General features: G+C 33.2%; 4 protein-coding genes, 1 long non-coding RNA gene, 1 other non-coding gene and 4 pseudogenes across 10 annotated transcripts in view; 6 read left to right on the forward strand and 4 right to left on the reverse strand.

Moving 5' to 3' along the window:
* The first annotated feature begins 16,092 nt into the window (after window positions 1-16,092).
* Window positions 16,093-16,995, forward strand: LOC114188868 (uncharacterized). Its single transcript, XR_003605465.2, has 2 exons — window positions 16,093-16,486; window positions 16,717-16,995. It is a non-coding gene; the product is annotated as an uncharacterized LOC114188868 (long non-coding RNA).
* Window positions 16,996-23,943: 6,948 nt separating this feature from the next.
* On the forward strand, window positions 23,944-28,914 carry LOC114188010 (uncharacterized). The gene is made up of 2 exons (XM_028076485.2): window positions 23,944-24,119; window positions 26,860-28,914. Exon 2 carries the CDS (start codon window positions 26,882-26,884, stop codon window positions 28,811-28,813), a length of 1,932 nt encoding a protein of 643 aa, XP_027932286.1. The 5' UTR covers window positions 23,944-24,119; window positions 26,860-26,881; the 3' UTR covers window positions 28,814-28,914.
* Window positions 28,915-30,149: 1,235 nt separating this feature from the next.
* Window positions 30,150-34,538, reverse strand: CDPMEK (4-(cytidine 5'-phospho)-2-C-methyl-D-erithritol kinase). Its single transcript, XM_028074770.2, has 11 exons — window positions 34,088-34,538; window positions 33,748-33,843; window positions 33,596-33,664; window positions 33,380-33,484; window positions 33,231-33,287; window positions 32,895-33,095; window positions 32,399-32,491; window positions 32,212-32,311; window positions 31,803-31,902; window positions 31,188-31,273; window positions 30,150-30,526 (listed from the first exon to the last, which is right to left on the reverse strand). The coding sequence occupies exons 1-11, from the start codon at window positions 34,274-34,276 to the stop codon at window positions 30,429-30,431; spliced, it is 1,194 nt and encodes a 397-aa protein (XP_027930571.1). The 5' UTR covers window positions 34,277-34,538; the 3' UTR covers window positions 30,150-30,428.
* A 6,015-nt stretch (window positions 34,539-40,553) lies between these two features.
* LOC146885688 (uncharacterized) lies at window positions 40,554-41,066 on the forward strand. Its single transcript, XM_085675049.1, has one exon. It carries the CDS (start codon window positions 40,554-40,556, stop codon window positions 41,064-41,066), a length of 513 nt encoding a protein of 170 aa, XP_085531175.1.
* Window positions 41,067-51,954: 10,888 nt separating this feature from the next.
* On the reverse strand, window positions 51,955-53,060 carry LOC146885689 (transcription termination factor MTEF18, mitochondrial pseudogene; annotated as a pseudogene).
* Window positions 53,061-73,108: 20,048 nt separating this feature from the next.
* LOC146885690 (uncharacterized) lies at window positions 73,109-74,444 on the reverse strand (annotated as a pseudogene).
* A 14,026-nt stretch (window positions 74,445-88,470) lies between these two features.
* On the forward strand, window positions 88,471-88,611 carry LOC114189272 (U1 spliceosomal RNA; annotated as a pseudogene).
* Window positions 88,612-89,986: 1,375 nt separating this feature from the next.
* LOC114189337 (U1 spliceosomal RNA) lies at window positions 89,987-90,146 on the forward strand. Its single transcript, XR_003605640.1, has one exon. It is a non-coding gene; the product is annotated as a U1 spliceosomal RNA (small nuclear RNA).
* Window positions 90,147-102,715: 12,569 nt separating this feature from the next.
* On the reverse strand, window positions 102,716-105,333 carry LOC114188926 (E3 ubiquitin-protein ligase RZF1 pseudogene; annotated as a pseudogene). 2 transcript variants are annotated; one of them, XR_014995553.1, is made up of 2 exons: window positions 105,068-105,333; window positions 102,716-103,938 (listed from the first exon to the last, which is right to left on the reverse strand). The product of XR_014995553.1 is annotated as an E3 ubiquitin-protein ligase RZF1 pseudogene, transcript variant X1 (transcript). The 2 variants fall into 2 exon arrangements; XR_014995554.1 differs by lacking the exon at window positions 105,068-105,333 and adding an exon at window positions 104,923-105,015.
* Window positions 105,334-141,991: 36,658 nt separating this feature from the next.
* The window catches only part of LOC114187049 (E3 ubiquitin-protein ligase RZF1-like), a 2,470-nt gene continuing 282 nt past the window's right edge, over window positions 141,992-144,179 (forward strand). The window contains exons 1-2 of one of the 3 annotated variants that reach the window (XM_028075166.2): window positions 141,992-142,104; window positions 143,446-144,179. The exon at window positions 143,446-144,179 is cut by the window's right edge and continues 282 nt beyond it. In XM_028075166.2, coding sequence (XP_027930967.1) covers window positions 143,465-144,179 — 715 coding nt within the window. In that variant the 5' untranslated portion in view covers window positions 141,992-142,104; window positions 143,446-143,464. Of the gene's footprint in view, window positions 142,105-142,524; window positions 142,638-142,741; window positions 143,338-143,445 lie in introns of those variants that run through there. The other 2 variants (XM_028075168.2, XM_028075167.2) reach the window with 2 other exon arrangements.

A 144,179-nucleotide genomic window follows, 5' to 3' on the forward strand; every position in this document is an offset into this window, starting at 1 on the left:
AATAGTAAAATAAAATAATAATAATAATAGTAAAGATAATTATAAAATAGTATAAAATGAGAATAATAGTAATAATAATAAAACAAAATAGTAATAAGATAATAATAATAATAATAATAATAATAATAATAAAATGAAATTTTAAAATTAAAAATAATAATAAAAATGAAGATAATCATAAAATAAAATGAAACAATAATAATAGAACACAATACTAATAAAATAAAATAATAATGATAAAATAAAGCAATAATAATAAAACAATGATAATATTAATAAAATCATCAATAAAACAAAACAATGATAATAAAAAAATAATATAATAAAATAATAGTAAAATAAAATAAAATAATAATACTAATAAATATAATTATAAAATAAAATGAAATGAAATTAATAATAATAATCAAAATAATAATAATAATAAAATAAAATAAAAATGATAGTAATTGTAATAATAATAGTAAAATAAAATAAAAAATAGTAATAATAATAAAAATAACAGTAATAATAATAGAAATAATAATAATTATTATTATTATAATTATAATTATAATAAAATAATAAAAATAAAATAATAATAATAATAGTAGAATAAAATAATAAGAATAAGAATAATTATAATAATAATAATAATAAATAGTAAAAATAAAATAAAATTAATAATAAGAATAATATTAAGTGTGTTGTATTTAGAAGAAAAACTCTAAACATCTTGTCAAGCCAAAAAGAAGAATCATGGTAATCATAGGTCACAAAAGCCAAAAGAAGAATCATGATAATTGTAGCAATGATTGAGTCACAAAGAGAACTCAATACAACGAAAACCACAAGCACACACATACTCTCTAAAATCACCTACTACAAATATCAAGAAATTAAACGATACATGAATTTGATTCAGGAGAAAGCTTTCATGCATCAATATATAACACAATTGCATATAATATCATTAAAACAAGAAATTGTATCTCCCCTAACTTGGTTTTCTTAGCTTATTTTTGGACTTGTTGTGAGTTCCCTCTTGATCACCAATGATCTTCCTTTGACTTTATCTCAATACCCCTCAATCCTCACCTTACACTCTCAATTTTCGTATACTTATGGCTATGCAACAATTATAGTCCCTAAACTACTCTTTATTTCTCTTAATTGGTGGTCTTAATGAGAGGTAAATGGTATAAAACGAAAATACCATTAAACTTGAGTTTAATTGTCATTCATTGGCTATTCTATGATGGTTTTCCAGCCCCCTTGTTGTTAGGGTTTCCTTGCCCTTTCACCTTCATGCCAAAACTAAAATTGACAAAAAGAAAGCCTAATTTGGTTCTACCAAGATTCAAACTCATAACCATGCCAATGTTCAATTTAATACACAACCATCTAACCAATTCATTTTTCATGATGACTAATATAATTCTACGATTATATTATCACTCCACATGATCAACCATATTGTCAAAGTAATAATAAATTAAATAACACACAAAATGGCATACTTAGGACTCAAACACAAGTCCTCTCACCTAACTAAGTACTCTCAACCACTTGAGCTAGTACTTTTCCACGTCACATCAATCAATATTAAATGTCATAAAGGCTCCCACTACCCGCATTTATTAATTAATTATTTATTTAATTAATTAAATTTCACGGGTCTTACAGAATATCTTTGTCCACAACGGTAAACCTTTTACTCAAATAATAAATTACATGCTCTTTCTTCCCTGTCTCATCATGCTGCCTTAAAACACAACCCATCGATTCATCCAACAATTAAATATAAAATGAGGGGCCTCCCCGATACCAGCGGATGTTGTATGGGAGGATCCTGCAAATACTGTTTGATTCTATTGAAGGCTACTTGGCAATCTTCATTCCATTCCATAACTTAATTTTTACGCAATAATCTAAATATTGGCTCACAGGTGGAGGTTAATTGGGAGATGAATCTAGCAATGTAGTTTAGTTTGCCCAAAAACCCTCACACCTCTTTTTAGTATTAGGAGCTGAAATTTCCGTTATTACTCGTACCTTATCTGGGTCAACCTCAAAAAAAAAATTTCACTGACAATAAAACCCAATAACTTTCCTGATTTTACACCAAAGGTACATTTAGCTGGATTCAATCTGAGTTTAAACTTCCTTAACCTCTCAAACAATTTTCTCAAATTAACGATGTGATCATCTTCTGATTCAGATTTAGCAAGCATATCATCCACATAAACCTTGTTTTCTCTATGCATCATATCATGAAAAAGAGTCACCATCACTCTTTGATAAGTTGCCCCAACATTTTTAACTCCAAATGGCATCACTTTATAACAAAATCTTCCCCAAAGTGTAATAAATGTGGCTTTCTCCATATCTTCTGACGCCATCTTAATCTGATTATGACCAGAGAATCCATCCATGAAAGAGAACAATGAAAATCTAGCAGTGTTATCCACCAAGATATCAATATGTTGCAAAGGGAAATTATCCTTAGGGCTAGCTCGATTCAAATCCCTATAATCAACACACATTCGAACTTTACCATCCTTTTTTGGCACAAGGACAATGTTAGCCACCCATTGAGGATATTTTGCTACAGCCAAAAACCTTGCATCAAATTTCTTCTTCACCTCTTCTTTAATCATTAGTGACATTTCAGGTTTCATCCGCCTCAATTTTTGTTTAATTGAGGGACATTCTTCTTTAAGTAGAAGTTTATGTTGCACTATATCAGTATCCAAGCTAGGCATATCTTGGTATGACCAAGCAAGCACATCTCTTAACTCTTTCAACAAATCACATAACTTCCCTCGTACCTCCTTACTCATGTTGTTACCAATTTTAACCTCCTTTTCCTCATCTTTATCCCCTAGATTAAGTATTTCAATGACTTCTTGATAGGGTTTTATTTCTCTGTCTTCTTGTTCCACTAACCTTAACAACTCAAAACAAGGTTTCCAATCGTCTTCATGATCATCATCCATATTATCAATAAGGTGTTCAAAATTAGGAATATTGACATCATTATTTTCAAAATATTCATTGTCATATCTGCATTATTTGGATTTATAAAAGAAAATAAATAGACAAACAGAGTACGTAATGAAAACAAACATAACTGAACATCACATTGAACAAACAAAAGAAAGAAAGATAAAACCAGTCCATAAAGACAACCTAAAGTGTATTTTGGAGAAAAAACAAAGGGTTAAGTATGTTTTTAGTCCCTAAACTTTGACTTAAAATTGGAATTCGTCCCTGTTCAAAACTTTGATAAATTTTGGTCCCTAAACTTTAAAAATGAATGAATATAATCCTTTTAACCCAATTTTGTTAACTATTTTTTACATTTCAAACGCATTTCTCAGTAAAAATTGAGTCGAGAATGTATCAAACGGCGTAAACAACTCCAATATTTACTGAAAAATGCGTTCGAAACTTAAAAATGAGTTAACAAAATTGGGTTAAAAGGATTATATTCATTCATTTTTAAAGTTTAGGGACCAAAATTTATCAAAGTTTCGACTAAGGACGAATTCCAATTTTGGACCAAAGTTTAGGGACTAAAAACATAACAACTAGACAAGAAGAAAAACAAGCATTACATTTGATTGAACTTAAACACCACGGGTAAATTCACGGTTTTCCAATTATCGATCTCTATGTCTAGAGGACAAGGTTGTACCAAACTAGAACTTCCTTCCCCAGATTCATCTTCAATGGCTGCCACTTGACTAGTATTGATCCACCCAACACTACGAAAGCTCCTCTTTAAGTCACAGATAAAGATCTTTCCTACCCTCAACTCCCAACCTTGCAAGCAAGCTAAGCTTCATTCTTTCTTTTCCTCCATTAGTCTTCTTTTGTCCTTCTTAGTAGGCTTGTACCCCATGTCGTATCTATTCTTGTTCTCAACAATTTTTAGTGAAAATACTCGTCCCTGTCCGACTTTGCCTAGGCCTTTTCCATATTCATAACCTCCTTCTCTCAACATAACCCTCGCCATCATCAGCGAGGCACATGATAAATATGGCTTTATTTGAAATGGTTCAACATATGCATTCCCCACAATTTCCAAAGCTTGAAAAGTTGTCTCAAGAGCTTTCTCTGTTGTTTCAATATATCGAGCAGATGAAGGACTACTCACAAAAAAATCTTCTTCCCCTGAAACTGTTACCATATTATCCCTCATTACATACTTTAACTTTTGATGCAAAGTGGAAGGCACCACCCCTATAGAATGAATCCAAGGTCTACCAAGTAAACAACTGTACGCTGATAGGATGTCCATTACTTGAAAAGTTATTTGAAATACACACGAACCAACTTGAATTGGCAATTCTATTTTTCCCATCACTTCTCTTTTACTACCATCAAAAGCTCTCACAATCATAGTACTTGGCTTCATATGGAATTTACCACGTCAAAACTTCTCCAGCGTCACCTTAGGCATCACATTTAGGGAAGAACCATTATCAATCAACACACGAGCTATAACATGGTCGAGACATTTAACAGATACATGAAGAGCCTTATTGTGTCCCCTTCCTTCAACGGGTATCTCATCATCCGAAAAAGTAAGGAAATCACTAACGGTAATATTGTTAATAATCCCTTCAAATTTATCCAGCGAAATATTTTTCTCAACATGAGCCCCATTAAGTATTTTCATTAGCAATTTTCGGTGAGTTGTCGAATGCATGAGCAATTCCAAAAGCAAATTTGAGCCGTCATACGATTCAACTAATCCACCACCTTGTATTCGCTTTGTTGGATGAATTTCAAGAATTCACAGGCCTCTTCATCTGATATTTCCTTTTGTTTATCCTTTCTGCATTCTTCCTGAACTTGTATCATCTTTCCTATTAATATCTCTTTTGCTTTTTCAATTCCATCATTTACTTTACTTTTCTGGCATCCTTCCTTCCTTAGATCGGGTGTTGTAAAGAAACGACCACTCCTTGTTATCCCACCAAGACCTGATATATTTTCAACAATTGGACCTTCATGCACAGAAGTGTTTTCAACTTGTTGTCCCTCACCAAGTTCATGTACTCCATATTTCCATGGAAGAACCCTGTCACTTTTATAAGGAAAAGATGAGGGTGTTTTTATCACCATGGGTTTCCTTCCTTGTTCCATGAGAGAAGGTACAGGTCTAGTGAAATGAATCACTAAAGGTTCTGACGTGGTTAAATTGGACTCTTCATCAGTTTGTGCCAATACCTCCTCATCCTTCTTTCCATGAAAAACTTGCAAGAAATGCTTATCAACTAGATTTTACAACTTTAGCTTGAACTCCACACAATCATCAATAGAATGTTTGGCACTTGGATGGAATGCACATGCATTACTTGAATCATATTCACCCTTTACTAGCCCCTTCTTCAATAGTGCTCCTAGGATGAATTTCATAGAGCTCCGAATTTCACTCACTTTTCTTACCAACCTCTACTCCCTTACCTCAATAGCATTTGTTGAAGTTTTCTCATGCCCGGACAAAGGGTCATGTTCAATACTAGGTTTATCTTCTTTGAATGTCAACCACCCTAAATCAATTAAAGATTATACCTTGTATCTAAGAGGAATACACCTTTCTGTCAAATGCCCCTTTGCTCCCCCATGGTAGTCATATGTAGCATTTGGATCATAATTTTTGGACAAAGGAGGTTGTTGTGGCTTCATTGGAAAAATTGCAACAAAAGATTTACGAAGAAGCATCGGTAACAACTCTGTGTTTGTCATAGGAATGGGACTAAAATAAACAAACTTCATTTCCCTTCTTGTATTGGTACTTTGACTAGGGTTCTGACTATCACTAGCAACCTCTTTCTGAGGTTGCAACTAATTGTTTGAAACAGGCTACATTTGGTAATTAACAGGTGAGCGGTTATCCCATACAGATGCGGCATGAACTTCTACTTCTTTTTTCTTACTTTGATTGAAACCTGGTTTTTTGGTATTTGTAGTCGTGGGTGGGCCATATGCAATTTTACCATTTTTATCTCAGTCTCAATCCTTTCACCTATAATAATGATGTTCGCAAAATTAGAAGATATATTCCAATTCCCAATCATATGCTCATAGAACGGAGGTTGTAGCGTATTCAAAAATATTGCAACCATCTCCTTATCATATAGTGGTGGTTCGACCTGGGCAGTTATCTCTCTCCAATGTTGGGCATACTATTTGAAAGTTTCATTTTTCTTCATTGTCATATTTTGTAATTGTATTCTGTCTGGTGTTGTATCCATATTAAATTTATATTGTTTTATGAAAGCATCTGCTAGATCCACCCAAGAATGAATATGAGTCGGCTCAAGGTGCATGTACTAATTCAGCGCTGCCCTAACTAGGCTATCTTGGAAAAAATGGATAAATAATTTCTCATCATGAGTATGGCCAGCTATCTTTCGACAGTACATTGTTAAATGGCTCCCTGGGCACGTAGTCCCTCTATATTTCTCAAACTCAAGCACTTTGAATTTATGGGGTATCACCACGTTAGGGACCAAAGATAAGCCTACAACATCACCAAATCCATAACTTTTATTCCCTTCAATAGCCCGTAGTCTCTCCTCCAATATCTCTAATTTTCCCTTCTTATTCTCAATCGATGAAATCACCTGAGCTAGTGTCTTTTCTTGTAAACCCACACCTACAGTCGGAACATGTGGTGGAATCGATACATTAGGATTTGTATAGGTTGTGATTTCAACCATATTTTCTCCTAGGCATACCTGATTCCTAAAATCAATCGTCCCAGTTGACACTTAGAAATGCTCATTAGGTAATGAAACAAGTGTGCTTGTATTGCCACCAGAAAATTGATTCTTAACTTGCTCTACATACTCTGCCATTGGTGGTGTGTAACCCGACGGTAAGCCATAAGGTGGAAAAGCTTGAGATAATGTCCCTTGACTCATTTGATGATGTGGTGGGTAAACCGTATATCCACTTGATACATAAGGATGAAAGCCTAGAGGGTAGGAAGTACCACCGTCAACTGTAAGACCCGAGAAAATTAAATAGTTAATTAAATAATTATTTAATAATTGCGGGTAATAGAAGCATTTAAGGCATTTAATGCAGGGAGATATGACGTGGAAAAGTACTAGCTCAAGTGGTTGAGAGTACTTTAGTGTATGAAAGGACTTGGGTTCGAGTCTTATGTATGCCAATGGGTGTGTTATTTTGATTTATGCATTATTTTGATGATATATTTTGAATGCTTGATGTGATAATAAAATCCTAAAATTGTAGGAGTTATCACAAATATGAATTGGTTGATTTGGTTATGCATTTGACTTGATAATTGATGGGTTGTGGGTTCAAACCTTGTTGAGAATTAAGTTACTCTCTTTTTTGCCAAATTTTTCCTTGGCGAGAACATGAAAGGGTTGGAACCCTAGCAGCCAAGAGTGGCAATCCAGAGGGCTGAAAATATTCAGTTAATAAGTAATGAATACCCTTTTAAGCCACATTTTTAATGTAATTTTTGTGTGGAGTGTAAAGAGCAATTAAGAGAGGAAGTGTAATTAGAGAGAGAGAGATCTGGAAACTGAGGAGGAACCTTGGGCAGAAGAATTCTGGTATTGGTACGTACCGCAGAGAGAAATTAGAGGGGAAACTAGTTTGTGGGTGCAAGGAAAGAACGAGACAGTTTTGGAGTGAAGGGCACAACATCTAATTCGCGTTTTAGCAAGGAATTCTAGGTAAGGGGAGTTTTTTTTTTGCGTGTTTTTAATAGCAATTGCTATGTTATACCTTGTATGATCGAAATTGCATGATTTCCACTCTGGTTGCACTATTTTATTGGAGTTTCTGGATTTTTCCCAAAAACCGCTTGGCGGCCCAACCCTTGCCGCTAGGCGGCACATCAAAGGTGTGCCTTGTTCTTGATTCTGCCATGAACCGCCTGGCGACGATGAAGATTTGCTAGGCGTAGCGACGTTGTTCGCGTGTTTCTTTTGATTTGCTATGTGTGCAGGGGTCATTGGGACTTCTGATTGTGATCTTGTGCTTGATGCTATGTGTTAATAGTATGAAATTGTTAGAATTGGGGTTTGTTGGTGCTTTGAGAATACTCTTTATAATTTATCATGGATAGAGTTGGGGTGTTGGAATGGGCAGAATCCAAATTGAATTATTATGGTTCATAGTATGTACGAATAGAGGCTTTAATGTCAAAGGAAATTGGGTCATTTAAACTATGAGTGAAATATTGTCTGGTATTGAATTTGGAGGCTAGTTGAGTCTTGAGCGTCTTGAGCATGTCGCGGGTCCAGTAGCCTGGGGTTTTTCTGGGGTTCTGGTGTATCGCCTGGCGGCACTTAGCTTGCTGCTAGGCGATGACGGGGGCAGTGGCACAATGTTGCATTGTTTCCGGTTGGTCGTGAGGGAAGAGGCTATGAGTGATATTGGAAATTAAAGGAGGACACAGTAAGAAATAATATACTTAGGTAAGTGAGTATGGGAATGGAAAGAGGTTTGATGGTATGACTATGTGATGGGTGGTTGATAGTCGTGTTAAGGAAGAAAGAGGAAAGGATAACAGTAGTTAATGGTTCAGGGTTTGAAAGCCTAGTACTCTGCATCTGTGTTGTTAAATATTTGTGATTATGAATTATGGGCTTTAGGTGTCCTTAGTGACTTGTAAGCTTAAATATAAGACATGTGATTATGCAATATTGTGTGGGACAACACTCATGGCAGTATAGTGCGAGTGGCGTATGTTGTGAGGAGGTTTGATATTATTCCTGAACAGTGGCATTTAGGTAGCGAATGGTGTGCCTTGGATACTGGTGTGATAATTAATATTGGTAGAAGAATGAAAGAAAGTACCTAAATGGGTTTAGCATAGGCATAGGAGCTATACGTGGGGAGGTATATGGCTGGAAACTAACAAACCCTGATAAAACAAAGGTGCAATATATTGTAGAGCATTTTGGATTGCAGAACCAACCAATTTGAGTGCCAAAACCAGCAGCAGGGAGTTTTTGGTATGGCGCTTGGCGGCCTGCTGATACCTGTCAGGCGATAAGAACTGTAGGAGGGATCCCTGCATCGCGTGGCGCCTGGCGGCAGGGTGAGCTCCGCTAGGCGGTGACTGAAAAACAATGGCGTTGGGAGGGCGCTGGCACCTGGCAGTGGGCTGGTACCACCAGGCGGTCTGGACCAGTTTCACCTGGCGGCGCTTGGGGTTACGCTGGGAGGAAATTTAACAAACTATGACTTGTGTGTACCGCTTTTTAGCGATGATTCTATACTTGGATCGGGAGATGTTGTGCCATGAGCAGGTAGGTTCATGGATGGTGGATAACATGTGATGATATGAGTGGGGAGGTTCATATCAAGTTACTCTCGCGTGGGGATACGAGCGAGGTAGGTTCATATGTTCCGTGCTCACGTTTGAGAGATGCCATGTGAGCAAGAAAGATCATAACCAAGTTAAAGCATGGAACTAATTAGCCAATATCACCCAATTCTCAAGTATGAAAACTAGTAGCATAACACCTAGCGAAAAACATACTTTTAGTTCACCAAGGAGCAAGGTTGCTCTCGATTTTTAGGCAAAAATTGGTGCAAATTTTTCTTCTTTCACAACTAGTTTCATAAAATGGTGAGAGAGTTTTAGGTGGCTTGGACACTTAGTTCCTCAAGTTTTAGGCCAAAATCAATTTCATGGAGCATACATCAAGCAAGACATAAAGTGAAAGCAAGATTCAAATACTTGGAAAAACAAGAATAAGAAAACTTCAAGCTAACATATGACATATGACTCAAGCAAAAGTTAGGCACATTTAAAGACTCAAACATGTAGCTATCATGCATTTAAACTTTTGGAAATGAAGGTCAATGATTAAGCACACAAAGACATGTTATCCACCAACATTTAGGAGTAAGAAGAGTAACAAAAACAGTAGCCAAAACTGCCCAACATAACCTAAAAAACGTTGATTCGCGGTGATCTCGGCAACTCTGACCTTTGCTCACTATTTCAATCATAACTCTCTCCACAGAACTCCAATTGCATTGGTTCTTTTTTTGTTAAAAACTAGACTAACAGAGCTTTCTTCGGACATCAAGAACGTAATTTTTGGACCACTGAGCAGGTGCAGTTTAATCTTTTAAAATCGTGAACAGTTTCTGCCAGCATTGTTTTTATGTGGACCATTCAAAGATAGCTACACAAGACAAGGTTAGAACATGAAAACACCATATTCAAGGACAACCAAAGCTCTAGATACCAAATGATGAAGGAATTATCTTGTTTCTTTTTAAGACTATTGAATATGGTGTGAGTTGATTAAGAAAACTAAGTGAAATTCCCACTGGACATTAAGATAGCATGCTATCTAGATGTGAAGGTTCCTTTCACAAAGCTCAAGAGAAGAAGATGATGAATTGATTCAAACAAAAAGGAAATGGAAAGCACATAAACCATAGAAAACCAAGAACAATTAAAGGAAGAAGAAAACATAAAATGGAAAGGAAAGAAATGGTAAAAATGTGAGAAGCACGCCACTACAAGGGTAGGCTAGAAGCCATGACAACCTTGAAGATGAGTGGATGTGTGCCGCCACTTGCTATGCAAGATAAGGCTTAAAAGTATTCACTCCTAAGGGAGGAAACTCTCACAAATGGTTGAGACACAAGAGTGTTTTACGTCAAAATGTTCAACTCTTTTACATGTCTAGGAGCACCCCTTATATAGAAGAGTTTAGGGGCCTCTAAGCAAATAAAAGATACCTAAGGATGTCTCTACAAAAACCTAACCCTAGCTTCTAGAAACTAGGTCAAATAAGGTTACAAAAAATGAGAGACAAAAGAGCTAACTATGGTGTGTGCAAGGCTAATTTCGTTCTAGCACAAAAGGAGACCAAGAATGTGTCTCATATGTCTCTAAAAAGTGGTCATAGTGTACTAAAAACAAAGGAGACCAAAGGTACATAGGTACACTTGCTTTATGCCTTTTTCTTTATGCTTTATGCCTTTGCTTTACTCTCTCCTCCACATCATTTATGCTCCCCAATCACCATGTGCCACCTAGCATTGCTTTCTTACTCCTAATTAACCTACAAAGCAAATAAACATAGATTAGCATGTTGGCTTAAGTCAAGTCAACTATAGTCAACAAGTCAAACTTAGTCAAAGGTCAACAAGTCAAGTAAAGTTGATTCAACTATGTCAACTTAGGAAATCAAAAATAACAAACATAAATGAAAGGGGTGAAGGATTAGTAAACTTCCTTTCTAAACATGCTTAGTCTTCTTAAGCATGTGCCTCCATCCTTGGTTGGGGTCAATCCTTCATCAGTAGAGCAGCACTACGAGCGGGGAGGTTCGTAGAGGCAGGACCACGAGCGGGCAGGTTCGTGTGAGCATCACATTCCTGAGTCCAAGGCTAACCTTTTGTGTGAATTGAAGGCTATACAGCCTTGGGGTTAAGGTCTTGGCCAAGAACTAAGTAAGATGAATAAGATGGGTGTATGTCTTATTTTGTTTATTATATATCTGTTGTTTTATTTTCTCAGCTCACCCTTTCTGTTTGTGTATGGCGATGATCGTGTGATTCGTTACACGGGAGCAGATGTTGATACAGGTGATTCTGAGAACGCATAGGCGATGGAGTGAGGGATAGCTGGGATTAAGCTAGGACTATATTTATGATTATCATTTGTGTTTTATTTTGGATTTTTGGAAATTGTAAAGTTTTAAATACTACGATTTTAAATATTGTGGCGTGATGCTTAAACATTTTAATTTTCCCGCGTCTTGGAAATAGTAATATTGTGACGTCTTATTTTCCTTTCTTTATTTATTTACTTAAATTAGTAATATTCCTTAGGGATGTTACATCAACCGCTGAAATTTCTCCTAAATTCTTCATAGCCTTCAATGCCTTCAAGATCTGACCCATTTGATCCTTCATTTGGCTAATTTCACCCTTCACTTGGCTAATTTCTTCCTTCACTTCCTCGTGTGCATTTTCCCAATCCTCCATCGTTTTGGAATTGGCCCAAGTCCTATAAGGGTGTCTTAGAAGTTTTTCCGTAATCACTTACTGTCACTCTTCTATTTAATTCGAATGAAATGAGAAGTGCAAAAAAGGAAAAGAAAAGACAAATGCAAATGCAAACATTCTAGCTAAAAACTATAAAGTTGTGTGAATAACGTTTGCGAGTAATAATGGAAATTAACAAGAAATGAAGTAGTCGATACATCAGAAAATCCACAATGTTCAGAAGTTCATAATACCAAGAAACAGAAAGAAAGCATAAACATCATTTTCGAGCTTTAGCCACTATGTTCTTCATTTCCCCTACTAGCTTCCTGCAGTAACCGAGGAAATCTTCAATTGCTTTTGGTGGATTGAATATAGGCATTGCAATCTCAGCATCAATTAACATCTTGGGTACATCTTTAATTGCTCCATTAGCCATAACTGCTAACTTTGAAAAACATCCTCTCCAATGCTCTACAACTCCCATTAACTCAGCACATTCAATTCTCAATCTTTGATTTTCCTCCTCCGACTTTGACTGGTACCAAATCTCTTCAGCCATTTTTGCTTCATAGGCCGATATTATTTCCTTCATATGTCTCTCGAACTCTTTGTTCCTGTACTGTATACCAACGCTCTTCTTCTAGCTTTGCCTCATAAGTTGCTGTCATTTTTTCTTTTTGTTGTTCCATCTCCTTAATCAAAACTTGTGCATTATGCAGCTGTTTAATGCCTCCCTTTTGTCTCTTGCCAGTTCTTAACATAATGCAATTTTCTCACGTTCAGGGCAATGTCATTGCTTTCTTCTCTTTGCCTCTCAAAGCTAGCTTTCTATTAGTTGCTTCGAGATCTTGTTGTACTCTGAAGTGATGGTTTCTTTCCTCTCTCTGCTTCTTTATCAATACATCACAAGTTCTGGTCTTGGCTTCATTGTCATGTTTAAGATCTACATATTCATGATGAGCTTTTTGAAGATCATTAACAAGCTTAACATTTTTATGCTTCATCCTTTTTATTTCTCCCTTAAGGGTTTTTACTTCCTCACTTTCCACATTTTGTTGTTCTGGCATGAAGGCAACTGGTTTGAACCGTAGCTTCACCACTTTAACCCTATCCATTACCCATTGCTGCTAAGATGTCTTCTCATTTACTACCCACGACCTTAAGTCTTTTTCTACACGCACCACGATGCCCTAAGCACTTCTAACCGTCAAAGTAAATCATTAGATGTCCCTTCTTCATAACAATTCCACAGTGCAACTAAAGATTCTAGATTTGGTGCACCTCGTACAGGATACCCAAATTGTCTTTGTGCTAATATTGGATTATAATTAACACAATATTTGGTTCGTATAAGAGGTACATTTGGGTACTCCCCACAATGTATGATATGTGATCTCTGCTACCACGAGACCTCTCGTTTGATCATTCCATTATGTAATTTAGCAAAAAAACATGTCCATTCCTGTGCTCCTTTAGCAGTTGACTTGTAATTTGGATTGACATAAGAAATAAACCATTTATATAATACTGGCAAGCAACATGACAACTTCTTCTTCTTAGATTCATAACACATATTCAAATTCCCATAAACATCGGTTAAGATTGTTGTGACTGGATTTTCTGCATTGATTTTATATGTTATGAAAATGTTAATGGCTGAGAAATCAACAAAATTATCGATGCTTGGGAAAATCATAACGCCACAAAGAATGAGCGCCAGTACATTCATGAAGGTTTCCCCCATGTCTTTGTCAGCCAATTGGCGCAAATGCCCTTCTAGAAACCCTTGAGGAATGCCTTTGACGATTCCCTTTGTAATCATTTTGCCTTCTAACTCTGTAGGGTGTATTTTCAAGATTTCTGCCAGTGTCGAAACAGATGTATTTTGCGTTGTATGCTTGTAAGGAACTTTGCCTTCTAATGGTAGGTCTAGAATATCCCCAAATTCCTCCACTAATTAAAAATCCTTGAAGGTGAAGCACCGGAGTGGCAAATCATAGTATTGGACCAAAGCAGTAATAACTGGAATTTGAGTATCAATCTCTAGAAGATTCAGTAAATTCACATATTTCCTTCGAAAACTGTTTCTCTGGATAGTCTTCATCTTCCCCACCAACTCTCGAAGATAAGTCAAGTTGCCTTCTTTTTCTCTAATTGACTGCTTCTTTTTTAGTGACTCTGAACCAGAATGTTCTCCAACTCCAGATTCCCTATTAATTTCCATTATTCTCCAAGGAAATGACACAACTTTATAATTTTATACCTAGAATGAGTACAATGAAAATGTACAAGAAAAAGAAAAATTACAGACTACATGATGCTATGAATAATTTACATAACTTATTACAACCTTAAAAGAAAAACACAAAGAATGAAATACAAATAAAAATAAAAAACAAAAACAAAATAGGAATTATAGGAATACATATCTCCCTTTGTGTCTTATAATGTTTAAGCGCGTCATAGGATTAAGGTAGGTATATGCACTCACCAAGATAGTCTCCTATTTCCTAAGGATAAAAGGTCACTAGAGTTATGGCCCACTTTCCGACATTTCTCATAATAGTTGGTAAACAACACGATGTGAGAGTATCAAATGAAGCAAACAGACTCTAGCTGGGGTTCTCACAATGACCACTTGGGAAGTACATCCATTGTGACACTGCTACACAATCCCCTTTTAATTTTAAGCTACTCAGACCCAGGTATAGGACCGCACTCATTTCATGTACAAAATATAATGTGAGTGTGTGAAGGGAGAAAAATGCAAACCTAAACCCCCGCCTGCAAAACAAAAAAAGATCCATACAAAAAAACATGTTTTCTACCCTAAGGTTCAATATCCACAAATATGTCATACACCAACAGGAATATATAATATACATAAATCGAGAAGGGAAAAAACAAAACATCTAAATTAAACACATCGCTTTCGCATATTCGATTAAATAGGCTTGACTCTCTAGTGTCCCCAATGAAGTCGTCATCTGTCACAACCTAAATCGCGACGGGACGACGAATTAAAAAGAAAATTGTTTTGAAAATAGAAGTTTGAAGTTGCCACCATAATTTATTCTGGAAAACTATGGAAAACCATAAAAATAATATAAAGTCGATTACATGTAGGGAAGGTATTAGCACCCTACAGCGTCCACCAAAAGGCGATGCCTTTAATTAATTTTGCAAAAGAGATGTGTTTATTTTAAATACTTACGTTTCCCACAAATAAGAAAATTGTGCACAAAATTAATTTTGGAGTGAAAGGGACCCGACAAGGGTTAAAACCTTGGTCCTACGTATTCTCATTAAAAAATGAAAAATCAGGGCTACGTAGTTCTTTATAAAAAAAGGTCTGATTAAATTATTTAATTTTTTTGAAAGTTATCTTTTGACATTTTTTGAAAATGAGTGTCATGCAACGCATGCGGTCGGGTTAACACCAAAAACATTTTTTATATTTGTATATTTGAAAAGGAGTGTCGTGTGACGCGAGCGGCCAATTAGACACCAAAACATTTCTATGATTTTTATATTTTGAAAAAGAGTATCGTGTGATGCGAGCAGTCGATTAGACACTAAAAGAAAAAATAAAGAAAATAAATTTAAATTTATTATTCTTATTTTTATCATTTTTCAAAAACTATTTTAATTTTTATTAAAAATATTTTATTATTTTAGAAAATGATGTGCTTGAAAAGTGAGATTTAATTAGAAAATTGTAAAATTTGAAATAGAAAATGTGAGTGCATAAGTGAGTACGTGCAATGAGAAAAACTACACATATGGAAACGAGGTGCATAAAGAGAAAAGTGTGGTGCATAAAGTAAACGCATCCTACCGTAAAAAAAAAGAAATTAAAGGAGTGGGGTGTGTGCTTAGTAAAAACGCATGTAAATAAGGTAAAATAAAACTTAATGTAAGGGGTGTGTGGTGATTACATTGGGGAGTGCATGAAGTAAATAAATAAGAACCCAAATTAAAAGTAGGGGTGCACAAATTAAATTATGGAGGTGCGTGAAGAAAAATGAATCTCCCAACCCTAATTAAAAGCATCTTTCGAGACTAACACCCAAAGTTCATCTTCTTCCTTCTACTAACGGCCACCACGCAAGCACTAACGTTGCCCATCCCGTACGAGGCCGTCGGTAACACTGCTCACAACGACACGACTCACGATGGGACCGACAACCATCTATGCCACCACACCATCATATGCGGCCACCATTCAACGTTCATACTTATAGTTAGGTCAACAACGACTCGACTTTCGATGGCGTAGGCCATCCCCATCACGCCACCACTAATAGTGGTGCTAGCCACTCCACTTCTAATTTCTCAGTCATGAAATCCCAACACACAACAACCCCCTCTAGTTCGTTCTTACATTTTCGTTGTCGAAAATGCTTGCCAGTGTTGCCACGGTTTGCTATCACAACCGCTGTCAGCGTCTGAACAGAGCCACTGCAATAGTCTTTTCTCTTGTGTAAGAATTTCACTTCTCCATAACTAAACCCCAAGTTACTCCAACACCAACTTTCTCCATAACTCAAATTGCCTCCAACTTTTCCGCATTGTCAATGTTCACTACCGAACCCCTATTTGCTAGCGGCAAATCAACTCTTTTCTATTTCTCTTCTATTTCAAATTCCTTAAACCCAATTCTCCTTTATTTTATCAATTTTCCAATTTTAATTGATTGATTAACAATTTCAGGAAGCATCAAATGAAGAAAATTTGCAATTCATGCAATTAACGCACAACAATGATAAAGTGAGCCAAGCATCGTAGCAAAATTTGAATATTGTTTACCTTATTTAATGTCTCAGTTTTGTGTTTGCTACCACTTTTACCCCCCTGAATGTTCTTTATATCTTCTGTTGTAATTCTGGGTTTTATGCTCTGCCCTTTGCACTATTGCTATCTCCGTGAACGAGGATAGAGATGATTGTAAGATCCCGTTTTGTGAATGAAAGGGTACTTCGTGAATGGAAAGGATGCCTCCCAAAATGTGAACAAAACCGTGTATGAGGAGCGATGTTGGTTTCCGTTTTTTTTTTCACGATGTGTCCAATATGTGAATATGAAGTCATGAGTAGGAGTTGAAGTAGAAGTTGAGATAGAAATAAAAAATCGTTCCCTCCAATCATCTTGCAAACCATTTTTATTTTCAAGTTTTTATTTTTCTATTTTTGAATTTTATTAGTTAATTAAAAAAACGAAATTATCTTTTTTTATTTTATTATTTTAAAAAACAAAAATATTATTTTACTAAACTCTTAAAAACATAAATTAAAGAAACTTTTATTAATTAATTTTTTAAATTTTTTAAACAATTTATTTATTTTATTAAACACTTATTTTTTGAATATTTTTTAGAAACAATTTTATTCGTCCGGACGAAATTGGGTGTTGACATACACCAAGTTCAGCTTTCCTGCCTTGCTTTAATTTCATGTAGTAGATAATTTAGGATCATGTTTTCTTGTTAATGATGTTGGTAGTAAATTTCATCTACATGTATAGTTAATTTAAGCATTTGCATTTGCATTCCTGCATTTGAGTAAATCAGTGTGAGTGTGTTGTTGTTGCTACAGTTCTAGTTTCTGATTTAGCTTTTGTAACCTGTATATGCACAACATCACATTCTCATTTTGCTGCTACAAGTTAGACTAGGTTGTCATAATCTTGTATGCATCCCTGTTATTTTGCCTTGTTTGTGTGAAGATTAATACTTCTTTGGCCATATGTTAATGTGATTCTTGGACCTGCACATAGCATTTTTGTTTTCTGCATAAATCTGGTTCTGAATTCATTTATTCCACTACATCGCATCTATTTTTTCTCTGTAATTTTGAACTTGTAATTGAGTGAATTAATGTGGGCATGCTTGTCGTTGACTTTGTGTGCATCTCTAAATGGTTGATACTTGTGGCACATTAGAGGGATTTATCTTGTCCTTGCATGCTTTGTTCTAATATGCGTTTAGTTGCAAAACCATAATTGGCTGCAAGTCCCAATTATTTCGGACATCTTAACTTTGCACTCATCACGTTTGAAACATTTTGAATTAGTTCTTTGCCTTCACCATTGTGCATGAGCATTTCTTGATTCATTGTTGTCATAGTCTAGGATTTTGCTGCCATTTGGTGTCGCGCATGTTTTAAGCTAGTTCCATTAGTGCTTATATTCCCATTCATTCATTATCATTTGAGATCATGGTAAACCATCTTTGCACCCAAATTTATCTGCTGTAAAAACCTATATCAGTTTCTATCCTACAGTAGTAATTTATCATGGCAAATATGTTCACACACACTAAATCCATTCACGCACACTCATATTTCATTCATGTGCACAATTCAAGTCTAGTTTTAGCATGCACACTGTTGCTGCAGTAATTTTTGTTGCCATTTTCCATTTCCATTGATCATTTTGCATCTATTAAAGCATAAGATCCATTCATTCATGCATATTATCTTATCCTCGTGTCAAGCACGTTTTGTATTAGGTTGCACCAATGTTCATGATCTCAAATCATTCCTAACTTGGTCTAAGATTTGCATATGCATTCCCCACTTACATTTCATCTAAGTTCACCTTCATTCCATTCTAAGATTGCTTTATTCATGATATGTGCGTTCTTATTCTGTTGGAATGGGTTCTGTATGGGTTTTAGTGATTCAGTTTACTTTGGCATTGTATGAGATCATATCCAACATCTTAGATTAAGTGCATTTTGCATTCTACTATTACACATCCAATTCTGCTACCATAGCGTCACATACATCACATATCATGCATTACATTTGTGCATATCTTCTTTTAATTTCAATCATGCATTTAGTTTAGTTTTAATTGAGTTAATTTATGCACTTTTTCTCAACTTGTTTAATTTCCTCCTTTGTTTAGTTTTATTTTCATTTTAGCAAGATTAAATTACGCAAGTTACACTTGATACACACAATTTTCTTGGATTCGATCCTAAGTTATTTTCCCTATACTTCGTTAGGGGGAATAATTTAGGTTTGTTTAACTAAAAAATAACGATTGAAAATTCGAGTTAACAATGATGAGACGTGTGAATCATTCTCTTTTATCACTAATAATACCAAAATGAGTTTTCACAAATTATAAATAGTATTTTATGTAAGAATCTTCCTTGATAATAGTTTATAGTCAACTTTTAAAGACTAGATGATGTGACTTTGTAAGAATGAAAGGACACTTACAATACTTACTATGTGTTTCTAAACTACTTCCATTCTTCTACATGTTCTTCTAATATAATTGCTTTAAGGAGACATTTTGTACCTTCTATATTTTTGTCTTGGAGGACTAGGATCACATCACAATATTTTCTATTATTAAGAACAAAGTGTTTCATGATAATTTTTATCATTTATTATTGACGTAGACGTATGACACTTGTAACATTTCGGTCAAATATTATTAATTTAAATAAAATAAAATAGAAACTAAATACAAAATCGCATTTATGGTAATTCTTTTTCCACAAAATACGGGAAAAATTTAAATCGTTTATTAACTTGTCCGGATTTATAACTTCAAGTTCCAACACCAAAATACAAATCCAATAAACCAATAAAACAATTGTTTACAACTACATAAAAAGTAATACAATAATAAAAATTCCATAAAATAGTTCTCCCATGCTAGTCCCCACTCCGGCTCTATTCCTCACCAGCACCACCTGCAACATCATCTTCTCCTGTGTAAAACATTACACGATCATCGCCAAACACAAGCATATAGGGTGAGCTAACATATACATATATATAAAATCACAATTCAAAATGTACATACACATACATTATAGAAACTCTATTCCCTTATTCCATAAACATGACCACCACCATGTTTATTCACGTTCTACATCTTTAGATGATAACATTAAGATATCCTTTGTTGCCACCATCTAAAGGCCACAACTTGTAGAAACACGTGAGAGAATATCATGCTACAGACCACGCTCCGCAACGCCAGGTGGAGTTCCCAATACAAACCACAATTTGTACTCTCAACACAAGATTAACACATCACTGGCCATAACATGCGAATGCTCAATCAAGTGGAGACCCTCCGTACAAGCCACAACTCACACACTCACAACGGTATCACTCACCGTTCTAAGCCACAACTCAAGGGATACCATTTTGAGCCACAACTCAATGAATGCTCTAGTAAGTCCATCTTTAAGGTATCACCCAAAGCCTTATAAACCACGCACATCCATAACACATAATGCCATTGCCCCTGCATTATCGCCTAGTGTTGCTCTAGAGCCTCCAAGCGAAAGCCAATTGCATACCGCCTGGCGGAACCCCTATACCACCAGGTGCTTTACGCCTCTAATGCCTTTGTCCTTACAAGTATCACCTGGCAAAAGCACCCTCACCGCTAGGCGCCATGCGTCCCAGTGGGGGTCTGGAATTGTAGTTATCGCCTGGCAGTTCCAATATCACCATCAGTCGCTACACCAGTACAACGAGTTTACTAGTTATTTTCCATTACAGCCCTATGTTTCCAATTTCGTGTAAGTACCACAATAGTCTTTTAACCTCTATTACTCAAAGAAGTCCTCTGTACCATTGCATATGTATCCATATATTCAATTCTACCCCTACCAACTATAAAATAGTAGCCAATTTATCTATGTTTTTCCCCAACCAAGTACCATACCTCACAATACCTTTCACCTCCAAGTCACTATAGGTATAGCCAAATATTTCCCTATGAACCCACCTCAATATGTGATCAATCCAATGTCCAATTCAATAACTTAAACTCATAAAGAACATGATCATGCTTCCAATTCAGGTCACATTTAAACTTATCTCTAGCTAATAGCTAACCTTTCCTTCCATTCCATACATAAGTAAATCCAAGTTTACTCTCATTAACCTTCACCATTTCATGTATGAACCCACATTCATCATACCCTTACCTTTTATGATATTTTCCCTGTATGATCTAAAGTAATCACCACAGAATTTGGATCTCGCACTCATTCACGTCACGCACACTTACTGCATATACTACTATGTTGGCGCCTGGCGGCAAACTAGGTGTCGTCAGACGGTGCATCCAAACCTCGAATCTCCCAAATTTCATCGGCACCTACATGAACCCTAACCTTAGAATCCCTTCATTTTACCATTTCTCCTTCAATAAGTCACTCTAATTCATTTTCCAACATGTGTTTACATTCAATTCTTACTATTAGATTATCAATTCACTGCCATCACAATTTGCACCATAATTAACCCCAATTTTTCCAACACCCTAAAGCTTCATACATTTTAGTTCAATTAATCCCAAGTACATCTTAATTCGCACAACATCAAAATCGTGCCAACATTGCTCGTATCGCTTGGCGAGTGTTCCTCACCGCCATGAGGTTCATCCAAAAGCCCAAAAATTGGGTTAGACTAATTGCGTCGCCTAATGGTCAATTCATGTCGCTAGGTAGTTCTTCGCAAGAACCCAAAATTATAGGGAAATTCATATGAGTCGTCTGGCGGTCCTTCAAAACTACTAGGCGGTTTCTTAAAATTTTCCAGAAATACGAATGAAAAATAGAGCAACTAGAGGAGAAATATCACAACATATAACACATTACAAAATTATCACAAGTAAACTAAAATCGATTAACAAGTCCCCTAACCTGGATTCCTTACTCAAACTTAAAAATCTTAGAGTCTCTTCTTGATCCGCAATGACCTCCCTTTGCTCCTCCAACAACAACTCTCAATCCTTTCTAAAGTACAACTTTATTGCTCTAAAAATTCCTTACCAAAGGTTCCACATTCTGCCTTTCTCTTTTCTCTCTAGTGTCTCTTCTCTCTCCCTCCCTAAACTCACTTAATTAGGCCTAATTACCTAAAAACGAAAATGCATTAAGAGAGGCGTTAATGGCCATCAAATGCCATTAACAACTGATTTACTTAGCCTTTCCAATTGCTCTCTACGACAGCTAGAGTTTCTGACCATTCTCATCCATGCAAAAAAAAAAAAGAATTTAGTAAAAACAAACCTATTTTGCATCTACCAAGATTTGAACACATAATCATCTAATTTCAAAGCAAGTACACAACTAATTCAGCCAATTCATGTTTCATGATAATTCTTATACATCTAGGAATATATTATCACTCATCATGATCAAACATATTGTCAAAATAACAAACAATTAAAATAATTTACACAAATGACATTCATAAGACCCAAACCCAAATGCTCTCATAATAATCAAGTACTCTCAACCATTTGAACCAGTACTATTCCACGTCACAAAATCCATGATTAAATGCTATAAAGGTTCCCACTACCCGCATTTATTAAATAATTATTTAAATTTCTTGGGTCTTACAACACTTCATGCATATATTATTTATAGGTTAAAATACTTTTTTTAGCTCTTTGGTTCTTATAAAAAATTCAATTAAATTCCTAATTTTTATTGTGCTCAATTTAGTCCTCTAATTTTATTAAGATAATATATTAGATACTTTTCGTTAGATCGGTGTTACATTTTCATTAAAATTAATATATCAAATTACTTCACCTAAAAAGTCTAAATATTCAAATTTATTTTATTGTATTGGTGGAACGATTTGATGTATAAATTATAAAAGAATTTTAATGTCAATCTAACAAGAATAACCTAATTTATTCATTTTAAAAATTAGAGAATTAAATTGAACCAAATAAATATGAGAATATAATTGAATTTTTCATGAAAATTAGAGGAGGAAATTAGGATTTTAACCTTATTTCTATTTGTACATGTACGTTCTTCTTTGACATGTATCTATTTTGATCTTGTTTCACGGTTTTTTCTTAAAGCTTTTCTTACTTTTTTATCAACAACTTGTGTTTGATTAAATATCATCTTTTATTTTTCTTAAATACCTATTTCATATTATATAACTTATATAAAACGTACAAAATTATCTTACTTTCTATTATAAAAATATTGTTAAAAAAAGAAGGCTTTTGAAATTAAGACACATGTATTTTTGAAAGACTTAACTTATCTTTATCTTAATAGGGAGGAGGACTTAACTTTTAACACTCTCGAGTGTGATTTCGACCATAAAGAAGAGGGTGGAGTGCCCTTATTAGAGAGAAAAAGTGCTTCCATTTGGAATATAGCGCGTGTTGCACAAATGAATCAAGGATATATATCATATAAAAAAAAAGGGTTTCATTAAAACCAGTGACACTTTTGGCCATGTGCGAACTCACCAACTCGTAGCATGACTTGTGAGTTTGATGAAATTAGGTCGATTTCAATGATCCAAGTTCAACATTATATTAGTACAAAAATGAGTTAACTTATTTCGGTTACTTGAATGTGGACAATTTTAAGAATTACAATTTCATTATAACAGTTATGGGTGAACCATTTAATTATAGGACATAAATTACTATCACTTTTGCCTATCATTATTGGTATATTAAAAATAATAATAGTAGTAACAATAATAGTAGAATATTTCATATATTAAATTATATAATTAATTTTTGTTCTTGTATAATAATGTAAGATAAATACAAATTCTGAATTTATTGGAATTATCAACCTTAACCATGCGTTCACAAACTTAAATTAAGCCAAATTTGATTTCAAATTTTAAATTAAAATTCGTGTTAAAGTGAGATAAATTAAATTGAACTTATCTTTAATCTTACATATAATGTCTTCTTTATAATTGATAGTATAAGATTTTTAAATGATTTTGCTTAAGACTTAAGCTTAAAAAATAATAAGACAAAACATGTTAAAGAAAATAAATGTAAAATTTAAAAGGAAATACAAATTTTTTTAATTATTATTTGAGATTTAAGTGAAAGAAGATAGACACACTTTTTTAATAGAAGAAAGGAAAAAGCAGCTGAACCTCACTATATATGCTTCGTTATTAGGATATGGACAATTTTTCATTTCTCTTTTCGCAAAATTTCGGATCTCTTCAGTTTCATTGAATCAAAACCCTAATTCCCCCAATTTCACTTTTCAACATCGAAACCTATCTCTCTCGTTCTCGCTCTAAGTTCCTGACCGTTTTCCCGTTCTACAGCTTGATTCTCAGGTTCTTTCTTCTTCTCCTTTTTCTTCTTCTTCTTCTTCATCTTCTTCTTCTGCTTCTCAATTCTCTCCATAGTTTTTTTGCTTTTAATCTCAACCACAATTATAAAATTTTGCCAATTAAACTCTATTATTTGGTTTCAGTTGTTTAAGTTGTATTTTTCTTTTGCTTTCGCAATTGTGGAATTTCGCGATTTGCATTCCGCATTCGGATTTTTGGAATCGGAATTGCCGGGACGTGTTTGGATTTGGTCTGGGTTTGGTTTTGTAGTTGATGGATCCTTGGTCGTGATTTTGCTGTGGATTTTGGCTTGTGTTGCTGATTTTGATTGTGCTGTACTGGGTGCACGTTGGCAATATGTTCTGAAGACTGAAACAACAATAATGGCTTTAATTAGTAGCATTGGATGTGCTTAGCTGATAATATGAATTTTTTTATATTTTTCCTTACTATATGGGTGTGCTTATTCTAATATGAGTATGTTGGTGGTTGAGTTTATGTGCAACTGATTGTATGTGTTGCTGTATCAGATAATGCTATCTTTGTTTCAGGCATCTTACATTTTTAGGTTTCTGCCTTTCATTAGTATAGTACTGAAACTACTGCATTAATTAATTGCTTATCGTTGCTTAAGTTGACTGTAATGATCTTTGTTTAAGTTGGAACATCGTTTTCTTCGTTTTTAATTCTGGATGAACTTTACCGCAATAGGAGTGTGTAATGTTTTTTTCTGCACAGATTGTCTTGTTCTATTCTCATAGTAAAAGGGATTGAAGGTAACTAATAAATAGTTAGTAAGAGTGGAAGGTTAAGTATATGATTTGATTTAGTCTATCCAAATTTACATGGGGGCACGACAAAATAGAATATGAATCAAGTAATTATAATTCTGATTTTATTATTTTTGTTGAAGTTAGTGTTCCTACATGTAGTCCTATTCTGATTGCTAGTTTCCTCATTTCCATCATAATATTCTGTACAAGAGAGGAAGGTCAGGTAATAGACTAGTAATATTGAGTGATTGTAGGACTAAGACTAACTGAAATGGAGCTGGGTTTTCTAAAGCTTAGCTGCAATGAATGTTGATATTTATTGAACTTGACAAGTATGCTGTATTTGTACCTTCCTTTGTTTGGTGACTGACCCGGTATTGTATATCCTTTATGGGGGTGGAAGGTTAGGTATATGGGAATTATGACCTGTTGGAAAATTGATTTATTGCACTTAGGTTTCAAAATAAGTGGAGAAATGGGTCAGTGGATCTTTGTTATTTGTTCTTTATGTTCTGTTGAAAATTTGGATATTATTGTACCTGTACCTGATTGAAGTGCTGTAATTGTATCTGTGTGGAGAGTTATTTATTTGTTAGGAAATCTGCTATTGTTAGGGTGTATGCAAGAATTTGTAGGGGTTATTGCTAGGGAATTGGCCTGATTGGGCCGTAACCAACTGCCAGCTTGGCCATGGGTTAGAATTGGAAGCAAATTCTGTTGTAAGCTATGGAGAAATATTAAACAAGAGGAGAAGAGTATAGAGAAGCAAAGGAATTAGTGTCTGAGGAATGGATGCAACGATTCATGGCCTCTCAAATGTCCTAAGTTACTGTATATTTTGAGTTCAGCTGAGTCAGGTTTTGTTAGATTACGTGATTCCTGAACAGCTGAGTCAGGTTTTGTTGGATTACGTGATTCCTGAACTGTATCAGTTTCCATCCGTTCTGTACTTGATTAAACAAATTGTAGTAACATCTCCTCAGGTTTTCTAGAATCAACTCACCCCTCTTTTTTATCCTTACAATGGCCTCCCTTGTAGGGGGGTGTAAGTGTAATGTTTGAATGTTCCTTAAAAATTTAAGTGGTGCATGTGTAATTAAAATGGGGTGTCAGTGTAATGTTTTAAAAGCAAAGCGGAGGTTTGTGTAGGATTTTAAAATAGTTGGAGTGTTAGTGTAGTTTTAAAATACTTCAGTGGGTGTATGTGGAATTTGCACAACTAATTATCTACTTTGGTTTTGATAAGGGTTACAAAGTGTGGGGAGATCCTTGTATTGTTTTGGTTGTTTTAAAATTTTAATTGTTTTAATTTTTCCTGATTAAAGCACTGTAGTTGCATCTGTATACAATTTGTGGACTAATCACTATTACATTCTATTCATTCAATACTTAGATTGAAACAAATTATTGACTCTTGCTTTTCATCCTTGCTTTTTTAAATGGTAGCAATGCAATTTTCATGCTCTGTAATGTGCTTCTGTAGAGAGCATTATTTTTGGTAATCAAATAGATTTTCAATTGCATGAATCCTCTAGTTCTCATTAAAATTTACAGAGATCATCATGGACATTAATGAAGTTATTCCAGAGAAGCAGTTTGTGCCACAAACATTCAGGGGACAGAAAAGCAGTTTCTTCTGAAGGAAACTTCTTTTAAGGATAACTATAATCCATTTGGTTTTCTAGAATTATATTTTTTTAATTGGTTACTGTCCCTGTTTTCCTTTTCCCTCTGTAGTTTGTTGTAGTTTAAACTGTGTTCTGTTGTCATCCTGTAATCCTTTATGAACTTGATTGTTTGCAAACAGATCCATACCCGTGATGGTATTGATGTTAACAGATTGTTATCTAGTAGATATGATTTATTTATTTATTTTTAATTTTTGTTGTTGCCTATAATATTGTTTCTATAGTAATTTGTTAGTTCACTAGAAAACAATTTAATCTGATTATTTCTCTTTTATGTTTCAGGGACATATTTTCTACTAAAAAGATGTCGCCTTCCAAATCTAAGTCTAAAGATAAAAAGGCTGGCAAAGAAGCTCAGAAGTCTGTTGCCAAGTCTTCTGGATCTGCTAATGCAGTAGCTGGTGTACCAGCTAGTGCATACAACCCTTTATTGGGAACATTCCATACTTTGGAGATGCAACCAGCATCTACTTCCCAAGTACAATCGAATGGTCGTTTTCGGAATATAGATGAGACAGATGAACATCCCGCTGGCTCAGTGATAGCTGGTGTGGAGTATGATTCTGTTTCTAACAATGGTAGTTGGTCTGGTGAGTCTGAGGACCATAAAGAGAAATCTTCTATTCCTCCTGCTCGACTGGAGGCAGTTCCGGGAGCTGATAATGACAAACGAGAGAAAATTCGCCAGAAGAATGAAAAGAAACATCAACGGCAGAAGGAAAGGCGGGCACAAGAGTTGCATGATCGTTGCAGTGGATATATAATGTCAAGGAAACTAGAGGCACTTGCTCAACAGCTTGTGGCAATGGGGTTTTCTCACGAGCGTGCAACAGTAGCATTGATACTGAATGAAGGAAGGGTTGAGGAATCAGTAGCATGGCTGTTTGAAGGTGGTGAAGAAGCAGATAATCATAAAGATGCAAATATAAGTGGGAGTAATTTGAAAATTGATATATCAGATGAACTGGCTCGGATAGCAGACCTAGAAATCAAGTTCAGTTTCTCAAAACAGGAGGTTGAAAGAGCAGTTGTTGCTTGTGAGGGTGATCTTGATAAGGCTGCAGATTCTTTGAGAGAATTGAAGCTGGATCGACCATCTGGTCCACCAAAGCCAGATGAAGTTGGTGATCCTCCTTCATTTGGTAGTAAGCAGACAGGAGTTGTGAATCAGAATGCTAGGTCACAGACTAAACCCATTCTTTCTCCAAAAAAAGATGAAAAGGATTTTAACTATACCAAGCAAGCAATTACTGGAGGGTCAGCTGAATCCAGCAACAGACCTATGCAGCCTCTTAAGAGAATCCAATCCAAGTCTGATTGGGCAAAGCCTCAACAAGCTTCTATACCAGCTGACAAGAGGTGGCCAATTGCAGGATCTAATCCTTCGGTTTCTTACTCGTTGGCATCACCATTGCAAGTGTCACCCACACCTGCTAAGACAGAAGCTTCTTATGCGGCTGTTGGAGGTGATTATAAGAACCCTCAACCTGGTTCAGCTAGGGAGCCAGTAATTGTGATGCAGCGGCCTCAAACTGTTAATACAAAGCAGATTCCAGCTGCCAGCTTGAGTTCTTCTCCTCCTGGAATAGCTGCCAGTTGGTATCCAACTAACAGTGTAGAAGTCATGAGGTCCAATGGCTTTATGTCTCATCCTCCTAGCTCTAAAAGCCTCAGTTCAAACTATTTCAGTTCTAATCAAATGTACCACCAACTTCAGGGTCAGCCTCCTCAACAGTTTGTGGCTGGCAACAGCAGTTCGGTAGATCTGCAAGCAACCAACCGAGGGAGTAGCCTATGGAATGGAACAATGGCTGCGTCTCCAACACTTGCTGCTGCTTCTTCTCTTGGACTCTTTTCTGGGCTAGGATCTGCAGCAACTTCAGGGTCAACTTCTCCAGTAGACTGGAGCACTGGTGGATCAATGCAATTTGATTATACCAACATAGACTGGTCCTTGGATAGAGGCTTATCTCCACCTAGGTCTAATGCATTATTGCTTGGGCTTTCACCTTTTGCAAAGAGTGGTACTCTATACGGCTCAAATGCTTCTGGTGTGGTTCCTCAGCCAGCAATGAGATCATTACCCTCTAATGGTAGCATTGTTCCCTTGCCTGGATTGCAAGATGGTGGAGTATCTCCTGCTGAAACATCAGGTTCTCGGGAATGGAGTTCTCCATTTGAAGGGAAAGATCTTTTTAGTTTACCGAGACAGTTTGTTTCTTCTCCCTCCCTGTAGAGTGGAGGGGAGAAATCAAATGAATAAAAAAAAAGACCAAAAAATGTGTGGATTTGATGTTTGTTCTTATGATGCTATAGTTGATATGATGTTGGTCGTAAGCTTTCTGTGAAAAACAGCCGTCGAATTTCACATGCACTGTACACTTCCCCGTCCCATGCACAATTCACTTTCATACCCAAAACTTTTCACCGTCCAAACCAGACGAGTTATACAAAATCGGATATTTTACTTATACTGCAGCCTCAAGGACACCATATAAACTGGGTAGAGCCGTGGAATGTGTGATAACATCTAAAATATTCCATCACTCCCCAGTTCTGTGGCAGTGGTACATTTTTTTTAAAAGGTTTAATTATTAATTTTATCACTTAATTATTATTATTTTGTGAATTTTATCACTTTATTTTTTTAATTTTACAACTTTTATTTTTTCATGTATTTTATGAAACATCTTATCCCAAAACGGATCAGTAAAGTGAAAATGGAATGTTTGATGGTAGAATTTTGATAGAGATATTTTAAGTGGTCAATTTCGAGAAATGGTAATAGGTCAATATTAATTGTGTAATTAAGCTTTTTAAGCCAAGGGCAATTGTTTTATATAACTGGTTTGGAAACAGATATAGTCACGTTACACATTGGAATAAAAACACTAATAAAATTTTGTGGATGTTCATATAGGATAGATATTTGCATAATGTGGTGTTTTTTCAATAAGTTTTCTTCAATAATATGTTCAATAGAAGATTGTAATGAGTTATTAGTGGCGTATTTTATGTTAATATAGAAGACCTACATATCCGCATACTGTAACATTCAATTTCAATACGATGCCAGATTATCTCAAAAGGTCCAATTGCACATGAGGTACCATAAGGTTAGGAATATTTTGAATTGCAATTACCAAAAATGAATTCTCAATTCCACAACTTTTGAAAGTACAATTTAAAATTAAAAAATGCCTTCAAGACTGTTCAATCCAAAAATCTATTTCTACACAATTATATTCTAAATTGTATAATCTATAATACAATTTAAAATAATAAAAAAATGTATTCTAGACTGGATGAATGAAGAGAAGGTCCTCATTAAAAATATTTATATAAGCAGTCAAATACTAGACACAAACAAATAGTTCATGAACCATTTATCACCTTTTGACAAATATTTCTACATTTATATCGTAAGTTTACTTCCCACCAAAAAGGGATATCAAGGAGAAAATTATCTAAGTATTCTGTGCAGGTAAAATATCAAAAATCAAATTTTCGCCATAAAAACATTCCAATGTTAATTACATTAAGTGGTATAAAAATAAAAAAGATCATCCAACTTTGAAACAGAACTAAGATCATCTTTAACTTGCAACATTATTTTTTTGGTCTCTGAATAATTGCTAATAACCAGGACAAATTATTCGGACATTGTTACTTCTTAGATGCCCCTGCTTAATATTTATTCAATCGATTTTCTCTCTAATTTTATTGTTTCCCAGCAGTTAAATTGCAAAACTTAATTTTTACACCACTGAATGATGCAGGAGAAAAAAATACAAGATAATGCAATTTTGCATTTTTGCATTATTGTCTTCTTATCTTGAAAGACCATATGGTTAAACAGACTCTGAAACAACAGAAGCAGAGGCAGAAGAAGGATTTGAAGCAGGTTCTTGATACCACTGGTTTTCCTCTCTAGTTAGAAAATAGGCATCTGCAAATGAAGGTGAGAAATTCACATCAAAATCAAAATCCATCATAAGCTCATTCTAAAGCACCATCCTAATAAATATAAGTACTTAACATCTTGGTAACATGAAATGCATACACTTGTTGAAATAATTTTACTAAAATAACCTTTTCCCAGTAAATGTATTACTTTTATCTTGTGCAAATACATTAACATTGATATGGTTTAAATTAGAAATAGAAGTAATACTTCATTGAATGCTGAAATAAAATTAACCCTTTCAGTTAATGCACTTAGAGAAATACTTTTAAGGAGACTCCACCAAAAAGGCCATTTTCCTCACCGAAGTGTACTTGCCCCATCAGGACTTCATTCAATAGGGGCATTTGAATTGAAATTAGTTAATTTTTCAAATTAAAATAATATTGAAAGGATTTATATTTCTGACAACTTATATTTTGCAGATCAAATGCATGTTGAACCTCTGCACATTCTTATATGCAATATAAGTAAAATTAAACAATGTGAACTGGTAAATTCATTTCCCACTTTCCAAATCATAAGAAACATAGAATTAATCATTTTTGCTTCTAGATAATGGATATCTGCATATGGAACTAGAGCTTCAATATATCAGACATGGATGTAATTTTCTACCTTTGAAGGTTAATTTATCAAAGCTTACCTGATAAGAACACATCTTTGTATTCATCATCATCATAAACAAATTGTGGAGGATCAGGAGAGCCAATTCCAACAATGGTGCTTCCACTGCATGAGATGTATTCAGACAGCATGTAAGATGATTGCATCTTTTCAAATCATGACTCCATATTCCAACAAAAAGAAAGAGGATCAAGACAAATATTGACCACTTCAGAAGAATGAATACCATTCAGAAAAGGGAAGAGTAAACATCAGTTTACTTTTATGTATAACCTTTGATAGAATTAATTATAATGGAATTGTAGAAAATAGAGAATGAAAAACCTTCTTCTCTCATATTTCTGGATGGAATATACAGCGATATATATATATATATATATATATATATATATATATATATATATATATATATATATATATATATATGGAGGAAGATGAGACAATAATTGTGAAGAGTGACTAACAACATTGCTCTGTGGTAGAAGGGATTAGTCTCACACAAAGGGTGTAGAGAAACCTTTGTAAAAACCACAGAATATGTTTGTGCCTGGGGCCAGCTCTAGCATGTTTATATGACTTTTACGAAAATGCCAGTCTAGATATTAAAGAATTATAGGTTTTCCAGTGTTTTCACCTTCCTGACATAAAAACAGCACCATATTCTCCACGACCAGCTGCACTAATGCGCTGCTTCAGTCTTTTGAGAGATGGAAGAACTTCAAAAGCGGGAGGTTCTGCAGATGAAGGAAAAGGAAAATATGAAAAGAAAATTAAAGCCAAAAGCACCAGAACAGTACCAAACTTCAATGAGAATCAAATATAACTTTGGCAATGATAAGAAGAATTGATGTTGTGCAAGATATTAAGGGACACAGTTGATTTTTCAGTAAGTTGTACATACAATTATACAATGAGAATAGAATAGTAGAATATCAATTCTGGTATATACCATCATTCTAGACATCTCATAGAATTATGTAGAACTTGCATTCAATAAAATCAAATCAAAGCCAAAGTGAGAAAACACATAGCTAAAAGCATACCTAAATCATTAATACAAACATCTTGTGAGATACCAAGTTTTGAGATCTTCTCCAACAATGTTAAAGGATCAACATTACTAGTCTGGTCCAAACGTAGCCTCTGTATCATCAGAAGTTGTTAAATTCGTGACTAAAAGTTGAGGGAGATGGGGTATGGTTTCATTACTACTCCGAAAAGACAAATTACCTTGTAGACTTCTGCAGTTGAACATGCTTGTGGGGGTTTTATGAGAACCATTGGAACGTCCAGAGAAACTGGTGGAGGAATATTCTCAACAACCTGCACAGGTGAAGAAAAAATCTTGAATAAAATATAATGATAGGGAAATCATATTCAATAAGAGTTTAGCTGCAAGCAAATGGTTAAAAGGGTTATAAATGCATGGGAGTTCTGTAGTCACCGTCAAGCACAATAGTTAGACAAATCACTTCACATTCAATATAACTTTGCTCATATTTAATCAGCACAGAATGACTATCAAAGTTTTATACCATGACTCTTTAAGCTGTATTCTAGGAAGTGACATAAATCTCTTCACAATTATAACATCTAATCAGAATTGTAAAATATTATCAATTGGTGAATCCGGACAGCAAGATATAAAAATAAATAAGAAGTAAGCATCTTACGGTTTTCTCAAATATGAATTTGAGAATGGAAGGTACCTAATTTTTTGACTAACCTCTCCTCGACCAGTGCAATAGGCTGCTCCCTGAGAGAAAAAGAAGGGAATATCTGATCCAATCTCACTTGACCATTCTTGGAGTTCTTTCTCTGAAGCAATGCCACCACTAAATTGATTTGCTGCCCATAGTGCAGTTGCAGCATTGCTACTTCCACCACCAAGCCCTGCCCCAGTAGGCACTCGTTTATCCAGATGAATCTGACAACAACATGACCATACATAACACACATGAAATCTTGGGGTAAGATGAGTTTAGATGAAAAGATAGAAGCATGCTGATTTTAATTAAAAATGGTAAAAATTAGGAAGAGAATAAACATCGTAACTTCGTACCCAAAAGAACTTGTCGCTACCAGTCTTCTTCCTATAAAGGTTAAGCGCCTTAATAATCTGTTAAAAGAGAATTTCCATATAACATTCTCTGAAATGTGAACAGATAAATGACCAGAAGAGGAAGAGAATGAGAAGGGAAACAGTAGTACCAGATTTCTATCATCAAGGGGCACCCCAGACACATTGGTTGAGAGGCTATCCTTGGTTTTTGAAGGTGACAAAGAGAACTTAATTATGTCACCTAGACTTATCACCTGAAAGACTCAAAAAAAATGCAAAACATGCTCAAAATGCATAAACCATATTAAAAGGTAAATCAAATAAGAGAGCACTGAAGTAGTTGCCAAAATGTGATAACCTCTTACATGAAAAAGGGATGCCAAGTCATGATACCCATCTTCCCTCTTGTTTGTTATTCTCAAGAAAACATTTATCTGCAGAAGAAAAGGTAGCAATGTCAACACAAAATAACCAAATTTGGGTAGCCTCCAAGCAAAAGCACGGGGAAAGTGGTTACCTTGCAAGGAGAGAACAAAGTAAGCCTCGAAAGGGGAGCTTCCCTGTCCACTTCATCAGCCAACTGGTTAAACCTTGCTTCAGGGTCATACACAATCTAATCTCACCAACAAAAGATTACAAAATTTAAAAAACATCTGTTGATAATCAAAATTCAAACCTAAAACAAATGTTATTCTACACAAACAACCACACTGAAACTTCGATCCAGAGCATAACACACTAAAAAAAATTCAAACTTTATCCCTAAACAAACTTAATTCTACACAAACAACACTACTGAAACTTCAATCAGTAAAAAAGCATAACAAAAAAGAAAGAGGGGAAGAAAAATATGTAACCTCTACTTGTCTCTTAGAAGTGTCGGAATCGGAAGCCATGGCTCTAACCAAATGGGGTCTCTGAAACCGAAGCTTAGAATGAAAATTGGATGTCCCATTTGGTCTGAATTGAGAAAAATGGCTACTTCTGAAGGAGTTTTGGGAAGTGGGGAAGACATAGCTACTGCAAAGAAGGTGAGAAGCAGCCATGGGTGGTTGAAAGATCGGAACTTGAATTCAGGTGCAGATTGGGCACGTGAAAAATTTTCTGTAAGTGATGTGCTTCTTGTTCGTCGTTTATTCTTCCTACAAAATCTGGTCAAATTCAATTGTGCCGGTAGGAAAAATTCTTAAGAATGGTTTAAAGACTGTTTTAAAACTCTAATTCAAACGGTCAAAGCCGACAAATCACTTCTTTACATGTTTTTTTCAGAGTCTGGCTAGCAGAGGTGGCTTTAATGGGGGACTGATTAAAGAAGAACTATTTTTTTAGTTAATATATATAAATAATATAACTTATAAAAAATAAAACAATAACAAGCATATAATAGTCATTAAAAAATTATTAGTTGGTGATTTTCTCCTACTCAACCCAAAATTGTAAAATTAACACATGTTAATGCATGATGAAATTTTCAACGTTAAAGTAAGTAATCTTATGAGGAATAAAATGAAAAACTTTTCTCTTTCTATTTGAATTTATCAAAAGGTTAACAATAAGTAAGAATTTTAAACTTCTTTTCCTACAATAATTTTTTCGCTAATATCTTTTTCATTTTATATGAACTCTCAAGATATTTTATTAAAATAATTGGATTCCATTCCTTGGTTTTTTAGTTTTATCCTGGAAGTGATGATGGCTTCTCCATTTTTATTAAAAACTAAAATTTATTATTTACAACAAAAAAGACAAAATTCAAATTGTTAGAAGAAAGAAAAAGAAAAGAAGAGAATGCCTCACCAAAAAATTTTAAATCACCAATATATATATATATATATATATATATATATATATATATATATATATATATATATATATATTGCTGTCGTAAAGATTGACTCTACAGGCTGTTAAAAATATAATATCTTAGCAAGAAAATAAATGTATAATAATAAACATATGTTTAAAGTATTACCTTGTATTATTATTGATGATCTTTTAGTAATCCGTTGCTAATCAGATATTTAGATTAATGACATAATCCAATTACTAAGTTTCAATTAATAAATAATTAAGACATTTTGTTCTTCATTAAGAGTAGTGGTACCAATAATTCTTATGTTATACTATATATACATATATATTATATAAATAAATAAATATATGTATATATATAAAGTGTAAATTATAATAGTATCTTTAATATTTATATATTTTTTTATTTTGTATTATTATAATAGTTTCTTTGAAAAGTTTAAATGAAACTTATACAATGTTTATAAATAAAAAATATGTAATAATTTAATGTTCAAAGAAAAAGAAAAAATGTTGGTATGAAGTTTTAAAATAATGAAATATTAATGTAATTTGAAAATTTTTTAAACTGTTGCAGAAATTCAATAAACATGACACAGTTGAAGGTTTATTTCCATTTACTTAAAATTGACCGCAAAGTTCACGTGGATACGTACTGCAACTCTCATAAAAATCCTATCCCACCAGCCTGTTTCTGTTCCGCATTTCGAGGTTCATCTTCTGCGCTACATTATTCCCCTATTTATTTATCTCCGTCCCTAAGCAGCGGTTGTGTTTCACTTGAGAGGAAGGTTTACAAGGAGAGAGAAAGAGATGGAAAGAATTAAAAAGTGAAGTTATTTTTATTTTTTTTAAAAGATTAGAAAGTAATTTTAAAGTACATTAAAAAATAAAATTAGTAAAAGTTTATGATTGAATTGAATAATATAATATATTAAAAAATATTAATTGATAAAATAAAATAAAATTATTAAAATATTTCTAATGTTAGAAGTAATATAAAATATTATATATGTGACATCCCATTTTAGAAAGATATTTACGTCACAAGATCATGATAACGAGAAGCACTTAGATAATTAAAAAAGAAAAGTAGGAAAGATAACTATTACAGTAATCCGGAATTTACTTAAAGGAAAACTTAGGCGTACCACATAGTCCTAAGCAAAAGGAAATCTTAAAAGTTCAACAGTCTTGCAAAAGGGTTGCCCTCAAGGCAACTAATACAAAAGGCCTTATGGCCATGAAATTACTCCTAAGACATCCAGACAGGGGAGTCTAGGCCGCACCGCTGCTTCTCCCGGATTCATCTCGAACAACCTTCTCATCTGCTCCCACCAGAAGGTGATCATCGCAAAAGAGAAAACATAACAGAAACAACACAAAATGCAAGGGTAAGCTAGTGTAACTTGAAACTAATCATGGTTTAAAGAACAAGTGCATAAACATTCACAGGCATACAACACAGAGACACATAAGTCATGTTATGGCAAACAAGCAAGACACTATGACTCAATTATCCGGATAAATATATTAAGATCGGATTCACCGGACGCTTGCACTTGTGGTGGCCTCTACTGCTCTGCAGAGCCATTGCCAATGGGTTTCACCCTACCACGCACAAGGTTAGCCTTTAAGCGTCTAAGGCCATTATCCTGCCAAAGACTAGGGCCTCCCGCTACTCTCACCACTTGGGTCAGTTTGCTCTACTTGAGACTCACTGACCCCTTTAGAGTTTCGGGATGCGATCCTTACTTGAATCCTTATCTTAATATATACACTACACGCCACCATAAAATCTTCCCACGAGACTCATGGAATTACGCCTATCACACCAAATTTATGTTTCATACCATGCCCACCACCTTTATTTAGAACATCCATTCCTCATGCGAATTCTCAACCACCCAACCAAACAAAATTCATGAGTTATTCATGCCAACACACCAACTTTTAGTTCATAAGATTCAAGCAACCATATATATATATATTCACCTGCTCTAGGTTTTGAAAGAAAGGGGTAAATAAATAAATCACACAATTCACCCATCAAACAAAGAGGAAAACAGATTTGGAACCACCCGCTGCAGTAGCCTCGCTCAAGCTAAGAGTCGTCGCCCAGGCGAGAGAAGTTGTCTCGCTCAGGCGACTGGCTCTCGCTTAGGCGAGCCTACAACAGTGGGTCATTGGAGGATTCACGATCTCTCGCTCAGGCGACGCTGTCTCGCCTGAGCGAGCTGGCCTGTCGCTCAAAACGCAGCCCCTCGCCTGGGCGAGTGCTCGAGGCAGAACCAGGGTGAGCATCCTGATACTCTCGCCTAGGCGAGACGAGCTCGCTTGGGCGAGAATAGCAGAGTTCACCACTGTCATCCCACATGCAATGGCGGAAACAGCTCAGATCCACTCCCAAATTCACATGCAACTCCATTTCATTCAACAAAAGCACACCACACACGCATAAAAACATACAACGACCAAAAACAGCCAAATAGTGATTTAAAACCAAAGAATCTAGCTTCCCTTACCTCTTTAAGCGCTAGAAAACACAACGGGTTCACACCACCGAACACCACAGCTTCAGTAACTACTACAATGAGCTGCAACCACGAAACCAGGACCAAACAAGGGTACGGAGTTAGATCCCCACCAACTCATGTGCCCAACAACGGAAGAAAGGGAAAGACCAGGAGAGTTCCCAGATTTTACTTACTTGAATGCCAAAACGAACTTAGCTAGTTCGAAGGGGGGAGATTCACCGTGCCCTAGCAGAGGACTTCTGCTTTCGTAGAGAGGTTGAGGGAAGACTGGCTTTCTGAAAACAAGGTGATGTGAAACTGTGAGGGGGTTTGGCAGGGTAGGGTGCCCTTCAGAGGGCTGCCCTTGGGCCTACGAAGGGCCAGGCCCAAACCTCTGGGATAGAAAGAAAAAAAAAGGGCTTACAATATAAATTATTTAAAATAATTTATTTAATTTTTATTGATTATGTAAAATAATAAAAAATATATTTATAAAAAATTGAATAATAAAATTTATTTGGTATGAAATTAAATTTAACATTTATTAATTTAATGTTTACATAAAAAATAATTTATTTATGTTATATATATATATATATATATATATATATATATATATATATATATATATATATTGTTTTTAAGTCTTTAAAGTAGAAATTTTTTTGTTTATTTTGTGAAAACCCCATTATCTCTTCCCCTTATACTCTCTTCTCTCTGTTACCCATACCACAAAACAACACTTCTCCCTCTCTACTTTTCTCTGCCTTCTCTCTACCAGAAGACATTCTGAATTTTCATCCAAAAGTCTGAATTATTCTTTTTTGTTGCAAAATTCAGTTCCCCTTATACCTCTTCCCTCGGCTGCAATTCTATTTCCTCCATGTAAGTTAATTTCAGCCTTCCCCATCTCTCTTTAATTCGAAATTTTGGAGCTCCAATCTTGTTGAGCCAAATTGGGAACCTATTCTCACCTTGTGAACCTGCATTTCAGCTCAATAGGTTGTGCAATTGAAGTCCCCTTGGTTGGAAGTGTTCTAGCTAGTTAGTAACCTCTAGAGGTAAGGGAAGCTAACCATTTTTATTCGAATTGGTATAAAAATCTGTTTGATGAGTCTGAATTACATGTTTAAGTGTTGAAATGATGTTTGAATTGCATGAATTGGTGAGTGATTGATTTGTGTGTGAAGAATCTGGGCTCCTGCATGTGGGAACAGGTTCCTAATCTGGTATTTTTGCCTAGGCGAGTGACTCTCGCCTGAGCGAAAACACCAGAAAAACCCACCCTTGGTCTTGCACAAAGCCTCGCCTAGGCGAGCTCAGGTCGCTTGAGTGAGAGACACTCTCGTCTAAGCAAACTAGCTTAGCCTGAGCGAGAGTTCGCCCAGGTTTTTATTTTAGCCACTGTTAGAGCCTCGCCCAGGTGAGACTGACTCGCCTAAGCGAGATGGCCTCTCGCCTGGGCTAGATTGTCTAGCTTGAGCGAGGATCACTACAGTGGGAAGTTTATGGTTCTGTTGTAAAGAATTAAGTTATATGTCTAAATGAAACTTTGCACCTTTAGTCTCTTATATGCTTGAAATGTTATGTTAATATTCTGTGTGGTGAAATTTGTTGAACATGAATTAAGAGAGGTTGTGGTTGAATGGAATTTCAAGGGAAATTCAGATAAGTATGTCAGCGTCTGTAAGGACGTGAGAACTCCTTATTGGTTGGTATCCTGAAACTCCAATAATCATTCACGCTTAGATAGAGCATAATGGATTATGTCGTGAGAAGTAGTAGGAGGTCCTAGTCTTTGGACTTGATTGAGTCCTAGACGCGAAGGGGACTTACTCTGGGAATGGTCGGGTGATAACCCCTTGTGTCCAAACTTTGCAGAGTTTGGGAACCGTTACAGGTGCAAGCCACCAAGAGCTCCAATGTCGCTTACACAATCCGGATATGGATTCTAGAATTATACAATTGAGCTATGTGTTATGAATGATATTTATATTGTGAACTGTATCATTTTCTCTTATTTCAGTTAGCTTACACTTCTAGTTTATGTTTGCTTTTCCTTGTGTGTTCTCCTTTGCAATGCTCACCTACGGTTGGTGTGAGCAAAGCCGAATCCAGATGAAGATACCCCTCTTCTGAGAAGGAGTTGATGCTTTTTCTGGGATGTCCCGTGGTATTTTTTGGGTTTGATGCTGTGATGTTTTGGGATGTACAATTTAGCCTTTTTCTTATGCCTATACTTGCCTTTTTGGATTTATATGGCAATTTTGGATAACTGTACAAGTTATATATATATATATATGTATATATATATGTATATATATATATGTATATATATATATATACATATATATATATACATATATATATATATGTATATATATATATATATATATATATATATACATATATATATATGATAGTTATTCCCTACTATTTGTTGTGCTTGATCATAATATAATGTTTTATTTGGTAGTGTGAAAACTATTAAATGGGATGTTACATTTTTTGTATCAAAGTAGTAGTTCCTATAGGGTTTGTAGGTATGAGCTTGCTTAGCTTCTGTTGTGTGTTTCTCATTGTGTTTTGGTGTAGTTGTGGTATCTGTTAGCTAGACTAATGGTTCCTCTCTTTGTGTGGTCAGAGCTATGGCACCTAGGCCTCCTCCTCCTCCTCTTCCAAACCCGGATAGTTCTCACTGGGTGGAGACAATTAAGGCGATGTTAGCAGCCCTGCAACAGCAAATGCTAACATGGTGAATCAGCACAACCTAGCCTTACAACAGATGGAGTCTGCTAAGCTCGCAGCGGAGGCGACTCAGTAGAGGCATTTGGAAGCCCTGCATTAGTTAAAGGAGAATCGTTCTGCAGTTGGATCTTCCCAAGCTCCACCATCACGAGTACAATAGTGGAGTTTTGAGGATTTTCTTCAACATCATTCGTCCCGCTTCGATGGCAAGACCATCCCGAATGAGGCAAATCAGTGGATGAGAGATATGGAGCGAATTTATGATGCTAAGAGGTGCCCAGCAGAAAATAGGCTAGCATATTTTGAGTACCTGCTTACCGGAGAGGCTGTCCACTGGTGTTCTAGTATGAAGATGATGCTAGAAGACAGTAGGGAGCCTGTCACTTGGGAGTTGTTCAAGAAGAAGTTTTATGCTGAGTACTTCCCAAACAGTGAGGTAGAGTTCTTGCAGCTGATGCAAAGAGAGATGTCAGTATTAGAGTATGCTGAAAAGTTCAAGCACCTGGGCAGATTCCACACCTTGAGGATGGCTGAGGATTGGCAATGTAGGAAGTTTGAGAATGGGTTGAGAGGTGATCTCAAACTCATGGTGGCTCCGCTCTCTATCAAGGAATTTATTGCCTTGGTGGACAAAGCAAGGGTAATGGAGAAGTTAATAGCTGAAGTTGAAGCTCAACAGCGACCTCAGCAGAAGGTGGGAGGACCATATGGGTCCACGAGCCGACAGGATGATCGGAGGAAACCCTACTCTAGACCTTAGCCTCAGGGGTCCAGGAGATTTCCACCTTAGTCCCATCAACATCAATCTCACAGGCCACATTGTTATCATTGTGGAGGGCCCCACATGAGGAGTGCTTGCCCTCAGCTTGGCGGCAGGCAAACATGTCATAGATGTGGCCAGGAGGGCCACTTCCTCAAAGATTGCCCCATTAGTAGGAGTGTAGTGTCGAGGCCTCCGACGCAGTCTCAGCCATAGCAGACATGGGGAAGTGCAAGGCCTCAGGCAGCTGGCCGAGTATACGTCATGACGGGTACAGAGGCAGATAGATCAGGTAACCTCATCATCGGATCTTGTGTGATTGCTGGTAGGAGCTTGCATGTTTTATATGATTCGGGAGCGACACACTCATTTGTGTCGAAGTCTATAGTGGTAGAGTTGGGTCTCCCGACGAGGGAACTCCAGTACGACTTGGTGGTGTCCACACTTGCTTCTGGGTTGGTTAGAACCTCGATAATGTGTGCTAGATGTTTGATCGAGGTTGAGGGACGCAAGTACAGGGTAAACCTTATCTGTTTACCTCTGGAGGGGTTAGATGTAATCTTGGGAATGGATTGGCTATTTACTAATCACATTCTCATTGATTGCAATGAGAAGAAGGTGTTATTCCCCAACTCAGAGGAAAAAGATATGTTGATGTCCTCACAACAGGTGGATCAAGCCATCAAGGAGGGATCTTGGTGTTTCTTAATTCTGACCCAACTATCTGTTGAGAATGGAGATGGTCACCTTGGGACGCCAGTGGTAAGGGAATTCTCAGATGTTTTCCCTGATGATGTGCCTGGCTTGCCCCCTTCTAGGGATATAGAGTTCTTTATTGATCTGGTGCTTGGAGCAGGACCAATATCAATAGCACCTTACAGGATGGCTCCTGCTGAGTTAGCAGAGTTGAGGAAATAGATTGAAGAGCTGCTGGAGAAACAGTTTATCAAACCAAGCGTGTCACCTTGGGGAGCGCCAGTGTTATTCGTCAAGAAGAAAGATGGAAGCTCTAGGCTTTGTGTGGACTATAGGCAACTCAACAAGTTAACCATCAAGAACAAATATCCTCTGCCAAGGATAGATGACTTGTTAGATCAGTTTCACGACACTGCAGTGTTTTCTAAGATCGACTTGAGATCAGGGTACCTTGAGATTAGAGTTAAGTCTGATGATGTGCAGAAGACCTCTTTCAGATCCAGATATGGGCACTATGAGTACGTAGTGATGCCCTTCGGTGTGACTAACGCCCCTGCCTTGTTCATGGACTATATGAACAAAATCTTCAGGCCGTTTCTAGACAAGTTCGTGGTGGTTTTCATCGACGACATCTTGATATACTCCCAAACTCGTGAAGAGCATCTAGAGCATCTGAGGATAGTTTTGAGCATCTTGAGAGAGAAGCAACTGTATGCAAAATTGTCAAAGTGCGAGTTTTGGATGACCACGGTCCAATTCTTGGGGCATATGATCTCGACTTAGGGCATATCTGTGGATCCATCTAAAGTGGAAGTTGTGTTGAAGTGGGAGCGTCCTAAATCAGTGACTAAGATTAGGAGCTTTGTGGGACAGACAGGCTACTACAGGAGGTTCATTGAGGGATTCTCTAAGATCGTGGCACCCTTGACACAACTGACTCGCAAGGATCAGCCTTTTGCTTGGATCGACCGGTGTGAAGATAGTTTCCAAGAGTTGAAGCAGAAATTGACTAGTGCTCCTGTGTTGGTGATTCCTGATACCAGTAGACCCTTTGAGGTTTACTGTGATGCCTCCCATCAGGGATTAGGGTGTGTTCTGATGCAAGAGCGAAAAGTGGTTGCCTACGCCTTAAGACAGCTGAAAAGTCATGAGAAGAATTACCCCACACACAATCTGGAGTTGGCAGCTATAGTGTTTGCACTGAAAATCTGGAGACATTATCTGTATGGCGACGCACAGTTCCATGTTTTCAGTGACCATAAAGCCTAAAGTACCTGTTTGACCAGAAAGAGTTAAACATGAGGCAGAGGCGATGGATGAAGTTCTTAAAGGACTTTGACTTTGAGTTGTTGTACCACCCGGGGAAAGCAAATGTGGTGGCTGATGCCCTAAGCCGAAAAATAGTCCACGCATCTTATATGATGGCCAGGGAATTGGATTTAGTGGAGTAGTTCAGAGACATGCAGTTGCAGGTGGTTTTAGGAGAGGATGTCATTATATGCAACCATCTAATCGTGTCTAGTGATTTCCTCGTCCTGATAAAAGAGAGACAATTATTCGATCCCAAGCTGCGGAGAATAGTGGAGTTGCTTGGCACTGAGAAAGCCAAGGACTTTGTGATAGGAAGTGATGAGTGTTAAGGTTCAGAGACAAGGTCTGCGTACCTAAAGATTTGGAGGTGAAAGGTATGATTCTTGAAGAGGGGCACAATAGTCGTTTTAGTATGCACCCAGGCATGACTAAAATGTATCATGATATGAAAGAATCCTTCTGGTGGTCGGGAATGAAGTCAAATGTTGCTCGGTATGTGTCATCCTGCTTGACCTGTCAAAAGGCTAAAGCAGAACATCAAAGACCTGGAGAGATGCTGCAATAGTTAAAGATCCCGGAGTGGAAGTGGGATAGCATTGCTATGGACTTCATTACCCATTTACCATGGACGGTGAAGAGCCATGATGCCATATGGGTTATTGTAGACCGTCTAACTAAGAGTGCCCACTTCCTAGCAGTAAATCTGAGGATGTCCATGACGAAGCTGGCATAGTTGTATATCAGTGAGATTGTGAGATTACATGGAGTGCCGTCGAGCATAGTATCTGATAGGGATCCACGATTCACATCCCGTTTCTAGCAGACGTTGTAGAGTGCTCTAGGCAGCAGACTGACTATGAGCTCAACTTATCACCCCTAGACAGATGGCCAGTCCAAGAGGACAATCCAGTCTCTTGAGGACCTCTTGCGGGTGTGTGTGCTTGATCATCTTGCTGCATGGGACGAGGTCATGCCTTTGGTGGAGTTTACTTATAATAACAGCTTCCATGCAAGCATTGGCAAGATGCCATATGAAGCTCTCCATGGTAAGAGATGCAATACTCCTTTGTGTTGGTACCAAGATGGAGAGTCAGTGGTAGTAGGACCAGAGTTATTGAGGCAAACTACTAAGAAGGTAAAGCTAATACAAGAAAGGATGAAGGCATCTCAGAGCAGGCAGAAATCCTATGTTGATCAGAGGAGAAGACCTTTGGAGTTTGTAGTTGGAGACCATGTTTTCTTGAGGATTACCCTGACCACTGGTTTAGGGAGGGCTATTCGCTCGAGGAAGCTGTCTCCTAAGTTCATACGTCCATATCAGATTTTGAGGAGGATCAGACCCGTGGCTTATGAGATCGCCCTACCTCCTTAGTTTACCAACCTTCACTCAGTATTTCATGTTTCCCAGGTCAGAAAGTACGTGCCTGACCCCTCTCACATGCTTGAGGCAGAAGAATTGCAGATTAGAGGAGATCTTTCAGTGGAGGTTCAGCCTGTTGGTCTTGGTGATAGCCAGACAAGGCAGCGAAGAGGGAAGTCCATCAGTCTAGTTCAGGTCATCTAGGACAGAAGAACGGGTGATTCCACTTGGGAACTTGAAGAGGAGGTGAAGGAATCATATCCACACCTGTTCTCTGGTAAGTCTTAATTTTCGGGACGAAAATTTTTGTTGTTGGGGAGATTGCGAAAACCCCATTATCTCTTCCCCTTATACTCTCTTCTCTCTGCTACCCATACCACAGAACAACACTTCTCCCTCTCTACTTTTATGTGCCTTCTCTCTACCAGAAGACATTCTGAATTTTCATCTAAAAGTCTGAATCATTCTCTTCTGTTGCAGAATTCAGACCTGAGGCTTGTTCAGGACCTCTTCCCTCAGCTGCAATTCCTTTTCCTCCATGTAAGTTAATTTTAGCCTTCCCCATCTCTCCTTAATTCGAAATTTTGGAGCTCCAGTCTTGCTGAGCCAAATTGGGAACCTATTCTCACCGTGTGAACCTGTATTTCAGCTCAATAGGTTGTGCAATTGAAGTGCCATTGGTTGGAAGTGTTCTAGCTAGTTAGTAACCTTTAGAGGTAAGGGAAGCTAACCATTTTTATTCAAATTCGTATAGAAATTTGTTTGATGAGTCTGAATTACATGTTTAAGTGTTGAAATGATGTTTGAATTGCATGAATTGGTGAGTGATTGATTTGTGTGTGAAGAATCTGTGCTCCTTCATGTGGGAACAGGTTCGTAATCTGGTATTTTCGTCTAGGCGAGTGACTCTCGCCTGAGCGAAAACACAAGAAAAACCCACCCTTGTTCTTGCGTGAAGCCTCGCCTAGGCGAGCTGACGTCGCTTGAGCGAGAGACACTCTCGTCTAAGCAAACTAGCTTAGCTTGAGTGAGAGTTCGCCTAGGTTTTTATTTTTGCCACTATTAGAGCCTCGTCCAGGTGAGACTGACTCGCCTAAGCGAGAAGGCCTCTCGCCTGGGCTAGATTGTCTAGCTTGAGCGAGGATCACTGCAGTGGGAAGTTTGTGGTTCTATTGTAAAGAATGAAGTTATATGTCTAAATGAAACTTTGCACCTTTAGTCTCTTATATGCTTGAAATGTTATGTTAATATTCTGTGTGGTGAAATTTGATGAACATGAATTAAGAGAGGTTGTGGTTGAATGGAATTTCAGGGGAAATTCAGATAAGTATGTTAGCGTGTGTAAGGACGTGAGGACTCCTTATTGGTTGGTATCCTAAAACTCCAATAATCATTCACGCTCAAATAGAGCAGAATGGATTATGTCGTGAGGAGTAGCAGGAGGTCCTAGTCTTTGGACTTGATCGAGTCCTAGACGCGAAGAGAACTTACTCTGGGAACGGTCGGGTGATAACCCCCTTATGTCCAGACTCTGCAGAGTTTGGGAACCGTTTCGAGTGCAAGCCACCAAGAGCTCCAATGTCGCTTACACAATCCGAATATGGAGTCTAGAATTATAAAATTGAGCTATGTGTTATGAATGATATTTGTATTGTGAACTGTATCATTTTCTCTTATTTTAGTTAGCTTACACTTCTTGTTTATGTTTGCTTTTCCTTGTGTGTTCTCCTTTGCAATGATCACCTACGGTTGGTGTGAGCAGAGCCAAATCCAGATGAAGATACCCCTCTTCTGAGCAGGAGTTGATGCTTTTTCTAGGATGTCCCGTGGTAGTTTTTGGGTTTGATGCTGTGAAGTTTTGGGATGTGCAGTTTAGCCTTTTTCTTATGCCTATACTTGCCTTTTTGGATTTATATGGCTATTTTGGATAACTGTACCAACTGTATATATATATATATATATATATATATATATATATATATATATATATATATATATATATATATACATGATAGTTATTCCCTACTATCTGCTGTGCTTGATCATAATATAATGTTTTATTTGGTAGTGTGAAAACTATTAAATGGGATGTTACATATTTCATATGAAGATAGTTTTTAGTTTTGATTATGTTTGTTAATAATATAGGTAACAATTTTTAATAAATTTATTTTATTTTCTTCAAATTTTATAGAATTATATATTGGTTATACTTTTAATTTTTAGATGTTTATTAATAATAAAATTTTTATTTATTTTTATTAATAAATTAAAACTAAAATTATATATATATATATATATATATATATATATATATATATATATATATATATATATATATTTGTTAAAAAATTAAAATTGGTAAATATTAATAAATTAAGTTATCTAAAAATTTTAAAGTAAATAATATTTTCACATGACACATAGAAAAAAAAACATATCAAAATTGAAATACTAGAATAAATTAAAATCATTGCTTTACTATTTCATTAAATGATTAACAAATAATCTAAAACAAAATTTTATTGAAAAATTTATCAATAAATATAACGAGAATAAAGTGATAATTTCTTATTCATTACCTTCTAATATCTTCAACAACAATGGGATGAAATATTTTAGCAATCCCTCTATTCCATTCCTATCATTTACTTCTATCACTCCAAAAAGAATAAGGTAATCACTTTTTATATCTTCTTCTCCGATTCTCTTAAAGAATAAATCCACTCAAAAGAACAAAGCCTAAGAGAATCCACATCTTGTTGATAAAAGAAAAGAAGAGACAACAACATGTATAAATTTACTTTAATTTTAGTTGAACATATGTGTTAAAAGTCATATAATTTGACTTAATGTAGAGTTAAAAATACTCGGTTTAATTTGGTTAATTTTTTTAATTACAAATTTTGTAATTTAACTTTAATTAGGTTGGTAGATTAGGTAAGTGACGATTTTTTTTCCCAAAAAGCACGGTTGACCACTTTTTTTTACTTAAATAGCATACTGTAGTTTAAATTTACATGGATGGCACAGTTTTTTTTTTCAGTTGAGAATTCGGTCCTCTAGCAGCCGAATTCCAACTTATGATGCTTTTTTTTTTCTTTTTATTCCAAGTCAGAATTCGGTCCCAGGGATCCGAATTCTGAACTTGTTTTTTTTTTAAATAAATTATAATTAATATTTTTAAACTTTTTTAATAAAATATATATGAGTTATTTTTTGTTTTCTTTTTGTAAAAAATGTTACATTAAAGGTTAAATATATATTTTTTAAATAGATGTAGTATTGTGTTTTTAGTTATTTTAGGTATTATTTGAAAGAAAAAAAATTTTCTTTTTGAATTTGTTGATTTAAAAATAAATTTAGTATTGTGTAGTAAGTTTTTTATGTGTAATTTGAAAATATAAGCGTCGATTTAATTTAATTTTTTTTAATAATTTGTGCAGTATTAATTTTTTTTAATAGGAGTAATTTGGTGCTATGTTTGGAATCTTTCCTTCGTGGACTTTCATTTTATTGTGGGTTCTGTATGTGGGGAGTAATGCTGGAATAAGTGGGGAGTTTTTCTTAATATTATGAACATCGCTAACAGTTTTGTTAATGTAAAATATGAAACTTGAGTGTTAAGACAAAATGTTTGTTGTCATTGTATCATAGAAAAAAACTATTTTCATTACCACGAAATTGAAAAGTAGCTTTTTTGGATGGTGTAATGAAAAGATGTCCCTTAAAGTATGTATGAGGTATGTGAGGAGTCTTGTTGGATTAATTTGTGAGTTATTCTTATTATTTTGAACATCAGTTGCAGTAATTCAATGGAAAGTATAAAAATGGAAAATATAAAACTTGAGAGTCAAGAGAAAAATGTTCATTGTAATCATATGATAACACAATAATATTTCTAAGACTACTAAATGTTAATTGGATGGGGATAATGGAAAAATGTCTCATAACTAATGAATGAGGTAGGTAGGGACTAATGATGGATTAAGTGGGGAGTTACGATGGACATTTTGATATTGAGTTATGAACAACAAAAGTAAATTATTTCCATGACGACCAAATTGAATAGTAGCTTATTTGGATGGTGAACATTACAAATTATCCCATAAGTAAAGTAAATGGTATGTGGGGAGCCGTGTCAGATTAAATGGGGAATTATTGTAAATTTTTTATTATCGGTTGCAGTAACTGAAAATATGAAACAAAAATAGGTACTAATGACCAAAATATCCAACATAACTTCCCACTTCATTGTTCTTCACTCCTCAATTTCGAAGATAGTGTGACTCGAAAATTCTAAAAAACTCAGTGGCCACATTAGCCAACATTTAATGTCATGGTCATGGAAATGAATTTGTACTATGTTAAGGTTAGTGTGAGGAGTGAAGACCAAAATAATCATCACAACTCCCCACTTACTACCTCTGTACTCCCCATTTACAAATAATATTAGTATTAGCACAATTTCAAAAAGGTCCACCGTTCACATAACCCTTTATGAAGTGGTAAAATTATGTATCTTTATTCGCACACTATCCCAATAACATTGACAAGTCTTGTCCAAATTGCAAAGTAAGAGTAAATTTCTGAATTAAATATCAGCCTTGGCACCTCCCAATAAAGTTGACAAGTCTTGTCATAATTAGAAGGTGTAAGTGAGGCCAATTATTTGAAATATGCGTCAGCTTTAGCAGTGGTCAAAGTAAATTTTTGAATGGGCATGTTATCCCAATTGGAGTATCTTTCACCTTTTACAGGAGTGATATAATAAATCATCTTTGGCACCTCCCAATAAAGTTGATAGGTCTTGTCATAATTAGAAGGTGCAACTGAGGCCCTTTATTTCAAAGATGCGCCAGCTTTTACAGTGGTTAGAGTAAATTTCTGAGTTGACACGTTATCCCAATTGAAGTATCTATTACCTTTTAGAAGAGTAATATAATAAATCAGCTTTGGCACCTCCCAATACAGTTGATAAGTCTTGTCATAATTAGAATGTGCAAGTGAGGCCAATTATTTGAAATATGCGTCAGCTTCTACAATGGTCAAAGTAAATTTCTGAATTGGAACGTTATCCCAATTGAAGTATCTATTACCTTTTAGAAGAGTAATATAATAAATCAGCTTTGGCACCTCCCAATAAAGTTGATAAGTCTTGTCATAATTAGAAGGTGCAACTAAGGCCAATTATTTGAAATATGTATCAGCTTTTACAGTGGTCAAAGTAAATTTTTGAATTGGCACGTTATCCCAATTGAAGTATCTATTACCTTTTAGAAGAGTAATATAATAAATTAGCTTTGGCACCTCCCAATAAAGTTGATAGGTCTTGTCATAATTAGAAGGTGCAACTGAGGCCCTTTATTTCAAAGATGCGCCAGCTTTTACAGTGGTGAGAGTAAATATGTTTCTTGGCACACTATCCAGGTGAAGATAGTCAGTTCTATTTAAGGTTGTGGTTCCTTAGTTTGAAAGTTTTGGAGTGGTCTAGTATAGTAAGTAAAAATGGTTTTATTTGAGGAGTTGAATGCATATAATTCCTTTAATGCTGCTATTGATTTTAAAGATGAAAGGTTCTCCCTATGTAGACTTCCAAATAGGGTTACTCTTAACCATATGCGCATCATCATAAGAAGTCATTTGATGGGACCATCTGAGCCCCCACTAAGCCATTTGTGGTACCATGTCCCTCCTGAATTTGTTGCGGAAGGCATTGATGAGTTCCTTTTTGTAAGGAATGACGAAGATCTTCAACATGCCATTCAGTGACACTCAATGATGGTCCCTACGGTGACAATATCTTTTTATGTCAACTTCATGAAAGTTGAGAAGTGTGACAACTTTGTACCTATTTAGTTTTTTTTTTTTTTATATGTTGTAACATTGGTCTTTAAGATCATTGAACTTGTTGAGTTTATCTAAAGAAATTGTTGTTCGCTATTTAGTAATAAAGCATTTGCAATTATTAAAATTTTCCATTGCTGATCTTCGAAATTGTGTTAAACATGGTAAACATTTGCTGATGTCGATGCACGATACATTCTAGGATCATTTAACATTTGTGGAACTGACAAATACAAAAATGAGTTTGAAATGTACCATGACATGTACTCAATTGTGTGTTGAAGTGGCCCAAGCATCGGTAATCCATTCAATGTTAGGTCATGCCGGTTATTCCAAACCTCTATCCATTGCGCATGTCTAGTAACCCAGTTCTCATCTTGTCTTCCCCTCATGTCTAATTTATGTAGATGATCAAGGTTGTTGGGTTCTTCAGGGATCTCTTGTGATAGCCAAAATTGTAACTTCACCTTGTTTGACTGGTGCCACTCCACAATGGCAAAACAAATTAAATGGTTGATCAGAAACGTTATTTTTAATTGAATGTCGATGATAATGAAATAATATGTTTACCGCGGAACATATCTCTGGCCATATTACCTTGATAAAAATTTACAAAATAACTTTTTAAAACTCCTTTAGCAAAAGAAATTATACTTCACCAATAACACATTAATTTCTTTTAAAACTTTAAGAAAAAGAGTAGAAAAACTTTGAGTTTAAGTGGGGTCGCTTGATGGTTGTTAAGCCAAGTGTGTTGTTGTGCCATGGAGCTTTAATTAAAGGAATGGAATGAATGCTATTTGATTTGTCAATTATTTCTATTTGACACACAGTGTACAATTCTAGTAACTTTTCTGCTACCTTTTGTGCATAATAGGTGCATATGTAAAAGAATTATAGGCCTATGCACAATTGGCTAGCATCTCGGACTTGGACCATCTTTTAACCGTCTTTTCAAAATAGACCTTTGAGAGAGAAAAAAAAAAGAAAAAAAAAAAGAAAATTTGATATTGTTTACAAAGGTGGAATAAATAGTATTAAGTTTAAGGCTTATCCCAATAAAGTCAAAGCGAAAAGGGAGATACAATTTTTATTTGTATACCCCATAAAGCTTGAAAAAAAAAACAAAACTTCATTCTTTTTACAATATAGAATGTAATAAAGTATTATCATGCATATTGGTGCATCTTCTCAGTTATCTAGTATTACCTTGCACTTGATACTTTCTGAACAGTTAATCATATATAAAATTTTAGAATGAAAAAGATGAAAAATGAATTCACTTCAAAATATGAAATCAATAAAGTAATTCTAAAAAGTACAAATAAATACAAATGGTCAATCTACCTCTAATATAATCCCCTAGAAAAAATATAAATAACTGTTCATAGTATTTATGATTAGTCTCAAAAGTCAAAATAGAGATGAGGTATTTGGAAATGAAGAAACCATATAACAAAATTTGCATACCATTCTTAATTTCTCACAACCATTGCAAAGCAAACAAACCACTTCCACAAGTTCTCCAACAATATTGAATGGTCTGTTGTCTTCAACTCTAAACCAAAATATAGGAACTAACATGGTTTAAGAAATTTGTACATCATCATTTGGAATAATTGCTGGAGTTTCAAAGACAATTGCTAAAAAAATTAGTCATCATATTGGTAGATTTCAGGAATAAAATTGCTCAAACCAATGTTCCGGAGCAACATGGTGGATTTGAAGAGCATAGGCAATAAAATTGTTGCTTGTTGCAACCATGCTTGCAATGGAATGTCTTTTTGAAGACAGACCCTTTTCCATAATCCACAAATGGGACCTATACCTTGGTTTAATGTGATTCTCTAAGTCAAAGCACAAGAATAATGAAAAAGTGACCAAATTGTCAAGTGAGTATCCCATTTCCCGACACATGAAATTAATCTTGTGCTACAAACTTTTAGGGTTTTGGCTAAGAATCTTGGGATGAGTTATGATTATTTTACAGACCTTTGAAAACTCAATCCTAAGATGTAGAACGCAATCAAATCTCTCATGTAACTCATTACTTATTCCATGCATACAAGAGAAAATATTCATTGCCAAAGCATTTTCTCCAAAGCCAATGGCATGCCAAAAATTCAACTTACTCATACTGTGAGTTCGAGTTTTTGACACTTGAATAGTCTTCAAAAAACTTAGATAACCTTTATCTCTTACCGCATTGGGATTGTTGGCGACAAAACTAACCAACAAACTATGATTCACATCCTTAATCTTCTCCAAGAACCACTCATGTAAACCCAAATCTTTCATCATATTTGGCATATTACACACCTTAATTGTCATCAGAACTCTTTCCAAAGTGTTTCAACAACTTCAACACATTTACCATCCCCATCTTCAAATCAAGATCCAACAATTTCGGTCCATTAACAATCAATCGTGCCACATCCTCTTTCTTCGCACCAAGCCTACAAAAATACTCAATTGCTTGAATCAACTCTTCTTCCTCATGCTCAACAATAACACCTACACCAACACCGTTGTTCCCTCTAATTAACTCCCATGTATTTTTCCCTGCATTCAAATCATAAAACAACCTTATCTTCCTACACAACCTAACCCAATCATCCACACCATTCCCCTTCTCTTCAACACACCTAGCTAAACCAAACTTCCTAAACAACAACCTCAGATCACAAAACAAAGCCCTGAACCTCAACACCCTTCTGGTCATCAAACACAAAGGGGAAGTGATGACAACAGGTTGTGATCTTAGAATACTCGTTGTCCATCTTAATCAACAAATCATTAAGTTTTTGAAATAAGAAACTTTGAAGAACAACATATCAATAAAGTAATGGAAGATAATCTGCAAAACCCTTCCACTCGTCACAAGTAATGAAAGATAATCTACAAGACAATATGTGCTAGCCAGATTAGATCCCTTCCTCACTCTCACAATTATAACTCAAGTTACCAAAATATAATTGGAGTAAAGAAAGCCACATGTGCCACTCACTTTTACTTACCATGGATCTTTCACAAACTCTTGAGATCAATCCATGTCTTTCTTTAGATCCAAGTATAGATACTCAAAAACTAGATACAATTGTTTTTCACTGTGCTCTACATCCTGCAACATGTCATCCACACAACCACAAAGCACAATTCAATAACAAATTGACTAAAAGGAAGAATTAGATTAAGAATAGCACATTATATCAAAGTAACATTAAAATATACGTTTGTCATAGTTGCCAGGCAACACAAATCTGTACACACATTGTTGGAATTGAGATATACCAAAGGCAGGAGTTAAAAAAAAATTGCTGACATGACTAAAAAAACTAAACACCACAACCTATTCACCAAACATAAACAACAATCGAATGGAACAAAAGTATCAAAAACAAGTTATCAATTATTCCCGCAATAAACCCTACACAGTACATCTACAAACAACAACATGAAAAGACCTCCTTCACTAATTACACCTCCTCCAATTTAAGCATTAATAAAGAGACACTGCATTTGAACAAAAGAGCCAAGGAAATGGTGAATACCTAACAATGTTCCTATGCTGCATCTCTTTGAGGAGCGAAATCTCACCAATGACGGTGCTGGGAACCCCACGTCCTCCTGCTCACGAATAATTAAGAAGCAACCTTAGAATCATTTGCTCGATTAATTAGATAAGGAAATTATTGAGATGTATAAGGAACAATTACACTCAAAATCTAAAATGTAAGGATAAAGTCAAATAAAAAAATAAAACTGTCAAATAAAGTAAGATAAAGTCATCAACATTCGTCCATAGATTATTAACACATTATATTCATACAAGATAAAGATAAAGACTAAGGAAAATAGATCTAGAATCACATGATAAAATAAACTGAATTCAGATCACAAAAAATTAACATTTCTTTTGATTATAATCCAATAATCCTTTTTGTAGTTGTGCTTAGCCACCTCCTTAAAGGTAAAATTCTTGGTACTTGAGAAGGCTATGCACTCATGAAGCAAAAGGTGGATGATGAATGAAGATGCAATGGATGTGGTGCTTAATATAAATTTTCACTGTAATTAGAAAACTACTAATTATAACAAATCATGTACGCACCAACAATCAGGCCATGCACCTGCATTAAAAATTAATAACAGTTACAACTCAAATCCTGCAACATATTAAGTGTGAAATTATTGCTATAATATAAGTAAATAAGTGATTGAAACAACAAGATACTAAGTTATATGTTACGGAAAGAGTGCCATTATAAATGAGAAAATGAAGAGTCTTCCTTGTAGTCTGGCTAGATCTCACAATTGCAACTTACATGCCAGCCACCATGATCACCAAGGCACTGGCCACCACGATCCACAAACTCCACACAAGCAACTCCAGATCTCAATAATCACGTGAGTAACAATGAAAAAAAGAAAAGTACAAGTAAATGAAAAAAATTAAAAGCTCCAAATGTAAAAATAAATGGGATCAAAAGAAAATACAAATCTGCACCAAATTTAACCAAGAAATACCATAATCCAGATTGCAAAACTTACCATTTTGTTTCCTCTAGTCTTTTCATAAACTCATCTACTACCTAAATTGGGGCACAAATATTGTTAATAAGGAAATGAAAATGAACAAAAACTTGTTTTTTTTTCTATGCTCTGGAACACAATGATTATACATCCCATTTTGAGAAACCCCTCTACCACAATAAATGATTGTCACTATCAACTTGAGACAACAGGTAGATCCTTCATCAATCATAATGACTGTTGTACTTATAGCCTTTTTCATGTTAACTGATCAATTTATGGGTTGTTCACCGTAAAAGACCATACCATAATTTCTTATCCCCAAGAAATAAATATTGGTAAAAAATAAATAAATTGGAAAGGCTGAACACAATTACCAATGTAGTTATGCCTCCTGGTGGAAATGAGAAATCATTGTTTAAATAATTGTATGGCCCATCTCGAGATACTCCATTTGCAAGAAATGATCTACAACTACTGGAGCTACTTAAACTCGCAACAAAGCCATTTCGCATTGCTTTAGGATCAACGTTCATCTTAAAAATTTTCTTCAGCTTCTTTTCTTGAACCTATATAACTTTCTCTCATAAAGAAAAAATACGAATCAGCCTATAAGCCAAATCAATCACATGAAATCTTACGTAGAAAAGAAGGCAGAGAAAATCCAATCACAAAACAAATTCATTTTGAATATATGCTCAAGAAACAACAATTAGATGTCATAGATATTAACCATTCTTGTCCTTGGATATTTTAGGGATCATTAATTGATGAATAAAAAATACCTCGAGCTCATGACTCTAAAATTTTGTTTTATAAAGGAACTTAGGATGTCTACTAACATTATAGTCCATCCTTTTCAAATCCCTCCTTGATCCACGATGTCGTTATATATAGTAGTATACATAGATATTACAAAATCAAGGATGTGAGATTGAATCTTTCAAAACTAAGTTCAGCTATGAAAAAAATTACTAAAGCAAAAATCAAGCTTTCATTTTTTTATCTGTTCTCTCAAAGAGAATTAATCGACCACCATACTTGTCAAACTCAACAGCAGAAATAATGTCCACTATAGAAAGAAAAAACTGCACAAATAATCTGGAAACATACACATTAACCTGCAACAAAGATAAAAAAAAATGTAGAAAAACTTAGCAAGAAGAAGATAATATAAAAATTTAACATGGAAAACATAAATTCTCCTTTTTTGGGTGTCAACGTTGATTATATCTCATTTTTTAATCAATCCCATGGGACCACCTTCTTATAAAATCAATAAACCTGGTAAAATTATAAGGCATAATTTCTTAAGAATAGATTTTGTGACTGGCATCTTTGGGAACAAGTGAAGCTCCAAATTGATTTGTAAATTGTAATAATATCGATAACGGTGAGGAAGGAAAAGAGAGATACACCTGGTCCTCGTGGATGTTGAGGCGACGAAGTTAATGGTGCTGCCATTTTCCAACGACGGAGAGGGAGCGAGAGTTGAGTTTGTTGAGCAAACCCTTCACCATTGTTGTTGCATATATAAAGATATGAGAGTGAAATGATCAATTTAACACAACTTTCTTCATCAAAAAACAAAACAATACAACTCTTTACAGAACCCAAAAAAAACCTAAACGTTAAAATGTTACCTTTTGTTTTCATTGAAGACACTTTTTATTCGATCTCACCTCTTCTTCCTTGATTAGATAACTTTTTGCTTCGATATCTAATAAACAACAAACACATTATTCTTATATTTTACAAAAAGTAACAAACAAATAAACCAAAAAAATTTCATTGAATAAAGAAAAAAAAACGAAAATTTTGACTTCAAATAAAGAATACAAACAAAATGAAGAATGACAATCAAATTGATTCAAAAATCGTTCATAAAATCAAACAATCTTTTAAAATAGCATGGAGATAGCTTAACGGTGACACAAATCTGAAAGTTAAATTGAAAAAACCTAAGAAGCGAGGGGTTTATCGAATTGAAGCTGAAAGGGAAGCACGTGAGAGGATTCATCGATTTCCATGTCTAACAAAAACACAGAGCTTCCGATTAAGTTCAAAATATAGATCGATTCAGCAAAATTGATGGAAGTAAAGTGCGAATGGCGTGAGTGAAGCAAAACCCTGAACAGTGAAGTGAGGGTGGTTAAGACCAAACGAATAGAAACCTCGTCAATGCACCACCAAAATCGGCGAACAAAACATCGCCAATGCACCACCGAAATTGAAAATCCACACCATTGCCCTTTCTTCCAAGTGCAAGAACCACAACAGACGCAATTTTAGTGCACTCTATTGCCTTCAAATTTTTATGGGAAATAATAACACAAACAAATTGATTCAAAAATTTTAAAGAAAAAACATAAGAAGACAATCAAATTTCAAGTTCGGAAAGATATTATAAGAACAAAATGAAGAACAAATTTACTTTAAATAAAGCAAAATAGAATCAACAGATAGAGAACACCGGAAATTGAAACCACAATGATAATTTGAAATGGAGAAATGCAGCAGATAAATCCACAATCTTCCATTTTGAAAAAAGTAGATATATGTCAATCAATCAAGAAGAGAATCGAGTAGCAAAGATGAGCGGGAAACAAAATTTTACAATAAACCCATCGATTAGAATGAAAAGCTGCAGGGATTATGGGGTAAAACCGGAGTTGAGTTCATGGGCTGAAAAAAGGCAACAAAACCATTAAAAGAAACCAACTTCAACACGAGTAAAAAGACAATAAAACCAAAGAATGAGACACGTGTAAGTAATTTAAATTGGGGTGTTTGGGTAATATCCCTAGTAGTTAGTTTTCTTAGTTTTTAAGTAGATCTATTTGTCCTTTCTTTTTAGGTTTCCTTCTCTATTCATTCTTCTTTCCATTTAACTCAATTTAACTCCTGTTCACATGACATTCAAACAAGTACTCAATTGGCCCTTGTAGATGATTTCATTTCAAGGGTACTTTACCTAACCTTATGCATGCTTTGATTGTATTTGTGAATTTGTTAGAAAATAAAGAACATTACCCTTAAGAACATATTCAATTTTGAGACACAGTTGATCATTTTATGGATATATGAAAACAATTAACTCTAGATTTTATCCAAATAACCCAAGCTAAATGAGTGACACTTGTCCTCATTGTTGGTTTTTCTGTAAACCCCCATGTCCTTTCTTTTCAAATTCTCCTTTCTTTATTCTTTCTTCTCTCAATTTAACTTCCGCTCACACGATATTCAAACAATTCATGTTTTTGCAACCCACTTTTCTTAAATCTTTTCGTCCTCAATTGCCAAAGTCAAACCACTTTCCAACCTTCTCCATTCATAACCCTTAAACATACTCTTTTATTATTAATTACATTCTTTTCTTTAGAACCAACCATAAACGAGGGTCTTTGTTCATCGAGGTTGAAATGATTATGGATTTCAACGTGCTCATTCTTCCATTATGAAATTTTGAAATTCGTCAATGTCAACAACGTATTTTTGGGTGTGGGATGTTTATTGGATTTTTTTGTGCTTTGTTCTTGCCTTATTATGTTTCTTACTCTATCTGCATCCAAATTTTGTGCTCATCTATTCTTACTAGAAACAAATTTTCGATGGCTACATTGGCAACAAATCCTGATAGAAAATATGTGCTTTGCTGCATGAGTCCTTTATATTATTCAGTACAATCTTTGTGCTTTTCAAATTAAGAAATAATTGGGGATCCAAATATATCAAGGTGGTTGTATGAGGTCCTGATAAGGGTCCATGGCAGGATCCAAATATTTTAAAGGTTTGTTATCTATCATGAAATATTAATGTGTGGTATGAAATGTCTAGTGCAATATCATGTGTCAAGATTTTTGTATTGCATTTTTGTCAAGTAGCAGCACAATAACCATTATTTTGTTTCCTTTCATACATGTATACATGTGGTGTTAATAGTTTCTTTGGTATTGTTTAGAGACAATAATCTGAGCTTAGAAATTTTTTTATACGGGCTGAAATTTCTCAGAAATGAGTAAAAGACATTTAATCCATATTTTTATCTATCTCATTTTATATTTTATTTGTTAAGCATTGTAGAGTTATAGAGCTGGATTTATCTTAAAGAGCACAATTTTATGTTCCAATAAAAGCAATGGTTGAAAAATCATGGTTTTGTAGTAAGTGGAAAGCTCCTCGGAAGCTTGATGCTAATTCTGATAAGGTTGTATTGAAGTATTCACATTTGATATAAGCTTCAACTCAAATTTTAGAAATTCTTGCAAGATCATGGAATGAAGCTTAAATTAATTTATTAGTCATGAGCTACTTTGAAATATTTAAATAGGTCCAACTACACTTTAAACCTGGGTCCTTAAACTTATAAATAGATATACGGGTAACATTAGATACGAGCTTGATAAAGGCTAGGGTATTTTGGGGTACCTAAGCCCCATATTCAATAATATTAGATACTCAGTTGACTACACAAGTGGCTTGGTCTCTTTAACTTCTAGCTTTCAGGAGAAAATTTCTCAAACAAATTAAAGCTTATCAATATATTTCTTAATTGCGTTGTTGGTCCTTGTAGGTACGAACTCTTCTTCAGCAAATGGTAAGGTGTTAGGTCTAATCGTGAAAATTTTCTTAACAAATAAATGAAATGGAGATTGTAGCTAAAATGGATAGGTGGTGTCTATCATATGATTTAAGATAATTTTTTCCCAAGTCATATAGATGCAATAAGAGGTTTCCTTAGGTGGAGACTTAAGAATGAGGTTAATTGTAAATGCACAAAGAAAAAAGAAAAAACTGATTTTTCAAGTAGTTGGTGTACTGAAGATTGAATATTTAAGATCCATATTAGTTGTTTGAAAAAGACAGTTATGTGTAGTTTATCCTCTGTCCTTATGTTTAGGCAACACATCTACAAGTTAGTTTATGTTGTCAGTAGTGTTTAATTAACTCTTAATACAAGTCAAAACCAATTAAAATTTTGGTATGTGAAATAGTAGGTTTAATTGCAAACCTATAATTAGTTTTTTCATTTTACAATTTAAGTTTTTATTTTACATATTTCATCATCATATTTTTTATTTTTTATCCATCTTTAAGATGTAGGCCTTACATATTAAATTTTTGGTTTAATTATGCCTTTGGTCCCCATTTTGGAGTCAAAATCTCAAAATGGTACCCAAATTTTTAAAAATTTCAAATTGGTCCCTTTTTTTGTTAAAACGTCTCACATTTGCCCTTTCCGTTAAGTCAAGGTTGACACCATCAAAGATAGTGCCATGTGTTAGTTCCTCGATTTTTTGAATTTTTTTATTATTATTTTTGAATTTTTTTTTTTATTTTTATTTTTTGAATTTTTTTAAAAAAATCAAAAAATTGCCACGTGTCAAGCTGTCATTGTGCCACGTGGCAGTGACAATGACACGTGTCAGTATTATGCTAGGTATCATTTCCTTAGTCTCAATTTGGTCCCTTTATTTTAATTTGTCTCAATTTAGTCCCAATTTTTGTAAAAATTAGCAATTTTTTCCCTCTTCAAATTGAAACAAAAATTAATTTTATATAAATGTTATACAAATATTTTTATGAAATATGATATTTTTATTCAAATTAATATTTTTATTATATATTTTAAACATAGCTAAGTTTATTTAAAATTATGATTCACATTCAACTTTACTTCAAATTGTTTTCAAATTTTAAATTTATATGTGTTTTATTGTTACATGAACTAGTTAATTTATGAATTTTTTCTATTAACATTATTTTCTATTAACAACCTTTAAACCATTTTAAATAAATTTCAATGTAAATCCATGCTTTAAAAAATTTGGTTAAAAGTAGTATAAATTTCTTATATAAATTAAACTTAGGTCACACTTACATAATCTCCATTTAATAAATTTCTTTAAAAACAAAACCATCAATTGATATTTAGCCTAGAATGTTGACTGCTTCAACTTACTTTTATAATATTTTAACACAGTTCTTTTAAATTTAAATTAGAACTATAGTTTAAGCATTACATACAATTTATTTGTATATATATACAATTAAAATTTGCAATAAACAAATATTTCTCTTTATTATTGATTTACAACAAACAATCTAAATTGTCATATAGCTAAAGTTATAAACCAAATATATAAATAAATTCCACCATCATGCATGATATCCCTAAGAAGCTAAGGTACCAATAATTCACCTTTTAAAGTTCAATTTCTAATTTGATAACAACTTTTAAACCATTTTAAATAAAGTTCAATGTAAAATATTAATTAAATGAATTTAATTTGGTTAAAAATATTTACTTGAAATATCAATTTTGATGGAAATATTTGTGTACATTTATATAGAAATTAAATTTGATTTCAATTTGGAGAGGGACACAATTGCTAATTTTTACAAAAATTGAGACTAAATTGAGACAAATTAAAATAAAGGGACCAAATTGAGACTAAGGAAATGACACCTGGCGTAATACTGACACGTGTCACTGTCACTGCCACATCACTCTGTCACTGCCATGTGGCACGATGACAGCTTGACACGTGGCAATTTTTTGATTTTTAAAAAAAAATTCAAAAAAAAAAATTAAAAATAAAAAAAATTCAAAAAATCGAGGAACTGACACGTGACACTCCCTCTAACGGCGTCAACCTTGACTTAACGGAAAGGGCAAACGTGAGACGTTTTAACAAAAAAGGGGACCAATTTGAGAATTTTAAAAATTTGGGTACCATTTTGAGATTTTGACTCCAAAATGGGGACCAAAAGTATAATTAACCTAAATTTTTTAAATAATTAGAACCAAATCCATGTGATCAAGAAGATTTAGAATAGTTGAATATTCTACTATGAAAATTTGTAAAACTTATTTTAGAAAAAAAAAGTAAAAGAAACACGTTTTTGAAATAAAAAGTGTAAATAATATTTTAGTTAAAAATATTTTCAAAAAAGCTATTCATTAAAGTACTTATTAATCTATATTACTTTTAATTAATAATATTTTAATTTTTTAAAAAAACCAGAGAATCTTTATCCAGTCTAACCTATCTTCTTGTAATGTCTCTACTTTTATAATTGTTTCATAAGTACTAACGATTTTAAGTTTCATGATTTAAAATTTTTTAACATTTGAAAAAAAAGTTTGGAGTAGACCAAGTTAAATTTAAGGAAAAGGTCACATTTAAAAGGCCATAGTCGAATTCACCCATTAATTTTGTACAACGATTATCTTTTTGACATTATTAAACTACTAAATATTTCCCTACTAAATATGTCGAATCACATTCCATCCCAACATAAGTATATTATAATGAGGTAGAAAATTAATCTTTTTCTGGTCTTTTGTCAAAATGAGGTACCAAAAAAAATTAAATATCCGGTTTTGGACATTGTAGGTCTTATTTGTTCTAGCTTCTATGTGACCTTGCTTTGGTTGCATGTGATATTTTAATCATCAATATGAGTTTCTGTTGATTAGTGAGTATAACGATAGGTCCTGATTGTTCTTGTGTTATTCCTAGGCATAGATAGAGCATCATGTGTTATTCCTGATTGTGCCGGTTGAGTCGCTTTGTCAAGTAAGGGAAACTAGTATTATTTTGCTTTGCAATGTTTTTTCTAAATTAATTAATGCATGTTGATGAATTTGATATATGGTGAGTATGGTTGTTTTTATTTGTATGGTTTGAATTCTGCCTCTTGTAGCCGAATCCATAGGTTGTGGAAATATCCGCATGTTGCTTATGGAATTGTTGTTTGAATTGTGCTTCTTGTAGCTGAATCCACAGGTTGTGGAAATATCCATTAGTTACCTGTGGAACCTTCTATTTGTTTTCTTCAATTTTAACATGAACTCTCGCCTCCTCTCTACCAAGGTTCAAACCTATAATCATCTAATTATCAAGCATTAAATGGCATAAAGGCTCCCACTACCTGTATTTATTAAATAATTATTTATTTAATTATTTAAATTCATTGGGTCTTACATTGTATGTGTTTGAGGTAATTCCATGGGTCTCCTAGGGAGATTTTATGGTGGTGCTATTTTAGTGTATGCATTAGACTATGGATTCAAGTAAGGTGGCATCTTGAAACTCTAATGATCATTCAAACTCAAATAAAGTAGAATGGTTCATATGGTGAGAGTAGTAGGAGGTCCTAGTCTATGGCAAGATAATAGCCTTAGATGATGACGGTTTAACATTGAGTGTGATAGGGTGAAACTCATTGGCAATGACTCTGGAAAGTAGTAGAGGCCACCACAAGTGCAAGTCTCCAATGATTCTGATTCCAAATGCATGTATTTGGATAATTAGTTATAATGTCAACTGTTTGTGTGCAATTATGTGAATTGTTGTAGTTTATCTTGTATGGCTTATTATTGATATGTTTTGAATGGTTTTAGGATAAATCTTTTGTATAGTAGCTTACCCTTGCACTTTGTGATCTTATGTTGTTTTCTTCTTTTGTGATGATCGATCCATTCTGGTGGGAGCAGCTGAAGGTGTAGGTTTACAGGCACCTCTGAAGGATGAGAAGCTTGTACTTAGAATGGTTAGATTGTAGTGGAAGTACGAGTAGTTAGTATGTTCATACTTTTTTAGGTTTGGTGTTGTTGTATAAATGGTATATTTCTATAGTCTGAACTCTCGGAAGATTGTATTAATATACTTTTTATTATGTTAATTTGCCTTTGAATATTATTATGAAATGTCTTATTTTATTAGTTTTGTACTATTAAAATGAGATGTTACAATTAATATCTTCAATTGGATAAATTAAAATAATTATTATATTTACATGTTAAATTAGTCCGTTATGACTAATAATTAGAACTTAATTTATAAGTATCAATTATTTAAATTATAATATTATTACATATTTATATTTATTCAAAAATATAATTGTTCTTGTCAAGAAAAGTGCCAGATAATTCTTAACCAAAAACAAAAAGAAAGAAATATTTTTAACCCTAGCTTAAGACTTGCTTAGGTCAAAAACAATCTGTCCCTTGACCATGAGAGTAATATTCTTATTTATAGTAGATGAATCAGTTACAAATATTACAGATATACATAATAATCTTAAAGATAATCATCAATATCTTCCTAAATCTCAACCAACCTAAATAATAACTAATGTAACTATAATAATTACATAATATTCGTTAGTATTATTTCCTTAATCTTAGCTTCTTACAAGGAAGGAGGTTAGTTTGTTATCTTTACTGACATCGTTTCTATAGTGATACAACTCTACACCTCTGCTCATCCTTATTCAACCATCAACTTTATGGCGATGCCACTTCATATCTTTGTTCTTTGTTGATTATCACCCTATCATCGGTAATGTATTGACCTTATCATCGACAAAATATTGATGCGCTGTTTCTGGACAGGTACAATTATAAAAATCAACTCTAACTCAAATTGTTAGAATAAAAGAGAAAGTTGAAGAAAACCAATAAAAAGGTGGTGAATTGTTTTGAAGTTAATGTTTTTATTTTTAAAAATTTTCAGCTATTGAAAACTTTTTTTTCGAAAAACTTAAGCTTGAATTGAGCTCTGATGACAAATATCACTGTATTAATTTTTTGAAAAATTTAATTTTTTTTAACAACAGAATTAAAAAATAGATAAAAGAACACACATAAATTTTATACTGATTCAGATCAAATTAGGTAAGGTTAATATTGGCTCCCTTTAAGTAAAGTGAATTGCATGAAATAAAACTGCAGTAAGGTTGCCAGAATAATAGGAATAACATACCTCTGTACATTTTCCTTTTCAACTTATCTTTCTCCCCGATTATACCAATATCTTGAGCAATTCTTTCTAAATCCCGACAGAGGGAAGATTAAAAGTGTTATGAACAATCAGAAATAACTTCCATCATGTCCCGCATGAAATAAAAAGGAACTCGTTGCACATGCAGTTCAATAGAAAACTAGAATTTTAATGTGATATGTTACTTCTACATTCAATATTTCGTGCACAACACAACATAATAGATACTAAATGAAGGTATACACACAAATTTTAATAAGAACCACATGAATTGAATCAAGTGAGTTCATTAAACAAAAATTTTAATATCTTCTTTGCTTAATGAAAATAATGTCTCTAATGAGTATCACAGGTTGGTAACACTCCCACCAAATACAAAAAATTGCATTCAGCAAAAATAAATAAATAAATAAAAGCATGCCTAAAACCACATTAATAGATTTTAAAAAGGGTAAGAGAATGTAAAAAACCTCATAAGACGAATTTAGGCTTTTAGATGAGTAGTTTTCCTAAATTCACAAAAATTTGACCTTCATAGAAATCAAAATAATCACAATTTAGGCTTTTAGATGAGTAGTTTTCCTAAATTCACAAAAATTTGACCTTCATAGAAATCAAAATAATCACAATTTGTGGTTAAAGATTCAGTCACTGTATTCTTTGTATTTGGATCATAGTATTACATTATATTCACTGTATTTGGAATCACATACAAAATTTACAACAAAAAATTGCACTTTAATCAAAATATAGAAAATATATACTCAGGTTAGTTTAGGTATTAAAAGACAATGTATGACAGGCAAGTAGACAAAATACTAGATACAACATCTCACACTACCTTACCTTACTATATTGACCGAAGTGGGGTAAAAAGAGGAAGCAAAAATGAATTATAATGGTTAAAATTAAAAACCCAAATTGGGAAAGGTAGATAAAGAGATCACCTCACATCCAACATGATGCGGGGAAGACAACAAAGAAATTTAGAGTTTGTATAATGTCTAGGATGACCATGGCAAGGAGGAAAGGGCGGAAGGGCCTTCAACAATAGTGGTGATTGAAATAGAAGAAATGTAGTGTGCTTACAATCTAGGTAACGATTCAAGAGAAAGAGAAAAATAAAATGCACAATTCAATTAGTGAGCAATTAACCGGTAGAAGTTCAATTTTTTAAAATTGAACTATACAATAATATAGTTCAATTTTTATTTTTTATTATAAATAGTTTAGTTTTTTTAGTATAATATAATGCAGTTAATTATAATTCAGTGTAGTTGGATTAAGTTTTTCACCCCTACTTAACATATAGAGCTTTGTAGTCAAAATATTTATCCATGATATCTACACAGAAAAAATAAGGTCAATTCGATACACAAAAACCAAATTTATACAATGATGTATAGAGACTTTACCCATAAATTCACGAGTCCCTTAATGCTTAGTTGTGGGTAAATGTTTAAATAACTTTGATATCTATCCTCGATGCCACCACTAGAAGAATAACAAAAGGAAGAAGAAGACATTGGAACATACTTAGGTGGAGAATGTAAAAAGCAATGATGAACAAAGCAAGGGTGAGGAAAGAACAAGGGCACTATTCGAGATCAAAATCATAGAGGTACAAAACAAAAAGGAGTGATGCAAACTGATTGATTTCATATTTATAAAGAAGATGAAGAAGGCAAAACAATTTAAAATAATTTGATATGTGTGAAATGACGGTACCTCAAACATTGTATCCTATTGTAGTGTGTTGTGCTAAAAAAGTCACATCTCAGGGCTATGTATCACATGAAAGGGTGAATGCTAGTGATAGAAAATAATATGTTTTTCCAAATGAATTACTATAAGGAAAAATCTCTTATTAATTAATGCACAATGGGATTTCCATCCATTATGGAGATGTCATATGTAGTGAGTATAAACTCATTATGCACATAAGGATTATCATCCATTACCACTAGTCGCCTAGTGATCCAACCACTCGCCCAATGACTACATCAATCGTTGCCTAACGACCATTTTATCTCACAATTTTCTCTCATCGAGCTACCATGTCACTCGCCCAATGAAAAACAACAATTTTTATGCACAAAGTACTTGTTCAATATATCGAGCATTCAAAATATGCACATAACAAATTACACAACTTTCCCATTATGATTTTACTTGCCTTTCAACACCATTTACACCTCCAAGGTTATCATTGTCATTTACCATCCAACAAAACAACCTAATGTTTACAAATTCTTGAAAACAAGATGGAAAAAAATACTCCACCTGATAACTTTTAGGCTTGCACCTAGTTAATATCCATCACTTAAAACAACTTACTCACTGCTCAAGTATGCAACCACAATTCACCCTTAACTAAAGAAAATTTTGCACTTATTCTTGAAATAAAACATCACCACAATCTTTTCCATAGAAATTATCAATCTGTGCAACACATCCATGCTCTTAGGATATCATCCCATTGACCATTGACATTCAATCATAAAATCATCTACAATAAACATACAACCATGAATTCAATACTAAAAACATTGAAATAAATTTAACTCAATAAAATTATCTAAACAAAAATATCATTTTCCCATATGACCACTTCCACCCTCATTATCCAAACATAATAATTTTTCCAAAACCCTAACGACGCTACTTTAGATATGAACATCATCACCAATCCTAAACTTTCTCACAAACATAAAAATTATCTCCTATATATGTGCCCATAGACCAAAGTTCATATTTCCAATAGAAAAACTGCCACAACACCAAAGAACCATATTCCACATAAGCTAAGCATCTCTTTTGTTAACGATAAATTCAACACAACAAAAAAAGTATTTCTAACCAACTTACCTCAAATTGGCCTGCACTTTACAAAAATCACCGTAGATACAACCCCAAAAGAGAAAAAAATTACGGTATCCAATTGTATTCATACTCAACTGCAAATTAATATTCAAATATTCAATTACCACCATTGACTAAACCACAATAACAAATGATTAGAAGACACAAGATAGATATCATAATTCCACCATGAATTCATCCATAAATAAAACATCGAATTTTACCAATTTGAAAAAGAAAGGAATAATAACTTTTCTCCACATCACATCACATAAAAAAAAGATAGATCCCCTCAAACCAGGAACTTAATCCCAAAAAAATGTATTTCACAATGCCACCACAAATTCATCTATTATAATTAAAGTTCTCCAATAAAACCACATTTTGGCATTTCGTAATCCAAACTTCAAATATTTATCCACATATAATCACATAATAAGCAAAAGGATAGCTTCCCTTACTTGGAATTCCTACAACAAGACCACCTTGCCTTAGAATAAATCTGCCCCCAACTCTTCATCTTTCCTTATACCACAAAAAATGCTAAAATTAAAACTAGCATAATTTTGCTCTAGCTAAGATTCAAACTCACCACTACTAAGCTCCAAACAAACACTTCAAACAAATAAACTATCACATTTATCTTGTTATACACATACACAACAACATTACAACAATTACAAAAATAAATACACCCACCAAAATAATTATAGAACAAGAAACAAAATAAACACATCAAATGCACATTACAAGAATCAAACACATGACCCTCAACCTCAAACAAAAAGCACTAACCAATTATGCTACTATTTACTTTTGTATAATTTTTTATTTAATAAATTTAAATAATACTATTCACGTCCAACCTACACCTTGCAATATTAATTATTTTCCTGGTCTTACCACTATCATACACAAATTGGATTCTTTGACATAATTGTTTTAATTTTGCCTTTTCAACTTATATATCCCTTATTCAATGTTTTGGCAATAACTAAATTTGTAGATCATATTTTGGGTTGATTACTTTTGCATTAGATTCTATGCTTATAAGGCTTTCAGAACTTAATTAGAGCCTAAATTAGACCCACTTTAGTTTCAATTTTTAGAGGCTATATAAGACATGTAATGTAATGTGCTAAAAACAAAAACAAAAAATTTATTTGCAAAGTATTCAAAATTTTAGTAATTTTCTCTCTCTTTTCTCTATTCTCTCATTTTCGTTTTTCGTCTTTTCATATTCATTTCCTTTTTTCTACTTATTCTTATCTCTTTTATGCTATCACTACCAAAAATCCATTGATTAGAGATTATTTTATAGCGGCTAAAAAACCGTTAAAAATATTTTTATTTTTTGTTAATTTTTATTAATCGTCACAAATTTTTTTATGTTTTTTTTTTCTATTTTCTTCCTTCCAGTCTCATTGGGCACTATGTGAAAACTCCAAACCAGAAACTTCTCTTTTCCACCAAACCTAGCCTACCCATGGTTCTTCCCAAGTCACTATTAGTGTCGTTCCTTCTTGGCACTATCTTCGTTGTGCTCTACCAACACTAACGACCCTACATGTTCGCTGCCCCACTTGAATCATTATTGACGATGTTGGCCATGTCCATTGTTGATTGTCGTCTTCATCACTGGGCTGAACCACTACCAGAATTCATGGTGAATAAAAGAAGCAAATCAAATTGATATTTACATAAATTAGGGATTCCTCAAGCAAATGTAAGCATTTAAACATTTTGTTGTTTGATTGGAAATCAAAGTTTCAAAAAAAACTATGAATCTATTCAGCATAATATAGAATATGATTGGAAATCAAATATGAATATTTGAGGGAAGGGAATCTGGCATACAAGTATAGTTCTTGACACAATAACAACTTATATATTTGATGCTTGTCGTTCTCATTCTTGAATTTGCTAAACTTAAGAATTACTTATTTGAGTTATATGTTAGGTTACCTGTTGTGATTTTGGATTGAATGAATTTTTCTTTAGTTTATCTGAGTCTTAGAGATTCTCTGCTTCTCACTGCAGAATAAAGAAAGTGGAGAAGAAATGCCAACATCACGAGGAGGTTAGTTGTTGTAGGTTGTGTCTTGGTTTTCCTAGTTTTGTCATATACTTTATTGAAAGGTATATAGTTCTAAATTTCATATTAAGTGTGTTTATTTATTGATGCCATTCTATTTGTGTTAGTGACAAGATACCTTATGTTTGTCAATGCAACTCTAAAATTAAGTTTACAAGGAACTAAAAACTATATCATCTACACATGTTTTTCAGGTAATGGCCTAAACAGATTTAGGCCTTTTTATAGCTTACATGTTAATGTCTAACCACTAGTGGAGAGAAAAAAGATGTAGGAGAAGTTATTATATGATATTGGAGGTAATTCTAGAAAGATTAAGAACAAGGGAAAGACAAGCAATGGGATTGAAATATTCACGTTTGAGACCATTGCTGCTGCAACAGGGAATTTCTCAACAGCCAATAAGTTAGGAGAGGGTGGATTTGGTCCTGTTTATAAGGTAATTTGAAACGATATGTTTGCATAACAATTAGTTAACTTTCTTACTTAAATTTGAAATTGTCTGGATAAGAACTGATACAATGACCTTCAAGGAACACTGCGTGATCAGCAAGAAGTAGCAAACAAAGGACTTTCTAAAAGTTTAGGACAAGGGGTAATGGAATTTAAGAATGAAATCAAACTTATGGCCAAACTCCAACACACTCATCTTGTAAAGCTTCTAGGCAGTGGAGGATCTTGACCAAAATTTCTGGGGGAGCCAAAATATACTTAAAATTTACATATTTAACATTATCGTCGTCACTCATTCAATGGAAATGAATTATATTCTAGTATAGCTATAACTATAAAACAAACTACACTATCTAATGGATTGTCCATCATTTTTTCATATTCTTGAACTTATCAAATAATTTAATCATAACTAAATTTTTCAGCTATTTTTTTTTTCAATATAAATAATCATGTTATCTGCAAAATATTCATTTCCCATTTTCCTAATGTGCACATATCAATTCAAAAGTCGCATTTCATTTCATTGTTATGCGATGAACAACCATATTGTCATGTTTTTATCAATTCTAAAAAATGAATTTACTCTTTTGTTTTTCATCAATATACCTATTTGAAAAATAAGTTTAAGACTAAAAAATAATTTATCATAATATAATTAATAATTGAGAGACATAATTACTAACAAAAATTATGATAATCAATTCACTACCAAGTGAGACAGAAGAAAACTACTTTTTTTTCTTTTGTGGTAAAGTAACAAAAAGAAATCAGGTAAGGATAAGAGATAAATACAACATGTGAAAAACTAAAAAGACAATAAAAATAAAAAAATTATCTTAATAATTTGTTTTCTTTACTATATTTGATTTAATATTTTATTATTTATTAACATTAAATGTTATACCCTATAAAAATACCTAATTTTATTTTCATTAATTTTTTAACATTTTATTATCTAATTTAAAAATATACATATAATTTAAAAAATTTAAAAACATAAATAATTTAACAAATTTTAAATATATAATTTAAAAAAAAATAAAAAGGTTAAAAAATTGAAAATTTTGGGCGGCCGTGGCCCCGCCTGCTCCAACCATGCTCCGCCGCTGCTTCTAGGGTTCTGCATCCTGAGAGATGAAGGAATACTGGTTCACGAATACATGCCTAACAAGATCTTAGACTACTACCTATTTGGTAAGCTTTCTTTTGTCTCAACAAAGGTATTGCCAAAGACTGTGCCAGATGTTAGCATGCAAAATCATTTTAACAATCATGTTGTCTTTATAACAGATTCACCTAGAAAGAATTTGCTAGACTAGGAAAAATGGTTGAACATCATTGGAGGCATAGCTCAAGGATTTCTTTATCTACACAAGTACTCGAGACTAAAGGTGATACATTAAGATATGAAAGCAGGTAATATACTACTTGATCACATTGCTGTATCACTTTTAGCTGTGGTAGTTCTTGGTATTTTTATTTATGCCACTAAAGTATAGCCTTGCAAAATATTATTTTACACCACTTGAAAAAGTTGATAGTTCAACTTTTAGGAATGTTTTATTCAACAAAAAAGTTAACTTTTATAATGTTATATTTATAAAGAATGAAAGATTCAAAGATAAATTAGTAAATGTAAAATGGTGTAAAAATTGAGTATCGGGATGAGGATGGGGATGTACATATCCCCGCCATAATACCCGTCCCCACCATATCTCCTTCCTCGTTTAAATTATTAAAATATTTACAATTAATTAAGTAACCTCTCTCTCTCTCCCTCTCTCTCTCTCTCTATATATATATATATATATATATATATATATGTATATATATATATATATATATATATTCTATTTTTTATTTCTTTAATCATTTGGTTTGTTATGAAACTCATTCTAATCTCCAATATATTTTGTATCTTATCATAACCTTTATGTAATTATGTTAAAATGATGTATGTCAATTAAAAAAGTTTTATTTCTAACATTTGAATATTTTTATTTATTGTATATTTTCATTTCACATAAGAATGTTTAATACTCTCAATTTAAGTGTTTAATAACATAAACCTTTCATTTACTAGGTAATATAAAAAAATAACTTATTATATTATTAATTTTTGTTTCATTTGAAGAACTTTTTTATTTCGCTAAAACATTTTTTTTAATTTCTCAACCACCATTGAATATATATGTTGATATTTGAAAAGTTTTCTTAGATCTCTAATATATTTTTCATCTTACCCTTAATTATACATTTGTTTTCCTTTGTGTGATTTCTTTCAATAGTCTCCAAATTGTTTATAAGACACACATTTGTTAATTTTTTATATTTATATTTTTTGTTTATTTTCATCATGTAGAATACTATTTCGATATATTTTATCTAATTATTTTTTATTTTCTAACTCATTACAATCATACTTTAATTTTTTTCACTATAATTGTATACATAATTTTTATTTACTTCAATTTAAAGTTTTAATTAATTGCCATGAATATTTTTTTATCATCATCCAACCTATATTGGAGTTCAAAAGATACAAGATCTATGTTAAAATTTTATTATTATATTTATTATTTGTTTTTTGCATCATTTTGATCAAGTGATGTATTATAACTTTTATTAGTGTATAAAAAAGAGATTCATTATAATTTAAAAAATTGAAGTAAACAAATATTTAAAATATATTTTAATTTGAATTATTTTTCCTTTTATATTTTTTTAAAAATAATTTTAAATTTTATCAACTAGGTTTCATTAATATTTGAAAATTTAATAAATGTTTTGGTTCTCATGAAATTTTATTTGGTATTCTAATATAAAATGTAAACAATTATAATTTATTTCAAAGTATTTGATATCGAAGAAACAATTATCCTCCTAATATTGAATATTTGATAATATTATGTTTCTTTTACCGTACCCTCTTTCTGCTCTTCAAGTAGGCATTTAGAGTTTAGGAAGTGAACCAAATGTAACTTAGCTAAAGTGACTCAATATAAAACAATTGTTTATACTTTCATATTGGACATCAATTTCAATTTCACACAAATAACACATTTACCATTAAAAACTTAAGAAGATTCATTCATAACCACTCATTATTTGAATTGTCTAAATCATTAGTTGAATCATCTAACTTCTTCTAAATCATTTAACTTTTTGTCTTCATCTATGACCTCATCATTGTCATTGATAAATTGATCATTATGCACATTGTGCATTGTATAATTTACATCGGCCATGTTCACTTATTCCATTGGTGCATTAAAATGAAACAATTGTATTTCATCATCATCACACTCACATTGGTCCATCATCTTGAAAATAATAATTAACAACTTTCTCGTTTGAAAAATACTCATCATTGTTCAATGCCTCAACCATAAATCATTTTAGTCTAACCTTGCAAGTTTCCTACCAAACACTAGTATTTCTACCCTTATTATGTTGATACCTTGTATAATATACTTGTTGAGCTTGTCCAACTAATACAAAAGGCTCATTTAATTCAGGCTTTGACTTATGCTTGATATCAACCAACCCAAATGTATCAACTTTAACAACATGAAAAGGTTCAAACCAATGACAACATAGAATAATTACATTGTTTTGATGTTTAGGATGTGAAAATTCTAATATTTCTTCAACAATTCCACAATAGTCTGAATCATTTTCATCGTATGTATTTCCTCTCACAGATATACCTTATTTCATAATAGAGTTATTAGCTCTATAGTCCTTAGTATAAAATCTCTATTAGGGAATTATAAGAAGTCACAATATTAACTGGACCATAACTTATCTCTCAAATCAATCGATTCCCAACTTGACCAGTACGCATATAGAGGATTTACATAGAGAAAATATACAATTATATCACTTAATATGATGAATGACAAATTATACATTATAAACTGTTACGGTAAACAACTCACTTGATACTTCAACCACCTATTGAAATATTTATCTCAAGACATCCATATTTCATTTTCAAAGATATTAGGATTTGTTTCCTTTAATGAATCCTCAAATTTCCTAACAAAGACAACAATTAATATTATAAGTTAATAATAAATTGTATAAATAGATAAATGCGAAGAAAACTTACTATAAATATGTTTCTAGATCTTTCTAATTTACAGTTACATATGTCTCAGTAATATGAAGTTCCTCCTCTATTAGTAATTTATCATGGCCTTTACCAATGGGACATCATGGGTGTTTAAATATAGACAAATTCTCATTAATTTTATATTCACTGCCATCATCATTACAAGAAACTTGAGTATGTTAGGTTTGAATTCAAGGATCGAAATACATAGAAGCTAAATTAGAAATTTCTTCCAAGACATATGCTTCACAAATAGACCCTTAAACCTTTGCTTTATTTCAGACCTTCCCCTTTCAAATTGGACTTCCATATCTCAAATGGATATATCCATTTGTATTGCGCAGTGTTAGAAAATGATTACTCAACTAATACTAATAATAATATAAATATGAAATAATATAATAATAACTATTAAATCAATAATAATACTAAGACAATATATAAAACAATGAATTTTAATCAAAGATCAACAATTATAATAACAATAATAAATAAAAATAAACAAGGAAAGGAGTAGAAATATCCTGGGTTGAGACACACATAGCGCTATCCTTAGAGAGAAAACGCCCCTACTGCACAAGGCTAAACAAATACACAATCATATGTGTTTCAAATCATATGCGTTTCTCTCCCAAGATACAACAACCCGTCAGATCGATCGAGTGCAGCGAAGGATCTCCAAACCTTATGAACACCATTGTCTTAAAGATAATATAGAGAAGAAAGAATAACACTTTTAAGAAAAACTCTAGTGTTTGTTGTCTCTCTTGTTGTTTCTTTCCCATGCACCTAGGTGGTATTTATAGGTAGAAAAGGGAGACAAAGAAGTAAATAGTAATAAGAATATAACCGTTAGGCATTAAAAACATTAACCAATAAATTAAAGGTCTATAAAAACATGAGTAACAGTAAGTTTTTTTATTTTAATTATTTATTTTTTAAATTATATTAAAATATTTCTAGCAATCCCCCACATAATTTAAAAAATAAAATAAAAAAATATTATCTTTTAAAACAAAATATTGTAGTTCAGAGGAACCTTTCGGCTCTGACCCTTACACCTAGTGTTCATAAACTTCCACCCGAGAAAATGCAGAGACTTGATTTTCTTGAACTACATCCCCTGTGACCGGATTTTAGTAAATAACACATACAATATCGGTGTTCATTATAGGTTCTAATCAGTGGTGCATGTTACGACCTTGTGCATGTATCTTGTTTCGTGAGTGTCACTTAGAGACTTGCCCATGTCTCACAATGGCGGCCCCACCATCACATTCACTAGGTAAACCCTCAAAGGGTGGTTTGTGACTCACACCCCTACAATAATTGCCATTGGGTTTATTAAGAGGTATTTTATAAAATAATGCACATACCTCAACCATTAGGTTTATTAAGAGGTATTTTATAAAATATGCATAATAATGCACATACCTCAACCTTATTATTGTCACAATTTATAGTACACCTCGTCATAGGAATGAGACATAAAATTTAATCAAATTATTTGGTGTACTTTAGTCAACAACAATTTCGTTGTTACCCATTGAACTCCATTCCATAGGATCGCCATTCATGTGGAGATGTGTGTCCATTGTTGCAACTAATTTATGGGCTATAATCTTATTCCCCTCGACGACTCAAATATTTGTTGTTGATGCATCAACCTTTTGATAAGCAGATCTGCAATATTTCTTTCTAACCTGACAAAGTCAAGAGAGAAAACCATAAGTAATTAAGTTTCTAATACATTTGTCTCTCATCATTATATGTCAATTATTCATTGACATTTTTACTAGAAACTTCAAATATAACAATTTGATTGTCAAAATGCATTGGAAAAAGGAATAATTTATGCTTGCATAGTAGATCATGACAACAACTTCTTAACATATTTTCATGATAGGACACCTTCATCCAAGGTTGAACATAACCACAACCAATAGGTGATCTTGTGTCACTAGAATCAATATCCAATTTACATTAAAATATCATCCAATCATCTCAAGAAATTAGACATATTGTCATAACTAGAAGAAACAGAAATAATATTACACTAAATGGCAAAACAGTGAGGTATATATTCATTCACTTTATAATATATATAACCAAGATTTTTTTATTAACAGGTATGTTAACCATTGCAAGACACCCCCACACTTTGAAATATTTTAAATGTGGTTCTTTTTTCTTTCATAACTCATAACAAGTTTTATCACAATTTTTTGTGTTAAAAATATGGTAAACAGGATATAAAATTTCATTAATATAATGTTAGGCAAGCTAGAACTTGAAGCATAACATTTACCATATCAAACAAAAGTATTTTTTTCTTTCGCTGCACCATTACATTAACACCATATGAATATGTTACTTAATGAATAATACCATGAATTTCACATAAAAACACTCATTTATAAAGACATGTATCATCACTTCTCCAATTAATTAATTTTGCACCTCAAAATTTCATAATTTGAATGGTCTCTAACCAAGTTTCTCAACAATTATAATAATATCATATCATATATCACAACTTTCAACATTTTGTAATAATAAAAGAAGAACCGCTAAACATTTTATTACAAGATAAAGGTCCTTAACTCAAACAATCCATTTCAAATATATTATTTACCAACCAAATAATAATATATAGAAATAATAATCTTATTGCACTTGGAAACCACTTGATAACCTTGTTGAGCACAAGAAATTTTCTAAATTCAGAAACATGAAAAAACTCTCTTTTTTTTTAAAATAATTGTTGGATGATAATTTTAGTTTTTACTTAACCATCCCTTCAATTTTTCATACACAATCATACACATAAGTTTTTAGGATTAGTTGAAACTGATTTAATTATAACCATAAGAAACACATTAGTTCATAAAATGTGTTTTCAGTCTTCAGCTCTATATTGTTTTTAATTTTAGAAATGAATGTTAGGAACAAGGCAATAAAGGAAAGAATAAAGGAGAGAAAATAGACACAGAGAATTTAACGTGGTTCAGCGTACAATGTGTATGCCTACGTCCATGACTACACTAGGAAGTATTTGTATTTTTGGTGTATCTCAAAGCTTTACATAGAGTCTCTTATATAGTAAAATAGAGAACCACATCTCACAATTCTAAGCGGTGTGGGACTAAATCAAGCACCATAATACTAACAATTCTCCCACTTGGGGTTTGATTTACATTACCACCTAGTGTAGTGCCTTAATCATCAATTTTCTCGAAGGCAAGTTGAGGCAATGCAAAGCCTCAACTTAGTTGTTGTGACAGTCTTGGTCAACATATCAGTTGGATTCTCTGCACCTGGAATCTTCAATAAAATCAAGTCTCCATCATTTATCAAGTTTCTGATAAAATGATACTTCAATTCAATGTGCTTGCATTTGGAATGAAGAATTGGATTTTTAGCAAGACAAATGGCACTTTGACTGTCGCTGAATAATGAAGATTCATCTTTCTCTTTTCCTAATTCTTTTAGAAGATTCTTCAACCATATCATCTCTTTTGCTGCTTCTGAGATAACTACATATTCAGCTTCAGTGGTTGAAAAGGAGACTCTACCTTGAAGTTTAGACTTCCGATTGATAGTTGTGCCACCCAACGTAAAAATATAACCTATTGTGCTCTTTCTACCATCCAAATCACCTCCCAAATCTGCATCAGAAAACCCCTGTAAAGTGAGATTACTTCTTTTAAAAGACAAATGCATCTTTGAAGTGCCCTTTAAATATCTCAATATCCACTTCACGCCTTCCCAATGCCCCTTTCCGGGATTGGATAGAAACTTGCTCACAACTCCCACCGCATGTGTTATATCAGGTCTGGTGCAAACCATAGCATACATCAAGCTTCCTACTGCAGATATATATGGCACTTTAAAAATGTGACTTTCTTCTTCCTCTGTCTGAGAATATTGCCTTTTTGAGAACTTTAAGTGAGTTTCCAAAGGTGTATTCCTGGTTTTAGCATTTCCAACATTGAACCTGCTAAGAAATTTTTCTATATATTTTTCCTGAGATAAGTTTAGAATACCAACAAATCTATCCCTGGAAATTCTCATACCAAGAATTTGCTTGGTTGGACCAAGATCCTTCATTTCAAAATTTTCTGACAATTGTTTCTTCAACCTGTCAATTTCTGCCATATTAGCACCGACAATCAACATGTCATCAACATACAAGGCAAGAATGATATAACTATCAACATTTTTCTTCACGTAACAACAATGATCTTCTTCACATCTGTGAAATCCTGAGTTTCTCATAAACTCATTAAACTTCTTGTACCATTGTCTCGGTTCTTGTTTCAACCCATACAAACTTTTATGAAGTTTGCATACAAGATTCTTTTTGCGTTGCACTTAAAAACCTTTTGGTTGTGCCATAAAGATTTCTTCCTCAAGATCTCCATGTAGAAATGTAGTTTTCACATCTAACTGCTCCAGACGAAGATTTTCTGCAGCTACTACACTCAAGATAACTCTGATGGTAGTCATCTTGACAACAGGAGAGAAAATTTCTATGAAGTCAATTTCTTGTCTCTGTTGGAACCCTTTCACTACGAGTCTGGCCTTATATCGTTTGCTGCCATCTGGTTCTTCTTTTAACTTATAGACCCACCTGTTTTGCAAAACCTTCTTTCCTTTTGGAAGCTTGGTTAAAGACCATGTCTTATTCTTCTGAAGAGACTTTATCTCATCTTCCATTGCTAGCTCCCACTTAATAGATTCATCTCCCTGCATAGCCTCAGCAAAATGCTCTTGTTCACCAGCATCAATCAACAACAAGTAATGCAATGAAAGAGAATACCATTGTGGTGCTACAATTGTTCTGCTAGACCTTCTAGTCGGTAATTCAGGAGTTACTAACTCTATTATCTGTTCAGGTTCTAACCCAAACTCTGACTCAGGCTCTGACTCAGGCTCTACTTCTGTATTCTGCCTTCTGTTGACTACATCACTTTCTGAAATTTCTTCTAATGATACCTGCTCTGGCTATTTATTTGCATTTGCAAATTCTGCAGTCTTGTCCTTATAGAACATGTTTTCATTAAAAGTAACATTTCTATTTCTGATAATTTTCTTGTTTTGGTCATCCCAAAACCTGTAGCCATACATGTCAGATCCATAGCCAATGAAATAACATCGCTTTGCCTTAGGGTCCAATTTATCTCTACTATTAGAGTTCAACAAAATATATGAAGCACAACCAAAAACTTTTAGATGTGAAAGGTTTACCTCATTACCAGACCATACTTCTTAAGGTAACTAATAGCCTAAAGGAACTGATGGTCCTCTGTTTATGAGATAGGTTGTTGTGCTTATTGCATCTGCCCAAAATACCTTGTGTAACATCCCGTCAGGATATTACTAATTTATAAATAAATAATTGGAATAATTAAGACAACATGTTTAATAATACCTCATTTTCCCCAAAACGCGGGAAAATTTAAAACTTTATTAATTGCTGATAAAAACTTAGAACGTCCATCACATAATTAAAATCCAATGTTATTAAGTCACCCATCCGGGTTTACAAATATTTCCAAAACAAGTAATACAAGTAAAAAGTCTCCCCAACTCAATCCCCTCTCCGCGCCTAAGCTGCACCTGAGCCACCTGCATCACCAGCATCTGCTCCCGTGTATCGCGTACACGATCATCGCCACACACACGCAGATAGGGTGAGCTTAGCAGATAAAACACATATATATTCGAAGCTATAAACATATATATATATATATATATATATATCAGTATACATACACATAACATCACTTAAATTTAACTTTCCACATTGCCCTATATTTTTATTCCCTCGATTCAATCTCCAATACGTTTATTCGTGTTCTACCTCGTCTGCTAATTACTTCAAGGTGACTTGCTGCCATACCTATCGGCCACAACCGATAGAGCACGTGCGGGAATACATGCTACGGATCATACACCGCAACGCCAGGTAGAGTTCCCACATACGAACAAAGTCCGTATCGTCCCAAGACTACCAAACTCGTCAGCCAATAACTGAGGAGGGCAATCTATCTGGACCCATCCGTACTGGCCACAACCAGCACACTCATACCGGCCACACTCGCCAACCCGAGCCACAACTCAAGGGTTCCTCGTGTTCGTCCGCCATCCCGAGCCACAACTCAAGAGATGCTATTCCGAGCCACAACTCAAGGAATACCACGTGCTTAACCCCTATCCCGAGCCACAACTTAAGGAACTCCAGCAACCTCACCTCTAAAGCACTACCAGAAGCCTTGTAGAACACCCTATGAAGTCCAACAACTGGGACTTACAGCAGCTAAACCGCCTGGCGGGGGACACGTACCGCTAGGCGCCACAGCTTCCAGACCGCTTGGAAGCTATGATGAGTCGAACCTTGGCTCACATTCAATAATTAACTTTTGGGGAATTTAATATTATTTTTGCGCTTACAAATTTGATATTAGTTGCATCAAATTTATTATTAGATATTCTTGAGTTTAACAATGCAAGTGTAATTTAATTTAGGTCCTTAAGGGTGTAAATAATGAATCTTTTAATTCATAAATTAAGTCCCAAAATAGGAATTTTGGAGAGAAATAGTTCAGGTACTAAATGCACCCCCAATTCTCATGTTTACACCCCTTTTTCGAAATGGAATATCTATTATTAAAATAAAATATTTCTAGAGCTAGCTGCACCCCCTGTTTTCAGGTTTACACCCCCTTCTGTAATTTAACTTTAAATTTCTGCTTTGCACCCCTCCTTTTTACTAAGTTGCACCCCTAATGTCACTTAAGATCTAATCCATCAGATTTCGCCACGTGGTAATCCTCCACTTACTAAATTAACCATTCACAGTTTGCCACATCATCAATCTTCCATTAACTCAAATCACCAATCGAAACATGCCACATCATCACTCTCTCTCTCCTTCAAACAACCAAAACCCTAACCCTAACTCTTTCTCTCCTTCCATCTCCATTCCATTAAGCAGCCGCCACCTCCATTGCCGCCATGACCTCGTCCGACCACCGCAGCTCACGCCGGAATGCAGCCAACCGCTGCACTCCCGCCGGACTGCTGCCCCCACCGTCGCGCTCCAACATCTCGAACCTGCCACTCCCGCGCCGCCATGACTCCAGCCGCAGCGTCGTCTTCCTCGTGTCTCCATCGCACCTCCATCTTCTGCAACTCTCGGCCACCATCACGACACCATCGCGCCACCATCGCGCCTTCATTGCTGCACCATACTCGAGGTCCTCCATGCTTCCTCGCGTCAGAACAACGTGCTCCTTCATTCACGTCGTCGGCAACCACCATTGTTGCAGCACTAGCGAGTCCTGCAGCAGCAAACGTGAGCTCCGCTGCATCATTCTCGCGCCACCATCAAAGCTATGGAAACCACCATGAGTTCGCCATGGAAGCCACCGCGAGTTTGCGCCTGCACCTGCGCCCTCGTCGCGCTCACGTAAGAACTGTGTCGACCCCGTTCACTCCCGCGCCGTTGTCGACAGCATCGCTTCCATGGCAGCCACCACATCGCACTCGAGCCTCCTGCTTCCTCCACCATCCAACCCCACCGTGACGCCACTTCCCCCCCCTTGACAGCCGCAGACCCAACAACACCTTCGCGACAATTTCGCAGCCACCGCGACAACCACCATAATCTCGCCTGAACCACTCACGGCAGCCAAACCGTAATAGGGAGAGAGACTTCCCTGACACGTGGCAGTCTCTCAATGGGCTGTCAAAAAGTCAAGACTGGTCAACCAGTCAACTCTGGGCAAGGATTTGGTCAACAGTGGTCAAATTATCTATTTTAGGCTATATCTGGCAGGTGGTTCCTCTATAGGAACCCTAAATTGGCCTAGGAAGGAAAAGATAGTCTGGCGGCAGTTCACCACCAACCAGACTAATTCTGGAAATTTCCCAGAATCACAATCTTTAAAAATGAAATATACAAATCCTACATAATCATACCAAATTCAGCATACCAATCAGAATTAAATTAATCAACGCATGAATTACCCTATTTAGCATGCCATTCAAATTAAAAATAAAGTTAACGCGTAAAAGCTCCCCTAACCTGGTTCCTTAGCTTAAATTAGAACAATTGATGAAGCTCTCCCTTGATCACCAATGGCCACCCTTGGTTTCCCTCAATTCTGCCTTCAACTCCCTCACGTCAGCCCCTCTCACTCACCCTTGCCTCTGTTTTTCTAAGTCTAGGTTCAGCCTTGCCAAAACCTTGCCTAAACTCCAACTTTTTCCTTTTAAACTAGTACTTTAGGTTACTTAAAAATATTAAAACGAATTTAATTTCATTTACCTTTTAATAACCCTCCATCTCTCATCATGAATGGGAATGCAGCCCCCCCCTTGGCCGTACTGCTTCCCATTGCCTCTGATAACCTTTCCCATTTCCCTCTAAAGTCACCATTAGCAAAATAAAAACAATCATAATTTCCATTTATCCCTTCCAAGGTTTGAACCCATGACCCCTTTGTTACCACTCAAGTGCATAACCATTTCAACCAATCATGTTTCATGCTAACCTTCACAATTCAAGTATCATAACATACAAGAACATGTTTTCATAAATTTAAATAAGAAAACCATAACATCAAAAGTTAGCATACATAGGACTTGAACCCAAGTCCTCTCGCACAATCAAAGTGCTCTCAACCATATGAGCTAGCACTTTTCCACGTCATACCAACCATAATTTAATGTCATAATTATTACCCCTCCCGTATTTATTAATTAATTATTTATTTAATTAATTAAATTCTACGGGTCTTACACCTTGGGTAATCCTGACTGGATTCTCATACATCTTGCTCTCTCATTCAAGGTTTTGTTCATTCTTTCTACCACACCGTTTTGTTCTGGTGTTCCTGGAACTATCTTGATCATTCTGATTTCGTTCTCTGAACAAAACTCCTTGAATTGACTACTGTCATATTCTCCACCATTATCAGACTTCAAACATTTAATCTTTAAACCTGTTTGAGTCTCAACCTCCCGTTTTCACCTTTTAAACATAGAAAACACATTAGATTTATTTTTAAGAAAATAAACCCATACCTTTCTTGTAGAGTCATCAATGAAGGTTACGTAATACTGTGAACCTCCTAGAGATTTCACTGGAGCTGGCCCCCAAACATCTGTATGCACTAGTGCTAGTCTTTCAACTTTAGACGACTTACTTGTTTTGGAGAAGCTAACATTTTTCTGCTTTCCAAAGATACAATGTTCGCAAGGTCCAACGTCAACATGCTTCAAGTTAGGTATTTTACCTTTTGAGACCATGAGCTTCATTCCTTTCTCACTCATATGCCCAAGTCTCTGATGCCACAAAGAGGAACTGTTGCCAATTTTTGCAACTGATATCATGTCCTCATCTGCAATCATGTAAAGTGATCCTCGTTTCTTTCCACGAGCAACAACAAGATTACCTTTCATTACCTTCCAATGTCCATCTCCAAAGGTGGGGTAATGCCCCTCATCATCCAACTACCCTATAGATATTAAGTTTCTCTTTAAGGCAGGAATATGTCTGACATTGTTCAAAGTCCACACACTTCCATTAGAGGTTCTGATATTGATATCACCTCTTCCTATAATATCAAGAGATTTTCCATTTGCAAGGTAGACCTTCCCAAACTTTCCTGGAACATAGTTAGATAATAATTCTAAGGAAGGTGTAGTATGAAATGACGCACCTGAGTCCATAATCCATGAGTCAATAGAACTATCTAGACTACATAATAGTGCATCTTCAATTTCATCAATTGCTGCATTTGTTGATTGATCATTATCTTGCCTCTTGTTGTTGTTCTTCTTTGGAGCCCTACATTGATTTGTAAAGTGACCCCTTTTTTGACAATTCCAACAAGTGATATCATTCCGAAATTTTGGTTTTGATTTCTCTCTAGACTTTGATCTGCCTCGGCCTTGATTACGACCTTTTTGGCTACTTCTTCCTCTAGTTTCAGTACTCAATGCTGAACCAAAACTAGAACTAGAAGATTCCCCTGAACTTTTCCTGTGAACATCTTCGCTTAAAATCAAGTCACAGATGTTATCAAGCTTCAACTTACTATTACTTGCAGAATTACTAACTGCAGTAATAGTTGCACTCCAACTTTTTGGAAGAGATGATAATAAAATTAATGTTTTCACCTCATCATCAAATGTTATCTGCACTGATGTCAACTACGCAATAATTGTATTAAATTCACTAATATGATTAGTAATCGAGTTACCTTCACCCATTTTTAGGTTGACTAGCCTGCGAATCAAATACACTTTATTGGTTGCAGATGGCTTCTCATACATATTTGACAACGCCTTCATCAAATCTACGGTTGTGTTCTCGTTCATGATGTTGAACGCAAAAGATTGGCTAATGTCAATCGGATCACAGCGAGTGTCTGCCAATCTAACAAATCCCATTTTGCCTGCTCCATGTCGGTTGGCTTCTGCCCTGTTAAGGGTAGATACAACTTCTTCTGATCCAAGTAATCCTCTATCTGCATCTTCTAGAACCCGAAGTCACTGTCATCAAACTTCTCAATCCTCACCTTCCCTTCTTCCAATGTCATTGCTCTTACTGCTTTTGACGAAAGCTCTTGCTACTTTTGACGAAAGCTCCTGCTGCTTTTGACCAAAGCTCCTGCTGCCTTTGACCAAAGCTCCTGCTACGAATTTTGACCAAAGCTTCTGCTGCGGCTTTTGACCAAAGCTCCCACTACTTCTATAAACTGAGATTCCCAAGAAGAAAATAGAAACCAAATCTTTTCTGATGTGGAAGATCAGACAATGCTGCAACCACAGAGCATACTAAGAAAAATGGCTCTGATACCAATTTTTAGGAACAAGGCAATAAAGGAAAGAATAAAGGAGAGAAAATAGACACAGAGAATTTAACGTGGTTCGATGTACAATGTGTATGCCTACGTCCACGACTACACTAGGAAGTATTTGTATTTCTGGTGTATCTCAAAGCTTTACATAGAGTCTCTTATATAGTAAAATAGAGAACCACATCTCACAATTCTAAGCGATGTGGGACTAAATCAAGCACCATAATACTAACAATGAATACACATGAGTAATCAAAAAAATATAAATAACAAGATAATATTTTTCTCTCTAAGAATGTTAGAAAATGGTTACTCAAATAATACTAATAATAATATAAATATGAAATAATATAATAATAATTATTAAATCAATAATAATACTAAGACAATATATAAAACAATGAATTTTAATCAAAGATCAACAATTATAATAACAACAATAAATAAAAATAAATAAGGAAAGGAGTAGAAATATCCTGGGTTGAAGCACTGATAGCGCTATCCTTAGAGAAAAAACGCCCCTACTGCACAGGGTTAAACAAATGCACAATCATATGTGTTTCAAAGGGTTAAGTATGTTTTTAGTCCCTGAACTTTGGTCAAAAATTGGAATTCGTCCTTGGTCAAACCTTTGATAATTTTTTGTCCCTAAACTTTAAAATGAATTAATATAGTCCTTTTAACCCAATTTTGTTAACTTTTTTTTAGATTTCGAACGCATTTCTCAGTAAATATTGAACCGAGAATGTGTCAAACAGCGTAAACAACTCCAATATTAACATGAAACACATTCCACATGTTGAAAAAAGTCAATGTAATTGGGTTAAAAGGACTATATTCATTTATTTTTAAAATTTAGGGATCAAAATTTATCAAAGTTTCGACCAGAGACGAATTCCAATTTTTGGCCAAAGTTCAGGTACTAAAAACATACTTAACCTTGTTTCAAATCATATGCGTTTCTCTCCCAAGATACAACAACCCGTCAGATCGATCGAGTTCAGCAAAGGATCTCCAAACTTTATGAACACCACTGTCTTAAAGATAATATAGAGAAGAAAGAATAACACTTTTAAGAAAAACTCTAGTGTTTGTTGTCTCTCTTGTTGTTTCTTTCCCATACACCTAGGTGGTATTTATAGGTAGAAAAGGGAGACAAAGAAGTAAATAGTAATAAGAATATAGTCGTTAGCCATTAAAAACATTAACCAATAAATTAAAGGTCTATAAAAACATGAGTAGCAGTAAGTTTTTTTATTTTAATTATTTATTTTTTAAATTATATTAAACTATTTCTAACACACAGGTCCTCCAATGCTAACTTCATGTTGGAGATGTATAACCAATGTTCCATTGAATCAAAAAGATGCTAGTCGAAAATTATTTTCAAGCTTACAAATTGTTTCAATTATAGAACTCTTAGCTTTGTCCATGATAGAAGCATGCACTGCATTTGTTCAAATCTCTTTGAAAAACAAGCTAACCTTTGTTAAAACACTCCATATAAGCTTTGACAACATATCACAAAATGCTAAAGGAACCAATCTTTACATAGAACAAATGACAATCATGACAATCAGAGTTATTTTAAACCCTAAACCTTTATGAAGAAATAGTAAAAGAGCTAAACTGACAAACCCTAATTTTTAATTTATGAGAAGTTACCTTCTTTGTTGATGAGAAGTTAGGTTATGTTGAGCTTGCGGGTGACATGCTTGGACAGCTTCAAAGGAGACAATTTTGGCAAGATTTGGTGTCTCCATATGGAACATGAGTTTTAGCAAGAGCACAAGTTTTCATACGCAATTGGAAATGGAGGTTTATGAAATTATATAATTTAACTCATCAAATGTTTGAAGAATCATACTCGAAAACTAATGTAGCATGAGGTTTAGGAAAGGTGCGAGCAAGAAATGAAGGTCGTGTAAGGAAGGGCAATGGAGAGGTCTATGCAATGTAGCCATTATTTACTTAAATTTAAAGAATTGTTTCTTCCATTTAATTTTTCTCTGTCTTCACTAATATTTTTCTGTTACTTTTTTATAGATTCAAATTTGGAACATCATTCGCATGAAATTTAATATTAAAATAAATGAACTTTTACTTAATGTTTTAGGACGAATAAATTTATTTAAAATATTTAAATAAAAAGTAATTTCATTTATTTATTATATTTTCAATTGAGAAGGATTAACGAAAAATGTATATCTAATAAATCTATAGCTATTTTACTACCAGTAAGCTACAATTTCATTCCTTCACCATTTCTTCTTAAATTAGTGAAAAATATTTATTCTCACGAATTTTTCACGCAAAATAATAAATTTTTTGTAATGTTTGATCGTACTTTTGATAAAGAGATTGTGTTTCACACATGTAATATTAGTTTATTTCAATGACCAATCGACAACAGTTCATGCTTAGTTAATAACTTCATAGGTAGTAGTGACATGTTAGGATGCAAAGGTACCTTAGTTATTAAAATTATTGTTATAATAGAGTGTGTCCATGTCTGATGCATTAACCTGTATTGATAATTAATTTATACTGGAAGATTTAGATAAGCTACTTAATATTTTAACCAAAGTGTCCATGGAAATTAGTAAGTTCAAGATGTAAACGAGACCGCTTTACAACTAAAAGCCCTATCAAATAATGCTCAAAATATTTCTTAATGCTTTCTTTTTCATTTCTATTTAGTTAATAAAAATTTAAAAAAAAATGTCTCAACTTTGTTTTATATATTAAAGTGGTTAGAGACCAATCATTATTTAATAATATTATTATGTAATATAAAAGTCATATAGTCTTTTACCATTAGTAAATACTAATTTTTAATCCATTATTCACATTGAAGTTTGAGAGTTTCAACACATGAATTTTTTATGCTTCAAGAGGTCATTTGTGATAATAATTTACTTTCAAAAAATTGCTTATATTTAGAAAAAAAAAATATCTCTACTTGTTTTAAATTTTTTTATTTCTTTTGGAGCTTCTTACCTTTTTCATTTCTTAGTCTATCATTCTTTTAGTTAATTCTGAATCCAAAAGCTCCTTAAAGGTTTGTTGAATTATTGTTGAGTGAGTATAAAAAGTGAAACAAGTTTAATATTCAATCAAAATATTTTGTATAGATACAATGAAAATTGAGATAATGCTCTTAATATGTTTTTGTGTGATGACATTTGATAGCTATAATTATTACACAATGGAGTAGGACCAATTTTAAACATGATTTATTTGTCATTTATGAAAGTTTTTTTTTTCTATATTGCAATTTTAACACTTAAATTCCAAGTCAATATGATATTAAAATTAGATATATTGAATAAAGAGACATTAAGTAACTTTGCGATCTATGTTCTAATCTTCAAAATACTCTACTCAATCCCACATCAAAAGTACTAGTTATAGTAACAAGAAGAATAGACTACAAATGTGAAACGTGTGACACCCTAAAACTTACTTAGCTGGACAAGGTCAATAAATGATCATGAAGGTCTATGGCCTAGGGGAGTGACTTTCATTGCACTTAGAAAGGGTACTCCTCTAAGGTATGTCCTAGTGATAGAGCCAACGTCATAATTTGTGATAGTGGGCCCTTCTAATATCAAGTTAACAGTTACATTCCAGGTTTGGAATCTAAGTTAGGGGATGTTCGATCTCTCTAGCATTTTTATGATTAAAGTTAGAAATAAATTTATTTCTTATTAGCACTATTTATGGTGCTTTGTTAGTTATTATTAATGTTGGGATGCTGAACTTTCCAGTATTATACCATCGAATGTATTTTCCAAAATTTGGTGATATGTGTTACTGATATTGTATTGACATGATGAGCTTGAAATATGATTATGTGTATATTACTGAGATTGATATTATATAATGATGAAAATTTTAAGGTTATTAACATACACTACAAAGAGTAGCAAATGTATGAAAGTTTTGTGAAAATGTATAAATCACAATTGTTGAGGTTGTGTATAGATAGTTACAAATATGCACTATGGAATAAAAGATAAAGAAAATTATGGTAATCTAGAGGAATTGGAAATTGGTGAATGTTGTTCAATAATTGGTGTACATGATTTGTTGTAAATGAGTAATTGGTGTTTAATAATTTAAGATGACATTAATATGTTAGTGACTCATAATAAGTTGGTTTCCACTTGTCACATGTTTGGATGAAATCACTCTCACATTTCAGGCATCTTAATTAAGTCGAAAGTAATATGCTATACTTTCTATCAACATTTATGTTGTTTGACTCATGTATTAAGGCGAGTGGTACTTGTTTGACATATAACTTACCTTTTTCTTTTCTTCCTTTTACTTAACACTCATATTATATGGAAAAGAAATTATTATCTTTATGTGTTGTATTTTCTCATTTGTTAAACCTATATTGATATTTTACTTGTACTGGAAGATCTAGTCAAGCTACTCATTTTTTTAACCAAAGTGGTTTAAGAAGTGCAGCACATGCAATTTTTTATGCTTTAGTGAGGTGTTTCATTACTAAACCATTTTATGTTTCTATTTGTGATAACAATTTTATTTCCAAAAGTAACTAAGACTTTTTTTTTTGTAAATGTTTTTTATTTTTTATTTATCGTTGATCTCACTGTGTTTGCCATTTCCTAGCCTATTTTTAAAAAATAAGTAAAGCATGTGAAACTAGTGTAACCGCCAAACAAAATATTTTGAAATAATGTTCTGAATATATTTTAGTCAAGACAGTGTATATTTATAACATATTGCATAATGAAGTAGCATCAAACTTAAACATGATTTCCTTAAAAGAATTTATTTTTCAAAAGTTTTCTTATTGTTTTTATTCTAAAGAAGAGACTCACTAAGTAACTTTGAGAATTATGGTCTAATCTTCAAAGTACTTCACTCAATCCCACATCGAAACTACTAGTTATGGTAGAAGGAAGAATTAACTACAAAGGTGAGATATGTGACAGCTTACAACATACTTACCTGGACGGGGTTAATAGATGATCATGAAGGTCTATGGCCTAGGGTAGTGACCTTCATTGCACTTGGAAAGGGTACTACTCTAAGGTCTGTCCAAGTGATAGAGCCTACGTCATAATTTGTGGTAGTGGGGCTTGCGTTCGCGCAGCCCCTTCTAATATCTAGTTAAGATTTTAAATTCCATGTTTGGAATCTATTTTCAATTATTTAATGAAGTTGGTTTTAATTATTACTCTCTTATGAGCTTGTAACTAATAATGTTGTTTTGTTTGTATTCAAGGAGACCAAAAGAAAGGATACAAACCATTATGACAATTAGTTACTTGATTAAAAGAAGGATAGACTATCATGGGAGTTGTGGGAGATGTTCATGGGATATAAATGATGCCAACTATGTTTGTGGATTCTTTTGTTTTCTTTTCTCATGGAATAGTTTCATGGAAAAGTTAAAACAAATGAATGAAATTCTCTTAAATCTTCATATCATTTTGTCACTTAGTCTCATAGCAAAAAATATATTAGTTCTACAATTAGCGATTAGATAAACATCAAATGTACTTACATGTTAAGTCCAATTCAATCAAATGGGAACTCCAACAAAGTCACATGCTTTTCCGTTGGATTCAGATCACATAACCAAACTACTATAACTCATATTTAATATTTTAAAATTTTTATATGATTATTTAACTTATTGAACCAGGTAGAGAATAGATTATTGAAATTATGGTCAATCAATTTTAATAATGTAGCGACCCTAAATAGGAGATGCATTACCATTATCTTCATCATTAGTATCCATTAAACCTAGAAATATGTATATTGTATATAGAAGTTTTGCACAAAGAGCTTAGCTTAACATATCCAAGTAATTGTACACTATACACAAAAGCATATAATTGAATGTATACAACCTATTTGCATCATCACAAATAACAAAAGAAATTTTGTAGTTTCACAATTACTCATCATTACCATATGGAAGAGCATCTATTTGGTCCTCTACTAATGTATAATACATATATAATCACTGTAGATGGATAACAAAGTACCACCAAAGATATAAAGAGTAAGCTAGTGGAGAATTTTCAATGCTCCATACAAAAATATCATGGCACATACTTAATATAAAATATTTAATTATATTTTCAGAAGAAAAATGTAATTTTTCACCTGTCATGTCTATCTCTTGCATCTTATGAATTATAGTTATAAATTTAAAAACTAGGACCTAAATCTCATCTTGAGCATGACCTTGGTAAAATTTTGTATCTCTGAACTGATCTTGTTTTATACCAAACTCCAGAATATAGAAACATCTTTTGACTCTCACAACTAGAGATCATCCTCCTCTTGAATCTAATACTAGTAAAATCGATATAGTCTTCACACAAAATCCCTACGCCCCCTGGTGTGCCCACAACCCTTTCGTCCAACCAATGGTGGTTGTCTAGTGCCCTTAACACCCCAACCCCTAGGGCTTTCTATAATCCACTTTTTAGATAGTACCCAATGGTATATAGTTGGCGTCTAGCGTTCTAAACCCTTGGAGCTCTCTAGAATCCATTTTCTAGATGGCGCCCAACAACTCTAAGGTTTTGCCTAGTGTTATTACATAATTTCAAAAATTTCAATGTGTATGAAAATTATCCATTAGGTCCATCTAAGTTATTTTAAGACTTTCTTGTATCAAAATAAGCCTAATTTATTTCAAAGTTATCTCATTTAGTATCAACACACCAATTTGAACACATCATACTCAAATCCATATATTTTACCTAGTCATATTTCTCTATAACAACTTTATCACATAGAGACAAAATCAACATAAGAAATCAACTCAGCAAAATGACACAAATAGCCATTTCATAGACAAAATATCTCACAACATTTTGCATACTCTCCTCATCATCATCACAAAATTAAACAGTAGCATTCTAAAAATTTTAATACCTTCCCTTACCTTAGAATAAATATCCCTCAAAGTCAAACTCCTGCCAACCAAAAGATAGTGTTATATCCACTAGAGTGAAAAACATCCAAATAAGATAAAATTTTAGTATAAGATGAATCAAGTTGAGAGGATCACTTCTTTCAAGGTATTGTTAGGAATCCAAGTGTGATTCTAAGTCCCACATTGGCTAAAAATGAGAAAGTGGAGCACTATATAAGAATAAAGACCCATAAACCCATTGCCACTTGGATTTCTAACAATTTCCCCCTCAAGGGTGAGTCCCTTCAACCACATTGGTACACTCCCCCTCCAGCGGAGGCTGCCCAACCATGAGTACTCCTTTTCTGCCCTTTTCTGTACCGTCGTTCTTCTTAACGGGACACGCTTACCTGGAACCCTTACTTGGGACTCTTGCCAGGAAGACTTTCGATACTAGGACCATACTGGTACTGCACTAGTCTGAGCCGGTATTAACCATCGGCTCTGATACCACTTGTTAGGTTTTTAAGGAAGGGGTATCATTGGGGAGAATAAACACCAATGAGATCTGAGCCTAACCACATAAGACACTGACACCACTCTTAACCCAAACCCTTAAGGCAATGGGTCTTTATTCTTATATAGTGCTCCACTTTCACCACTCTTAACCCAAAACCTTAAGGCAATGGGTCTTTATTCTTATATAGTGCTCCACTTTCTCAATTTTAGCCAATGTGGGACTTAGAATCACACTTGGATTCCTAACAATCTCCCCCTCAAGGGTGAGTTCCTTCAACCACATTCACATAAGACACTGACACCACTCTCAACCCAAAACCTTAAGGGCTCTGATACCACTTGTCAGGTTTTACAAAGGGGGTTTCACTGGGGAGAACAACACCAATGAGATCTGAGCCTAACCACATAAGACACTGACACCACTCTCAACCCAAAACCTTAAGGCAATAGGTTTATGGGTCTTTATTCTTATATAGTGCTCTACTTTCTCATTTCTGGTCAATGTGGGACTTAGACTCACACTTGGATTTCTAACAGGTATTTGTTAAGATTGATAACTAAAAAACTACCAAATTAAGAAACAAAGGATTTTATGGAATATATAGAAATTTATACTATTTTCAAAACATCTCTCAGTGTGTGTTTGGAGGTATTATTCATGCAGATTGATTTGTGGGGAAGGAACTCGTTTGATTCTTAATATTTTCGACGATTTAAGAGCGTGGAACAATGATGAAGTGAGTTTTACATATCCATGCTCAAATCCAAAGTTTTGAAAGGAAACCCACATCAACATCATATAATCACAAAAATATCCTTACAAAGGCTATGTTGAGATCGGGGAAAACTCGTCACCTGGTGTCGTTAATGCACTGAAGAAACCATAAAGGTTGAAGAAGAAAAAACTAAAACAAAAAACCTGAAATATAAAACATAAAATTTTAAATAATAATAAAATAATAATAGTAAAAATAATATTTTTGTAATTTTAAATAACAACTTCAATTTTATTTTAACATAATTTCTACTATTTATATATAAATTTATATCACACTTACCCTTAAGGGTAAAATGGTAATTATCTAATTTTAATTATTAAAATATTTTTTTAATCTATCATATCCATCATATCTTACAGAAACCCTTACATACTTTCCTCTTAAATCCTCTCAAATTACACTATCTTTCTCTTAATCCAAACAATCACAAATTCACATTCTTTTCCTTTCATATTCATTCAAATACACTCCTCCAAATTCATCTTTGAATCCAAACACACGTTAACACCTCAACAACTACTCAATGTTATGATTGATTTCTAAAATTGATGAAGATTGAAGATGTATTTCACTAGAAGAAAATTCTTGATTAATAACCAATTATAGTGACAACAAATAATTAGTCACTATAGTGACCAATTTAGATACCAATTTATAAACTAAAAATTATTGGTAACTAAAATAGTTTTAAAAAATTATAATTGGTCTCTAAATTGGTGAGTAGAATAGTTTCTATTATGTATTGGTATCTAAATTAGTTACTAACATTAGCTACCTAGATTTTTGCTACCAAAAGAATTGGTCTCTAAATTAATCTCTAAAAAGTGATTTTAATAATTATTATTATAATTTTATGTTGTTTATTAATAATTTTTAAAAAAAGTAAATACTTTACCAAAAATAAATTTAAAAAATTAAAATATATTTATAAATTTAAAAATATTAAAACATTATTTTTGGATTAGGTTAGGTACTCATAAAATTTTAATTATTATTATCTATTATATCTTATAAAATCCTAAAAAATGGCATTTGAAAAGTGGCAATAGTTTAAAAAGAGTGAGACTCAATTATTTTAATATTAAAATATTTTAAATTAAATAGAATTGTTATAAACGAGTTTCATTATTTTAAAACACATCGTCTCTATAGAAATCACTTTTCTAGAGTTCTCTACCTTGTCTTTTAGAATTCTACTGCTCTGTTTTCCTGATTGAATATTTGAGACCGTAGGAGTGATCCTCGTGACGAGCTTTTCAATTGGGATCGATCAGTTTCTCCACTTGCGTAAGTTAAGTTTCAACCATTTTTCTTGGTCTTGGTCTTCTTTTGTTTTTTTTTTTTGCATGTGAGATTTTTTCTGTTTTCATGTGAGGTTTTGATCTTCTATATGAGTCTTTGTTGATCAATGATCATAACAGTATATCTTGATCGTTCTTATGATGTTTCTATGTGTAGATAAAGCTTCTTTGAGTTGAAGGTGTGGTTGTTGTCAAGGTATGGGAAGCAAGTTCTTTTTTGTGTGCGTGAGTTTGATAAATCTAGTTTGATATGTATTACTGAGGTGATCTTTTATGATTTAGCTTAAAGTTGCCTTTTAGACTAGTTATGCTTGATTGGATTAATCTTGTGACATTTGAGAGAATTGGAATCTGCGTAATTGAGCAATTCAGTACAAGCCTCAATGTTTTAAAATTGTTTTTGAACAAAAGTACTAACAGCAGAGTATTGACCAACTAAATAGGTCCAATTTCCCTCATATCACATAGTGCATTCTTTTGGTTTTTGATATAGTGTTGAGTGGTGGAAGACTGACACTGAGTGTCAGCCTCGTTATGTAGGTCTAAGAACATTTTAGCTTTAGGTCATTAAGCGCCAGATTGTACCGTTGAAAGTCGTAGTTTGCGGTTTGGAATTGAGCGTTGGCCAGGTGACGTTGAGCGCTAGTGACCATTGTAGGTCTGGGAACATTTTAGCTCTAGGGCATAGAGCGGTATGTGGGTATGTAAGATTATAATTGGTATGAAATGTTACGTGAGCATTTGAAGTTATCATGTTTACGGAATTTCAAGGAGAAGTTCCTGGTGGTGTTGTTAGTGTATGCCTTGATATCAAAGAATGTTTGGAAGGAGGTATCCTAAATTCTAATAATCATTTACACACAAATAGGATAGAATGAGTTATGTAGTGAGATAGTAGAAGATCCTAATCTTGAGAAAAATTAGGCTCAATGTTGTGTGTGGTTGGGTGATATCCCCTTAATGTTAGACTCTGCAAAGTTTAGAAACCATCATAAATGCACACCTCCCGTGTACCCTATATCAAAGGCAAGTATTCAGATAATTGAGTTTAGTATCAACTGCTTGTGTGAATGTAACAGTGATATGATTTATACCATGTGTGTATGCTTTTTCATGAGTTAATTATATATATATATATATATATATATATATATATATATATATATATATATATCCTTATTCCTTGATACCCTAGCTTACCCTTTTGTGTGCTTTGTGTCTATTGACACAAATAGCCTGGATGATTTGGTGCTTAAAGATTTGATGAAGTTTTGATGAAGGTACTTGAAGCTATTGCCTTGAAACATATTGGAACCCTGCTTACATTGATGAAGATGTGAAGATTTGATGTTTCACGTGTTGATCAAGCCTTGTATACGTGCTCTCCATCTAGATTAATCATGGGGAACACAAGCTTAAAAATTGTAATTCATATTGTAGACCATTTTGTGTTTATTAGATGTATAGGGTCTTAGTTGTGTCTTCTAATCTATTGAAATGTTTTTCAACAGGTTAAATGCTGTCTTTTAATCTATTGAATGGATTTTTCACAAATTAAAAGGCTAGTTGTAGTAGTCCTAACTGGGACTTACTTAATCAGTTGATTTATTTTGTAATCAACTAATTTCACTTAAGTTAAGTGAAATCAACCGATTGATTTGAAAATCAGCCTGTTGAATTTCATAACAGTTTGACTATTAAAGTTGTATTTTTCAAAAGAGAGGTAAGAAGACCATTTTTGAGTGCGAAATCTTTCTAGAAATTGTGGAATTATCTATCTTTCATGATTATACAGAATGCAACTGGTGAAGATTGATCTTAGATCCTTCTTGGAGCATTTTGCTTGGTGTTTGAAGCTTAGAGAAGCTGGTTGTGGTAGGCAAGGTTGTTCTACCACTGAGATTTGATCTTTCTCAAGCTTTTAAGTTGTGCCTGGTGGTTTTCCAGGTTTGCAAGAGGTGTCTTATTGTGCTGGTTTTATTCTTGTGTGATTCAAGAGTCATTGTGTGTTTTTCTTGCATATTTTAAAAGTGTAAGGGTGTGAACTTTGTAAATCTTTTGAAATAATGCAAAGTCAGTCTCGAGTTGCCTTGACTAATTGGATGTAGCTTAGGTTTGAGTGAACTAGTATAAAAATCTTGTCCATTGGTCTTTTCTCTAACCCTTTTTCTCTTGCATAATTATCCAATTTTTAAAAGTCACCTTATTTTTTAACTATCCAATTCAATCCCCCTCCTCTTCTTGGCATTTCAAACATTTCAAAACTTACAGTGTCTTCTTGTGTGGTTTGTCTCTTTCTTTTATGATGATCACTTATTCAATGAGAGCAAAGGAAATTGCAGGTTTAGAGGCACCTATAGAGAATGATGAACCATCAATTAGGTTAGTGGATGGTCTCAAGAAGTTGTAGTCAGGGATGAGTGTTTGTTTTGAGCCTTGTTGGTTTTAGTTGGTTTAAACGTTATAATTTTATAATCCTATTTTTTCAAGACTATATTAATATATTTTATACACTAAATTATTTATTTTGAATACTATGATGAAACATATATTTTATTAGTTTTAAATTATTAAAATTAGGATATTACATATCTAATTTTATTTATTTAGTATTATCCATCCACCTAATCTAACTTGACCATATATATCTATATTTATTTCAGATTTCTTCTAATGCACAAGAATATGCTATTTAAAAAATAAAAAAAAGAAAAATAGTGTTGGGCTTTTTCTAAAATATGAGAATAGAATTTAATAGCTTAAGATCATCATATAAAATTTATATTATTTATAGTGTTTACTTGATTAAATTGTTTAACTATGATTTTGTTTATCAGCGAGTTCACTAATATTCTAATTTTGTACATTGTGTCAGTTTAATTAGTTTAAAACAATTTAGTTTTTTTAACTAATTCATAAAAGAAAATAGTCTTTTTGACTAATTCATAATTATGTCATAGCTTTCTATATAAAAGTTTTACGTAAGATGGTGTACATTTGCATGAAATAATAGATAAGATGATTACTTTTTTTATTTTATTTTGTGTATTATTGGTCTGTTCAATTTTCATAAATGTGTGAATCAATCAATACTCTTCTTTCATTTTTTTTTTTTCAACTCATACTGACACGCTATTGAAGATCTTAGCCATGGCTAAGATCTTTCAGGATCACTTTTTTCATTTATTTCATAAAATAATTACTTTTATTAAATAATTTTATGGTTTATTTGTTTTCCTTTTATGCTCTAATTAATCAAAATCATTCCATCAAAATTAATTTTAAGTTTTAAAATTATTAATTATTTTATAATTTATTTGTGTTATGATGTCTTTATTAAATCAAATCTTAGTTTTATAATCAAGTTTATTTTTGTATTAAAATTTCCTCATTTTTTCCAAATTTTACCTACTTATATTTCAAGTTAATATTCTTATAAATTTTGTTCCTTTTATCCTAAATATGACCTCTTATTTAAATTAACTATACACATTTCTCTTGTAAAGTTTAGATTATCAATTTATAATCTTGTTTTTTACTTTCTCAAATTTGAGTTAATTTTTTGTTTTATATTTTAAAATGTAAAAGTTTTGTCACATATTTTGTTTTATAAAACTCATGTCACATTGCTATGATTTTGGTTGACCACTTTCATAAGTTTAGTATTGTCATGTTTCCAAATAAATAATAGAATTAGAGCTAATGTTCTAAATAAACTCACTATCACTAAAAAGGCTTGACAAAATCTTGTATTAATGTAAGAAACTCTCACGTCATTAAATTGGGATAATGAAATGTGGATAACATTCATTATTGAGTACTCTCTCAATGACATCAACTTTGGGATTCACTTAAGGCCAAAAGGATAAGATGACAATTCTCATATTACACTTTGTTCAACAAAGATTTCTTTAGAAGTGGAATCTCTTCCTCTTACTTTTATATGATAATAAAGCAAAATATGTCTTGTTTTAGGTATTTTTAAAATTATGTATGACAAAAATGAAATGGACGGATTTTGAAAAGGGAATTGAGTAGAGCTAATAAAAGTGATTTGTAAATTGTTTTTTAACACAAAGAATATTAGACACTCAAAAGGATTTTCTAATAATTTTAGAAAATGTTCAAAAATAATTTCACTATTTTTAGAACTAAAGACTATGTGTGTAATAGAAAAGATAGTCGGAATTATCATTTTCATCGATCACCACCAAGAAGATCTCATTTGAGATATATATAAGTTAGACGTTATGATTTCATTTGAATTGAATAAGACATCTTAGCATAGAAAACTCTTTGATAAGAAAATAAATAGTGTAAATCTACTAGCGAAATTAAAAATGATATTAAAGAAAAAAAATAGGAAGAATAAGAAAAGAAACCACTAAAAGTATAGCAACTTATACATGGACCACACGTCAAAGAAAAAACCTTTAACAAAAATGATTTTTTTTGCGATGAAAGGTTATCAAGATTCAACAAAATATTAGTCTCTTCCTAAATATGTTTAATACAATTTTTTCAAAAGACTCAAATGTAACTTATTACATTATTAAATTAATTATTTCATTTATATGTAATTGGAAATTCTTGTCTTTGTGGATAGAGGCGAATCAGGTGTCATTTATTAAATATATGTTATATTTAAAATTGTGATATAATTAATATAGGCTTAAATACCTTTTTTGTCTTCATTTTCGTAGTGTTTGTTGCAGATGGTCTTTATTTTGACAGAATGTTTAAAATGGTCATCATTTTTACAGAATGTTTAAAATGGTCTTCATTTTCGCAATTCGTGTTTTATTTGGTCCTTTATTGTGACGCCGTTTAAATCAACAACGGAGCACTGTACGTGACACTGTTTGTATTACGTGTCATTGGGGTGTGTTACGTGTACTATACATATGGCTAATTAACGTTAACTTTTCAATTTAGGAGAAATTTTGCAATTAGCGCTTGAGTTGGATTGTAGTCGCACTCTTCATCGTTGGAGGCGATTTCTTCATCTTCGTCTTTCTTGAGCTCGGATTTGCAGAGGAAGCAGCTAATACTTGTCATTTCATCGTTGGATTGCAGTCGCGCTCTTCATTTCAATTTTCCAATTAATCATCATCAACAAGGTAAGTGGGTTTAGGGTTTTCTAGGTTGTGTTTGCTCGTGGGTTAGGGTTTTCATAATTCTATTTTAGGGTTTGTTTCTGCTTGGACTATTGTGATGTGCTGCATGGTTTTCTAAATTACCACATTTGTACAGTACACGTAACACACCCCCAATGACACGTAATACAAACAGTGCCACTTGTACAATGCTCTGTTACTAATTTAAACGGTGTCACAGAAAAGGACCAAATAAAACACGAATTGCGAAAATGAGGATCATTTTAAATATTTTGTCAAAATGAGGACCATCCGCAACAAACACTACGAAAATGAGGACGAAAAAAGTATTTAAGTCATTAATATATATATATATATATATATATATATATATAATATTATGTTGTTATTTAAATTAATTAGTTTAATTTATATACGCGTATATGAGTGAACTATTATAATCATATTCTATTAAAAAAAAGTCAAACGCGTAAAATTTTAGAAAATGACGTTTTAGAATTGATGGTTGTTTAAAAATAGTAAGACTTAATTATTTTAATATTAAAAAATTGTCGTATAAATAGAATTGTTATAAACTAAATTTCATTATTTTAAAACACAAATTCTTTAGAAATCACTTTTCTAAAATTATCTCTGACTTTTCTGTAGGTGTTTTTGTTCTCTGTTCGCCTAATTGAATATCTAAGACCGTAGGTGTGATCCTCACAACGAGTTCTTCAATTTGCACTAATGAGTTTCTCCGTTTATATATAGTATGTGTATTACCGACATAATATCCATAATTGGATTCAAGAAAGCATAGGCTTCGAGCAATTTCTAAAAAAAAAAAAACTACTGGAATGTAGGATGAAGTGAATACAAAGACAAATCCAACTAAAGATATTAAGTATAACAAACATTTTGTTCTTTAAAAAAAATAAAAGTTATTTTTGTTTTTTTTTTCATTATAATTTTCAATTTTATTGCATTATATACATAATACAATAAAAATGAAAATAAAGAGTTATGAATAAAAATATAAAAATGAATCAAATAAGATAAGAATGTTTGATAAATGATGAAATTTTGTTGTTTGATTTATAACCATACCCTGTTTTGTCAGTTTTCATGATTTGAGGTGAAAATGTTGTTGTGGATATATAAGATGATGATTGGTATGGAATGATGTGTGAGCATGTGAAGATATGATGTTTAAAAATTGTTCTAATTTCTCATTTCTACCCAATGTGGGATTTAGACTCACTTGGATTTCCTAGAATCTCTCCCTCAAGAGTGAGTCTTTTCCACATTAGTACACTCCCGATCTAGCGGAAGCATTCCAAACCACAAGTACCCTTATCCGTATCGTCGTTCTTCTTAACGAGACACACTTACTTGAAAGCCTTGCTTCGTAGACTTTCGAGACAGGGACCATATTGCAGTCATCTAAGTCGTTCACCAAGGCTAACCATCGACTCTAATACCATTGTTACTTAGTGAACCCCTTCTAAAAACCTAATAGTGGTACCAGAGTCAAAGATTCATATAGTGATTGGCTCAAACGAGTCCTAGTATCAAAAGTGTTCCTGATGGAGGGTCAGGCAAACGTGTCCTGTTATGTGAATGGCGAAACAAGTAAGGGGTACGCATGGCTTGTAAAATGCTTTCACTCGAGGTGGAAGTGTCAATGTGAAGGGACTCTCACTTGAAAATGGAGATTGTTAGGAATCCAAGTGTGAGTCTACGTCCCACATTGAGTAAAAATGAGAAAGTTGAGCAGCATATAAGGATGAAGACCCATAAATTATTGCTTTCGAGTTAAGAGTCGTGTCAATCTCTTATGTGAGTTGAGCTCATGTCTCATTAGTGTTGGTAAGGTTTATATATATATATATATATATATATATATATATATATATATATATATATATATATATATATATATATATATATATATATATATATATTATACCTTTTTCGGATATGCGAAGTCATAGATGGTACCTTTTTCGGAACTACTTTTTAGCATGAACAAGACTAAGAAGATAAAAGTTAATTTGTTGGGAGGAGGATTAAATAAACTCACAAATATTAATTAAGTCTTTAGATTAATTACTTATAAATTTTAAAATATAAGGTCTTAAAATATAACTCATGAGAGTTGGTTATTCGGTATAAATCTTTTTGTCTAAATTGAACTCTTATGAATAAAAAGAATAGTATAAAAAAGTTATGAAGTTATTGTGCTCAATCATTTACACCTCCAAAATTTTATCCAGTTAGAGTGTTGCTTAAAGTGGAAGTTAGAATTCCTTTTGAAATGCAACCCTTCACTCACGGCAGAGACTGTGCTGCTGCTCATAATTAGTGCGTGGAAACACATGGTCCCTCATTTTTAGCCTTTTGGATGTGACAAAAGGGGCAAATCTCCTGAAAGTCCTTCATCAATTATGAAAAAAATGTTTTGCTTTTGTTTCTTATTTTTCCCTCTGTATTTACCAACTAGTTTCTTTGCAAGAATGAAAAAAAATATATGACTTTTTAAAATTAAAATTAATTTATATTTAAGTTGAAACGAGACAATTTTAAAAATTATATAAAAAGTTTCATGAATTCACTTTTACATAATTTTTTACTGATGTGTAGTTCATTAAAACCAAACCAATTAAATTCGGTATAAAACTATGAATCTTTTGAAGTAACATTTTCATGTGTTATTAGAAATAAAATGAAATAAAAGCATCTCTACCATCTAAAATCGTCTAAAATATAACTTGTATATGAGTTAACTTGTAAAACTTATTTTTATTCATTTTTCTAAAAATCTTAAATTTAATTATACATAAATTAACTTTAATTTATAGATAATGAGGTTGAGTTCCAAAAGGTTTTGTTTCACAGTGCCATTTTCTAACATTTACATTCATTGCTCTGTTATGGACTCATTGCAAAGTGAAGTGTTTGATGATTGTTATTATGTTTGCAGAGTAAAGGAAATGATTTTGTTTATCCTTCATCACTCACCTTTTCCTCCCCCTTTGATTCCTTATCTCTGAAACACACACATGACCATGCAAACAACAATACAACCGAAACTTTAAAACGAAAATTGCTTCCAAGAATATACAAAGAGTTTCACATATTCTACGATCTAGCATCAATGAGATAAAGTTCAAAGCACAATCTGCAGAAACATAAGCATTATGTGACAGCTAATTACACTTGTGCTGATGAAGAAATTAAACTTTCAGTTAACTTCTGGCACAGGCCAAAGACTTAGAAGAGTAGGTTCCCCAGTGTCAGCACCATGATCAGGTATTTGAACTGTGTGTCAGCACCATGATCAGGTATTTGAACTGTGTGTCAGCACCATGATCAAGTATTTGAACTGGAAGAAGTTCGAAATGGCCACAAATATGATAGCAGATTCCTCCTTCCACTGTTCATCTCTCTATTCCCACTTCTCCTTGAGATACTGTCACTGCCACTGCCATTACCATTCCTTCCTCCCCTAATTCGACTACTTCGAGAACTGGAGTGTCCTTGTGGTGGCAACTCAACACGGCAAAGTGGACATGAATTGTGCTGAACCAACCATGGAACAATGCAGTCTGAGTGGTAAATGTGGCTACATGGCATTTTCCTGGCCTCAGAACTCAGTTCAAACCTTTCCTTACAAACTGCACAGTGTGAATCAGATTGTAGGTGTTCATTTGTGATCTTAATGGTTGGCATTGCATCAATAGAAGAGCGTGATGCAGGAGGTGGACCAAGCCGGTCATTGGTTATGTGCTGCTCAATGAGTCCTTCAAGTCTAGGACCAAGAAAGTAGTGACCAAAATCAACATGCCCGGAACCACTTCTTGAGGCAGTGTTAGAGACAGTAAACCCTGGAGGTTGACCATGAAATATGAGATAAGGACCAGAGGTATAGACCCCCCAAGTCTGATCAGGAACTGGGGTGGAACCAAACCTCCTTCTTACATCAAAATTTGTATAGCTTCCAGCCATTCTCTGCCTCATGAAATTGTCTCCAACTCTTGGCTCAGAACCTCTTTGCTCCATAACAGCTCTCACAGCATCCATAATGTCAGGGACGTGTTGAAAATCTTCCCTTTGTGATGAAAAGCCTTGTTGGCTTGAAACTGCTCGCAGCAGCTCGTAAAGTTCTTGCACAAAGCCTCCATCGCAGTAAGGGCAAATTGCATCTCTCCTTTCAAGCCAGATTGGCTGCCTGCATGTATAACACCAGTATGTTGTTCCACTTGACATGCTTTCTCTCTCACTGCACACTTAGATTGAAGAGATTCACTTTGCTTCTGCACCAAGTTTAGAGGTTCAGATGGGTCATTTTAGTCACAGATGAAGTTAACAAAATGGGTCATAAAATTGACAACAAAAGTAAGCAGCTAGCAAGTCATGATGAACATTTATGATATTGTGGTGAAGTGTTTTGGCAGCACACCAGATGCTCGATATTATATCCCTAAGAAAAACCTGACGGTAAATCTGAGAGAGATGAGGAATGGCAAACTCCAACAAGATAGAACAAGAAAAGGGATCCAAATATAATCAAACTTCATGTCACAAGTTAGTTTCATAACATTATTATAAGAAATTCCTTTTGAAAATTTGACTCACAGAAAACAATTTGAACAAGAAACGTAGAAAAACCCCCCGATTAAAGTAAACTAGTAACAAAACATTTGATCGGATTTCATGCAGATATAAACACATTTCAAATCAGGAAACAAATAATTGCCAAAGAAAATTATAATTGAGGTCTTACAACGAACATAGCAGGTCAGAGCTGTGAACATATGGTCAACTATATAGTCAACTCTCTTGTAATCGAATCATGAAGAATTTCAACAAAAATTTACAGTAAGAACATAAAATTATAATCAATTCAGGATCATGAATTAGCCTTATTAAATGGATGCAAAATATCCATCTAAAAATGTCCAGAACAAAAAATTTCGAATGAGTTTTGGATTATCAGAGGAGTTCTTCTGCCTACCATAATCCCAATAGAAAACCGGTCAAGTTCAACAATTACAAAGGGAGACAAAGCTCCATAACTTCACACAGAAAAATTGAAATGATTTAAATGTTTATCCTCAACAAAACAAATCAATTACTACATATGCATTAAGGAGGAACAAAATTCATGGAAGAACCAGGTAGCTTCAACAACAGAAACAGAGCTTGTCCTCAAACACAACCACAAAGCCAGAAACAAAAGAGAGTGAAGGCAACACAACAAAACCAAACTGAAAACTAAAATCAAACAAAAACCACACCATGTTGTCATCAAAGCATATAAACAAACACCCATCACTCCAAGTATCATTCTGAGTTCAGACCCACCTAGAATCCACCGAAAAAAACCGTAATAAATAGCAACCAAGAAGAAAAAATATTCAGAATTTATGAGAGTGAACTTACCAATGAAAAGGAAGAGAAAGACAAAAGAAGAAACCACAATGAATGAAAAAACTCAGAGCATAGTTGAAAAAGATTCTGAGCTTGGTGGAGAGAGAAAGTAGAAGAAACTCTCTACAATTGATGGGTGTTCCCACTGAGGCCAAGTTTCTTTGTAATTTTCACCTGTTCAAAATTTTGACCATTCTATATTTAATTTCTTGTAATTTTCACCTGTTGAGAATTTTAATTATTCTTAATTTCGTGAAGGAAAGTTGCACCAAGATGAGATGACGCACGGATAAAGATACCGACTGTAACTTCAAACAAAGAAATTTCCTTAAAAAACCCATAAAACAAAGAGTGTTTATTATTTTATGTCATATGTCAATATTAATTTTGTATACCCACGTTTTCGTGCTGGTGCACATAATTGATAAGAAAATGTTAAAACTAACTAAACAATCTGATTTTTATCATTATTTAATTTTAGTTTGCTACGTAAATGCTTAACTTAAAGCATAAGTTAAGTTGTCTTTCTTCAATAGTATTTTGAAAAATGCAACATAAACATCTTAGTCTTTTTATACGCTTAAAATACCTAATAAGATAGTAATACTTTTTTTTCTTTTCTTTTCATTTAATTGATTCTAAATTATTTTAAATTTCAAATAAAAATGTCATATCATGGGTATTGGTCGGGTGTTTAACAAAAAATAGTTATCATTTTTTTAAAATTTATTATCTAATTGAATTATGAATTGCAACAACTGTTAAGTGTTTTACAAGTTTTTTTAGAAATGATACTTTGATTTTCATTTTATTATTTGTGTGATTTGGTACACTTGTCAATCCCATAACAAGTTTTTGGCATAATTGTCGGGGACTTGTGTTCAAGTTGTTAGCACAAGTGACCTTGATGCATGGATTTGATGAAGCAAGTGCATGAGATCATATGTGGTTGATGAATGATTGATGAAGATGCATTGATGATCAAGCTAAGGATCTACTAAATCTGGAATTGGCTTCAAGATCATGGAGCTTGTATTTTGTATTGTATTCGTAGACTATATGACATAAGTTAGAAGTCGTTTTGTCTTGTGTGTGCCCTTCTCAATATGTTAAAAAGGTTTTTAACAAGTTAAAAGGCTTGTTGCATATAGTTCTGCTGTGAATGTATTGAATTAATTGAATTGTTATTGAATCGACTGATTTCACTTAAGTCAAAAGAAATCAACAGATTGTACGAACAAATCAACAGGTTGAATTCACTTATGACCAAGATATATAAGCTAGTTTTTTCAGAGAGCTGTGCAAAACTTGATATTTCTGAGCACAAAAAACAAGGATACAAATTTGGAAAACTCTCTCTCTAGATTGCACAATTTATAGCTGGTGTTTTGAAGATCTTGAGATCTTAGAGCAAAGTTTTGCTTGCTTGAAGCTAGAAGAACACGTGTTTGGTTGGCTAGGGAGCGCTTCCATTAGGTTTGGTTGTTCTTGTGCTTATGTGCGGTTCCTGGTGTGATTCCAGGTCTGTAAGTGGGATTCTTACAATGTTGGGGATAAGATTCTTGTGGGATTCAAGAATCTTGGTGTGTTGCTTTATTCAAAAGTGTAATCTTTGAGGGATTTCTTAAAACAATTTTATGTAGTGCATGATCAAGCTCAGGTTGTCTTGATAAACTAGATGTAGCTTAGGTATTAAGTGAACCAGTATAAAAACTAGTGTGTGATCTTCTCTCCCTTATATTGTTCATCATTTAAATATCAAGAAAACTCATTAAATCAATCTTTGTAAGGTGTGCATGTATTTTTACGTTATCTGGTAATACAAATAAGTGGGATATATTGATTGGAACATATCTTGTTTGATAAAGAATGTTGTTTGAGTGAGTTTGCTACTTTTCTCGTTTCTACATAATTTCCAGAATATTAGTTGTTTTTATTTTGCTGAATCATATTTCATGAATAGATTAATCTGTTATTTTTGTTTTTAATCGATTGAAAAGTGTGATTCTATAGCAATACATCTCTAATTTATTGGTTAATTGAATTCATAAAAGGATTTTCATAAGTTTTAATTGGACATGTTTTTAATATTCGCCAATTCAACCCTCCTTCTTGTCTTAGAAAGATCTTTTGAACCTACACAAGCACAAGGTAATTTAGGCACTTTTATCTCTTTTAGACTTTGTTATGTGTTTTGTTTTGTTTTTTATTGTATTTTTTGTGTTTTCTTTTATGTAGTTGGTCTATAAATGTTTATGATTTCCATTGATTTGATTTATACTTAATGTTTGTCCGGGGTACGCCTTACAACATTATCTAGTTATTGGAAGGTCCTAGACATGAGATTTCAGCAGCCTAACTAATCAAATCAAACCAAATATTACAATTCACTAGAAATGGGATTGTATGTTTGGCCCCCACTGTTATGGTTTTGAATGCAATTTTATGGTTTTGAAAAGGTATTTCAGACTTGGATAGGCATTTCAAGAGACATCTATGTGTCTAATCTTAGAGAATAGGGAAAGTAGTATTAATCACAAATGAGAGTACTTGTAATTTTGCAACAAGAGACATTTGAGTAAGGTTGCTTGGGAAATCTATTTAACCATTCTGCATATTGTAATTATTGTTTGGTTGGTGTGCAAGTTTTTTTTCTTTATTTCTAAATTTTCACTTATTTTGTTGTTATTCTTATGTTTATTTCCAAATCTCAAATTTTTGTTTATATAAAAATTGGGATAACTTGTTTGTTCAAATAACTTTTGTGTTCTTGTGAGAGCAAGGTATTGATGAAAAGGAAGATAAGACACAAAGAAGCATATGGTATTGGTTCAACAGGCAACCCACCAAAAAGGAAAGAAAAAAACATCATAATGAAATCAAGTGTCAAAGATGTTAAACAAGCGCTTGTTGGGAGGCAACCTTGTATGTTTAGCAATTTTTTCTTTAAAATATATTTTTCAACATCACTCATTGGGCGAATTCTCTCGCTAGGAAAGTTTGCTCGCCTAGCGACTACTTGACTCGCCTTTTCATTCGCTACGTGAGTCTTCTCACCTAACGAAAGCATTGATGCTCGCTTAACGAATTTCTTTTTTAGTTTGTGTATGAACATGCTTAATTATTAAATTCTCTTTGAACTTTCTCTAATCATGTCCTCAAAATATATGAATCGAATGCTTAGATGGTCAATTGAGTTAGAATATGTTTGAGCAATGATTTTCTTGTCTCAAAATTGTGCATATAGTTGAGATAACTTGTGTCATACATTGATTGTGAGATAGTTTGATATGTTTATATTTAGTTAGTCCTTGATCAATGTGAGAGTATGACAATTTTTTGTGGATATTTGAAAGTTTGCTCGCCTAGCGACTACTTGACTCGCCTTTTCATTCGCTACGTGAGTCTTCTCACCTAGCGAAAGCATTGATGCTCGCTCAACGAATTTCTTTTTTAGTTTGTGTATGAACATGCTTAATTATTAAATTCTCTTTGAACTTTATCTAATCATGTCCTCAAAATATATGAATCGAATGCTTAGATGGTCAATTGAGTTAGAATATGTTTGAGCAATGATTTTCTTGTCTCAAAATTGTGCATATAGTTGAGATAACTTGTGTCATACATTGATTGTGAGATAGTTTGATATGTTTATATTTAGTTAGTCCTTGATCAATGTGAGAGTATAACAAATTTTTGTGGATATTTGAAAGTTTGCTCGCCTAGCGACTACTTGACTCGCCTTTTCATTCGCTACGTGAGTCTTCTCACCTAGCGAAAGCATTGATGCTCACTCAACGAATTTCTTTTTTAGTTTGTGTATGAACATGCTTAATTATTAAATTCTCTTTGAACTTTCTCTAATCATGTCCTCAAAATATATGAATCGAATGCTTAGATGGTCAATTGAGTTAGAATATGTTTGAGCAATGATTTTCTTGTCTCAAAATTATGCATATAGTTGAGATAACTTGTGTCATACATTGATTGTGAGATAGTTTGATATGTTTATATTTAGTTAGTCCTTGATCAATGTGAGAGTATGACAAATTTTTTAGGATATTTGAGTATTGAAACATTTGACTATTAAAATCATATAAATGTTGTGAGCTTGAGAGTAGAGAGTTGTAAGGAAAGCAATTACTGTCATGAAATTGATTTTTTCTTCATTCTTATTAATATAAATTGATTATTGGTTTGAAAGGATAAAGGAATTTGTTTGATATGTTTAAGCTACTTAGCCAAATAGCCAACCCTGATATATGTTAATTGTCTGTTGTTACCCTTTTTTAGCCTAATTGTTTCATTCTTTTACCCTTAACCTTTAAAGAAAACGTATCTTCTCCTGCACCTTAGCCAAAGAGAACATGTACATGTTGAGTAAAATAAAGACATGAGATCAGATCAGTTGGGGTAAGGTATAAACATCCTACAAGGGTATGATATTGAATAAGTTTGGGGTAGGCTTTTGTAAAAATCCTACCTTGGGAAAAAGAAAAAGAGAAAGAAGAGAAAATACAACAGATCCAATGTGATAAAACAAGGGGTTGTGGTATGAGAAATATATGAAAAGTTTTGGAAAAATATTATTTTGTAGAGAATACGAGGATACCATGAATTATTTACATTTAGTTTTCTCTTCGGCTTAGAGGTGTTTTTAAATTCCTGAAAAGCCATATTTCTTCTAGCTAAGCCACATTATAACCTTTGAAACACCTTTTAATCTAACCAAATGTGTGCATTGTGTAAATTAGATGATGTGCAAAAGTTGATGAAATGGTTTTATAACATGCTGATTATGAGTGATCATTTATAAACACTTGTGTGTAGAGTGAAACACTAACTTTTGTGATACTTTTTATTCAATAGTTTGATTCAACAAAATTTGATTATCAAAGTTCTCGGTAGGTGGAGATATTTATAAAGTTGATTACTCCAACATAAAAATTAAGTACAGAGTTGCAGGCCCAGTCTAATTCGAAAAATCTATAAACAAGAAGTTTGATATAAGTAAAAAGGAACAACCCTTCAAAAAACAACCCTTTTGGGGGAGAAAGAGAAAAATAAATACTTTTGGGAAAAATGACACTTGACCTAAAAGGAAAGAAGGTAGAGGCGTATTCTGAATGTTGAAGACATTCATCTTCATCATTATTCAAGTATTCAGAATGTTAAGGAGTAGCTAACTCTCTTATTCATGGGGATTGGGTGTAATATATTTTTAACTCTTTGTGAATTTCACTATTCAATATAATTCTTTTCCATCACTCTTGTATTTTATTCTTGTTTTAATTGCATAATAATCATTGATTGTGTGAGTATCTAATCATTAAACACGATATTGGAATCTAGACTACAATAAACAACTAATTGATTGTGCATCTAGACATAGAGTACATCATTGGTCATTCTTAACATCAAAATTTTGATCTTAATGCAAAAGTATGATAAAAATTACTAAATATAAGATTTTTATTATTCAAGTTTAGACTTGTTGGTAAAGACATTTCAACTTGTTACAAAATTCTAAATGACACTTTTTCAATGACTTGAAACCTTCTGTAGAAAAACTATTGCGTATTACAATTTAATTTGAAGGCTTAAATAATGATTCGGTCCTAGTTTTCGTTTGATTTTTTCAATTTGGTCCTACTTTTATTTATTTTTCAATTTGGTCCTAATATTCGTCAATTTTATTCAATTTGGTCCTTTTCGTTAACATGTAAAAACAATTAACAGAATGTGAGCAGTAACCGCCACGTGTCATTTTGTGATTTTTTTTATTTTTTATTTTTTTAAAATTTTTTAAAATTTTTTTAAATTTTTTTATTCAAAAAAAATATGTACATGTATCAAGCTCATATCATGCCATGTGTCAATTTTTTATTTTTTAAATTTTTTTAAATTTTTTTAAATTTAATTTTTTTAATTAAAAAAAATTCACACGTCAAACCAATATCATGCCACATGTCAAGGTCAGTTTTTAATATTCAATTTGATCATAACATTCGTTATTTGTTTTCAATTTGATCCTTTTTTTTAATTTAGCATTTTTGTTCATTTACAAATTGAGACAAAATTTAATTTGTATATAAATGTTATATGGATATTCCTATTAAAATGCATATTTTTATTAAATATTTTTAATTTAGAATTAGAATTGGTTTAAAATTAAAACGAAAAAGGTAATAACAACATTAATTTAAAATTTTAAGAGGTTAAAAATATTTAATTTTAAACCAACTCTAATTCTAAATTAAAAATATTTAATAAAAATATGCATTTTAATAAGAATATCCATATAACATTTATATCCAAATTATATTTTGTCTGAATTTGGAGAGGAACAAAAATGCTAAATTTAAAAAATAATTAGGACCAAGTTGACAACAAATAACTAATATTATGACCAAATTGAATATAAAAAATTGACTTTGACGCGTGGCATGATATTGGCTTGACACGTAAAATTTTTCTAAATTAAAAAAAAATCACAAAATGGCACGTTGCATGATATGAGCTTGACACACACACACACACACACATATATATATATATATATATATATATATATATATATTAAATTAAAAAAATTAAAAAAATTCACAGAATGACACATGACGGTTACTGTTATTTTAACGGTGTTAGCGAAAATAACCAAATTAAATAAAATTGACAAATATTAGGATTAAATTAAAAAAAAAAAATAGGACTAAATTGAAAAAACCAAACCATCAAACCATTATTATTTAAGCCTAATTTGAAATATGTACTGTTTTGTCAAAAATTAGAATTTTAATTATTTAGAATTAAAATTGAGAAGCAAAACAGAATATCATCTTAAGAATATGCCAATTTTTTCATGTGGATTATATGAATAATTTCAACACAAATTTGCAAATAATTGAAGGAATATAAATCTTCATAAAAAAGGTTATTCAAATTAATAATTGAACCATTCCACCGATAAAGTAGAAAAGTATTTGTACTGTTAGCAATATTTCATATTTGGTAGTCAGTTCAGCTAAAAGGATAGACTCGATAGAGACGGTTTAGATTTTTATATATAAAAAAGATATTTCTGATTTTTATGTAACTCTCTTAATATTTTACAAAATAAAAATAAAATATATCTAATAATTGTCTATTCATAAAGTTAACTTAAAGTAACATAACTGATATAACCCAACCAATTAAATTAGACTCTTTTCGTCAATACGTTGAATGTTAAAATATAACAAGTGTTTAATATTTGTGTACTAAAAAGTGAAAAATATGAGAATTTAACACTATTTAACAATGAAAATTTATTAAATATTTGATATATTAAAAATCACTATAAGAATAGAGACCAAAACAATCCTTTAGAATTAAGAGTATATGGTATTAATTATTCACTGTCTAAAGAAAAGAACATTTAATGTTATTATAAAAGTTGTTCAAATGCTGTAAAGATGAAACGGTGGAAAATAATATGGAAATTAAAAACCCATTGCCAGTGTAAAAGAAAGAAAATAGCTAAATAATTAAAGTTAAAAGTTTCTATAATTATTTTTAAGGTATTTATAATTTATAATTATATTTATTGACTGTACTTTTTTATTTAATAATATATTTTATCTATTATTATTTTTTAAATTTTATTATTATCGGATTTTCACTATTATTTTTCTCAATTCTTCTGCATATGCTATTGATTATATTATATATATCGGACTTCTCATGTTATGTAAGAAAAATAAAATAATGAAACATGTTATTTTAATATAGGTTTAATTACTCGAATAATCCTCACGTTAATAGGGATGATGTGTATCAATTTAGTATATATTCTTAAGAAAATGTTAATTGTGTTTCAACTTTTAAAAAATGTCTTAATTAAGTTCTTTTCAGGAAAAAATAAATTATTAACGTTGTTAACAACGCGTCACAGATTACTTTATGATTTTTTTAATTATTAATTTTATTTTTTTTCTTGCAAAAATATTTTGTTGCCACATTTCAAGTTTCTAATTTGACACGTGATAATGTCAATGTCACATGGTGAAACAATGTCACGTGTGATGTAACCTCTCGGTCGAATATTACGAATTTAAATAATAAAATAAAGAAATATGATTAAAACCTCATTTGTTATAACTTTATTTCCCATTAACGCGGGAAAAATTAAAACGTTTATTACATAAGAAACTATCCAAAATCCACAATTTATAAAACTTGAATACAATATCAAAGTCTGTAACATAAAGATTTACAAAATTATTCAAAACCATAAATAATAAAACTCGGATAAAGTTTTTCCCATGCTATCCCCGCTCCGTCTTTATGCCTCACTAGAATCACCTACAACATCATATGTTCTCGTGTAACACATACACAATCATCGCCAAACACAAGCAAATATGGTGAGCTAACATTTAAACATATATATATATATATATATATATATATATATATATATATATATATATATATATATATTTGTGTGTGTGTGTGTGTGTAGTTCAAATATATGCACACACCCACATCAAAGGAACTTTTATCCTTTGATTCAATACAACATGGCCACCACCATGTCATCCATATCTACGTCTTTAGATGAATACCTCAAGATGCCTTGCTGCCACAACTTGTAAAACACGTGCGGGAAATCTGCTACGGACCACACTCCATAACGCCAGGTGAAGTTCCCAATATGAAGCATAGTTCGTAATGTCCCAAGACTACCAAACTCGTTGGCTATATACCGAGGAGGGCAATCTTTCTGGACCCATCCGTACGAGCCACAACTCGCACACTCACACCGGCAACACTCGCCAATCCGAGCCACAACTCAAGGATTCCTCGTGTTCATCCGCCATCCTGAGCCACAACTCAAGAGATGTCATTATGAATCACAACTCAAAGAATGCCACGTGTTTACCCTCTATCCCGAGCCACAACTCAAAGGATATGTTCTGAGCCACAACTCAAGGAACACTCCAACAAGTCAATCTTTAAGGCACCACTAAAGCCTTGTAGATCACGCATATCCAAGCATACAATAGTTCTACCTTTGCATTATCGTTGGCGTTGCTCCAGAGTTGTCAGGCAAAATTCGGTTCTAGACCGTTTGGCGGAACTCAGGAGTCACTCTCTCTGCAGGTATCGCCTGGCGGAACGACTCCCACCACCAGGCGCCACACGCTCCAGTACCCCACTGATTTGGCAACTATCGCCTGGTGGGTCAAACCCCACCGCCAGGCGCTATACCAGTACTTGCGTAATACTCGGGTTTTTTTTTACACGTAGAACATATTACACTTCCCAATCAAGGCATCAAGACCCATAATTATCTACACCAATTTAATTACATCAATTCTCATGTGTTTAACTTATTATCCAGGCTCCTATTTCCATTTAAGTTCAACAACCTAAGTATACTAATAATTTGGCTTGCTTAAGGTTAACCTTGCTCATTCATAGTATGCCAAAATAAATTCATACTACCTATATCTCATCATTGGTTCTAGTTGTTACCTCAAATTCCACCCAAGTTCAAGTGACATAACAATTATACCTTAATATATAATTACACCTCACTTTCAACTTAGGCAATTCACATAACAGCTCCAACTCTTAAGTTATATTCGGTCTCCCTTCAAGCAAGAGTCTATGTCAATTGAACCTCTAAGGTACTATCATGACATTATAATCTATTAAAACCAAATCAGAACTTAATCTCACATCATCCTACCTCATGCATTGCTTATCCTTGTAACCCATATCTAGCATATTCCAACCCCTTTCAATACTCCAAGTGACCCAGATTAGATTTCCCAACTCGCATTATACACCAAACGTACAGTGACTACTTCTCTGATCTAGCGCCTGATGGCAATTAGGGTGTCGCCAGGCGGTTCATGCAGTTTTGGAAAACCCAGAATTTCCTCTGCATACGCGAACCCTACACTTTCCATAATCCCATTTTTCCCTCGACTTTCAACTCAATCGCTGCAATCACGTGTTCAATTACACAATTAACTCCTAAAGCTTCCATCACATAGAGTTATAATACCATTCTCTACGTAATCATATTATTATCAAGTCCCTAGAACCCTCTAATTTTTGAACCCTAATATTCATGTACAACCTTTTTCATTCAATTCCTTTGCACCACACTAAAATTTCACAATTAATCACTTTTCCCAAAGCACCCATAATTAAGAACACATTTTCCACCGATCAGAAACACCCAAGAATCCCAAAACAATAAAGTTTGAGTCACGTTGTTCGGGTCGCCTGGCGGGTGTTCATCACCGCTAGTCCATTCATCCAAAAACCCAGAAAATTGAGTGGCACAACTTGCATCGCCTGGCGGCCCGTTCACACTGTCAGGCGGTTCCTCAAAAGAACCCAGAATTGCACATCAAAGGTATGAATCGCCTAGCGGTTTTGCAGGCCCGCCAGGTTTCTAAAAATTTTCCAAAAACAAAATGCAGTCCAGAAAAATGCGATAAAAGGCAACCATACATCACATTCCATCCAGGATTATGTAATTAAAATCTAAAACGAGAGTTTGAAATTGCATAGGAAATCCCCTAACCTGGATTTCTTAAGTTCTCCTTGATCACAATTGTTCCAGTCCTTATCTCCTCTCCACGTTCCCCTCTAAGCTCTTGAAACTCTCTTTACACAATCCAGAATGTGCTCTCCACACTATCAAAGTCAATCCCTCACTTGTTCTCTCACTACCTCTCTTTTTTTCACCTTAAACTCACTTAATTATGATTAATGCTCATAAAAACGAAAATTATGATTATGGAGGTTTAATGACTAGCAATTGTCATTAACATGGTGTTTCTTCAGCCTTCCTAGTTGCTCCTGAAGACGGCTAGGTTTTCTGATCTTTCCCCTCCATGCCAAAAATGATTTTAGCAAAAAGAAAGCTTAATTCATGTCTACCAAAGTTCAAACACACAACCATCCAATTTCAAAGCAAGCATACAATCGATTCATGTTTCCTGATAATTCCTATAAATCTATGATTATATTATCACTCATCATGATCCAACCTTTTATCAAAATAAAACATAATTAAAATAGCACACAATTTGGCATACATAAGACTCAAACCAAAATTCTATCATAACAAGCAAGTGCTCTCAACCATTTAAGCTAGTACTATTCCACAACATACAAGCTAGCATTAATTGTCATAAAGGCTCCCACTACCCGCATTTATTAATTAATTATTTATTTAATTAATTAGATTCATCGAGTCTTACATGTTCTAAATTGCATTGTCTTGATTTGAATTTGGTCCCCATATATGTCTCCTTAATTCAATTTAATCCTCACTTTTATGTCTTTGATTCAATTTTGTCCCAATGTATTTAATAATTGAAATATATTTTTATAATCCATTTTTTATAAGATTAAAACTAATTAAGTATAAATAATTTTACATAATTAAATATTGATATTTATATTATAATTTAGTAGTAAAAAAATGATTAACAAAATATGGGTTAATAATATAAAATAATGTAATATGTTAAAAAGTTATTTTTAATAAAAAGAATATTAGTATAACATTTATACAAATAATAATTTTGGTCTGAAATTGGAGAGAGATAATATTGCTCTATTTTAAAAAAAAAATTGGGAGACTATATTTCTCTATTAGTATAACATTTTTTTGCCTAAATTTTGATATAAATAACAATACTTAATTTTATAAAAACATTTATACTTAATTAGTTTTAATTTTATTAAAAAATGGATTAAAAAAATATTTCAATTATTAAAAAAAATTGGGAAGAAATTGAACCAAAGACACAATAGTGGAGACTAAAAAAAACATATTTGAGGACAAAGTTGAAATCAAGACAATGATATTTGGCACACGTAATAATGAAGGATTATCTTGCTCCTTTTTAAGATTATGGAATATGGTGTGAGTTGATTAAGAAAACCAAGGAAATCCCCACTGGACATTAAGATAGCAAGCTATCTAGATGTGAAGGTTCCTTTCCAAGGTTCTAGAGAGGAGGAGAATGGATTGATGGGGAGTAAGAAATCAAAAGGAAAAACATATAATAGAAACAATATAAACCAAGAAGAGTAAAGAAACATAAAATGAAAAGCAAGGGAAATGGGAGGAATGGAGGATTCACGCCACTACAAGGCTAGGCTAGAAGAAGCCATGGCAACCTTGAAGATGAGTGGTGTATGCCGCCACTTGCCAAGGCAAGATAAGGCTTGAAAGAACTCCACTCCCTAAGGAGGAATGCTCTCACAAAAGGTTGAAACACAAAGTGTATAATTTCTCCAAAATGTTCAACCCTTTTACATGTCTAGGAGCACCCCTTATATAGAAGAGTTTAGGGGCCTCTAAGCAAATAAAATATACCTAAGGATGTCTGTACAAAAACCTAACCCGAGCTTCTAGAAACTAGGTCAAATAAGGTTACAAAAATGAGAGACAAAAGACCTAACTATGGTGTGTGCAAGGCTAATTTCGTTCTAGCATAAAAGGAGACAAAGAATGTGTCTCATATATCTCCAAAAAGTGGTCAAAGTGTGCTAAAAACAAAGGAGACCAAAGGTACATAGGTACCCTTACTTCATGCCTTTTACTTTATGCTTTATGCCTTTGCTTTACTCTCTCCTCCACATCATTTATGCTCCCCAATCACCATGCGCCACCTAGCATTGCTTTCTTACTCCTAATTAACCTACAAAGCAAATAAACATAGATTAGCATGTTGGCTTAAGTCAAGTCAACTATAGTCAACAAGTCAAACCTAGTCAAAGGTCAACAAGTCAACTAAAGTTGATTCAACTAAGTCAACTTAGGGAATCAAAAATAACAAACACAAATGAAAGGGATGAAGGATTAGTGAACTTCCTTTCTAAACATGCTTAGTCTTCTTAAGCATGTGCCTTCATCCTTGGTTGGGGTCAATCCTTCATCATCCTCCCCTTCTTGGAGAGAATTTGACCACAAATTCTTGAAGCCTTTGTGGATGGAACTTGACTTGATTTGGGGGAGGATTTGCGCCTCCCTTTTATGAGCTTTTGTTCCATCCTTTCTAAGGGTATTACCCCTAGCTTTGGTTAGGCCATCTTTATTTTCTAGACTACTCTTCCTCTCTTGCTTATGCTTTGGGCCTTCCTTTTTGGCTTGGGAAGAGAAGGAAGAGTGATGCGCATCTTGCTTTGGAAGAATTTTTTTGTAGGCAAGTAAAACCTTGGTGAAAGCTTGCCCCTTTTCTTTTTCTTCTTTATCTTTTCTTATTATATTTCTATCCTTATTAACTTCTTGAGGTGATAGAGGTAGTAAAGTTGTCTTTTTCCCATTTTTGAAGAAAATGTATTGGTTGGTATAGCCATCATGTAAAGTTTGTTTATCAAATTGCCATGGCCTACCTAGTAAGATATGTGTGACTTCCATGGGAACAACATCACATAGCACCTCATCTTTGTAGCTTCCTATAGAGAAGTTAATTAGGACTTGTTTATTGACATCTATTTCTCCCTCTTTACTTATCCAAGAAAGCTTGTAGGGCTTAGCATGAGGAATGGTCTCTAAGCTAAGCTTTTCCACCAACCTTGTGCTAGCTACATTGGTACTACTTCCTCCATCAATAATTAGAGAGCAAACCCATTTGTTAATTTTGCACCTAGATTGAAAAATGTTTTCTCTTTGAGTTGGCTCAAGCTCACTTTGATCTTGACCTATCATGCGCCTTAATAACATAGGGTCTTTCTCAAAAATTTTAGTTTTACTAGAGGAAGAAGATTCTTTTGAAAGAGAATGGGGAGATGAGTGTTCACTTTCAACATCATTACTCTTCTTTAAGATCATGGTCCTTTTGGTTGGGCAATTTAAAGCAATGTGATTATAACCCAAACATTTAAAACATTTAATGGAACTTGATCTTTGAGAAGTGGAATGGTGAATGTGATCACTTGGTGACTTACTTTTACTTGGTGGTTCTTGATGAGAGTTAGAAGGGAACTTATCATGTTTCTTTTTATCCTTTCCCTTCCATGAGTGACTAAAGTAGTGGTTGGGTGAGTAACTCTTCCTTGCCCTTCTTTTTCTTTTCAATTGAATTTCAATCCCAAGGGCAAGTGTGAAAACATTTTCAAGAGTGGAGTACTCATATAACCCTACTTGGTCTTGTATGTCTCTCCTAAGATCACTCACAAATCTTTTTATTTTCTCATTGTTAGTCTCTTTTATTTCAACCCTACGCATTTGAGACTCTAATTCTTTAAAGTACTCACTCACACTCATAGAACCTTGGTGAAGCCTTTGGAGCTTCAAAAGAAGTTCCTTCCTATAGGAGGGAGGAACAAATCTAGCACGCATAAGAGTTTTAATGTCCATCCAAGAAGCCGCGGGTGGCCCTTGGTCATAATTCTTACAAACTTTATGCCACCAAGTATTGGCATACTCCAAAAATCCTAAAACTACTAGATCAACTTGTGTTTGATCCTTTACATGATTTTCATTGAAAATTTGATCAACTTTAGCTTCCCAATCAAGGAAGACTTTGGGATCACTTCCTCCATAGAACTTAGGAATCTTTGGAGTTTGCTTCTCTTGTGATGGGTTGCGCCTAGAATGCCCTCTTTTCCTAGCCTCTCTTTCTTGCTCTTTAGCTTCAAGCCTTTGAATGTGCTCTTGGATTCTTAGGTCACTTTGCTCCTTGTCTTTTCTTAATTGTTCAAAGGCCTCATTCCTAGACAACTCCAAATCCCGAAGCAATCTCATCAATGTATTGTTTTTGTTTGGTGTAGGCGCATTTGATGAACTTGCCATGATTCCTACAACAAAAACACTCAAATCCGAGACAAAATAAATGGATTAGGGGTTAGACAACATGAAAATCGAGACCAAATCCAACCCAAATTGTAACCCAAGTGTTTAGATCACTCTCCCAAAGTAACAAGGCAAGGCTACACTCAAAGCTCCTCCAAAGGAGTGAAGTAAACACTTTTAAAAACTTGTTCAAAACCTTTCAAATGCAAGACAAGTGATTCGGCCACAACATCCCAAGAGTTTCAAGAAAAGAAAACTACTAAGACAAAACAAAGAACACCTAGTGACAAGCAAGAAAAGCATAAAAACAAGGAAAGCTAAACTCTAAAGAAAAAAAGTTTGAGACAAAACTTTTAACAAGACCAAAACAAGAAAAAACACATTTAAGGACTCTATGGAAAGCATTTCAACAAGCCAAGATTATACCTCAAATTATGCATACACCAAGAAAGATCATAACCAAGTTAAAGCATGGAACTAATTTGCCAATATCACCCAAAATCCAAGTATAAAATTTGGTAGCATAACACCTAGTAAAAATAGCCAAATGGATTCACCAAGCAACAAATTAGCTCTTGGCCAAACTGTTTTTGGTCATGACAATAATTTTTCTTTTCAAAACTAGGTACTTAAGATGATGGAAGGATATTTTAGGGTGTCTTGAACACTTAGTTCCTTAAAATTTAGGTCAAAATCAATTTCAAGGAGCATGCTACAACAAAAGGCATAGATCTCATGCAATAGCTCAAATACTTAGAAACAAGAATAAGAAAACTCAAAGAAGCATAAGACATATGACTCAAGCAAAAGTTAGGCATATCTAAAGACTCAACATGACATACCCAAAGACACAAACATGTAGCTATCATGCATTTAAACTCATGGATTTGAGGCTCAAAGACTAAGCATCAAAAGACATGTTATCCAACCACATTTAGGAGCAAAAGAGTCACAAAACCGAAGCCAAAATTGCCACAACATAACCTGAAAACGTTGTTTTTTGTATTCTCGGCAGCTCTGACCTTTGCTCACTCATTTGATCATAACTCTCTCCACAGAACTCCAAATGCGTTAATTCTTTTTTTGTTGGAAACTAGACTCACAGAGCTTTCTTTTGATATAAAGAACGTTACTTTTGGACCACTGAGGTAGCTGCAGTATTTTTTTCAAAAACGCACACATTGCTGCCAGCACTGTTTTTATGTGGACCATTCAAAGATAGCTACACAAGACAAGGTTAGAACATGAAAACACCATATTCAAGGACAACCAAAGCTCTAGATACCAAATGATGAAGGATTATCTTGTTCCTTTTTAAGATTATGGAATATGGTGTGAGTTGATTAAGAAAACCAAGGAAATCCCCACTGGACATTAAGATAGCAAGCTATCTAGATGTGAAGGTTCCTTCCAAGGTTCTAGAGAGGAGGAGAATGGATTGATGGGGAGTAAGAAATCAAAAGGAAAAACATATAATAGAAACAATATAAACCAAGAAGAGTAAAGAAACATAAAATGAAAAGCAAGGGAAATGGGAGGAATGGAGGATTCACGCCACTACAAGGCTAGGCTAGAAGAAGCCATGGCAACCTTGAAGATGAGTGGTGTATGCCGCCACTTGCCAAGGCAAGATAAGGCTTGAAAGAACTCCACTCCCTAAGGAGGAATGCTCTCACAAAAGGTTGAAACACAAAGTGTATAATTTCTCCAAAATGTTCAACCCTTTTACATGTCTAGGAGCACCCCTTATATAGAAGAGTTTAGGGGCCTCTAAGCAAATAAAATATACCTAAGGATGTCTGTACAAAAACCTAACCCGAGCTTCTAGAAACTAGGTCAAATAAGGTTACAAAAATGAGAGACAAAAGACCTAACTATGGTGTGTGCAAGGCTAATTTCGTTCTAGCATAAAAGGAGACAAAGAATGTGTCTCATATATCTCCAAAAAGTGGTCAAAGTGTGCTAAAAACAAAGGAGACCAAAGGTACATAGGTACCCTTACTTCATGCCTTTTACTTTATGCTTTATGCCTTTGCTTTACTCTCTCCTCCACATCATTTATGCTCCCCAATCACCATGCGCCACCTAGCATTGCTTTCTTACTCCTAATTAACCTACAAAGCAAATAAACATAGATTAGCATGTTGGCTTAAGTCAAGTCAACTATAGTCAACAAGTCAAACCTAGTCAAAGGTCAACAAGTCAACTAAAGTTGATTCAACTAAGTCAACTTAGGGAATCAAAAATAACAAACACAAATGAAAGGGATGAAGGATTAGTGAACTTCCTTTCTAAACATGCTTAGTCTTCTTAAGCATGTGCCTTCATCCTTGGTTGGGGTCAATCCTTCATCACGTAACATTATCGTGCCACGTGATACTAACATTGTCAGGTGTAACAGAGAAACTTGATATGTGACAACAAAAATTTTTTGCAAGAAAACATTTTTAAAAAGATTAAAAATAATTGAAAATTAAATTGACACTCTCATTAAAAACGAATACCAAATTGATACACCATTACCAAAGTAGGGAGCATTCGAATAATTAAACTTTCGATGTATTAATATTTTAATTAGTCTTAACATCTATTATTTTTACCTTTTTTTTTTCATTACACGTTAACTCGTCTGCATGTATGCTTAACAAATTGGAGCTATAAAAAGTTAAATGGATCATATATTCTTAAATTTTCGTGTCCTTTCTATTTGAAATCATATAATTCGGTATTCGAGCAAATGTTCCACCAATAAGATAATTATGTATATTGTTTTTGTTTTGTGTTTTTACTATTCACGTCACTGTTATATCTTGTTCACGATACTATTCCACATTGTTCGTGATATTATTCATTTATTTTTCTTTATTCTTTTTTGTTCTTGCTTTCCTGTTGTTGCTTCCAATTTTTTAGTCTTATAAATAAACAATATATATATATATATATATATATATAATAAAAAAGAAAAGGAAAAGAAGATGAAGAAGAAGAAAATTATAGCAATTGTCTAGTGCACACTACTTGTTTGTTTAATTTTCTAAGTTTCAAGTGTGTCCTTTATTATTATTTTTCAATACATTTTGTGGTTGTCTTTCTTGTTTGTTGTAGTGAATTTGCTCTTTGTTACTTATCTTCTATTAGTGTAAAACTTTATTTTAAGCTTTGTGATTGCTACATCGTGATAATGATTCTTGATTCTTGATTGCTTGATGATCATAAGAACTTTGAGTTAGATAACTAGTGGTAAAAGATAGTGTTATCATGTGAAAAACAAGTCTTATTGTGTGAAACACATGTGAAGTGTGAACACATGAAAGAGTGTTGTTAGGAATATTTTTACTTTGATATGTTTACTTGAGCATGGCATAGGAAAATGCAAAATGTTGGATCCTCACAAATGCAAATGCAAGCTTTAACTCAAAAAAGTGATAGGCTCCATCAAAGGTAGGATCAAATGGAGCAAGCACATCAAGAAAATCATGAAAATAGAAAGGGAGAGAGGAGGAGGAGAAGAAGAAGAAGAAGAAAGAATGAGGGAGAACATATACATATGAGAGTTGATGGGATCAATTTAAATATTCCCATAGTAAAAGGGAAGAGTGATTGTTAGCACAAAATGGTTCATCGATCACAACATAGCAAGTAATAAGTATTTATCTTTCTCTCCCAACGGCTTTGTGCAACACATGACAACTCTCGCAATTCACAACTCAATTAGACAACAATGTTCACAAAAATACAAAGAAACTCTTTCTAATATTTTATGAAATAGTTGGTCTGGACATAAATTTAACAATAGTCACTTGAAGTTGTTCTTCCTTACTAAGTCATGCAAGCTTATACAGTTTGGCATGAGGGATGGGTTTGAAGTCAAGCTTTTCCACCACCCTTGTGCTAGCCACATTCACACAACTTCCACTATCTAGGATGAGGGAACTAATTTGTTATTGACAAGGCACCTTGTATGAAAAATGTTTTGCCTTTGAGAAGAGTCAAGTTCTTTAGGAACTTTCCCTAGTTTGTACCTTACCATTAACAAACCACCTTCGTGTGGTTTAATCTCATCCTCACTTGAAGAAGAAGAAAAATAAGAAGTGTGGGAGGAAGAACTCTTAGGGGAAGGGGAAAAATGTTCACTCTCTACTTCTCCTTTAAGGTTCAAGGCCACAGTTCTCTTGGTAGGACAATTGGAAGCTGTGTGTGTAGCATCTCGGCTAGATATTACTAATTTAATTAAAACCAATAATATAGAAAATCAAAACTGCCTTTATTGTAGACCACACCATCCAAGGAAACAAGCCACTACCCCTACATCATCGACTAGCGCTGCCTAAGAGTCGCTAAGCGAAAACCAGTTACAGACCACCTGGCGGAAGCCACAAGCCGCCAAGCACCACACGCTCTAGAGGTATTTGGAATTCAAGGTATCGCCTAACAGAACCTTCCCTACTGTCAGGCGCCACGTGTTGCAGTCCCCACTACTCCTCCAGTTATCGCCTACAGGATCGTCCACACCACCAGGTGCTAAGTGCTCTAGTAGCCTCTATAATTGCAGATATCGCCTGGTGGTTCGGTCCTCTCTGCGGAGCACTACACTAGTACAATGCCTTTTACTGGTTTTTACAATCTTGTGTAGTTTCTAACAACCCTTTTCTATCTCAACACTCACCCAAAATACCACAAGCCTAGATAGATATTGTCAACACTGCTCCCAATCATCCTGTCCCAACTCATGTGCATCAAATAGGTATATGTTGATATAATCTCATGTATTTATACTTAACATTTCGTTTCTCAATTGATAACCAATGCCTATTCTCTTCAAGTATAGTAACCACATCGACTCAGCCTTACTCAGTTATCCTTTTAGTCCCCTACCACCTTGTACTACAATTTTAACGTTTAGATTGGACTATATGCTAACTTAGGCCACCCAAAAGATATAACAAATTCTTAAGTCTCGTTTTGTAGCCAACTCTATTCATAATCTCGGTTTGGTTACTGTCTTGTACTATTTTTAATATCACAATTCCTCCAATTTTATAATTCCAACCATAGATTAATCCCTACTAATTTTCATGCATTTACTTATCGCCCTAACCCCATGTCAAGAAAGTTCCCTAATTCCACATTCATCATTAATCTAACTCACAAGGATTTCTAGGCCCACCACTACATCGCACAACCATGCAAGGTCAATTTCTCTACGTTGGCACTTGGCAGCAAGTAATGTGACGCTAGGCGGTGCATGCAATTCTAGAAAAAATCCATAATTCCCTTCCACTTGTGAAGTCCTCCAAAATTCCCAACTGCCCTTCTATGTGTATTTCCACGATTCAAACAAATAATCATACTTACATTATCCAGTAACTTTTCAGTACACTTCAACCAACAATTAATTCCAAAACATCAAATTCCCAAATTTTCCCAAACCCTAAGGTGTTCATACCAATTTTGTCCAATTAATTCCAATTACCTCGTAATTCGCACAATATTAACATCCCACATTCAATTATCAATTAATAATCCCTTCTTCCCCGATCAGAATAGCCCAAAAACCACCAAAACATCAAAACCTAATCAATTTGGCTTGCGTCGCCTAGTGGGTATTCATCGCCGCCAGGCGGTTCATACAAAAACCCATAAACTAGGTTGTTCAGGTTGTGTCACCTAGCAGCTAGTTCATGTCGCCAAGCAGTTTCTGGAAGAAACCTAGAAATCATAAGCAAAGCACGTGAGTCGTTTGGCGACTTTGAAGGCCCACTAGGCGATTTCTGGAAAAATTCTAGAAACACAAAAAACACACAGAATAGACAGGGAACAAACATCCAATTATACATACACTATACAAAAACAACATTACGAATTTAAATTCACATAGTCCAGCACCCATAACCTGGATTCCTTGCTCAACTTGAAGAATTTTAGAGTTCTTGATTCACAATGGCCTCCCCTTGATGCCTCTCCTAATACTTATAACAAGGTCTCCTTTATTCAGGTCTATCTGTCAAAAATATTCTCCGAACTCGCATTTATAATAACTTATCTTCCTAAAACGCGGAAAATTTTAATCCTCCTTAATCGTCATTCATAATAAATATAATTTAAACTTCAACAGTTTACATTTCCAAAGCTGGGAAAAATAAAAATTTGAGTTACAACGTAATCAAAGTAAACAATAAAAATCAAATCCCTAAGCAGCCCCGCTCTGACGCTATGCCTCACCAGCACCACCTGCAACATCATCTACTCCCGTGCAACAAATTACAAGATCATCGTCAAATACAAGCAGATATAGTGAGCTAACAAATAAATTTATAGACAATTCAAATATATATGCATACACCCATCAAAGGAACTCTATCCTTTGATTCCATACCACATGGCTACCACCATGTTATCCATGTTCTACATCTTTAGATGATAACCTCAAGATACCCTTTGCTGCCTCCACATATAAGCCACAATTTGTAGAACACGTGCGAGAAACTTGCTACGGACCACACTTTGTAACGTTAGGTGGAGTTCCCAATATGAACCATAGTTCGTATTCGTCCCAAGACTACCAAACTTGTTGGCTAACGCCGAAGAGGGCAATCTTCTTGGACCCATCCGTACAAGCCACAACTCGCACACTCACACTGTCAACACTTGCCAATCCGAGTCATAACTCAAGGAATGCTCGTGTCCATCTGCCATCCCGTGCCACAACTCAAGGGATGTCATTTCGAGCCACAACTCAAGGAATGCCACAACAAAGTCCATCCTTAAGTTTTCACCCAAAGCCTCGTTTATTATCAATTTTCCTTTGTGAACATATAGCACATGAGAACTCATTGGTCTAAAGAAATTTTGACTATTAAGTGGGTGTCCACATGAGTTTTTCAATCCTTATTTTTCGCATAATAATAGATCCAAGATGACCCAACTAATCATGCTAAACAAAGAATTCATTCTGATTCGTAAACTATTGGTTTACGATGAGATGCATTTTTCATTCTGATTCGTAAACTTCTGGTTTACCATGAGATGCATTTTAATTGTAGTAATATATGCATAGTACAAACCATCCAATCAATCATGCAAATAAGGCATTCATTTTGATTCGTAAACTTCTAGTTTACCATGACATGCAACTCAATTGTACTAATATATGTGTAAACCATAAGAGAAGGTTGACAATTTCTCCAATACACATTTTTTTCCATCTCAATTCTAGTGATTAAAGATATTTCATATTTTCTTCATTGTTTGTCTCAAAATATCCTCTAAACGTAATAAGTTTCTATCAAACCTCTTGGTAGAAGTATAGTAGCTCTTCTAGAGCCTTTAAATATATTTGTAGTACTATAAACAATACTAACATTGACTTCTCGCATTACCAAACAAGATACAAATTTATTACTCTTGATGATTGTATGAGTTGTTGCATTATCCATAAGACACATATCCTCATCTGGTGATCAATGCTTCCATTTGGTTTAACAAAGAAAATAACAATATCAAGATAAGTAGCATCCATATGACCATAATCAGAATCACCATCTTCATAAGCAAAGTGTGTTTCTATGTTCTTCTCATTATTTTTTAAGATGTTTTGATGTACGACAAATACATCTCAAATGAGCTTTACCACGGTAATGATAACTTATATTCTCATCTTATTTGCCATTATTTTCACCTTTTTATTTTTCTTTTTTCACACTATTGTTCCACTTAAGATGATAAAATGTCTTTTTTGAAATTTTCTTTATGACTATGTCCACAATCGTGATCCTTAACATGACCACAACCACAACCAAGGCCACGACTATGACTATGAAAATATAAATAAGAAATATTGTTGCATTCACTTCTGGGAATGAAGCAAAACTAGTTGGACAGATCTCATGATTTTTCATCAAAAACTTCATTGTTTTGTTCAGCCATACAAAGGCATGAAATAAATTCAGAATATTTGTGAAATCTTTTTTCACTACATTGTTATCGTAAGAACAAATTAGTTGCTCAGATGCTTTATTTCTTTCTTTAATGGTGTCACCAAGACCCATTGCATCTAAATGTATTTCAACATTTAATATCCAATATAAGTAATTCTTCCTTGTAATATCAAGGGTCATAATTTCAAATTTTGCAATGTTTGGCGTGTTTAGAACTAGCACATAAAATAATAATAGTAATAATAATAATAATAATAATAATAATAATCACCATCATAATAAAAATAATAATACTTATAATAATAATAAGACGGAGGTGAAAAATTTATTAAGTCAAACCATTCTTATCACAACAATAAGAATATAAGATAAAATTGTAAATGTAGAAAGGATTAGAAAGAGCATGGATTGAGATACGCAGAGCACTGTCGTTAGAGAGAAAAAATGCTTCCACTATCGTTCAGTTGGTTGAAGCATCGTGTTGATAACATGTTATAAAATAAAGCTAATAATAAAGAAAAGGAAGAATAGAGAATGAGAGAACCAAGAGCAACTTTTTGTGTGTCTTATTATCATTGATAGGAATAGTTTTATTTACAGTCCAACATGTAACCCAAAAAGCATACACACCAAATTGTTAATACAAAATATTAATATAAAGAGTAATGAATCATAAGAATATCCATCACATTAATCATATGAGTAACTATATCAAATCAATGGACGACTATTAATTCATAACGATTGTTATATTATTATGTTTTATTTACAGTCCAACATGTAACCCAACAAGGATACACACCAAATTGTTAATACAAATATTAATATAAAGAGTAATGAATCATAAGAATATCCATCACATTAATCATATGAGTAATTATATCAAATTAATGGACGACTATTAATTCATAACGATTGTTATATTATTATGTTTGTTAAAATGCATTTAACTAGTTGTTTTTATTATATTACATAAATATACTCTAATTACTCAAAAAGTAGTTAAATACATGGTAAACTCAAATAGACAAAGTTTTAAGTTTTCTTAATAATGATCTCACAATAAAAATGTAGAAAACGTATCTCTAAATAATGAAAACCGTGAAATAACTAAAGGTATCTTAATAAGATAATAATTTAGGTTTTTGGATTATTTACAATCGTTTCGATTAGGGATGGCAACGGGGCGGGGCGGGTACGGGTATCATGATCCCATCCCCATCCCCATAATAAAAATTCATCCCCATCCCCATCCCCAAACCCAACGGGTATACAACTTTTGACCCATCCCCATCCCCACCGGGTAACGGGTGTTTTCTTATACCCATACCCATACCCATTTTTTTATTGTTCCATATATCAATTAAATATTTTTTATAAAAAAAATTTAAAAATCACACCAACGGAATCATGATACTATCAAAATATTCAATATTAAAATAACATACTCTTTTTGATTTTCATGATGTCAAATATTAAGAAAAATATTATAATAGTATAAATCTCAAATTAAAGTATCAAATAAAAACTAAATAAAATTCAAATAATTATATAAAAGCTAAAAAATTACACATTACTAAAATTTTATAATAACCAAAATATTTATTAATTTTACAAATGATCAGTGGTTTCATTTGCATTCGATCCACCTACACATAGAAAAAAAATGAAAAATTAGATATGATATAATAATTGAAATTGAAAATTTTAATTACTAGAATATAATGTACCTTCTTCATCAGATTCATTTTCACTCATGAGAACATCTTTTCCTTTTAATTTTTTAACACCTACAAACACCAAATGTAGAATATTAGATGAGAATTCACAAAAAATACTAACAAAAAATATTAATAAATTTGAGTAACTTACCTAGATGGTTTGAGTTCCATATCCAACTTCTTGTACACATCAAAGCCTCTATAGTAATATGATGAAGTCGACTACGGTGAGAAGTTAATATCTGACCACCAGTACTAAAAGCAGATTCAGAAGCTACAGTTGTTATTGGAATAGCTAAAACATCCCTTGCAATTGCTTGAAGGGTTGGAAACTTTAACCCATTTGTTTTCCACCATGATAGGATATCAAATTCTTGTGTAACCGGCAAATTATCTTCTTCCAAGTAATAATCCAACTCTGTTTTCATAACTGTAGTTCTAGATTTTTTCTTTTTTGCCATAAACTCTAAAAATTCATTCGCATCATTATCAACATCCTTTCCCAACTCCAATGATGTAGCTCTATAAGAAGAAGTTTCATTCTTTTTTGATTGATATTCCAAAACCAAATCATAGCACATTTGACGAATCCTACTAAGTTTCAGATCAAAATCATTACCATACAATTTATAAAAATAATATTCTAACATGTCCATCTTGTACCTTGGATCTAAAACTGAAGCAATTGCCAATATATCATGAATAACACTCCAGTAACTTTCAAATTTCTTTAACATTTGTATTGCCATATTTTGAATGGTTATCTCAGGAGATTTAACCCAATCATTTATTGCAATCTTGATCTCACAAATCTTTGGGAAAAAGATGTTGGCAGTTGGGTATTTGGAGCCAGAAATGATTTCTGTGATGTCATTAAATAATTTTAGCCTTCGACAAACATCCTTTGCAAATTCCCACTACATATCAGTTGGCAAAGAAGTGTATTGAGCTTCACGTTGCTTTAACCTAAAAAACACATCCTTATAACATATGGCAATATCAAGCATCTTGTAAGTAGAATTCCATCTAGTTGGGCAATCCAAACTTAACTCTTTAGTGAAAGAAATTCGCAATTGTTTAGCTGTTTCCTCAAATTTTTCCATTCTTTTAGGAGTTGTTGTCCAATATGCTACACTTTCTCGAATTTTTTCCACCCCTTCTTTTAGGACGGCTAACCCTTCTTTCACAATCAAATTAAGGATATGTGTTGAACAACGCATATGAAGCAAAGACCCTTTCTTAATGAGTGTGTCCAACTTCAACTTATCCTTAATTTTTTCAATCATGCTATCATTTGTGCTGCAGTTGTCTAAAGTGATAGTAGACAATTTTGTATCAATATTCCAATCGAACAAACAATCAACTAATACATTGCAAAGTCGATCAGCTGTGTGAGGTGCGGGAACATAAATGAACCTATAAATTAAGCAATATTTTGTAAGACATATAATCTTTCTAGAGGTGCATAAAAAAAATTACTGGAAAATTTATAAATTAAAAAAGGTGTACCTCAAAATTATATTTTGCAATGTCCAATTATCATCAATATAGTGAGCTGTGATAGACATATACCCTTTCTTTTGATTGCTTGCAGTCCACATATCCGATGTAATTGCTATTCTTCCTTTATTTGTATCTATCAACTTCATAACAACTTGTTTTTCATGTTCATAGATGCCGAGTATCTCTTTCTTTATCGTATTTCGTGAAGGAAGTTGAAATAATGGTTGAATTGTTGTCACGAATCTAATAAAACCAATATGGTCCACTATTGACAATGGATATTCATGCAATATAATCATTGTTGCAAGTTCCCTCTTGGCATTTTCTTCATTATAAGCTCCACAAGCCAATTCCTTTTTGCCACTTGAAATCTTAGAAAAAAGTGTTTTTTGTCCCCCTTTTCCTTTTGCTAAAGCCTTCTTTTGAATACATATGTTTGTATGATGGTGCAAGTGCTTTGTTCCATTCTTTGTTTCTCCACCAAGCAGTTTCTTGCAATAGTTACATTTAGCTTTGTATTTTCCATCAACTTTTATCTTTTCAAAGTGTTCCCACACAACACTTTTCAATTTCCCTTTCTCAGGCTCTACTTGTGTTGTTGAATGTATTTCATCATGAACTTCTGAAGGTGTTTGCGTAGATGGATTCAATGGAGATTGACTGTCATTATTGGAACTTTGAAAGGGAGTTGGTTGTTGTGAACACTGTGGTGGACTTGGTACCTGCAAATCTTGATCTCCTGTGCTCATTTTCTCTAGAAACTAACATACGTAACAAAAAAAAATCAAACAAAGTAAAAAGGTTAATTTCTTTTTTAACAAAATATAAAAGGAAAACCAATAATCAAGTTTAAAAATATTTCAAATATTTTTTATACTATTAAAAATTTATATTATACCACTTAAACGAAATAGCACAAATAACAAAATTAAATTAATAATAATTCAAATTTAAACATAGATTCTTCATCTTTTGATCTTGAATTAAATTAAGGATTTATGCAATTGAGCACTTAAAATTGAGAATTAAACATTATCATGAAACAAAAAATAAATAATAAATAAAATTATCATAAAGGAGTAAAGATAATTAAATGTGTGACCCAAATTTGAGAATATCCATTTGAACATAACATAACGGAAAAAAAAATGTATAATTAAGATTATGATAAAAGGAAAAGTACCTTGAAGATCTGCTTAAACCTTAAAGAACAAGCCAAACAATTAAAAGAGAGTAAAAAAGTGTATAACCAAAGTAACAAAAAGAAGAGCTACAAAATAAAAGTCAAACATTTTCATGAAAATAAATAAATAAATAAAGATAATCAAATGTGTAACCTAAAAATTATTTCATAGAATGAAATTGAGGAACACCTATTTGAACATAACCATGTACAGAGAGGAGTAAAAATTATGTAATAAGAAGAAGAAAAATTACCTTCAAAATTAAATCTTGAAAAACAAACCAGACAATTGAGAGAGTAAACAAAGTGTATAACAAAAAACAAAGAGAATGAGAAATATGTTATATATATATATATATATATATATATATATATATATATATATATATATATATATATATATTATATTATATTATATTATATTATATTATATATTATATTACTATGTATATATATATTATATGTGTGGATATCTTATGTTTATATATATATATAATTATTTATATATATTATATTATATTATATATTATATTATTATTACTATGTATATATATTATATGTGTGGATATCTTATGTTTATATATATATATATATATATATATATATATATATATATATATTTATAGATATATATTTATTTTAAGTATATATTATATTATATTATATAATAATATAAATATAATAATATATATTATATTATTATGTATATATATTATATGTATATGCGTAGATATTTTATGCTTATATATATATATATATATATATATATATATATATTTCTTTTAAATTTTTATAAATTTGTAATGTTATAAATTTGTTTATAAAAGATCTCACTAGTTAAATGATTAATTTGTTTTATACGTATATATTATATATATTATATTATATTATTATGTATATATATTATATTATATTATATTATATTACATGTATATGTGTAAATATATATATATATATATATATATATATATATATATATATATATAAAAGTATATTTTATTTATATGTATATATACTATATTATATTATATTATATTATATTATATTTTATGTGTAAATATATTATTTATTTATATATATTTTTTAGATTATTTAATAAATTATAAATAGTTTAGTAATTTAAGCGGGGACGGGTATTTGGGCGGGTATATATATATCCTCATCCCCATCTCCATCCCTAGTTGAAAATTTCGGGTATTACCCATACCCATACCCATACCCAGTCAAAGCGGGGATTCCCCGTCAAAACGGGGACGGGTTCGGGTGATACCCACGGGCACGGGTTTATTTGCCATCTCTAGTTTCGATCCTTCTTCAAATAAAAGTAGTGATAGGTGATATCCATTAAATTAAAACCTTCTTCCAATTTCCGAATGGATTTAAAATTTTTTTCATGGTCAAGAAACCCAAACTTTTGCGCTTGTCTAATCACTTTCTTATTGGCTGATTAAATAACTAACTAAGGATAAATAACAATTTTTTAAAGGAATTTGAATTTTTGACTGAATTTTCTTTATAGAACATCATTTCTTTTCCAAAACCTTTTTAAAAGATTGTAAATTCATAATAAAAAAAATTGTATATTTCAAAAATAACATAATATTGTTAAAATTAATTGACAAATTAACTCTAATATGTGACTCATTTAAAATATTATAATGAATCCAAACATGATTTAATAAAATATAATTAACCATTGGTTATTATGGGAAGTTATAATAAAATAAAATAAAGATAAAATAAAGTATAGCCCAACTTGAAGGACGTTCGTTTATAAAGGAGGGTTAGGGATTTGTCTTTGTCATAAGATTATTTCATGGTAAGCCATCACCAAAGAGTGTGTGAGAGATTGAAGAACAGAGATGAAAGAACGCATTTTCATTGGATCTTCCATGGATCAAGGTTACTATCTTATTATAACTTACATGTGTTAATGTGTGAGAATCATGAATCTTAAAATCCTAAAATAATTTTCTGAATGATTTATGATAGTATGAAAATTATAAATTAATTTACAAATATTTAATAGTACTTGTCCATTAAATTTAGATTTTAACTTTAAAATGTATAATCAAAATAATTTCTTTTATTAAAATATTTCTTTTTAACATATTTTTATTAAATTCAGAATCTTACTTTAAATGGATTGAAATATTATTTCATGATAATTATTTACATTACTATACTTGCCTTTCACTTAATTATTTTTTATATCACATTTTTAAAGTAACTAAAAACATTAATATCTACAATTCGAGTTTGAAATAAATTTTGTAATGATCCAAATTAGCATATATTAGCTACCAATTTGTTCGTCGCATGATTAGTAACAATTATTAACATAATGGAATATGCATATACATAATATATTTATAGACCTCCAATAAACTATTTTTAAATGTTTTCAATAAAAATATAAATAATAGGAGGTAGTATCAAATATAATAATATATACATGTATAAATATTCTACTCTAACATTTTAGGAGCTTTGTAGCCTCACTTCTATTTCTTCTGCCATTTGCACAATATTGTGCTCACGTATACGATCATTGCACATAACACCATAAAACACATGGCAAGTTAGTGAAAACTAATAAATACTACGTTTGCCAATTGCATCATCAATTCAAAAGTCAATATTCTTCATCAAGCATACATAATCATTCTATAAACAAGTTATGTATCCCACCATTTATCACACTCTCCTCATTCCTATCATAAAATGGTTTAACAATCAAATTATGATCATAATTCATCATCAAATTTGAAATCAACAATTAATAGCAAGAATCAATTATCTATCATAATACAGCTCTAAGGCTTAATCATCACAACTCAACCCTCACAACTCAACTCACATGGCTAAAAAATAACCTACACATTTGACTCTACTTCATAAGACCAGTGTATTGAGCAAACTTTGAGACTTTGCACCTAACATAACTCACTCCTGCAAATTATCAAGGAAGTTGGAAGGTTGAATGAAAACGATGATCAAGGAAGGAAAAATAATATTTCCTTTAAATTCGGGGTTGTAAAAGCAAAAACCCCAAAGAAGATGATGACTTTGACGATGAGAATATGAGTCTCATGATAAAGAAGTTCACCAAGTTCATGAAGGCCAAAGTTAAAGGACAATTCAAGAGTAAAAAGGAGAATCAAGGATCCTCCTCTAAATTTAAGTGTTACAAGTGTAGAGAAATGGGACACATCAAAGTAGATTAACAAAATGCTAAAAAGAGTGAACAAAAGAAAGGAAGAAGATTTTTCAAGAAAAAGGCATATATTGTTTGGGAGAAAAATGATTCAAGCTCATCCAACTCAAATGACTCAGATGAAGAAGAAAATATTTGCTTAATGGCTAATAACGATTCTTCTAGAAGGAATGTAAGTGTTTGTAGTGATGATGAAAATTATGATGAACTGTATAATGCTTTTCAAGAATTATTTTATGAATTGGAAAGTATGTTTGTTGCATATAGTAAATTAAAATATGAATATAAAGCTTTGCAAAAGAATTTTGAAACATCTTTGGAAGAAGTAGAAACTTTAAATAGAAAATTTTCAATTTTAAAGGAAGTATAAATATATTTGATGTGTGATTTTTGCAAGGGACTTGAATTAAAATTTTGTAATCTTGAAATATCTCTTGTTGGTGACTCTAAATTTGAAAATGGTGGAAAAAAACTTTAAGAAAAAGGATTCTCATAAAAATAAACAAGCTTCAAAGAATAAGAATAAAAGACCACATATGGTATGGGTCGAAAAAGGTAATACTTATTTCATGAATGTTAATTGCATAACATGCTTCTATTGTATGCAAAAGGGTCACACATCTAATAAATGTAGAATAAAACACTGTGATGTTCCAAATGGAAAGTATGCATGGGTACCTATTGTTAAATGATTTTGTTTTGTCTCTAATCCCAAGGACCCAAACAAGTTGTTGGGGGACCTAAAAAGCTTGTTCTCTTTATTTTGCATAAATCTTCAAAATCTAGAAAGTTTATATGGTATCTTGACAGTGATTGTTCAAGACACATGAATAGAGATAAGAAGAAATTTGTAAATTTCAAGAGAAAGGAACTAGACTATATTACCTATGGGCACAACAAAAAAGGCAAGATCCTTGGAACTGGTGATATTGGTGGAATAGATACCTTGGAGATATTGTTGGAATAGATACCTTGAAGATCAAGGATGTGCTATTAGTTGAAGGATTGAAGCACAATCTACTAAGCATTAGTCAACTCTATGACAAAGGGCTCAAAGTGATCTTTGAAAGCGACTATTGCACCATTCATCACAAGGACTCAAAGGAAGTTACTCTAAAAGGTATAAGGCATAATAATATTTATTTAATTGGTCTTTGGCATGCATCATTAGCAATATAACATGTTTAGTTGTTAAAGAGGAAAATTCATGGTTATGACATAAAAGAGTTGCTCATATTCATATGCAACATTTGAATAACTTAATATCTAAGGACTTCATCATCTGTTTAAATATCAACATTCTTCATCAAGCATACATAATCGTTCTATAAACAATTTATGTTCCCACCATTTATCACACTCTCCTTATCCCTATTATAAATATGGTTAAATAATTAAATTACATCACATGTATAATTCATCATCAAATTTGAAACCAATAGTTAATAGTAAGAATCAATTATCTATTATCCATCATAATACAGCTCCAAGGCTCAATCATCATGACAGAACCCTCATTGCTCAACCCTCATAACTCAACCATCATGGTTCAAAAACAACATAAACATTTGACTATACTTTTGCAACACCAGTGTATTAAGCAAACTTCGAGACTTTGAACCTGTCATAACCCACTCATGCCTCTCAAAAGCTATATACTTACATAGGGACATTAATCCCTTTAGATTTTGACCAAGGTAAATTCTTTATATTTGTGAGGTCTAATCCTTTTCATATCGAAGATCTAGATTATAGGAACCTCTTTCAACTCTCATAATTAGATATCTTTCTCTACATGATTACGATACTAGCAAAGTTAGGATAGTCTCTAAAGAATCCCTCTCAATGCACCACATATCATCACATCACATCACACCATTACTCCCCCTCTAGGGATCATTGTATTCATCACATCCACATAATAATGCACAAATCACTTTCTCATATGAACTTAAATCATCACATTATGCCACATATATGTATCTTACCTTAATTTGAACTTATCATATATCATCAATCAAATGGTATTTATTTCAATGTAAATGTAAATAATTCATCGTTTATGTTCTATTGTATTAGCATAATCTGCAAATGCAATATTACCAATAACTGTATCAAAACGGCACCTTGGACCGCTTGACGATCCCATGGTATCGCCTGATGCCTTGGACCTCTAGAGCTCATTGATTTGAGTTCTCCCATTGGCGTCGAGCAGTACTATGGCTCTGTACATCCCTATAGTAGGTACATAAGAGTTTTAGTGTGTTTTAAACTAGCTCATTGAATATATGTAAGTTATTTTAAGGTTTTCTTATGCAATATAGGCTCATTCCTTTTCAAAAATGTATCAATACACGAATGCATCAACGTGAAATCAACACAAAGAATGAAATCAACATGTCATATCAATGGAATAAACAAGGAAGAAAATTTTCAAAATCGAACATACTCCATAACAGAGTTCAAAACCTCATCCAGTTATCATAGCATTATCATCAACACCATACACATGAAACAATAATATTTTTAACTTTTACTAGTTTCTCTTACCTTAGAATGACTTTTCTTTTATACTAAGCTCCCATAACTTAGAAACATTATTACTTAACTAGAAACCTAAAATAATGTTATCCAACTAAGACAAAATTTCAGAATATGGTACAATAAGCTTAACTAGAAACCTAAAATAATGTTATCCAACTAAGACAAAATTTCAGTATATGGTACAATAAGCTGAGATGATCATTTCTCTCAATTGTCCCCACTAAGACTAATGATTAAAACATCACGAAAGTAAGAGATAAATGATTTTATAGAGTAGATGAAAACTTACACTATTTTAAGATCTAGTCCGTTCCAAATGTACCTCAGCTTCCGAGTTTCAACATGGTATGATTAGATTTTGAAATAGATGAGAATTCAGGAAGAAATTGAGAGAAATAAAAAACGGGATAATGGCCTAGTATAAGAGAGATGAGAGTGCATGTTTATCCTATTTCTTCCTTTTATTCTCTCTTATTATCATCATTGTTATATTTATCTTTTATTTTTTTGAACATGTCACAAATTCTTTTATGTTATAGGTAACTACTACAACAACTTTTAAGAAGAAAAGTTTAAAACATTAAAAAATAAAATTATTTAGTGGTGGATCTTGACCAATATTTTTGGATTAGCTGAAATAATACTCTCAAAATTTATATATTAATTATTGTCACTAATACAATATAAAGGAATACATAATTTAGTATAATTATAACTATAAAACAAATCACAACTCTAAGGATTGTCTTTCTTCTTTCATATTCTTAAACTCATCAATACTTGAATTAGAATTAAAATTTTCAGCTATTTCTTTTCATGTAAATAACCATATTGTCGACAATAAATTCATCTTCCATTTCATTCTGCAATTTTGTTTTGATAATTTTTATTGCAGAACATGATTTTTATGTAGTAGCTATAAAAACAAGAAGAGTTAAAATAAGATGAATTAAAGGATCAATCAAGTAAAATGTTCTTGACATTCCTGTTTTTGCCAAAGATTGAATTTGTTTTGTTTTCGTCTTTATGGGTAGCTTTCCTTTTATAACTTTCAAATAATATATTTATTCTTTTATTCTTCATCGATATACCTATGTTTAAGAAAAAAATTAAGAATAAAGAATAATTTATCATAATTTAATAAAAAAATGAGATACGTAATTACTAAAAGAAAAGATAAAAAATAATGTTGACTATTAAACTAATATTTTACTATCAAATAAAAAGAATGAGTTGCCTTTTTTTTCTTCACAAAAGTAAGAGAATATGTGAAAGGAGAAGAAAAAATAATAAATTGTATTTGACTTTCCTTCTTTTCTTTATAAACAAAAGAAAATAAGACATATAAGAGTAGAAGATAAATATAATATATATGTGAAAAACTCAAAAAGTAAAAATAAAATATATTTTAATACATTTTTTTACTGTATTTAAATTTATATTTTATTTATTAAAATTAAATATTATATTTTATAAAATAAATAAAAAACACATAATTTAATTTATTCTCATCTATTCACAGTATATACATGCTTATAATTTAAAAAAGTTCAAAAAAAAAAACAAATTTTTATATGCTATACATGATTTAAAAATTTTCAAACAATCAAATTTCCATGTTACATGTAATTTTAAAAATATGGGGACCATGGACCCGGTTCCTTCAATTACGGGTGGGCATGGATTGGATTTTTAATGATCCAATCCACGTCCATTTTATATCCAAATAATTGGATTAGATTTTTTATCCAAATCCATTTCTTTAGCAAAAGTAGTTTGGATTTTTTTAAAATCCAGATCCAAATATTTGGATAAAGATTTAAATCCAATCCAAATATTTAGATCAAGTTCAAAATCCAGAATTCATTTTTTATAAAATAAATTTAAATTGATTTTTTTTAAAACTTGTGTCATTAAGGCCCAGATGACCCGGATGAGACCGACGACCCAGACGAGCCCGACAACCCAGAGGGGCCCGACGACCAAAACGGGCTCGACGACCCGGACGGGCCGAACAACTCGGACGGGTCCGACAACACGAACAGGCTCGACGACGTGAACGAGTCGGACGACCCGAATGGGCCCGATGAATCGGACAAACCCGTCTAAACAGTCGGGCCTAATCGGGTAGTCAGACACGTTCGAGTCGTGGGGCTCGTCTGGGTCGTCGGGTACGTCAACGTCGTCAGACCCGTCCGAGTTGTCGGGCCCATCCAGGTCGTCGATCATGTCCAGGTCTTCAAGCCCGTTTGGGTCGTCGGGCCCGTCCGGGTCGTAGGGCTCGTCCAAGACGTCGAGTCAATCTGAGTCGTAGGGCACGTTCAGGTAGACGTGCCTATTCGTGTCGTCGTGCCATCTGGGTCGTAAGGCCCGTGTAGGTCGTGAGGCCCGTCTGGGTCGTCGGGCCCATCTGGGTTGTCTGAGTCGTCAGGTCCGTTCGGATCGTCCGACCCATGGATCGTTCGGCTCGTTCGTGTCGTCGTGCCCATTCGGGTCGTAAGGCCCATGTAGGTCGTTAGACTCGTCTGGCCCGTACGGGTCATCATGCCCGTCTAGGTCGCCAGGGCCCGTCCAGGTCGTCCACCCCATCTGTGTCTTCGGGCCCGTTCAGGTCGTTGAGCCCGTCCGGGTCATCAGGCCCGTCTGGGTCGTTCGGGTCTTCGGGCCTGCCTGACCCGTTCGGTTCTTCGAGCTCGCTTGAGTCATTTGGGTCATCGGGCCCGCTTGGCCCGTTCGGGTCTTCGAGCCCGCTTGGCCCGTTCGGAACTTCGGGCCCACCTGCCCCGTTCGGTTCATCGGGCTCACTCAAATTTTTCTGATCGTTGGGCCCGATCGACTCATTCGGTTTTTCGGGCTCGCCTAGTCCGTTCATATCTTTAGGCCCGCCCAACCTCTTATGGTCGTCGGGCCTGCTCAATCCGTATAGGTCGTCGAACAAGGCCCGTCCTAGTCTGAATTTAGCATAGTCCATCTCAACCTTTAGTCTAACCCAACTAAAAATTTAAATTGAAAATTTGGATTGGATTTTTTGGATTATCCATATTTAAAAATCTTGATTTATAAAATGGATATCCAATCCATAAAATATATTAAATGTAGATTAGATTGAAATTCAGATCCATTAAATGAATTTTAAATGAATTAGATTTTTAATAAAATGGATTATAAATGAATTAGATTGGAGTAAGAGTGGATTGGATAAAAAAATTAGATTTTTTGTCCACCCTACCTTCAATGATCTACCGCTGGTCACTATCCTCTGGTTTCTCTATGTATAAACATAAAGAATAGATATTTAAATACACGTGTACTACCATTATTATTTCAAATTTATGTAAAACAAAAGTAGAAAAGAAGTCATAACAATTTTTGGAAACTAATTGATCTGAAATTTAATATTTGTTCATGAGGAGTTTATACTTTTTATTAAGAAAATTATGAAGTAAAATTTTTAATATTTTAAAATAACCGTTTTAACCTAATATTTACTTTATAATTTTTATTTCATCTTTTCAGTAATTGATAAAACTATACTTTAATAATTTATATATAATTAAAGATTATATTCAGACAAAATACTGCATAACAGAACTAGAAAAATCCAGCTAATTTAATTTTTTTTGAAGTGGCATGCCTAATTAGTAGTTATTATAAATATACGACAAAAGATATTTTTAAAAATAAATTTAGTAAATACCATTTTAAATATTTATTGATTTAATGAATTTAAATCGTCTTAAATAATAAAATTAAAACTAATTTGATTGAAAAATTAAATTAATTCATACATAAAATATCACAATCATCGATAGTTCTTATGCGAAAAAAAATAATAAACATACAAACAACAGGTAATTCTTCTATTATATTATAATTACTTTTATATTTAATCGGATTCAAATTAAATAATCTGATGACGTAATAATTATCCAGGATTTTTTTTCAAACATGTATCATTATCATCTTTTAGTAATTAATAAAAAATTTTATATATATATATATATATATATATATTATTGGATTATATCATGAAAATAAACTTGGCCCGTTCAAAACGCTCGAGCTTCTTTCTATGCAGACTAACTTTTCGCTAAGATCACTCACTCTTCTGAAGTTCTCTCTCTGGCTGGTTAGTCTCTCTGACCTCAGAATTTCTTCTTTACTCTAGGGTTTCTTGATTCATGTGTTTTCTTAATAATTTTGTTAACATAAATAATAATAATAATAATAATAATAATAGTAATAATAATAATAATAATAAATTTGCCTATTACCACAATGATTAGTATGTATGGAAGTCTGATTAGTTATACATTATTGTTGGTTAAAAGGAATTCAAATCCACAAGCTCAAAAGTTATTCTGAGATGGAATTAGGGATTAATGAGAGATCCAATTTGTTCTTTTTTGTTGTTTTCTTTGATTCCAATAAATTGGTAGAATTTTTGTTGTTTTCTGAGATGGGGCACCAATGACATGTTGGAACAGTAAATAGAGGTTCACCAAGAGGATTACCGCACAGGTATAAACTGCAAGAAATTTTTTTTGCAGTGCAGCTATTCAACTAGTCTCTAGGCAATAGAGTCTCCCTGAGGAGGGTTACTCTTACTCTCCAACTGGGAAAGTGGTGCGCCTAGGGTATTTGAACCCACCCATGGAGAAGGTGGGAGTTTGTTCTAGATCTTTAACCACTTATCCAATCTACTTTAAGACTTAGTTCATTTTATTGATAAGTATGTGAGAAAAAGGGTGTTTTAGATTTCCAATATCAGTTCACAAAAGCATTAAAAAACATAGCATTTTTTCTTGTTTTGTTCAATGTTTCAATGATTGCTTCTTTCAAGAAACCATCTAAATTTTAAATGATAATTTTGAACGTAACCTTGTGCTAAGAGACTAGATACAGAGTAGCATTATTTTCTCGTAAAGGCTCATGATAAGGAATGGACCTAAGTGCTCGAGTTCTAACTACCAAAGTTACTTGCGAATTTTGTGCATGTTGTTTTCTTTGAGTCAAGTTTTGTGGCTTCCCTTGTTTGAGGTCCAGAATAGCATTATGGAACTTAAAAAAATGTTTTGTTTTTTGTTTTGGTTCTTTTGTCGGTTTAAATAAATTGTAGTTTTGTTATTCCTATCTCAGTTTTTCCATTTTGTTCGATTTATGGATATACCATGTTCTGGGACTACTGCAATTGCGGCTGTTTTGTCTATATCACCTGCAATAAAGATCATGATGAAACTCGACCATAACATAAACATTGGTATATAATAAATAAAATTGAGCAGCCGGTGTGCTTCTAAAAGATTTCATCAGCATAGCCCATTGTTAAATTTTAGGATGTGTTAGCTGTTTACTTTTTGTTGTGAGTTTTATAACCCATTTATTAAACTTCATTGATGACTATTATTTTTGAAGTTTTATGTCTGGTGAAGAAACAAAGTGAACTTACTGTGTATCGTTTTGAATGAAGTTTCCAGTAGAAGAAAAGGATGTCAAGTGGAGCAACATACTGGTGTTACACATGCAGGCAGCCAATCAGGATTGCTGGGAGGGATGCCATTTGCCCTTACTGCAATGAAGACTTCTTGCAAGAACTTAATGACGTGCAAGGAGTAGTGGAGCAAAGAGGTTCTGAACCAAGAAATGGGTTCAGAGATGCTGTTGATAACTTCATGAGGCAGATAATGGGTGGAAGATACATAAACTTTGGTATTAGGATTGGGAGGTCTGGTTCTACCCAACTTCCTGAACGGACTTGGAGTGTGTTTATATTTCCTAGACAAGAGTCTAGTGCTGATCTGGAAGAATCCTCTTATCAACACGCTACAGATTACCAGTTTGGTGCGTCACAATCTTCAATTAATGCAGTGCCAACTATTAAGATCACGCGTGAACACCTCAACTTTGATTCACTGTGTCCAGTTTGTATAGAAAGATTTGAAGTGGGTTCTGAGGCCAGGAAGATGCCATGTGACCACATTTATCACTCAGGCTGTATTGTTCCATGGTTAGTTCGCCATAACTCTTGTCCTGTTTGCCGTAGAAAGCTGCCTCCTGAAAGACATTCTAGTTCTCGTGGTACTCAAATTTGGGGAAGAAATAATGCCAATGGTAATAGTGACAATGCTATCTCTAGGGGCTGGGAGAATAGACAACAGAACAATGGATGGAGAAATCTACTATCATTTTTTACTTTTTGTAGCC

Source organism: Vigna unguiculata, chromosome 6 (assembly GCF_037176805.1).
Source record: "Vigna unguiculata cultivar grain cowpea cultivar isolate G323 ecotype 2 chromosome 6, ASM3717680v1, whole genome shotgun sequence".
Taxonomy (NCBI): Eukaryota; Viridiplantae; Streptophyta; class Magnoliopsida; order Fabales; family Fabaceae; genus Vigna; species Vigna unguiculata.

Bases quoted from the DNA above. Each gene is read 5' to 3' on its own strand.
- LOC114188010 (XM_028076485.2), top strand. From the start codon at position 26,882: ATGTCGCCTTCCAAATCTAAGTCTAAAGATAAAAAGGCTGGCAAAGAA.
- CDPMEK (XM_028074770.2), bottom strand. From the start codon at position 34,276: ATGGCTGCTTCTCACCTTCTTTGCAGTAGCTATGTCTTCCCCACTTCC. The intron at 33,485-33,595 runs GTAAGAGGTTAT...TGAGTCTTTCAG, and splicing joins ACTTGGCATCCCTTTTTCAT to GTGATAAGTCTAGGTGACAT. The intron at 32,312-32,398 runs GTAATTTGTCTT...CTGATGATACAG, and splicing joins CAACTGCAGAAGTCTACAAG to AGGCTACGTTTGGACCAGAC.
- LOC146885688 (XM_085675049.1), top strand. From the start codon at position 40,554: ATGGAGCGAATTTATGATGCTAAGAGGTGCCCAGCAGAAAATAGGCTA.